At 35.5% G+C, this 120,683-nt stretch overlaps 2 protein-coding genes across 7 annotated transcripts; one reads left to right on the top strand and one right to left on the bottom strand.

Annotated features, from left to right (window-relative positions):
• Positions 1 to 12,251: 12,251 nt before the first annotated feature.
• On the top strand, positions 12,252 to 67,739 carry ATG14 (autophagy related 14). The gene is made up of 10 exons (XM_051977710.1): positions 12,252 to 12,499; positions 37,526 to 37,588; positions 40,959 to 41,004; positions 41,830 to 41,911; positions 55,481 to 55,718; positions 59,758 to 59,987; positions 61,201 to 61,318; positions 61,831 to 61,921; positions 62,009 to 62,094; positions 65,007 to 67,739. The coding sequence occupies exons 1-10, from the start codon at positions 12,279 to 12,281 to the stop codon at positions 65,311 to 65,313; spliced, it is 1,482 nt and encodes a 493-aa protein (XP_051833670.1). The 5' UTR covers positions 12,252 to 12,278; the 3' UTR covers positions 65,314 to 67,739.
• Positions 67,740 to 70,796: 3,057 nt separating this feature from the next.
• On the bottom strand, positions 70,797 to 120,251 carry FBXO34 (F-box protein 34). 6 transcript variants are annotated; one of them, XR_007950658.1, is made up of 5 exons: positions 119,614 to 120,251; positions 100,047 to 100,162; positions 91,196 to 91,254; positions 72,113 to 74,844; positions 70,797 to 70,933 (listed from the first exon to the last, which is right to left on the bottom strand). XR_007950658.1 is itself a non-coding variant. In XM_051977705.1 (4 exons), the coding sequence occupies exon 4, from the start codon at positions 74,647 to 74,649 to the stop codon at positions 72,748 to 72,750; it is 1,902 nt and encodes a 633-aa protein (XP_051833665.1). In that variant the 5' UTR covers positions 74,650 to 74,844; positions 91,196 to 91,254; positions 100,047 to 100,162; positions 119,614 to 120,251; the 3' UTR covers positions 70,797 to 72,747. The 6 variants fall into 6 exon arrangements, 3 of the variants coding, with proteins under 3 accessions (XP_051833665.1, XP_051833666.1, XP_051833667.1); XR_007950657.1 differs by having other exon boundaries at positions 70,797 to 72,273; positions 72,677 to 74,844; XR_007950659.1 differs by having other exon boundaries at positions 70,797 to 72,273; positions 72,695 to 74,844.
• Between the last annotated feature and the right edge of the window lie 432 nt (positions 120,252 to 120,683).

The raw sequence follows: 120,683 nt of genomic DNA, 5'->3' as shown, positions 1-120,683 counted from the left end.
TGAGGCTCAGATTACATGAGTAAATTTCAAATGTTTGTAGAAGACAAATCCATTCACATGATATAGATGGATAGATGTTCAAAGGACTTGTGTTTCTAGTCCGTTGTAATATTTGATGCTTATAACTTTTCAGCAGCTAGAGACAGAAACTCTGTTGATGAATAAATATGAGCCATGATGATCTAAACTAGAAAACTGAATGTCTTATACTGAGTTGCAAAAATTCTAATAACAAAGGTTGAATAAGTATAAAATAAAGATTTTGGTAAGGATAAATTAATAATAGTTTATTAAATCATACTCAGTTACATGACAAATACAAAAATATGTTTAAAAGGGATTGCACATATTTAACTTATATCAGATTGCTTATCTTGGGAAAGGGAGAAGGAAAAGAAAGGAGGAAGAAAAATTTGGAACATAAAATCTTACAAAAATGAATGTTGAAAACTATATTTGCATATATTTAGAAAAATAAAACATAATTGAGAAAAGAAAAAAAAATGTTTAAAGGTAGCCTTAAGTTTTAAATACCTAGGTTTAGGGAATTACACATTATAATGATTTGTCAGGGACAATGATATGTAAACTAAAATAATAAGTCAAAGCATCAATCATAGTATATTTACAATGCTTTTTTGAGAAACTGATGTCTTCAAACACAGGAAGTTGTGGAAGTTAATCTGATAGCCCACAATTAACTAAAATCCAGTAATATTACATAATTTTTGGTTTCCAGATAGAAGTAGCACGATTCTGCCTTTAGTCACTAGAATTTTTCACTCAGATATTCTACCAAGACTAGCCAATACTTGGATTACTTTATCAGGTGGTCCTGAGGGGCAGCTAAGTGGTGAAGTCAGGAGGATCTGAGTTCAAATGTGATCTCAGATACTTTATACTTCCTGGCTGTGTGACTCTGGGCAAGTCATTTAACCCCAATTACTTCAGCAAAAACAACAAGTGGTCATGAAAGTAACAAGATTACACAGAACCAACTACACTCACAAATCACTCTATGGTTTGCTACTTGATTCCTTAGCATGTTCATTCTTATCATTTTGAGTTCCAGAGTAATATGGGGAAATGCTTGGATATTTCTTCTTTTGTTGATTTTGTTTTTGGGATATTTCTTTATTAATAAATTCACTAATTACTAAATTGTAACATTCATCAAACTCTAAACCCCTCCATCCCAGTTTATTAATTTTTATTATTATTCAACATTCAATAATAATTATTCATTAAGCTAGGGGAAGGTTTCTTTTCCACAAACAATTGCACATCTCATATCGAAACTCTTACTTATCTAGGCTTAAATAAATAGTTGCTGGACCTACCATCTATTAACATTTTAATAGCAATAACACAGAGGCATAAATTTTTAGTTCATTTTTTTTTTTACAATATTTTAGCTGCGAAGAAGCAGCAAGAGTTACCACTAACTCTTCTTATAATTGCATATGACTTATGAAAAGAGTTTCAATTCACTCAGAATAGCAATTAATTTCTCAAGAATTCTCTTCATCATTCATAAGATGACAATTTCATTAAGAAAGAAGTTCTTTTCATCTTCTGTCATTTCTTAATAGTCTCTTTCCAAAATCCCTCCTTATAAAATTAAAGTTAAGCTTTCCAGGCTTCTTAAGAAATTCTCTTTATAATGTTTTTTTATGAGTTAAATAATTCTCCAAAAAAAAAAGGCATTTTCCTAATCCTAGTTTCTCTCATTTTCTGTTTCTCTAAAACTACCAGCTCTCTTATCAGCTTGAGCTGATCCCATTGCTCAATATTCCATTTGGCTCTTAGAGCTATAATGACCGTTAGCTTCTGTAGGACAGATATTGCTATTACAGATCCTGCTGTTGCAGATGAAATCAAGAGTCAACTAAAGCTTAGCCATTTCTCTTCAAACCTGAAGATCTCAATAGTATTTCTTTCCTACTTAAACCATCTTCAGTAGCTCTCTCTTCTAAAACTAAATCAGGTTAATTGAAGTCATTTTCCAATGCATGTATGATTCTATAATTCTTTAATCAAAATATTGAAAAAGAATATACAGTAATCAAATATATCAGAGCAATTAAGACAAGCATCTACTTGGTCTATGAATCCTTCCCAAATGAGGCAGCCTACCAACTACCTTTGTCAGTAGACAGGCTCAAACTTGAGATCTCAATTTTTCCTTCCAACCCAGCGAGCTACATATCCCTCCCCTATTGCTCCTGAGAAAGGAAGGAGTTAGACATTCACAAAATCACATAGCTAGAGTGGATGCTGGACATTAGACCTCCTTTAACTGTTTTTCTTTCTTCATCTCTGTTCAGGTCCCTAATGAAGAGTATGCTCTTGCATATCTTCCCCAAGGATGCCTCTTGATTCTTGATGAATTCCTCCTACATTCACCACATGCTTCTGAATGTAGCTTATGCCTAAAGATGTGCAATGTTGCTATTAAAGTCTCATCATAGGTAAAGGACTAAAGAATAATGAGTAGGAGGCTTATTTCTCTGACTAAATGAGTATCCCATTAAATTTTCTCTCTCTTCTTCCATAAGTTTCTCATATGTGTGGCCATAGACTAATAATACTGGGATTTGTCCACTTTATTGAGTCATAGCTAAGAGGAAGAGGAAGACAGAGTGAGGAGTGTTATATTCAAGTTTTTGTTTAGTATGCATGTTTGTATATCCAGTAGTGGTAGAGAGAATGTATGGCATAGAAGATTATGGAGAATTAGCTATATCCTCTTTAACCCCTAGATGAGTGATGCCTTTTATTCTGTTTCTACTTTAGGCTATGACATTTTCTTTAGTTAAAGTGTTCAATCATTCTTTTCCTTTCCTGATAGTAACTTATTAAACTTGTTAATGGGATATAGGGTCTAAATCCCCAAAATATCAGAGTTCCAGGCCAGTAATATGAGGTATTTCAAAAAAATTTGTAAGCTTAGGCCATCTCCAAATCAAAAGGCAAAGATTTTATAATTACATCATTGGCTGGCAGCCTAAGTTCCAAAAAGGAATTAATCATTAACAAAGGTAAAGTGGGAATAACATGATGCCATAAGGTGGGCAAAATTCCTAGAGAATTTGCCATTGTGATATTTAGTAAGAGGGTGAAATTCCTAAAGAATTTACCATTTACAAGGGGAAAGGCTCTATAAAGCAGGCAAAGCTCCTGAATTTTCATAAACTGGGCAAAATTCCTACTCACAATTAACAAAAAAAGGGTCAGGCTTTATATTGTAAAGGAATAACCTGGAGGTGGGGAGGTGGAGAGGGGTAGGAGGGTGGGGGAGAAATAGGGGGAATGGATGTGAAGATGGGGTAAAGATAATCCTGTCAATGCATGCAATTCAACAAGGGCCTGATGCAACAAAAAAATTTTTTTAAATACAACAAAGATCCACTTAAGGATAAGATGTCAACGCCCATCCATGCTTGCCTCAGAAAGTAATAATATCTATAACTTAGCCTCCCAAATGTATGCAGTAGCTGGGAATTCTAGACGGCCCACTGCAACAAAGGTCCATTTAAGATCCATTTAAATTGCACAAAAGCCCTCTCCTGTCAATGTCCCTTCCTATGGCCCACCTTGGCTACCAAGAATCTGGTCTTTTGCTGGGGTCTCGGGTCTTATTCACCATTATGAGGGATGAATCAATGGAGATAGGGAAAATTGTCTGAGTTGACACATCACATACAGCTTCTACCAAGTTTTGAAGTTTATTTTGTGTTTACAAGTGAACGAGATAAGGTGAAATCTTTCAAGACAGTTGTGAAAATCGAGTAAGGCTTCATCTATTTTAAAGTTTGAGTAGACCTGAAGGACTTTAAGCATTAAGTCAAGGGCATACTTAAAAAGTATCTCCTCCATGCTATTCTCCTAAGGGTATACTTAAAGTCTCCTCCCTGGTATCTCCCTAAGAGCATACTTAAGTCCCCTTCTTGTTATCCTCCCAATTTCAACCAAATATGGGCAACTATGTACTTATTGGTCAAGTTCAATTTCTTGGGTAGTTCCCGAGTTTAGAATGTAAGATCCTCAGCCAATAAGGATGAGGGTCAGTGGTGGGAGGGGAATTTGCATTAGGGATTAAAAGCATTGACCCTGCCCCCTAAGGTGCTTCCTCCCTTCGATTGTCTGCTAGATGAGTAGGATGCCCGATTCTCACCTGAACTTATAATAAACTTTTCTTCTAGAGATGTCTCCAATCTTTTTTTTATTAATGGTTTCTGACCCACACACAAGGGTCTAAATCAATTTGTTTTCTGTATTTGGGAAGTTGTAAAAATGTTTTTATTAAAAACATTTCTTTTCTAATTAGCTCTAAGCCCCCCAGATGAAAAAACTCCTAACAATTAGAAAATAATCTTTTAGGAAAAAGAGAAAAGAGGAAAGAAGAGATTCAAAAGCAATCTGCATGGAGAAGTAAAGTCCTGGGAGCTAATGAGCTTACTAAATGAAAAAGTATAGAAAGTAAAAAGGGTCTAGGACAGAACCTTGAGCCCTCATTGTTAGCAGAGAAGATGTAGATGAAGATCCAGTAAAAAAAAAAAAAAAGTCTGAGGAGTGATCAGATGGGTAGGAGGAAAACCAGGAGACAATAGGGATTCTCAAGAAAAAAAGACTATTAAGAACAAAGGAATGAAAAGCTGCAAAAAGAGCAAGAAAGAGGAGGATTAAACCATTAGTTTTAAAGATTGTCAGTAATATTGGAGAGAGCAGTTTCAGTTAACCAATTGAACATAGTTTGATACATCTTACAATTGTAAGAAAGAAATAATGTTACCAAGAATTACGCTGACTCACTAATGAAGGCAGGAAAGATTTTACATTCTTATCAGAATGGGTGTTTAGATAAGTAGACATACCTTTGAAACTCCAGAGGAAGCATTTTATTTCCTATCCTGAATCACAATTAATTGAATGTTACAGAAGTTTCACAACATGAATCTCCATCCCTCATTACCTAGCCAGTCCCTGCCCCCAAGGAGCTTCCATTCTAGAAAGAGCCGAGAACAAAAGATTCTTTTCAAATCTCAAACCACCACCCTTCATTACAAAAGTCAGTCTCTGCCCCCAAGGAATTTATATTCTTTAGTGGGAAGATAAACTCCACCCTTGATTATTCCTTGATGTCCTTGTGAGTTTCAGTTTTCCAATTTGTTTCATTTTTTTCAATTTAATTTTCATAACTGAAGAAACCAAGTGCCCATCCATTTCTCACACTATCATTGTTAACAATGATTCTTTCCATGAATTATGGAACTTTATGTGGACTATATTGCATCTTTTCACTTACATGGTATCCTATGTTTGGTTACATATATTGAATATTTAAATAAGGTAATGAGGAGTCATTCATGACTGAAACAACTAAATAAGTGTAATGCCTGAGAAACTGAGCAAGACAGAGATTAGAGACCAATTCAATAGTTTATTAAATGGAGAGAGATACTAGATTTAGCTAAACTACTTACGGTCTATATTTCCCAAACAACTACAAAATACAATCATTACTACTAGAAGGCTGTCCCTTTGATATAATCTATTATGTGGGGTTTGGCACCAAATAATGGCAAGCACCAAAAGTTGGGGTTCTGTCATGTGAAGAGTTCACAATGGCCATTCTCTTTGGCAAAATATATATATATTTATTTAGGGGAATCGGTTATAAACATAATGAAGGAATACAGTAGACAATGGGAATGATAAATGTGAAATAGAGTGGAAAAGCATTTGAAAGATAAGTTCCTTAAGTAGAAGTCACAATTACCTAGTAGAAAGGGAACACCCCATGTCCTTAGCTGGCAGGATAAATTTTGAAAGGGACTTAGCACTCCAAAAGATTTAACTGTAATCTGGGAAAACATTTTTACATTCAAGAGTTCTGGTAAAGGCCTCATTTCTAACATATATAGAGAGAATTGACTCAAATTTATAAGAATTCAAACTGACAGGATGAATCCTGAAACTGTCCCCGGGGACTTTTGAAGGGAAGCCATGAGGGTGAGTTCTGAAACTCTCCTAACCCACCCTTCAGGGCAGTTAAGTGGTTTTATTGGGATTGGCTCAGAACCACTCCCAGTAGCTGGAACTTGGATGATCATCACCAGATGAAGATCTGGACCTGATGTTTCTATTGTGTGGGTTGGCTGAGGACCACTTCCAGTAGCTCAAACTTAAGTGGTCTCATTCAGCTGGAAATCTAGGTGTTGGGGGCAGTGACAACATTGAAGGAATCTCACTCAATGGAAGCCCTACCCACAGATTTCTTATAAAATGACCATTTCGAACTCCAAATCTTTTCAGAAGTCCAAAGTGGGATTATGCTTTGCCAGGGAACCCCCCCTTTTTGCTGCTGTAAAGATACCTCTTCTATCTTCTATCTATCTTCAGAGAGATAACCTCTATTTCTCTGACAGGACCTTGCCACTCAGAAGTCTGCTTCCTAGCAAAGCTGACTTCTCAGTGCCAATAAACTTCCCTTTTGCCATTCAGACTTTTTGGATTCGTGAATTCTTTCACATTGGACCTGCATCGAACAGGGAGACTTACCACACTCTCTGCGCTACCACTAACAATATCAAAACCATTCTCCAACTGATAGTCAAAGGATATGAACAGAAAATTTTCAGATGAAATTGAAACCATTTCTAGTCATATGAAAAAGTGCTCTAAATCATTGTTGATTAGAGAAATGCAAATTAAGACAACTCTGAGGTACACATGTCTCAGATTGGCTAAAATGACAGTAAAAGATAATGACAAATGTTGGAGGGGATGTGGGAAAACTGGGACACCAATATATTGTTGGTGGAGTTGTGAACTGATCCAACCATTCTGTAGTCCAGTTTGGAACTATGGCCAAAAGGTTATCAAACTGTGCATACCCTTTGATCCAGCACTCTCTAATGAGTCTAACGAGATCTTAAAGGAGAAAAAGGGACCCACATATGCAAAAATGTTTCTGGAAGTCCTTTTTATAGTGGCAAGAAACTGGAAACTGAGTGGATGCCCATCAGTTGGAGAATGGCTGAATAAGTTATGGTATATGAATGTTATGGAATATTATTGTTCTATAAGAAACAATTAGAAGAATGATTTCAGAGAAGCCTGGAGAGACATGAACTGATGCTAAGTGAAATGAGCAGAGCCAGGAGATCATTGTACACACACACTAAAAAAAGCAAGTGTCCAAATCCATCAGAAATGATCATTGTATAATCTTGTAAGTGGAAATGCCATGTTATGATCCACCCTCAGTTCCTATAGTCCTCTATCTGGGTATAAGATGGCTCTCTTCATCATAAGATCATTGGACCTGGCCTTAATTTTTTTTTCCTTTTTGATCTGATTTTTCTTGTGCAGCAAGATAATTGTATGAATATGTATATATCTATATATGTATATAGATATATATTGGATTTAACACATATTTTTAACATCTTTAACATAGATTGGATTACTAGCCATCTAGGGGAGGGAGTAGGGAAAAGAGGGAGAAAATTTGGAACACAGTGTTTTGCAAGGGAAAGTATTGAAAAATTATTCATGCATATGTTTTGAAAATAAAAAGCTTTAATTAAAAAAAAAAGTTAACTGTAAGATACCATGTGGCATGGAGGAAGGGGAAGGGGAAAGACACCACAAAACAGAGCTATGAGATGGCTCCTAAGTAGATTTTATAGGGAAAATTTAACCTCAGGGACATGACTAAGATTTCCTGACAGGGCATGACAAGGTGAGACTGCTTGAGACCACTGCAGAGGCAAGTCTCAGGAATTTGAAATAACTTGGATTTCAGACTGGACCACTTCCCTAAAGAGTGGAGCTAAACTGATCTCTAATAAAGCCTTCTGCCTGCTTGCTAAAGTTATCAGTTCTTTAGTTTCTTTTGTCTAAAACACCATTCAGGTCTCATCAAGTCCACTTATTAGCATATGAATATCCATATGTTTTATTCTCCTAGCAGCCTATCTCTAGTAGCCATAGCATCATAAATACAAATTTGTATGGGACTTTCCTCATGGGTAGAGATTGATTATTCAATGCTCCATGCCTACATGAGGGGCATAATTGGTGAGAATTTGAGAAAGGAGAGACTTTTTCTGGCTTCTAGCTTCCAGGAAGAAGATGCATGATTCTTCTCTTTTGGTCTCCCTTGAAGGAAGAAAAATATTTGGCAAGGAAATCAACAAGTAGAGGAACCATCAATTTCTATTATATCCATTTTTCCAGCTTGCTTATTCAGAGAATTTCCCCTGGAGTAAGAAATGACTTGTCTCTTGGCTAAATAGTCTTGAGAAAGCTTCCCCAATAAGATCTCTAAAAGGAGAGTTCATTCACTCTGGATTATCTGGTATACATTCTCTGGTTTCTGTTTTGCTATTGTTTTACTCACTGTTTGTTATGAACATTCATTGTAGAATTGGCATCTGGTGGGAATGAAGCCAAGCCTTGGCTACCTTACCTAGGATATTCTTTCCCCATTAAGGAGTGGTGATTAGGAGTGCAGCCTGAACCTCAAAATTAGTTCTTTGGATAAAAAATATTTTAGGGAAAAAATAGATATAGTTCTAGCCCAATGCCCCTTTTCATTGAGAATAGCAGAGTGGCCAACCTCTAGCACCAATCTGCTGCTTATCTTTCTGGCTTATCTTTCCCTTGGAGAAGGGAAGGGAAAAGAGATTCTATTTTTACCTCTCTGGGAACCACATCTAGAGAGACCTGTGTGGATACATACAAAACCTACATGGACAAAACATAACATCACACATACCCATCACACTAGCATCATTTATGGATTGAAAACAGAACTCTGAAATGATAAAGAATGGACTTAACAGTCACATCTCATTCATCTTGGATTCCTCTATCCCCCTCCTCCCCCCATCTAAAGAAAACATTATATTTTTCAGGTCTTAAGTTTCTGTTTGCCAGCAGAAGGAATTAGGATCTAATTTTTTTCATCAACTTTACCCAAGTTTTCCTTCTCATTTTCTATATGGTCTCTAATTGTTATTTGATTTCCTATTCTTCTAGGCAAATTTCAAATCATCTGCCTGCAACCCTTAAAGCATCTTTTACCAACCAGTAGACAAAACAAATAAAATGCCATGTCAGGGGCACTAGATAGCCTTGTCAGATTTTTTCAATTCTATGGCAGTCTCATTATTTCAGTACTTTTCCAATTAACCATATACTACTTCTCACTATCCTCTCTTATGCCCACTTGTACATTAACATCTAGTATTAAATTAAATACTGATTTAATGTGGAGGATTTTGTCAAATTTTCTCTGGATTCCTCTCCTTCATCCTCTGCAACAGATATTAGCACAGAAGCTTCAATTATCTTCAAGATATTTGTTTTGGTTATACTTATCATGAACAGAGGAAGACTAGATGACCAAATGTTTCATGAAATGGTTTTTGATCTGGTTGTTTTAGGGCCTATGATAAAACTCTTCATTATCTCCCTCATTTTCCAATCCAAGGAAAATCTGCTAGCCCTTCTTCAATCTAGTTCTAAAACATTTTATCTTGTTTTAGTTTATCATATGCTTACCAGTATTGATGTAGTTCACTTCTTCCAGTAGCAGTGAAATTGCTAGTCCTCTACTCTCTGTTCTGTCAACATTATACTCCCTGTTCTGTCAACATTATTATGGAAGCCAAGGATAGACATTACTAAAGGCCATTTTTCATTTTCTTTTGTTTCATGGGTGATATGGCCAACTTGCTGAACATCATGCTGTTGGAATCCTTAACAAAGTGTTAAGTCACTTGAATTGATAGAGACAATAATTAGCTAATGTAGCATTGTTATGCCACAGTTCTCTTTAACTGTCTTGACTCAGTTTTCCTGTAAAAGTTTCCCTTGTCTCAGTTTCCTTAACTGTTCTGTCTCAATCTCTTATAAATTAGCAAGATAAGAGAGTAGATTCCTGACTGTTTTGTGTCCTCAAGGATTTACAATATTCCTTTAGAATATTCCAAGATAACCCACGATATCTTTACTTCTTTGTCTCTGGATTTTTTAGGGTTTTATGGCTTCCCCTCCCTGATAAAAACTTTCCCTCCCTTTGTCTTCTTTGTCTCCAAAAAGGTATTTAAGAAGTTGGGGTTCCTCCATTCATTGCTGGAGTATGGCGGCTGGACTCCTCCAACCCTGGGACCAATATGGATTCCTTGGTCCCAGTATACTTATCTCTGTCTGACTGGATAATCTGAGACGAGAGTCCTGTCCAGTCAATCTTACTCTCCCATTAATAAAATATTAAAACTCTCTAATCTCTCTCCTGACTCAGTTTCTCCGGCATTACAGCATGGTTCAATCTGATTGATCTGATCCTATGAGGTTATGGGCCAGAACTTGAAACAAGGTACTAAGTGGAATTGAGGAGACAATGTTTAAATCTAGTTTAGAATTGATTTAATCCTACAACAAATAATGGTTTCCCAGTGAGATAATGATTGGTGTGTACTCAGTGTACAGCATATAAGGAAGAAGCTCTCAGGGCCAGACACAGAAGCCCACACAGAAACACAGAAGCCCACACAGAAGCCACGAGTCGGAGTTGAGCTAGAGGCAGAAGCTAGAAGAGCTAAAAGACAAGCTGCAAGAGCTATTGGGACCAAGGAGGGAGAGAGGCCTCTAAGAAAGCTAACTGGGCCCAAGGAAAGACACAAGATTTGGAAGGAGAAAATAAACGTTTGGATTTTATCAGCTGGCTGCATTTGAAGCGATTATTGATTATCACTTGGAACCAAAACTAAGGCTGACTCCAGAAAACCTCCCCGAAAAACCTGCTCCCAGAGAGAACGTTCATATATTATAAAAAAGAAGAGAAGACCACATCATGCAGCAAATATAGTGGTAATACTGTTATCAGACCTCAAATACCCTTATAATTCTACTTATTGCAAAATGCTGATTTAGTCTTTACCATGTATTCCAGGTTAAGTGTATCCCAAGAAGGTATGTAATTCATCTAAAAACCTTAAAAATGGGATAGACATTAGCATCAATGGTTTTACACCTTTCTACCTGGTGGAAAGGAGGCTCACATAGATAAGAGGTTATCAGTTGTTTTGAGAATCTTTTTTTTTTAAAGTTCTTTTTTGGCCTTTATACTTCTTCCATCTGTGCTCTACTTACCAGCAAAAATCTAACTGTTCCAATAAAAATTCATATTGGCAAGTTAGCTAAAAATTTTGATGGAAACTTATATTCCCCCTCTAAAGAGCAATCTATGGAGAAAGAACTTAGGACTTAAGAAACCTAAATCTTATTTAAAAGGATTAATAAAGCATTTTAAGGGTCACAAAGTACTTTGCATATAATATCTCATTTGAACCTCATAATTTTGTGAGGTAGGTATTATTATTATCCCCATTTTACAGCTGGGGAAACGGAGACTGAGTAGTTAAATGACTTGTCCAGGGCTACAGAGCTAATTATTATATAAATTAGGATTCACACTCAGGTCTTCCCTCTTCAAAGTCCAGTGTGCTATCCACCATTTCCTATTTTGTCAGAAAGAATTTGGCTTCAAATTTTCTTATCATTTTCATCAGATTTTTTTTTTATTTATGATTTCTAAATATTGATTTCCTACTGTTTCAGTCAAATTTTAATCAATAATGATATAAAAAAAGTTTATGTGACTAAATAATCAGAATAATGAAATAAAAAGAACTTTTCTGTTACTTCTTGGAAAGGCTTCCCATTACTACTTTGTGTAAGAATTAATAATAGCTAACATTTTATACAGCGTCAAACATTGTGCTATTCGAGGTACAATTATTATCTTACTTGATTCTAACAACAACAACCCTGGGAAGCTGTCAGTTATTCTGATTTCAACTCTGGGATTCTGGTATTATTGTCCTTATTTTACAGAGGAGAAAAACTGAACAAAATAAGCTCCTCAGGATCACAGAACTAGTATAAATGTCAGGCGCTATATCTGAACCCAGATTTTTTTTTTTTTTTTTTTTGCATTGTAGCCCAGCGCTCTACGCACAGCGTCACCAGATGAATCGGGTTATTTTTCAGGGACTTAAAAATAGCCCCGCGCCCCGCCTCCTTCCCGGAGCACAGGTCTCAGGAAGCACGTGGGCGGGGTGGCGGCTAGAAACCACGCCTCCACTTCCCTTCACCAGCCCCGCCCTTTTCCGCCAAGCTTTTCCCAAACCCCTCCTTCGCCCAGGATGCACCTGGTTGAAAACAAAGTCCCACGTGACTGGCTGTGCTCTGAGGCCATCATGGCGTCTCCCAGTGGGAAAGGATCCCGGGCGTTTGAGGCTCCCGGTTGTGGCTGCCGGCCTCCCTCCCGGGACCTGGTGGATTCGGTGGAGGATGCGGAGGGCTTGTACGTGGCCGTTGAACGGTGTCCTCTGTGCAATACCACCCGCCGGCGGCTGACCTGCGCGAAGTGCGTCCAGACCGGCGACTTCGTTTTCTTCGACGGCCGGGACGGGGAAAGGTAGCGATCGCCGCTGCGGCGGCCTCAGAGGCGCCCATTGTTTTCAACCGGAGTTTGCTCTCTATCCATCCCACCCCCCAACCCCAGCTAACTACAACCCTGATCATTTCCCATTCTCCCCACTCTTCACGAAGCGCTAAGGTCGGGGAGGGAGGGATGATGTGAGTACCTCTGTATGTGTGGTAGGGGTGTGTGTGTGTGTGTTTGTGTAGATGTGTGTATCCGTCCCCGGGCTGGTTGTGTAGGCTTGTGTTCTCCACCTTTCCAACCCGTGCTGCTGAGTTAAGTTAAAGGCCACGCATTCCACTCCTCTTCGCGTGGACAGTTTTGGCTGGGACTTCTGTAAGCACCCAGAGGTCAGGGTTAGAGCTTTTCTGGGGAGGTCCTCCTTATCTCGTGACCTGCTGAATTGGACTCCTTGTGGACTTTTAAGTGTTCCTATTCAAATACTTCTCTTTCCTCCTCACTCCACCGCCCTCCCTTGTCTTGAAGCTTTTTCCAGATTTCTTCCCTACAAAAAGATTAGAATTGTTGGCGGCAGAATTTCTGAGCTTAGTTGGGGATAAGTGACCCAGGTGAGGCAACGTAAACAACATAAACTAGAAATCCAGATCGATAGTGTATGAACTATGGTGGTTTTCTGTCTTTTATTTATACAAATTCCTTTGGACATATATGCTTTTTAGCCCACTAAAATAGTAGTCTACAAATATTGATCAATTAAAAATATAAAGCCTGTACCCCTATATATGAAAAAGTGGCACCGTGTATTTCAGATGTTAGACCTTGAACTGAAATTTTAATGCTGCCTCAGACTCGGATTAGTTGTATGATCCTGAGCAAGTCACTTGCAAGTCACTTCCACAGGCCTCATTCTCTCATCTGTAAAATGGGATTAAATATAGCATCTGGTTTGTTGTGCAAGAGTTAACAGGTAAAATACTTCCAAATATCTTGGTACTATATAAATGCCAGCAGTTAATTTTTTTTATCAATTATATTCATGTGCTGTTGTACTAACATAGTAAAGCATGTTTTAAAACTTTTTAAAAAATAAGATGAATATCAAACTACATGTAAAATATTTTTTGTTATGTGAGAACAAAGTTTTTAAAAATATTTTTAAGGTGAGCATTTTTATGTGACATACATGTAATTTTTTTATTATAAAAGCTTAGCTTTTAAGCTTGCTAATTGTTTTGGCTTCATGGTGTCATGAACTAATTTATCAAGTCACAATGCACCCTTAAAAAGTGTTTTTTATTAGTGACTAGAATTAAATCCATATTTTGAATCCTCTTAGTGACTTTTGTTTTATTTTTTTATCTGACTTCTTATCAGACCTGATTAGATCATTTTCAGTCTATAATATGATTTAACAGAGCTATTAAAAAAAGGATTAGAAGTGTCTGTTCTTCCATTTGCTTTTTTACAGTTTATGCTTGTATTATTATCCTCTTCCAGTGTCCCTTTGGAATATTTCTGAGGTGGGTTTTTTTTTGGTTTGTTTTTTAAGGAAGCTTAATACTAGATAATACATGCCGTAAGACCACTTAACCAAGTACACACAAACCAAATACATTGCAGTACACTAAAGGTAATGAACAGGTTAGGTTATCACTGACATTTCTGAGTCATGAAATTTCTACTCTTCCTTCATGTGAGTTACCTTGTCTTGTCTCTGATTGTTTGACATCCTGACTGAATGAAAGTACCACTGTAAAGTTTAATGTATTTATTTTTACTAAATCAGAGTATAAATAGGTCTAGTATTTTCTTCCTTTCTCTACTCCATTAAGTTTATGTACCACACTTTGGAGACTAATGTGCTAAGATCCTACAAACCTTTTTGAAGACAGTGGAAGAAATTTGGCTAGTATATAAAGTGACTTTTATTTGGCATCTAAAATGCTAGTGGAATCTCTTCTGGTTCCTTATATTCCTTTGATATTGGTTAAATTCAGGCCATTCAGTCAGTCAGCAAACATTAAGATCCAGCTATGTTCCAAGTAATATACTAGGTACTAGGATCAAGGAGCTTATATTCTGCAGAGGGATGTATAAGTATTTAAAAGTATTTGAAAAATTAATACAAAAGAAATACAGAATACATTAGAAAAGAGGGCACTAGAAGTTGAGAGTAAAGAAAAACTTTTTAAAGGGAGGTGACACAGAAGAGTACTGGGGGGTCCTGAATTCAAATCCTGCCTCAAGCACTAGCTGTGTAATCCTCTACAGGTTGTTTAACTCTCATTTAACTCTTTTAACACTTAACTCTTCCCTCAGTTTCCTCATCTGTAAAATGACTGGAGAAGGAAATGGCAAACCATCCTAGTGTCTTTGCCAAGAAAATCCCCCAAAGAGTTATAGAGTTGAACATGACTGAACAACAATATACATTAGGTGCTACTTGAGTTGCCTCGTAAAAGAAGAGAGATTCCAAGTGACAGGTGAGGATGAGGTTAATAGGCCAGTCTTGCTGAACCATTGAATTGGGAATGGGAGTAATTTTTGATGAAGCTGAAAATATAGGTTGTGAAGGGTTTTAAAAGCCAACTGTTTATATTTTATCCTTGAGGTAACATGGTGCTGTTGTAGTTTCTATCAGGCAACAAAATGTATAGTCAGATTTGTCTTTGAGGAAAATCAATTGATCATCTCTCTGAAGAATGAATTAGACAAAGAGACTTGAGATAAGGATACCAATTAGGAGACCATTGCAATAAACTAGGAAAAGAATGAAAAGTCTCAGTTGGGATTATATGAATAGGTAGAAGGGATTGGAACCAAAGGTATTGTTGGGGTAATAATGGCAAGATTTGCCAACTGATAGGGATGTGTACAGGGAGAAACATTAGGAATCAAGGAAGACACTAAAGTTGAAACCTGGAAGACAGGAAGAATGGTGGTGTCTTTGAACAAAAGAGAGAAGTTTAGAAAGGGTAAGGATTATGATGGAAAATGAAATGAGTTCAGTTTTGGATAGGTGGGAGAATATCTTTCTGATAAAAATGGAAAAGACAGCATGATGTGACCATTTTTTGGTGAATTGCTACGCATTTATTTCATAGCATAATCAGCAATAGCTAGAGTAATTCAGACTATAAAAACAGCTTTGAAGAGCACTGTCTATTTAAAAGAATAAATTCTTTCATTAAAATATTGTAATGGTTATGGGACAATGTTGAGTAATAGAATGTGTAACAGTATGAAATTGTTTAAAGTTTGTAAACATGCTTTTCTTTTCTGCTTAAATTAAATTAAATTACTTTGAAATTTCCCTGGCAGGTACAGTGTGACCATAAAGTAATATCATTGACTTCAAGTGACTTACTAAAGCAAATATCATCCTTATTAGGTAAAAGTAATGAAAATTTTAAGACAGAGGTGACATTTCCTTGCTTTCAACCTGAGAAACTGGATTTTAAAAAAAGTTCTATTAAAAAATACACATTAAGCACCTAGTTTGTGCAAAGTATTATGCTAAGTAAGTGCTGTTAATACATAAATAGCAATAATAATAATTGCAGCAAATTTTACATAGTACTTTTAAGTTTACAAAATACTTTACCTATATTTTATGAAAGATAACACAATCCTGACCCTTCAGAGATTGATGGCCTAATATAATAAACTAGACTTTTAAAAAATCTGTTTATATATGTTTTACAGTGGAGATCTTTTACCATCATGTTATGTTCTAAAAAGTGCAGGAAATGGGTGAAGAAAGTTGTCAATTTGACAAGATGTCTGTGTCAAATTAAGTTGAACCCAAAGTGTTTGAGAGAAATCCACTTGATACTCATATAAATTAATGAGCAGTTAATATTTTACTGTCAGAAGTAATGCAATCTAGTGAATATGGAGATACTCTTGCTGCAATAAAAACTTCCATGGAAAGAATTCCAGGGTTTAAAATTTTTTTTAGATTTTTATTTATTGTGGTGTTTCCTGTTAGAATAAAACAATTTAGTATCTTATATTTTCATGGTTCATTCTACCCTGGCCATTTTTCCTGTGTTTTTCTGAAATGGAGCTAAGTTTCATTTCCTAAGAACATTGAGATAATCCAGAAATAAAAGAGTATGGAAAATGCTGACTTCACTCTGCTGGAAATTTGAGTTTTGAAGATAGGTACATGGTAGATCGTATTCCTGATGAGGAAAAAAAAAATCTAGAATTATATTTCTTTTTCATTACAAGGAACCAGATTGTCCTAATATTCTCTTTTTAAAATAATTTTTAAAAAAAATTTTTTATCTGTCCATCCCCTTTTGAGAATACACACACACACACACACACACACACACACACACACACACACACACACAACTGGATACAGAAATATATTATACTCAATAGGGAAATAGTAAGGAATGGGAAGAAATGGCTATTAGAGAGAAAGTAGATTAAGGGAAGAATTAGTCCTAAGAAAAACATACTCTTTTTAAAAAAAATTATAACTTTTTATTGACAGAACATATGCACAGGTAATTTTTTACAGCATTATCCCTTGTACTCACTTATGTTCCGACTTTTCCCTTTCGTCCCTCCACCCCCTTCCCTAGGTGGCAGGCAATCTTATATATGTTAACTGTGTTACAGTATATCCTAGATACAATATATGTATGCAGAACCGTACAGTTCTCTTGTTGCACAAGAAGAATTGGATTCAGAAAGTAAAAAATAACCTGGGAAGAAAAACAAAAATGCAACTAGTCCACATTCATTTCCCAGTACTCCTTCTCTGGGTGTAGCTGATTCTGTCCATCATTGATCAATTGGAATTGAATTAGATCTTCTCTTTGTGGAGGATATCCACTTCCATCAGAATACATCCTCATACATTATTGTTGTTAAAGTATATAATGATCTCCTGGTTCTGCTCATTTCACTAAGCATCAGTTAATGTAATTCTTTCCAAGCCTCTCTGTATTCACCTTGCTGGTCATTTAAGAAAAACATACTCTAAGGATGTTTAAAATATTCAATAAGTATTTCAAGTATCAGCTGCTCCCCTTTCTCCCTTTATTTGCATAAACATCTACTTGTAAATTCTTACGTGTAATAATTTACCCAATTTACCCTAATGTTCCTTTTTCTTTCCTCCTCCCTCCTCCAGATATTCTGGTTTCTCTTTCCATTCTTCTCTCTCAATGTTATAGAAGGCATAACAGAACCATTACCAGAATTTGTCTAGTTAGATCAGATGATTTTAACAGTCAGTAGAGCTTTATTAAGCTTCAAGCCCTGTGCGAAGTGCAGAGAATACAAAAAGAGACAAAAGATAGTCCCTGCTTTAAAGGAGCTTACATTATAATGAGAGAGACAACATGAAAACAAATATTTATAAAGAAAGCTATATACAGGATAAATAGGGAATATAATTAGGTACTAGAATTAAGAGGCATTGGGGAAAGTTACCAGTAAAAGGATGTTAGTTGTGACTTAAAGGAAGCTAAGGAGGTCAGTCTTGAGCATCTCTGTCACCAAATAACCAAAATAGGAATTTCAAAGGATACCAGGTCTGTTCCTGGAACTGATTTATAGGCGACCAAGTTGCCAATTGGTACCTATTTCCATTGGCTCCTCTTTATGGACCTCTTTTTTGCCCTAGTGGACAGACTGTCCTTGCTTTACCTACTCTAGGTAATCCTCAGCGAAATCCTGGCCAAACTCTGCAGATCTCCCTGATGGCAGTGTCCAAAGACTTAATTATATCTCCTTGTGTCAACCTAAGCTGGAAATAGAATTTATCATAAGACTTTCTTAGATTTCCTGAGCAAAATTTGGGTTAATGCATTTTCTTTTTTTTCTTTCTTTCTTTCTTTTTTTTTTTTTTTTTTTTGGCTAAAGAAATTGGGGTTAAATGACTTGTCTAGGGTCACACAGCTAGGAAGTGTTAAGTGTCTGAGGCCAGATTTGAGCTCAGGTCCTCCTGACTTCAAGACTGATACTCTATCCACTGTGCCAACTAGCTGGGGTTAATTCATTTTCTAGATCTGTTTGGAAGAGGAGTTGGGTTTTGGAGGGTTTTTTTGGTTGGTTGGTTTGATTTTTTAGGGTGGGGAGCTTGTGCTTGTACTCCACTGTTTTAGATCTCCCCTTGCCATAGCAGTCTTTTTCAACTGTGTTTGCTTTGACCTTCTAAAATAGTAGGACATGTCTTAAGTAAATTGGTTATTTGGTCTGTTGATAACTTTAATTTTCCTTATTTATTTGGGCCTTTTTTTTTTTTTTTTTTTTTTGAATCCCAAATTCACTTCTTTCCACATGTACTGAGGTCAGCAATATATCAGTTATATATGTAAAATCATGTAAAATATATTTCCCAAAAAAATTAAAAAGCAAAACAAAGAAAGTGAGAAAATTATATTGCAGTTTGCACTTGGAGTTTGTCTATTCTCCTTCTAGAAGTGGATAGCATTTTTCATTATGATCCTTTTTTATGTTAGTTCACTATGTTATCAGAGTAGCAAAGTCCATTACAACATTGCTGTTACCATGCACAGTGATTTCCCAGTTCTTCGTATTTCATTTTGCTTCAGTTCAGGTCTTACCATATTTTTCTAAAACCATTTTCCTCATCATTTCTTATAGCAAAGGTATTTCATCACAGTTTCCATCACAATTTCCAATTTGTTGTCACAAGTAACTTAAAAAAAAAGTTTTATTGGTTTTTAAAAAATAGTAATGCTGACATTTGTTAGTAATATCATTCTTTTCTAAAAGAATCTCTCTAGTAATAAAGTACAATTAAATAAAATACACTGACATTAATCAGAGCTGACAACATATACCTTATTCTGCACCTAAATTTCACCATCTTTCACAGAGTTCAGAATCTGAGAGAAGGAAGGTATATCTCATTATTCATATTTCTTAGATCAGGATTTGTCTGCTTTAATTTGAATTTTTAAGTCTTTTAGTGCTATTTTCTTTTACATTATTTTGTTCATTTAATTATACGCTTCTTCTCCCTTTCCCCCCTCATTCTCTGATTCATGAACCCTATAATTATCTGCTCTTTCTCTAGTTTCAGTATTCCTCATGTATAATCAAAACTTCCAAGATATCTTAGCCATTTTAGGCTCTTCCTTGTGGATAGTTTCTGCCTCTGCCATGTAGGGTCTTTTCCTGAGAATTTCTTTTCCATTTTCCCCCATTCCCAGAAGAATGTAAGAGAGGACACTGCACCTACACCATAATAGGGTCCCTCCTGGACCACCAGGACTAGTCCCGCCTGATCTTTGCCCTAACCTGGGTTACCTCAGAAGTTTTTTGGGTCCATGTTCACCCCCTCCCCCAGATACCTTTGCCTCCAGGTGTTTCCACTCCCACACCTCTCATAGGACAAGTGGACAAGTGATCTTGTCAAGCACCATCTTCCACACCATGCTCAGCATAAGGTTCCCACCTCCTTTCACAGGTCATCTCTCTTTACCCACAAGAGTAGTCATTATTAGAACTCTCTTCCACCACCAAAGCAAGGTCTTCTTTCCCCTTCCTTTTCAGTCTTATCCCACTCCTCATCATCCATTTTTATGTAGGCTCTTTTTTAGATAATAAGAAGGTTACTGCATTCCCTGCATTGCATCAGTTTGACCCCAGTACATTATATATATCACATACTCTGTAAACTTCTATTCTTCTCCCCTTCTCCCATTTTATGTACTCTCATGTTGTAATATAATCTCACCAAAATTTTTTGATTCATCTGTAGGCAAGTTGTTGTGTACACAGTGCCCAAGACTGAACTGTTCACTATTATCTTATATTAGACTTCCTTCTTCAACTGTTTTTTTGTAGAAGTTTTTTTTTTTTGCAATAAGTTTGTGGCTGTTAGGGTCCTTGTCTACCACATCTGTTCATTCCTCCTACATTTTTGTTGTTTAGGGTGCTTGAGAAGCAAATAAATTCTGACTGGGGCGGGGGGGGGGGGGAGGAGTGCAAAATACTTCTTTATTATTGAACATTTATCTTTTTAAATTTAATGTTACATTCAGATTTTCAGGGTAAGTCATCCTGGGCTGCATGCTAAGCTCCATTGCTTTTCAGAAAATGATGTGCTATTTTCCTTTGTTTTTTGGTGGGCTCAGGATAATCTTGTATCGAGTTTCCTTAATTTTGTTTTATGAAGGTTTTTCTCTTGATTATTTGCAAAACTTGCTTTTTTAATTGAATTGTTCAATGTAACCACTCTGTGTCTTGGAGTTTCTACCCTTAGTTTTTTTGTTTGTTTTCTGAAAGTGATCTGTGAATTTTTTCAATTGGAATTTCATTTTCTATGTTCACAAGTTCTTAGTAGTGCTCTTTATTGTGGTGTTAAGGTTTTTTTTGACTTGTATTCATCCCAGAAACCTATGCCTTAAGTTGTTTCTACGCATCCTGTTTTGAAGATCAGTATCTTTTGCTTTCATAGTGAGAAAATTAAAGTTGTGTTTTGCTTTTCTATATTTCTTACTCCCAGCATATCCTCTCTTTTGTTTCTTTGGTGAGACTTGCCATTTCAGATTCTAGTTTTTCTATTTTGCCCATTATTGTTGCTGTGCAGAGCATCAATTCTGATCTTAGAATTCTGATTTCTCTCTTGAACTACTCAGGTTTGTTGTATTATGGTTCCATGGCCTCCTCACATTCCATAGAATCTATTATCTTTGTTTTACAAAATTTACTTACAGATGCCTGAACCCATTTAGTACATATATATATGGAGGGCACATTTCTATCTCATTTTCCCTGTTAACTTATCTGTTTATGTTCAAACAGGCAGTAACTGACAAAACTGTGATCTTGCAGGAAGTAGAGAGGTTCCTGGAGGCATGATGAAGTCCAACAGAGTGCAGTCTGATGGGGAATGTTTATAATTTGCATAATTTTGCAGACCCTATCATGCCTATCTTATTGTTCTTTATAATCTTTTTAATATGTTGTTATAGACTGCTAATATTTGCTAATATTTTAGTATCAGTCTTAATTAGTAATATTACTCTATAGGTTACTTTCTCTGCTTTGTCTTTAGTGTGGACAATAGTTTCACATTTCTTAAATTCTGGTAGGAATACTTTCCCCTTTTTTTGACAGTTTATTTTATATTGAAGTTAATTGTTGAATGTTTCAAAGAATTCTTCTGTAAATTCATAAGTGCCTAAGGTTTTTTTCTTTAAGCATTCCTTTATAACTTATTCAAATTCTTTTTTCTGAGATTTGGCAATGTCAATTCTCGATTTCTTGCATTTTTAATCTAGTTATTTTCTTTTTGTATATAATGCTGTATAAATTACTTTTGGGACAAGCAAAAATTTCCAGTCTGAAAATGTTCTGGGTTATCAGTGGTCACGAATTCTTGTTTCTGTTGATATTAGGCTGACATAGAATATCTTACCTTGACCAGATGAAAACAGATTGAACTATTTTCCCCTTTTTAGTTGAGATTCAGGGTAGAGACACAGGAGTCCTGTGTCACTAAGTGATTTTAGGCAAGTTGTTTCATTCCCTTGGACTTTGGTTTCATCATTAAAATGTGGAAGTTGAATTAAAGGCCTTTTAAAAGCCTTCAAGCATTACAGATTCTGTGAGGTATAGGACTACATTAGTTGAATATTAATTTTGCCATGCAAATGCATTTTATTGCTATTTTTTGAGGCAATTCTGTAGTTTTTAAGAATGGCCCTTACTCCAAGGAAATATGAAAAGTTCTAGCTCTTAAATTGGAATACAGTCTGTGATGACTAGTGCTGATGATGTGGGGAATTAGACCTTTCAAGGATCAAACAGTCCCACAATGAAACAATATTAATTGTACCAAAGTGCAAAAGAGTGACCAAAAATGAAAAATTATTGCAAGAGCTCTTAAGTTCTTGGTACAAGGAACAATCTTCAGAGGAATCTTGCTTCTGGAAGAATTATTCCTGTTTCCTGTAGAGATGGGCTTAGATGGCATGAATTTGGAAGAGCTGAGAAGAAAACCATTTAAAAACAAACATAGGTATATTAATCATTACTATGAAGAAAAGACTTTTGCTATGGGCAAGGCAACACAAAACTGAAGTAGTGAATATTGATAAAAAGGAATTTTTAGATTAAATTCTCCTTGGCATTCAAGGCTGTCCCAGTACTACTTCAAAAGAGCAACTGGGTCTGTAAAATTTGGCTATGTATTTTCATTAGATCCCTTTCATTGGATATGTATGTGGCAGTAAAATACTGCCCCAAAAGCCTCAAGGATTTTTTTCTTTTTATTTCTACTAGGACCAAAAGTCTTATTTCCATTGAAGAGTTGGTGAACTCTAATAACTATATTGATAATATTGAGAAGCATAATTATTTGAGAATTATGGAAATTCCTAAATGATGATGGCATATGCTTACAGTATGGCTTTATATCATATCAGTGTGAAAAACTAAGAAATTCATACAGGAGGTGGATATAAACGTGCTTCAATGCCGTCTTGGAATTCAAAAGATTAAATCCCATTAAAAAGCTACAGACAGCTTTTTTTAATGGGATTTAATCTTTTCAATTCCAACGCTATTGAATTATGTTTATAAGCAAAGTTAGGTTTTTTAAAATTGATTCAAAAGTACCTGAGGAAATATATGGTTTGATGAATTAAAAAAAGAATACATGTCAAAATCTTGTGAACTCAATACCAGATCATGAAAAATAAGAGAGTGCAACACAAGGAGAATACATTGCATTTTAAAAAGTTTTTTAAATGTATAAAAAGATGTAAAATTTACTAAATTATTTTATTCTGTTATCTTGATTTATACACTGCTGTAGGTTATCAGTTTTGTTGGAATAGTTTAAACAAAATAATTGTTAATATCTGTGGCTAATTTAAAAAAATTTATTTTAGCAATTTTTTCAGATTAACTATTTTATCAATATAAATTATTAGTTCATTCTTAATTCAGTGAGTTTTTTGATTTGTTGGTTTTCTAGTATTTTAGTTGTATTCCATTTCACTGATCTTTCTCTCGTTGATAAAAATGTTTGGAGAGAGAAAATTTCCCTTAATAACTGTTTGACTCCATCCTAAAAGTTTTGGTTTACTCTTTCATCATTTCCTTTTTTGTTTTTGTTTTTGGTGAAATTGTTGCCAGAAAGAAGCACATTGAGTTCACCAACTAGTAATGTTTATTTTTTCCTGTTATTTTGATTAAATATTTCCATAAGTACTTAGATGCTATTTCTTGGTGCCCTTTATTTTTTATCTAAAGTAAATGATAACTTATTTAAAGTAATTGATAATGATCTTTTTATGCTTGGGGGCCTTGAAGCATAATGTTTTTCTGCTAATCTCTTTTAATTCTAATTTAATTAATCTCTAATAATTTAATTTTAATTTAAATAATCTGCTAACTCTATTTAATCACAACTTTATTGTGTTGCCTTATCTAAAATTATAGGTTAATAGATTTAAAACTGGAGGGGATCCTATAGGTCACCAAATTAGGAGGAACTGATTCGGAGTGGTTAAGTGACTTGCTCAGGCTCACATAACTATTTAGTGTCTGAAGAGTCCATCATCCTATTCACTGTACCATATTGCTTTTCTTGCTTTTCATCTGGAGGGAAGGGTTGGAATTGGCTCAGGCCTAGCAATCTCAGAATATGCTGAGATGGAGAGCAGTCCACAGGATTAGACAGGGGAACTCTGGCTCAGGACTAGTGGTTCAGGAATCTGGCAATTTTTTTTTTTTAATTCATCTGCAGCATACTAAATTCTTTCCTGGTACTTTCTTTTTATCCTGTGTTAGTCTTTGTTTAAGTCATGAGTAAATGGAGGAGTAAAAAGGCATTTAAGCTAAATGTGCTAAGCATCCTAGGAGCTAACTAGACAATCCTTGAGGGGACTCAAGGCAATCAAATATTAATAAAGACAACACATGAAGTAAGAAGTAGTGGCAGGTGGAAGGAAAATGTCCAGGAAATTGGTAGTAGCCTAGGCTCTGTGCAAGAAAATGCAAATGTTCATTTATAAATCTCCAGGATCCCAGGGGTAGGAGAAAGATGGCTAGATTTGGAAATGACCAAAAACTGTATTGAAAGGACCAAAAGCTGTATTTCTTGTAAATAACATGGTTTGATTTTGCTTTCTAATCCATTTTGCTGCCTTCTCATTTCATGGTTATGGTTGTTGTAAGAACGCCACTGACTCATCGATTGCAGGAAAAATTTATTTTACATTTTTGCAAGAATAGATGCCATGTCCAAAAATAGCATTTTATTTCCTGTCCTGAAGCACAGTTCCCCCTCCCCTTGACACGGTGCTAGTGGTAGTAGAGAGGTGTGAGAATTGAGGTAGGGAATCCCTTCTGGTTGGCACAGGTCCAATATGAAAGAATTCAAACCCAAAATCTGAGGCAAAAGGGAATTTTTATTGGCAATGAGAAGCCAGCTTTGCTAGGAAGACATAGACTTCTTAGTGGAAAGGTCCTGTCAGAAAAAATGGCAAAGGTTAACACTGAGAAGAGAATATCTTCACAGTGGACAAGAATCCTGGCAGGCAGCTTGAGCAAGAATCCTGGCAGGTAGCTGTGCCAAGAAGAAAGCAAAGCAAATTCCTGTTTCGAAGATTTGAAGTTCAGAGTTGTCTTTTATTAGGGGTCTGAAGCCAGAGCTTCCACTCAAAATTGAATGAGAATTCCTCAATGTTGTCAATGCCCCAGGCCTAGATTTCCAGTTGAAAAGAGAATACTTATCTTGGAATTTTAAACCACTCAATAGGAATATCAGGCCCAGATCTCCAACTGAATGAGACCACTTAAGTTTGAGCTACTGGGAGTAGTACTGGGCTAATTCAACTCAATAGATTTCCAAGTGAATGAAACCATTTATCTTGATTGCCTGAGGGCGGGCCTCTCCCAAAGGAGAATTTCTCAGAATTAATTCTCATTGCTTTCCCCCAAAAGTCAAGGGGGACACAATTTGTATCACCCTGATTCTCCACTAATTGGATGTTACAGAAGTTACATGACATGAATCTCCACCTCTTATTATATAGCCAATCCCTACCTAATCTGAAGGAGCTTCCATTCCAGAAGGGGGAAGGTAATAGGAGGGCTGAGGACAAAGAACAAAAGATTATTTTCAAATCTCAAGTCACCATCCTTCATTACCGAAGTCACTGCCCCCAAGAAGTGTACCTAATCTTCACTCTTGATTATTCCTTGATATCCTTGAGGGTTTCAATTTTCTAATTTATGTTTCTTTTCTCCCAATTTTTATAACTAGAAATCAAATAAATAAATGCATGTCTATTTTCTTACAACTGTCATTTGTGCATTTCCCTTCATCATAACCTCTTAAAACTTTTTTTTTCTTTTTTAGCTTTTGTTCTTCTTTATAAAAGGTGATAAAAGAGAAGAAATATTCACAAACTATATAATGACATAGTTTATTCCAATTTCTCAGTACCTTCTCTTCTGAATTAGCCCAGACCCCAATTTTACTGGTTCTTGTACTTTGTGTTCTTTACTTTTTAAAGCTATCATGCCACATCTCTCCCCTCCTCACCCACCTTAAAGATTCAGTCTTTCAAGTTAAAGTTTGTTTTGCTTATGACTGTCATGCTGGAGAAACTGAGGCAGGGTAGAGATTAGAGAACAATTTAATATTTTATTTGAAAGGGAGAGATTTACTGGGATCAAAGTGGATTCATGGTTTGGTCCCAGGGCTGAATGAGACTCTCCAAGAATCCAGCAGTGAATGTCAGATACAAAATTCTTTTATAAGGTTACAAGAACAATGATATAATGGGGGAGGTACCTGGATGGGGATGACCTACTCAGGGGAGGAACCTAGGATGAAGATGACATAATGGAGGCAGGCACCTAGGATGATGTAATGGGGGAAGATACAGGAGAGGCTCCTGATAGTCTAATGATGTCTAAAATGGATAAAGGCCTTTGTCCCGTTAAACATTAAGAGGGAATGATTATAGCCTGAGAAATAAGATATAACATTAAGAGGGAATGGTTATAACCTGAGGCAGATTAACTGAATAGAACTATTAGGGAAACTGGGTCAGGACATTAAAAGAGAACTGTGGCACAACAATGACTATTCTTTTTTATCACTCTCCCTGTTCCTGGGAAAGGGGGAGTGTTTCTTAGTTGAATTTAAGGGGTTTCTGTAATAAATTTTCTATGTGTGTATTCAGCATTCTTTTATCTGGCCTGGTAATAGTGAAGTTCTTGAGCTATCTTCCCTTTCTTCATATAATATAATTAGGCAATCCAATTATGAGAAAGAACTTCTCCAATAAATTACTTTTTCTTTTTTCATTTCTTAAAACCAACCAAATGGGAGGATTCTGGGAAGATGGTGGAGTAGATTGTAAATTTCAGGCTCTTCAGATTTCCCCCACAAATAAAACAGATTTGCTCCTCAGAATGAACATAGACTGGTAAAAAATCTAGAAGATTGGAGCAGAACAGGGGGTCTTTCTGGTTCGATTCTAGTAGATCTGAAGAAAGCTCCAGTCTGGGAAATCAGCCCCTGTGAAGTGCTCCCAGTTAGCTCCACAGAAATATGTAGTGGGGAGCCTTGAGGCAAGTGGATGTTACTAGAGCCTCAACAGGAACCAAGAGACTTTCACATACTGACAGCTTGAGAAGTCAGGGATCTGAGTCCTGGAAGACTTGAGGGAATCTGAACCATGTGTGGATATATTCCTAGCTATGCTGCTGAGATGCAGTCCTCGGTGAGAAGGGACCCAGTGAGTGCAAAAATGGGGTAGAAATGGTGGTGACTTGTGGGCACTTGCAGGAGGGAGGAGATTTGGGGTTCTAGATCAAAAGGAGAAAGTCAGAGGTGAAGCCAGAGACACCATTCCCTCCCCACACCCCATTAGAAGTATTTACACTAACATCCCTTATTTAAAAAAAAAAAAAATTAATAGCAAAGAAGAAAGAACCCAACCATAGACACTTACTATGGGAAAGGGAAGAAGGGTTCATCTTCAGAGGACACTGAAGTAAAAAAAGCTTTCATCCCAAAGAGTAATGGGAAATGGTTCCCTGCCCAGAGAGAATTTATAGAAGAACTCAAAAAAAAAAAGGAATTTAAAAATTAAATGAGAGACATTGAGGAAAAGCTTTAAAAAAAATCCAAGAAAAACAGGAAATTATGAAAAAAAAGTTAACCAACTGGAAAAGGAGATACAGAATCTCAAAGATGAAAATAATTCTTTGAAAATTCCAGTTGGGCAAGAGAAAGCCAGTGAAGCTATGAAAGACCAAGAAATAACAAAACAGATTTTTTTTTTTAATGAGAAAATAGAACAGAATGTGAAATATAAGAAAAATGCCAGATCTAGAGAAGAGATCAAGAAGAGAAAATGTAAGAATCATTGGACTGCCTGAAAGTTGTGACAAAACAAAAGAACCTTGATACAAGAAATTTGTCCCAGAGTGATAGAACATGAGGGGAATGTAGAAATAGAAAAAAATCTACCAATTACCACTTCAGCAGGATTCTTTGAAAAGCACATGGGAATTTTATTGCCAAATCTTGAAACCCCTGGATCAAAAAAAAAAATTGCTATAAACAAAAAAAAAATTCAAATATGCTGGAGCTACAATTAGAATTGTACAATACTTAGCAGCCACAATAAAAGATCACAGGTCCTGGAATCACATCTACCAACAATCAACTAAACTGAGGCCAAAAATTTCATATCTAGTAAAATTATTAATAATTCTGAATGAGAAAAAAGGTGGACATTTAGTGAATTTGCTGATTTTCAGAATTTTCTGTCAACCAAATCAAAAAAATTAATTTCAAGGAATGCAACATGTACAAATTATTTACGGGGAAATGTATACCGAGTAGACATAGAGACATTAGAGGGGGGAGGTGGGCTGGTAGTTCTGAAAACCTATTCATATAGGAAATGAGTTAAATAGGCAACACTACAAAAATACCATGAAAGGTATAATACCCTCCAAAATCTATAAAGAAATGGGGTGGGGGACAGGGAAGAGAAAAGGGCAGGGAGGAGAGAGAAGTTAAGTAATAGCAAGGCAAGTTAAAGAGCAGAATCAAAGCAGAGTTAGCAAGAATAGGAAAGGGTGTGTTTGTGTGTGTGCACGTGTGTACCTATATATATGTACTCATGTATACCTAAATGTGTTTTAACTATAGCAACTCTTGGGGAGGGAGGATGAAAGAGGGGAAAAGGATAAAGTAAAAAAAAAAAAAAAGGCAAAAAACAAGTAATTTATAAGGAAATACAGAAAAGATGAACATTCATGAATATAATTTTTTCTACTAATATATACATAAACACATATATACATATATATGTTCTCCTTTTGTTTTGCTTTGTAGTCATTCTGTTTTCCTTTTTTCTTACTGTTTTTTAAATAAAATCAATTTACTTTGTAAAAAAATGTTTTTAAACATTAAAAAATATATATATTTAAAAAACAATAACAGCCAAATGAACTCTTTCCCATCCTACCCCCCCAGTGACCTTTGGCTTTGTTAATTCTGTCATCTTTAAAGATCATGGGATTTTGAAGAGTTATTTTTATCAGTTCACCCCTTCTAGTAGCTCAGATATTTTCTTTCTATTGCCTCTTACGTTTGTATTTCCAAGATTATAATAAAACTCTCTGGTCTTTTCATTAGGAAGCTAGAGAGTCCTCTTCCATCAAAGATAACTTTTTTCCTCCATTGTATCATATTACAGGCAATGGATAGAGTATCTGGTTTCCTTACTCTTCAGTTCAAATCTTGCCTTAGACACTTAACTAGCAGTTCAACTCTAGACACTTCATTAATCCTTTTTACCTCAGTTTTCTCATGTGTCAAATGAACTGGAAAAGGAAATGGTAAACTACTCCTGTTTCTTCTTTCCCTCCTTCCCAAACCCCCCAGACCCAAATGGGGACCACAAAAAGTCGGACATGACTGAAAAATGACTGAATAACAATATAATATATGTTCTGTTTTTCCAGATGAGTTATGTTTTGTTATATAAGACACTTTTTGGAAAATCAAATTCCAAGATATTCTCTCATTTCTTTCTAGCTATTTTCCTATTAGTTACTTAGAGCAGTCTTTTTATGTAATAGTTTACCTTTTGAGAATTGGGAATATAAAAAATATTTTTAATAAAATTACTTTTTTTCAATCAGCAAAAATCTGCATTCTATCATCTACCCCAACTCAAAATTTTTATTTATCTTTTTAACATTAAAAAAAAGTTCCATTTTATTACTCCCTTACCCATTGAGAAGGTAAGAAATATAACCATTATACATGTAATATCCCAGTTGATAATGAAAAAATAAAAGCCATGTTACAAACATGTATGGTTGAGCAAAATCTCTGCATATCCTTCTCATCCCAGTGACTCTGAACTCCAATAGGTCATTATTCTAACCTCATTCCACACCCCCTACCACCCACTTCATGTGCCCGTCAACCCTCCCACCCCAATGTGATTTCATCCTTGCCTCTTCCATAGGCAAAAAAGTTTTCCTTTATTTAAAATCTCTTTCTCTTTCGCTCCTCCATCTCTTAGCTCATCCTGAAATCTGGCTCTCCCCAGTGACATAGCCTCTTTGGTCACCCTTTCCAGTACCTGCTGTACCTTCCCCTATTTTTCTCGGCCCACTAGTCAAGGCTGTGAAGTTAGCATACTCCTTACTTGCCATCGTCACTTCATGGTTCTCTCGTCCTCTTTCATTTAGCAATTTCTCTACCATTGAGGTTCATGCCATTCACGCATGCCATACAAACAGAATTCTGGGAGCAGTTGTTTATAGTCCCCCTGCCCCCAGATCATAGCCCTTCTTAAATGAGTTTGATGCCTGGGTTACAGTTTTTCTCTGCTTCACAACGCCTGCTCTCATACTAGGAGACTCCATTATACATACTAATTCTCCCTTAAATATCCTAACCATTTTGTTCCTTAACCTACTTTCATGAGTTACTCTTTCACCTCACCTCAGTCACATACAAAGGTGGCCATGTTATCAGTCTTTTTTTTTCTTTTTTTTTTATTATTATAGCTTTTTATTTACAAGATATATGCATGGGAAATTTTTCAGCATTGACAATTGCAAAACCTTTTGTTCCAATTTTTCCCCTCCTTCCCTCCACCCACTCCCCCAGATGACAGGTTGACCAATACATATTAATTATGTTAAAGTATAAGTTAAATACAATATATGTATACATGGCCATACAGCTATTTTGCTATACAAAAAGAATCAGACTTTGAAATAAGGTACAATTAACCTGTGAAGGAAATCAAAAATGCTGGCAGACAAAAATAGAGAGATTGGGAATTCTATGTAGTGGTTCATAGTCATCTCCCAGAGTTCTTTCGATGGGTGTAGTTGGTTCAATTCATTACTGCTCTTTTGGAACTGATTTGGTTCATCTTATTGTTGAAGAGGGCTATATCCATCAGAATTGATCATCATATAGTATTGTTATTGACATATATAATGATCTCCTGGTCCTGCTCATTTATTTCACTTAGTATCAGTTGATGTAAGTCTCTCCGGGCCTTTCTGAAATCATCCTGTTGGTCATTTCTTACCAAACAATAATATTCCATAATATTCATATACCACATTTTATTCAGCCATTCTCCAATTGATGGGCATCCACTTAGTTTCTGAGAGTTCTGAGTTTTTAATTTCTGGCCAATACAACAAGGGCTTCCACAAACATTCTTGTACATACAGGTCCCTTTCCCTTTAAAATCTCTTTGGGATATAAGCCCAGTACTAACACTGCTGGATCAAAGGGTATGCACAGTTTGATAACTTTTTGAGCATAGTTCTAAATCCATGCCCTCAGTCTTGCCACCACCCACAAAAGTACCTCTTCCATACTTAAAAAATTCTGAAATCCCCTTATCTTACCATAATCTATTGAATTTCACTTCCTGTTCTGCCTTCCTTACAAAACTTTATTTTTCATCTACAATGCCTTCATCCCTTAATTCTCTCCCTTCCTTACACTATTCCACTCTCCTTTTTTCCATATCTTAGTGAACCAGCTCCACTCTGCAGTGTCCCATCTTAAATCCCCAGCCCTTTTATCATATATTTCTGATTATGTCCCACCAAGTCTCAGCCATAGATCAGACCCATCTTTTATTGTCTTTTCTTCTGCTGAATGAAAATAGAGAAAATCACAGACCATTTCCACTGAATTCATTACGAAATTGTTACATAATTTCAACTGGGCCTTCACTGCTGCTAGGCAATACTACTATAGCTCCCTTATTGATTTACTCTCTGCAGCCCTTCCAACTGTTTCATTGCCCTCAAACCTCCCATGGCTCTACTCCCACCCCCGTCTTCACTCTCTTAGCTGAGAACTTTACCTCATATTTTACAGAAAAAAAAATTGAAGCCATTCACTGTGAACTCCCTCTTCTCTTGTCACTCAGATGCCCCTTCTCTCTCTCTCTCTTCCTTTACCTTTGTTTGACATGATGAACTCCTTGTTCCATCTTATCTCTTCCAACAGACTATCACCTCCATTTTTACTTAATTTCAATTTCTTTCTCTAAACCGGCTTATTTTCTGCTACCTACAACCATACCTATTCTCCCCTATTCTGAAAAACTCTCATTTGATCCTTCCTTCTCAGTTATCTATTGTCCTATTTCTCATCTGTCCTTTGTAGCTAAACTCTTTGAAAAGGCATCATAAGAAGGCCTTCACTTTCTCTCCTCACATCTTAACTCCTTCAGATCTGATATCTGACTTTGTCATCCCATCAAAACTGTTCTTTTCAAAGTTACCAGTGATTTCATAGTTGCCAAATTCAGTGATCTTTTCTTTATCCTTATTCTCCTTGACCTTTCTGAAGCCTTTATACTCTCCTCCTTGATAATCTCTTCTCTCTAGGTTTTTCCATTCATCTCTCTGGATTCTCCTTCTATCTTAGACCTCTCCTTTGTTTCTTTTGCTGTATTTTCCTGCAGACTATGCATCTTAACTCAGAATTCCCCTAGGATCCCTTAGATTCTTTCCTGAACTCTGTTCTCCTTCCCTATAACTTCATTTGGTGGTCTCATGAGCTTTCATGGATTTAATTGTCCATCTATCCTGATGATTCTCTCTTTTATATATATATATATTATTTTATTTTATTTAATAATAACTTTATATTGACAGAATCCATGCCAGGGTAATTTTTTTACAACATTATCCCTTGCACTCACTTCTGTTCCGATTTTTCCCCTCCCTCCCTCCACCCTCTCCCCTAGATGGCAAGCAGTCCTATATTTGTTAGATATGTTGCAGTATATCCTAAATACAATATATGTTTACAGAACCGAACAGTTCACTTGTTGTACAGGGAGTATCCTGATGATTCTCAAATCTACCTTCCCTGTCCCAGTCTCTCTGTTGACCTTCCATCTTAAGAGACCTCAAATTGCATATCTAGTAGATTTCTTAAATTCATTAAGTCCAAACCAGAACCCATTTATCTTTTTCCCCTAAATTTTAACTTAACTTTTCTACCTTCCCCATTACTATAAAAGGCAATACCATCTCAAGCTTGAAACTTTGAAGTCTTTCTGAACTCCTCACTTTTTCTCACCTCCCATATCCAAGCTATTTCCAAGGCCTATTGATTTTGCCTTTGCAACATTTCTTGAATAAGCTTCCTTTTCCACTCTGACATTGCCACCTCTCTAGTACAGGCCTCATCATCTCAGACCTCTGCAGTTGTCTGTCTGTGGTTCTGCCTATCTCAGGTCTCTTCCCATTTCAAACCATCCTACGTTCAGTCACTAAAGTAATTTTCCTAAAGTCTAGGTCCAATCTACTCAGTAAACTCCCTTAGCTTCCTGTTATTACCAAAGCTTTTTGGAATTCAGAACCCTCCATTACCTGGTCCCCTCCTATTTTTTCAGTCTTACAGCTTATTCCCCTAACAAGGACCCTTTGATCCAGGGACACAAGTCTCCTAACTTTCCTTGAACAGGATACTCCATCTCTCAGCAGTGAGATGACAAGTAAAGAGCTTTACAGACTTAAAAAGTGCTATATAAATACTCAACGTTTAGAACATGTCTGGCTCAGACTGCTTAATAAATGCTTGTTGATTGATTCTAAGGCTGGATTAACCAGCTGGAAAATTGTCAGGAACAGCTGGCTTAGAGCTAACTGCCTTGGCTGGCATAAGTCAAAATGATGACTGTCCGTATAGGCATTTTATATAGTGTATAATGAGACGAATCAGCCAAAATCCCAAATTCAGAAGTAATTGGCTCCTGATATTAAGCAATGACACCCTGGATATCGTGCATTGTATTGTTGACTAACCTGAGATAAGTATTAAGGTGCTAGTTATGCCAGAGGGTTGGTCTGTGTTTATTCATTTTCAGTGATGAGGACACCCTGAGTTGTGCAAACTCAGAAAAACAGTTCGAGGAAGGCAAGGTGCAGTAGGGTACATCTGGGCACAAGAATAAGTTTGAATCACAAAAGTGTCTGTCAGGAGTTGAATGCAACAAACATTTGTTAGACCCTTACGTTGTGCAAGGCACTGTAGATACAAAGGTAAAAACAAAAAAACAGTTCCTGATCAAAGTGGAGATACACAGAAGAGTGAACATAAGATTACTTGAGAAGAGCATAAAATAGAAGAAAATTGGGAAACATGGCTGAACTGAACCTCCTGAGAAGTGGAGAGAAGAACTTTGGTGTCTACAGAGCTAAAATGTTACATTTGGGGAGTAGCTGTAGGCCATTGTGATTAGAATATAGAGTACATGATGAGAAATAATGTGAAGTAGTTCTTGAGAAATATATTAGAGCCAGATTGAGGAGGGCTTAAGTGTTAAAAGTTTTAAGAGTTTGTGTTTTTGTCCTAAAGTAAGGGAGCCACTGAATATTTCTGAGTTAGGGGACTGATTTGGTTAGATTTGTGCTTAAGTGAGTAGCTATTGTGAAAGATGGGTTGCAAACAGATTGATAATTAAATGATGATTATGATAGCATTATATAGTTCTTTAAAATTTATTTACAGTTTACTTGTAACCTTGAAAGATAGGTTCATGTTATTATTTTATTTTACAAATGAAGAAAATGAGACAGAAAGTTTAATGTCTTGTTCAGCCTCACACAGCTAACATCTGAGGCTCGATTTGAACTCAGATTTTCTCAATTTTAAGTCCCAACATTGTAACACCTTTACAAAACTTAAGTCTTGAGAGTTGCCTATAAAGAAGGTAAGTGATATGCCATAGTCAGAAAGCTGTTATGTGAGAGATAGGGCTTGAACCCAGGTCTATTTGTCTTAGAGCATGATTCTCTCTTCATATTGTCTTATATTCAATAAATAAATGATTAAAATTACCATAATGCTATTAATTGGATCCAATCAAAGTTACTTGGCAGTTATAGTATTCTGCTTTCTATTGGATATCACAAGTCTTTTTTTCCTGATATTTGACATATTTAATATTTTTAACATATTTTAAGATCTTGGAGAACTGGGAACCATGTACTTTTAGACTTAAAACAACTGAATTTCTATATTATATTGGCTACAAGGTGATTCATAGAATCATGGAGTTTATTCTAAACTTTGAGAGGTCATCTAGGTTGAAATTTTCTACCTTGAAATCATTCTGATTTCAAAAGCTTTTAAAGCATTTGACTATAAAAATATATAAAATCTTGTTGATGCCTGTTAATTAAAAAGCTTTGCTTTTTAGGCTGATATAGGTTTAGTTTTTATTTTTTTTTCTTCTTTATTGAAACTTTTTATTTTTCAAGACATGCGTGGACAATTATTTAACAGTAGCCCTTGCAAAACCCTGTTTTCCAATTTTTCCCCTCTTTACCCCATCCCTTCCCCTGGATGACAAGTAGTCCAATATAGGTTAAATATGGTAGAAATATATGTTAAATATAACATATGCATATATATTTATACAATCATCTTGCTGCACAAGAAAAATCAAGTCAAACCAGAAAAAAAGATGAGAAGCAAAATAAAATGTAAGCAAATGACAACAAAAAGAGTGACAATGCTAAATTGTGAACCAAACTCAGTTTCCACAGTCCTCTTTCTGGGTATAGATAGCTCTCTTCATCACAAGATCATTGGAACTGGCATCAGTCATCTCATTGTTGGAAAGAGTCATATTCATCAGAATTGATTGTCATATAATATTGATGTTACTGTATATAATGATCTGGTTGTGCTCATTTCACTCAGCATCAGTTCATGCAAGTCTCTCCAGGTCTCTCTGAAATCATCCTGCTGGTCGTTTCTTATAGAACAATAATATTCCATAACATTCATATACCACAACTTAATCATTCTCCAATTGATGAGCAGCCATTCAATTTCCAGTTTTTTGCCACTACAAAAAGGGCTGCCATAAACATTTTTGCACATGTGAGTCCCTCTCCCTCCTTTATGATCTCTTTGGGAGATAATTCCAATAGAAACCCTGCTGGATCAAAGGGTATGCACAGTTTGATAACTTTTTGAGCATAGTTCCAAATTGTTCTCCAGAATGGTTGGATCCGTTTATAGTTCCACTAACAATGTATCAGTATCCCAGTTTTCCCATATCCCCTCCAACATTCATCACTATTTTTTTGTTTCATCATAGCCAGTCTGACAAGTGTGTAGTGGTATCTCAGAATTGTCTTGATTTGCATTTCTCTAATTAATATTGATTTGGAGCACCTTTTCATATGACTAGAAATAGTTTCAATTTTTTCATCTGAAAAGTGTTCATATCCTTTGACCATTTATCAATTGGAGAATGCCCTGAATTCTTATAAATTTGAGCCACTTTTCCATATATTTTAGAAATGAGGCCTTTATCAGAACCTTTGAATATAAAAATGTTTTTCCAGTTTTGTGATCAATAATGATTTCCAGTTCTTCTTTGGTCACAAATTCCTTCCTCTTCCATAGATCTGAGAGGTAAGCTATCCTTTGTTCTTCTAATTTGTTTATAATATCGTTCTTTGTCTAGATCATGAATCCGTTTCGATCTTATCTTGGTATACAGTGTTAGGTGTGGGTCAGTGCCTAGTTTCTGCCATACTAGTTTCCAGTTTTCCCAGCAGTTTTTGTCCCGTGAACTTAACCTATTACACTGATTGACTAGTCTATTTCTTAGCTTATACCAAATGCTTTTGGTAACCCCTGCCTTATAATATAGTTTTAGATCTGGTACAGCTAGGCCACCTTCATTTGCATTTTTTTTTCCATTAATTCCCTTGAAAATCTTGATCTTTTGTTTTTTCAGATGAATTTTATTTTTTTTCTAGATCTGTAAAATAGTTTCTTGAGAGTTTGATTGGTATAGCACTAAATAAATAGAGTAGGTAGTATTGTCGTCTTTATTATATTTAGCTAGACCTATCTAAGAGCACTTGATATTTTTCCAGTTCTTTTGATCTGACTTTTTTTATCTGTGTTCAGATAGTTCCTGAATTTTCCTTGGCAAACATATTCCCAAATGTTTTTATACTATTGACAGTTATTTTAAATGGAATTCCTCTTGGTATCTCTTGCTGTTGAACGTTGTTGGTGATGTATATAGAATAGGTATTTTGTTTAGTACTTCGAAATTTTTAAGGCATATTCTCTGGGGAAACCTATTTACCATGTTGGTCCAATATGTGCCATAAAATATCCCTTTAAATTCTCTTTTTTTTTTTTTAAGCTTAAACATAATTCTTTTCAATGACTAATTCAATATAAATTAGAACCCTTCTTTCAATCTAGATTTTTTTATTTTGATGTGCCTACTATAGAAACTAATTCAATTAGAATTGTTATGAACTTAAATCTTTTTTGAGTGGAAAATATTGAATCCCTTAATAAAGTAAACTTGAGGTGTTAGTAGTGGTTTGGATCATATAACAAATTTAGTTACTTTTAATATAATCTTTTCTAAGATGAAATTGCTGAGATTATCAGCTTTTAATAGTTCATTTACTTTTTTAAACTTAGAAAGTATATAAAACAGAACAATTGTTTTTTGTTTTTTTCAGGTTTGTAGACAAGAAGGAGAGGTTAAGCCATCTTAAAAGCAAGCAGGATGAATTCCGAAAAGAGTAAGTTGGTTATTTGCAGAGTATCCATTTGCCATTTATATATGTTACATGATATGCAGATGTGCCTTTTGAATGTGATAGTGGTTGATCTGGAAAAAATGGTTTTTCGCTACCCATTCCCAGAAGTGTGTATTTGGGGAAGTGGGATCAAAATATGTTTCTCTCTCTCTAAAGACTTTAATTGGGAGAAAGATTGGACACCTAGTAAATCTTAGAATCATGTCTGTTGTAGGATGCTGGTAGAAACAGTGGTAAATGTGTAGCATAGCAGCAGGTCTCAGAATGATTTGAGGGTTATTAAGCAAAAGCTAGTGATGGCTAATCACAATTATCTTTCCAACCTTATCTTCATTAATTTCCTACCTAAATATTTGTCTTCAGTTAAACTAGTCTACTAAGAGTTCCTTAAATTGGGGTACTGGTCTCTTTAATAATAATTCTATAACTATATTACAGAATAAATGGTTGACATTATAATGGTTTGTATTTTATTTTATGGAACAATCACTAGGTCTTTCTAGCCCCAGCACTTACTAGCAGTGTAACCCTGGGCAAATAAATCACTTAGCCCTGTTTTCTCAGTTGCCTCATTTGTACAATGAGCTAGAGAAGAAAATGGAAAGTTATTCCCGAATTTTTGCCAAGAAATTTACAAATGGGTCCACAAAGAATTGATGATACCAAAATAACTAAACAGCAAAATTTTATGCATTTAAAAGCATTGTTCTTAGGCTTTTTACTAGCTTGCCATAGGGATCCATAACATTCAAAAAGCATTAAGAATCCCTCGGTCGGCAAACACCTTTTCAGTTTTTGCATATTTGTGCCTTTGCTTATGTTTTCCCCTCATGATATTCTTTACCCATTTTTCACCTGTCCAAATCCTCTCCATTCTTCAAGGACCAACTTGAGTGTTTGTTCATGGAAAACTTCTAGCCTAATATCTCTCTTTTCTGAATTCAGAAAACTGTTGTATTTTTTGCAAATTCAAAAAATTGTAAATCATTGATGATCTTGACATTTCTTTCATAAGGATGGGCCAATTTTATATTTATTCCTTGTTTTGATCCCATATTTGATTTTGATTCCACATCACTACTTGTCTTCTTCATTATAATTTGAAATGACTTTTGGTTCCAAAAATAAATCCATCTTCAAATATTAGCAACTTGCCAATCTTCTACATATTCCAGAGATGATGTTTGCTGAAGGTTTTTTCAAAGGAATTTTTAAAAAGGCGTTCCAGAAATGTTTTGAATGATGATACCATCTCTAGATTATGGAAAAATCCTCCCAAAGTAATTGCTTTGAAGAAGATATCTTTTTTTTTTTTTTTTTTGGTCAGTTTAAAAATTGGTCAGTAAGAGGTGGGGTGGGGTAAAGGGAGGGAGAAAAAAAATTGGAACACAAAGTGGGTTTTTTGGGGTTTTTTTTGATTTTTTTTTTTTAATTTTATTTTATAATAACTTTTTATTGACAGAACCCATGCCAGGGTAATTTTTTTTACAACATTATCCCTTGCACTCGCTTCTGTTCCGATTTTTCCCCTCTCTCCCTCCACTCCCTCCCCTAGATGACAGGCAGTCCCATATATGTTAAATATGTTGCAATATATCCTAGATACAATATATATTTGCAGAACCGAACAGTTCTTTTGTTGCACAGGGAGAATTGGATCCAGAAGGTAAAAATAACCCGGGAAGAAAAACAAAAATGCAAATAGTTTACATTCATTTCCCAGTGTTCTTTCTTTGGGTGTAGCTGCTTCTGTCCATCATTTATCAATTGAAACTGAGTTAGCTCTCTTTGTCAAAGAAATCCACTTCCATCAGAATACATCCTCATACAGTATCGTTGTTGAAGTGTATAATGATCTCCTGGTTCTGCTCATTTCACTTAGCATCAGTTCATGTAAGTCTCTCCAAGCCTCTCTGTATTCATCCTGCTAGTCATTTCTTACAGAACAATAATATTCCATAACATTCATATACCACAATTTACCCAGCCATTCTCCAATTGATGGGCATCCATTCAATTTCCAGTTTCTAGCCACTACAAACAGGGCTGCCACAAACATTTTGGCACATACAGGTCCCTTTCCCTTCTTTAGTATTTCTTTGGGATATAAGCCCAGAAGTAACACTGTTGGATCAAAGGGTATGCACAGTTTGATAACTTTTTGGGCATAATTCCAGATTGCTCTCCAGAACACAAGGTTTTGCCAGCTTGAATGTTGAAAACTCTCTTTGCATATGTTTTGAAAATAAAAAAACTTTAATTTTAAAAAGTTTTAAAAAATTTATTTGTGTCACTTTAGACTGTTAAAACACTTAAAATACTTGTCAATTTATTAGCTTTTCATTTGCTTACATACAGAAACTGCTCAGTAAATTAATGGGAAGAAGTTTATCTAGTAGGTCAAAGAGAATTAGTATTGCAGGTGACACCTTTTTAATAAGAGAAAGTTGGAAAGGAGGGGGATAAGTGAGAGAGATGAGAGCTGGGGATTACAAAGGATTTTGGGAGGAGAATGTGACCAGGGAGGAAAATTTTATACAAATGAATCTCTACTGTTCTAGGCTCCACTGCAGAAAAAATAAACAAAAAAGGTTGGGTTTTTTTTTTTAATAGTATTTTAATTTTTCAAAACATGCATGGACAATTCTTGACTCTTTCTCATACCAAATGATCAAGTATTCTGTTACAGTTTTGCCCTTGCAAAACCAAATGTTCCAATTCCTCCTCCTTCCCCCATGCCCTCCCCTAGATGGCAAGTAGTCCAATATATATTAAACATGGTAGAAATATATACAACTTTCATTTTTATAAGAATTTTGTGTTACAAATTTTTTTCCTTATCTTCCCCCTCCCAAAGACAGCAAGCAATCTGATATAGGTTAAATATGTACAATTGTTTTAAATATATTTTTATATTTGTAATGTTGTACAAAAAATATATATATATCAAACCAAAAAGGGGAAAAACCACAAAAAAGAAAAAAACCAACCAACCAAAAAAGTGAAAATACTATGCTTTGATTCACGTTTAGTCTGTATAGTTTTCTCTCTAGAAGCCAATGGCATTTTCCATCCCAGGTCTATTGGAATTGCCTTAAAACACTGCACTGCTGAGAAGAGCCAAGTCCATCACAGTTGATTATCACATGATTATGTTGCTATTATGTACAGTGTTCTTTTGGTTCTGCTCACTTCATTCAGCATCAGTTCATCTAAGTCTTTCCAGCCTGCTCATCATTTCTTATAGAACTGCTACAAACATAAAAAATGTTCTTCTTTCAAAAAAATCTGCTTCCTTCTGGTAAAATAGTATTTTATAGTTGACGTTAATGTTTGTTTTTCTCCTTTATAGTGTGCTTAAGGCCATTATGGAAGGAAAGTGGATAACAGATCAGTTGGTGAGTTGTGGACATTTTTAAACAAATTTTATTTTTTTTAATGAAAATTTTTATTTAATTTTTTATAATCCTTTAAATTTTATTTTTAAAAATTTAATTTTTATAATCCTTTAAATTTGAGATTTCATATTTCAAGGCTTTTTCTTTTTTTTAAATCAGGATAGAGCTTTCTTTCTACAAGGGAATCAGCTGTGTTTTTATCACTGAATGTTTTTCTTACATATTTGATTGTTTAGCAAAAAGAAAAACAAACAGAAACTTCAACATAGCTTCTTGAGTGGTTTATCATACATTTTCCTTCTAAATCAAAATAAATGTTTGAGTTACTTTTCAAATATTTATCAACCTTCACTAAAGAGTTTTCCTGTTCTTTACAGAGAGAGAAAATTTAGAGCTATTGGTGTTCGATTCCCGGACCATTTTGCTATAATCTCTTGTAACTAATAAATGTTTTTTCAAAGTTGCTACTTAGTATAAAATAGCTTTTTAAGTGTAAAATACTTTTTTAATGATTATTTTCTGTGTAGAACTGTCTTTTAAAAATATTTTTAATGTATCTGTAATTGTCCTTATCTTTGAAAATATGGAACTTTTTTGATTTTAGAGGATGGCTGCTCAACTTCAGTAAAACTTATTTGATTTATTATAGAGTATCTGATATTGAATAGCTGGGAGATTTTAACATTCCCCAGAAATACTCCAGCCACCTGAGACTTGTTCCATTTTGGGAAATTTTGTTTAAGAAGAATCATTTCCAAATTAAGAGATTTTTATTCATCATAAGATTTGAACTTATCAAATATTTATTATGTGTTATTTTTTCAGAGATGGAAAATAATGTCCTGTAAATTGAGAATTGAACAGCTGAAACAAACAATATATAAAGGAAATGAAGAAATGACAAGAAGTAAGGATTTTAACCCTAATATTATGTCAAAATTGACTTGCTTTTAAAAGACAAACTCAAGTGGTATATTCTCCTTCCCTTTTTGGTAAAATGTTCTGGTTATCTAGATATTTTGATTGAGGTGATTGTAATTACAACAAGTTGAATTGAAAATGACCTTAAAGGCCATCTAGTACAAAATCCTGGTCAAAAATCACCTCCTCATTATTCCTCCAAAATGATATGTAAAGAAAATTAAGAAAAGACAAAAAGTAGCAGCTTGAAATCTGGGTAGGCAGCAAAGAGGCATGGGTCCTGCTCATACCAGATGATCAAACATTTTGCCACAGTTCTTTTTTTTCATAATTTGTCCTTGCAAATTCATCCCATAGATCTCTGTAGACTTCTAGATTATTATTTAAGACTTAGCATATGGTTGCATAGAACAGGGAAAATGATTTAAAAATTGTCTACTCAGTTCTAGTTTGAATAAATTGAATAAATTGTTGTAGTCAAGATTTCTTTCAGGTACGGATTGAATTGGACAATCTCTCAAGGATCCCTTAGCTGTGAAATTCTAATGTCCCATGAAATGTTTTTGTAAAAGTAGGATTGTTCTGTCATTAAAAAAAAAAAAAAAGTTTATAAGGAAATTTCAGAGATCCTAAAAGAGCATCATGTGTTGTGATCCTGTCACCACAAATGTGGTCCACCTCAGTTTTATATCTATATCTTATGGAATCAATTTGTTGAACATTGTTCATTTGTTTCTTGATATTTGCGAATGACCCAGTTTGCTAGGATTCTATAGAATGTGAATACAATGGAGTCTTGATTCTCCTAGAAGCTTACATTAAAGTTAAGGTTTAATGAGGCCTATCTATATAACTTGTCCATATGACATAATACTAATATGAGAAAATTTTCAGTCATGGTATGACCACTGAAATAGGGAGTTTGTTGAACTTAAGTTTCCATTAGTGTGGCGAATTTCAGTGAGGAAATTTCCTTCACTATTCAAAATTACATGTTCTGCAACTTAGTCTTAGAAAGTTGCCTGTAGCACTAAGAATAAGTGACTTTCCCAGGATTTCTTGGCATTTTGACTCAATGTATCAAAGATTTGTAGAATTTGAACCCAAATCGTCTTAAGTGGCATTGGCTCTTTATTTAGTGTTGGACATATCAAAGGTATTTATCAGTTGGTATTGAGGAGAAAAAGAAAGAAACCTCATTAAGATTGGATAACCACTGGTATGCAGAAAAAGAAAAAAGGAATTTAACATCTCCAACGGCTTGAAGTATGCATAATCAGAGTTATAAAGTGCTTATGATATTAGAATGGCCACTATCCTAAATTTTAAATTATAATAAGAAATAAAGTAGCTATCACAAAAATGTCTAGGGATAGTAAATTAAAGAATGGGACAAAGTTAAGATCATAAGATTAAATTAAATAGCCTAAAAGGAAACAAGTAAAATGAGAACAGAAAATCCCAACATTTGGAGATATCTAACTTGAGTAACAATGTTGTTGACAAATGCAAAAAGAAAGGTAAAAGTAATCCAACTGAAACAATTTCTGTAAAGTTCCTTCTGCATGCAAGGCAATCAGAAATCCATATTGAACTAAACATGAGAATTCAGTGGTTTCAGATGGCAAAAGTGATTTTCATTGTGTGTTTTTAAAAAAAATATCCTGCAAGTTCAAGTAGTTTTACTAGCCAATTTGAGGAATACAAAGTCCTGCCTCTGATTCTATTGACTTTGTCAGTGTTTAAGAAAATTTTAAGACTATAAATTAGAGGAGCTACTTATCTGTTATAGTGAAAGAACTATCTTCTTCTGTGGCTATTTGAATCATGTCTGGCATTTCATGATCCCATCTCGGTTTTTTTGGGCAAAGATACTGGAATGGTTTGCCATTGCCTTCTCCTGCTCAGTTTAAAGATGAGGAACCTGAGGCAAACAGGGTTAAGTGACTGGCTCAGGGTCACAGAGCTGGGCAGTATCTAAGACCAGATTTGAATTTAGGAAAATGACTCCAGACCTGGCACTTTATACACTATGCCACTTAGCTGTCCAATACAGATCTCTCTTAATTCCAAATTATTCAGGGTGAAAAATGATATTCGTTTTCATATAAGGAGCTGATCTGCTATGTGCAGATTGAAGTATGTTTTCTTCTCTTTCTTTGTTTTCTTTCTCCTTTTCTTTTTTTGGAACAGAGCTAATGCAAGAATTTATTTTGCGTGACTCTAACTTTGTAATTTTTTTTGTTTTGTATTTTGCTTTTTCAATAGTCTAGTAGAGCAGGGGGAAGGTGAAAATTTGGAACTAAAAATTTAAAAATTGAATTTTTAAAAATTTCTGTTGTTCACAGAATTTGATTTGAGATAAAAGTAACTTGAAAAACCAACTAGTGTAATCTTTATATGAAAAGAAACCACCTCTGCAACATGCCTTAAACTAAATCATCATCCAGCCTTTGCTTAAAAGACTATTTGAGCATGGCACACTGCCCTACTCCCTACCCCCTTTCTGAAACAGTCCATTAAACTTTTGGGTACCTCTGATTGTTAAAATTTTTTCCTTACATGGAACCTAAATCTGCCTCTTTAAAATTCCCTCTTTGTTCTTATTTCTGCTTTTCTGGTGCCAAGCAGAACAAACTTAATCTTTTTTTCCCTTGGACATTGATTCAGAACCAGAATAATTATCATGTCCAAGTATTTTCTTCTCTAGGCTACACATCTCTAATTCCTTCATCAATCTTTAATCTTCTTTCTAAAGTGGAGCATGTACTCTAGGGCAAGGGTTTTTAATCTGAAATCCATTAAAAAAAAATGTTGATAGTAATTGTAATTGGTTTCCTCTGTAAACCTCTCTTAATGGAGCTTTATAAGATGACGTTCTGTTTTTTGGTCATCATGTTATACTGTTAACTTATTTAGTTTGCTGTCCATTAAAATCATGAGGTTTTTTATACAGACTAGTCTAGAGTCTATTCCTCATATTATATTGGTTGATTTTTTAAAAATTTAGTAGGATGTTATATGAATACTTATTCTGTTTGATGTATTTACAGTGCTTTTTAGTTTGCTGACCTGAGAATTTGTTTCAAATAGCAATAAACACAGGGCCAAGAAAGTTCTGGGACTTGTACTTGAGACCTCCTTCCAAATTGATAGTTCCTCATTATTGATTTCTTTTAGGGTGTGGTCAACTTTACCCAATTGCCTATCTACTTAACTCTATCATCTAGCCTCTATCTTGTCCATAAAGCATAGTATGAGACACTTTGTCAAATAACTTGACTGAAATTTTAAAAAACTAAGTCTTTTATCTAACATATCAATTTAATATCTTTGTCCAAAAAAAAAAAAAACACTAAAGAATATAAAGGATATATTGACAGGACTTTTTCTTGATAAATCTGCTGCCTATGTTAATTGCAACTTGCAAACTGACCCATAATACATTTTAGAATTTGAAGTTTACATTCTTCCCCATTTGAAAAACCAACATTTGCCTATCTATAGTCTAATGGTATCTCTCCCATTCTCTGTGATCTTTCAGATATCCTTCATAGCAATTCATCAATAATATTTGGCAGCTTTTTGTTAGCTTTGGATTTAGTTTGTCTGGATTTGAATATTATGAAAGTCATCTAAATTCTCTTATTATCTCTTTATTTTGGCTTATAACTTCCTATTAACTACTTATGTGTTCTGTCCTTTGAAGGCTAAAAATAATTCTATTTGATAGAGTAAAAGACAAATAAAAAGTGATTCTTCTCATCCTCCATGAGTTCTCCATCCACCCACCCTCCCAAAAATAAATTTTTGTTGTCTTTGGAAGTCATCATCACTCACATCACATAAGCACTCCTTAAATTACTCTTCCAGAGTTGTGCCACAGATTTATATTATTTTCACATTGTGTTTCTTTATTCTCATTATTAATCTTTTTTGTTTGTTTGTTTGTTTGTTTTTTGCTGCTCAGGTAATTGGGGTTAAGTAACCTGCCCAGAGTCACACAGCCAGGAGATGTTAAATGTCTGAGGTCAGTTTTGAACTCAGGACCTCCTGACTTCAGGGCTGGCGCTCTATCCACTGCTCCACCTGGCTGCCCCTAATCTTTAAAAATCTAAATTGTTTCATTTGTTTGTTTTCATCTAAGTCTCTTTAGAGTTTCCCTTTTTCTTTCTCATTAGAATTATGCCTATTTGCATTTACATAATTGTGAACTTTTCACTTCCTTTGGCTGGTTTGCTCCGTGGCATTTTGCACTATGAGACACTATTGATAGTTTCTCTTAATATCTTTGAAATGTATTTACTTCAAATTTAGAGTATATACCAGTCTTTTCCCAGATTTTCTATCCTTTATCCAAATTTCAAAATAGAGAGGTAATATCCCTCAAAGTTTTTATGATTTCTGCTTCAGTAACTTATGCCACCTTATTGGTCCAATGTCCCTCATTGGTTCCTCCACCTTTTAAAGTTAAATTTAGGTAAGAACTAAACAACTGCTTTACTTTGATAAAAAGGTCTAGTACATCTTAATAGTTAAATAAATCTCTGTTTCAAATCTGATCTATTTCTCAAACTTAATACCTATTTCCTTCTTCTTTTTTGTTATATACTTTCACAATAATAACTGTTCCTGTTTATTCCACTGATCGTCATTCAGATGTTCTCTACCATGCTTCCATTTGGTTCTTAAACTTTCTTTCATGAAAATACTTTTTGAATATGTAGTGGAAAATCTTTACTCTCTTCCCATCCTCCCCCATTTATCTATTTTTCTCTTAAGAATTAAAAAGCACATTCCAGTGTTAGGGATCTAACTGTAATTGGTACCTGTGAGGTCACCTTTGTCTCAAGCTAAAATTTCTTGTCAGCACTGTTTATCTGTTTATTGCTCACATTTTGTTTGTATATAAATAGATATCGGAAGTTTTTTTTTCTTTTTTACTGGCTCCTGCCTTGGACTTTCTCTTATGTGAATTATTACTTAGCCTCTTCATTGCTAGTCTTCTTCCTTTGTTATAGCTCCTGTTCTCTATGGTACCCAACTTAATATATGTGTGAGTAGTTTTTCTTCCTTCTATATGTTCATATTTAAAATCATCTTAAGCGAGGGCATCCCAAAAGCGTTAGTAAAATTCTAATTTTTAATAATTTTAGAAGTATAAAAGCTACAAACTTACAAAAAGATAAACTACTTAAAAGGCAATTTAAATTTCTTTAACTTGTTAGTTTTATGAAATTTGAATGCTAAATTTTTTATTTTAATAAAACAGTGCACCCTCTATGCAACAGTTCCCAGATAACATTTTCTCTTGTAATCATGTAAAATGGTTGTGCATGTACTGAAAACCTTAATTTTTTGTTAAGATTTTTAAGATTTGGATTATATATGCAAAGTATAAAAATTAACTAGAATGAGGTATAAAATTGAACAATGGGTATATTGGATTTTAATAAGAAACATCAATATTTAAAATTTTTAAATAACTTTTTTGGGGGGAATTTGTAGCATTTGTATTTCTGAAATTATCAAAAATTAAACTTCCCTGAGACTTTTGATTCACACTAATTTTTTAATCATTCTAGAGTTTGTTGTTCATATTCCTTAATCTCTTGGCAGTCTACAGAACTCTGTATTTTATCAGGCATTGATACATTTTTCTTTGTCTTAAAATATGAAAAGACTTTTTTTATTCTCTGAGGATTTCCTCCTCAAAAAACCTTTATTTGTGAGAAGAGACACATGGATGCTGGGGTGTCCTCCAGGAGTACCCATTCCAGCAAGGCCAAATTTTGATATATATACTAATGGTCGGACAAAGCAACACTCACTGGACTGGAGCAATGACAGTGAGGGGGTAATAGCAACAGTGAGGCAAGTTTGATTCATGACCAGAATGTGGTTCCTACAGGTGCTTGTCTGAGCTTAGGGACCACGTAGGACAGGTGTGAAATAATTCTGCAATTTTGCTGCAGCAGAGTTTATCTAAAGGATGAGTACAAAGGGTTTTTGTCATGCCAAACTTAGGGCATAACTTGTTTGCTGGAACTTAACTCTGGAAAACAAGGTGTCTCCTTAGAGTACTAAGAGGTGGTCTTGGCATGGAAGTCCTGACAGTTTTAAATCCTTTTTCTTCTGTTCCACTACAGAAACCCATGCTAGGATCTTATCCCAGTTCTTCCCATAGAACTTCTTCCTTCCTTTCGTTAAACCCTTTGGGTTAAATGAACATCAGCCACTTTTTGCAGGGTTGAGAACAGGAAGGAGGATGTTCTTGAGAGAATGTTTTAAGGTATCATGTTTTAAGTCCAGCAGCTGGGGGTGGGGTCCCTCATCTACTCTTTTTAAGTCTAAGTGTGGTGAGGTAAAATCAGCATCTGTCACTCTTTAAGGGTGGGAATGTTTCTGACAGAATCTCTGTTACAAAAGGAGCACTTGTGACAAATTTCTGGATTAACATAGCTTCCTGAGTATATGACCTGGGAAAACAGCAGGCTTCTCTGCTGATTGCAGATTGATAGCAGATTGAGAAATAGCTGCCTCATAAAACCTCTCAACAGGGAGTCATTGGCTGTCCTTGATTGTCTTTTTTTCCTCTGACTCCTCTTAAATGACCTCTCCTTCAAGATTATTTGTGGAATTGCATCAGTCAACAAGCATTTATAAATTAATTATCTATCATTCCAAGCTCTGTGCTAAATGCTGAGGATAGAAAAACTAAAACAAAACAAGGAAATTAGATTCTAATGAATCCAAGAAGGTTCAAATTATCACTCTCTTCCTCCATTACTCTTCTCTCCTCTTCCTAGCTTCATGCCTATTAGCTCCAAGTGTTCCTCGGTGCTTCCCCTGCCTTATTGTTATATTCTTCCAAATTCCAGCTTTGTGTTTCATGTCAGAACTATCCTTTGCTTTTTCAGATGTTTTTTCTTTATAATAACTACTTCTACTATCAAGAAACATTTCATTCTCTAATAAGCCGGAGAATTGAGAAGTATTGTTACATCCCTTTCCTCTTTTTCTTTGCATATACGTTCAGTCATCTAATGTTTATTGTGCAGCCTATGATGTTGGGCTTTTAGAATGCCAAGACAAAAACCAAAAATCATGCCATTAAGAGACTTAACAGCTCACCAGTTGACTTCCTTGCTCTTCCAGGAACAACACATCACACTTTTCTACTCTTGGCATTTTCTCTGGCTACCCCTCATACCTGGGATGGTCTTCCTCTTCATCACCTCCTCTTGGCTTTTATCAAGTCTAGCTAAAATCCTACCTTCTACAAGAAGTTTTTCCCAATCACTCTTTAGTGCCTTCCCATTTTGTATATCCTTGTTTACATATTTTCTCCTCTATTAGATGTAACCTCCCAGGGCAAAGACTGTCTTTTGCCTTTCTTTGTATCCCAAGAGCTTAGTATGAGGCCTGCCATAGTGCTATCACTTAATAAATACTTTCTGACTGCTTCTTTCCATGGGTTCCAAGTAAAGATGATCATTCTTTGACCCTTAAACATTCCTAGTTCTGTTCCAAATGCATGTGTTTTACTTGGTTTTTCATATACCTGGAGTATCCTCTCTCTTTTTGCCTGCTAAAGCCCATCATACAGCTTCCTTCATGAAATCTTCCTTAATTCCCTGCTTGGCGATTATTACCTTGGACCTCAGCAAACACTTCGCACTTCTCCAATGCTTTTATCATATGTGTTAAGGTTATATTTGAGACATCCTCCTCACAAAAAGAGGGAGAATATTTTTCTAAATTTTTCCAGGAATTGAAATCAAACTTACACAAATCTATATTTTGAATCATGTACTCTGCTTACCTTTTCTAATATTGGTACAACCTTTGCTTCTTTCCTGTTCCCTATGAAAATTGACAGTTCTCTATATTTGGTTTGCTCAACATTCTGAGATATAGTTCATCTGGGTCTGGTAACTTGAATGTGTTGGTGCTAGGTATCTAAGCATCTCCTCATTTATCTTCTCTTTTCATTTTCTTTGCACTGTAATTCGTTGTATATTTTCCTATCTGAAGGTCATTCTCCTTGGTAAAGGGGGGCAAAAAACAAAATTAAAATTGTTAGTTATATCTATTATCTCTCATCAGCTTATTAAAATACAACAGCAGTTTTTCCTCATTTGGCTTTACTTGACTTTTGTCGCCAATATATTTTTCATGTGTTTAAAAAATTCTTAATGTAATATTAAGTAAGTAACACCAAATTAAACGGGCATTTTCTTATACATAGTAGAAAACAGAAAAACTGCACACTAAGATACACATTTACATTATATATTACTTCCTTTTCTTTTTTTAAATAAACTTTTACTAATGTCTTTTTTAACATCATCAAAATTTTCTCCATCTCATGTAACATTATTTTTAGAAAGAATAAAAAAAGAAATAGATCACTAACTCACTGAAAAATGTGTTTGATGATGATGACGACGACAGTAATTAACATTTATAAAACATTTATTCTAACCATTTCACAATTACCATCTCATCTGATTCTCCCTGAGATTGGCACTGTTATTATCCTAATTATAGGTAAAACAAAAGGATTCAGTGATTTATCTAGAGTCATATAGCTAGTAAGTGTCTAAATTCAAATTTGAACTTGAGTCTTTCCAAGTCCAGGCCTGGAATCACTCGCTATACCACCCAGCTTCTGAAAAAGGGATGGGATAAGCATGTCTTCTCATTTCTTTTTTTCATTCATGCATATGTGTTCCTTTGCATTATTAGCATTTATGTTTGGTGCATAAATTTCTTCTTTTCAGTGACCTCTTTGGGATATAAGCCTAGCAATGGAATTTGAGTCAAAAAGTATTAACATTTTAGACACTTTATTTGCATAACTCTAAATTGTGTTCCCAGACAATTATATTGATTCAAACCTCTACTAGCAAAACCACTGTGTTCTAGCTTTTCATAGCATACTCCAACATTGGCTGTTCCAATCTTTTATCATCTTTGCTAATTTCAGAAATGTGAGGCGAATCCTCAGAGTTATTTTGGTTTGCATTTTTTATTACTAACAATTTGAAGTACCCTTTACACAGTTGTTAATAGCCTTGCAATTTTCTTAAGAACTGTCTTTTTTCATATCCTTTGACCACTCACCTATTAAGAAATAGCTTTTGGTCTTAGGTTTTTCTCTTAGTTTTCTTGTTATATAAAATTAAAAAATTTCAATATGTAGCTTTTTTTACTTTTTCCTTTTCTCTGGCTTATCTTTTTTACTCCTGCATTTTTAAAAAAGAAAATTTAGTTAAACCTCTCTACCTTAGTTTCTCCCATCTTTCTCTCTTTGTTCTCCTCAGCCTCCTACTTATTCCTTTTGGGAGAGGGGGGAGGAGAAGCAAAGCCCTAGTTAACAAATATGTGTAGTCAAGACCCATATATACAAAATTCTTTATAGCAACTTTCCTTGTTTTTTTTATTTTTTATTTTATTTTATTTTTTTAATATTTTATTTTATTTTATAATAACTTTATATTGACAGAATCCATTCCAGGGTAATTTTTTTACAACATTATCCCTTGCACTCACTTCTGTTCCGATTTTTCCCCTCCCTCCCTCCACCCCCTCCCCTAGATGGCAAGCAGTCCTATATATGTTAGATATGAGCAACTTTCCTTGTTGCAAAGAAGTAGAATCTAAAAGAGAACCTTTCTGTTGGGGAATGGCTAAACAAATTAGGAAATATGAATGAAAAGGTATTACTTCTTTTTTTTTTTTTTTAATTTTTTTCTGAGGCACTTGTGGTTAAGTGACTTGCCAGGGGCACACAGCTAGAAAGTATTAAGTGTCTGAGATCAGATTTGAACTCAGGTCCTCCTGACTTCAGGGCTGGTGTTCTATCCACTGTATCACCTAGCTGCCCAAGGTATTACTCTTTTTTTTTTTTAAACAGCTTTTTATTGACAAAACACAAGCATGGGTAATTTTTCAATATTGACCCTTGCAAAAACTGTTCCAACTTTTCTACTTCTTCCTCCTACCCTCTACCCCAAATGTCAGGTAGTCTCATACATGTTAAAGTATATGTTAAATGCAATATTTATACAGTTGTCTTGCTACACAAGAAAAATCGGATTTAGAAAGAAGGTAAAAATAACCTGGGAAGAAAGAGAAAAATGTAAGCAAACAGTAACAGAAAGAATGCAAATGCTATGCTGAGGTCCACACTCATTTCCCAGAGTTTTTTCATTGGGTGTAGCTGGTTCTGTTCATTACTGATAAATTGGAACTGATTTGGATCCTCTCATTGTTGAAGAGAGCCACTTCAATCAGCATTGATCCTCATAGAGTATTGTTGCTGAAGTGTATAATGATCTCCTGGTCCTCCTGCTCATTTCACTCAGCATCAGTTCATGTAAGTCGCCAAGCCTCTCTGTATTCATCCTGCTAGTCATTTCTTACAGAACAATAATATTCCACAACATTCATATACCACAATTTACTTACAAAAATGGCTGCCACAAACATTTTTGCACATACAGATCAAGATATTCTTAAAGAATGACAAAATGAATGGTTTCAGAGGAACTTGTGAAAGACCTTCATGAACTGATGCAGAAAGAAATGAGCAGAGTGAGAACAATTAATTTTTTATAAAGTACCATGACCAATTACATTTCCAGAGGTCTGATAGTGAAGCATGCTATTTCTCTCTTGACAGAAAGGTGATGGACTCAGTAGATAGAATAAGGACCTGTCATTGGAGATAGCAAATGCAGGAATTTTTTTTGCTTGATTATGCATATTTGTTACAAGAGTTCTGTTTTTCCCTCTTCCTTCCCCACCAGTATCATTTTTAAAAGTCCTTTTTGACTGATTTTCACTTTGCAAGCTTCAGCTCTTCTGACCTTTAGTGCTTTTGACACTATCTTTATGGAAAGCTGCCACGTTTCTGTGTCCATTCTTAGTAATTGCCCCTTTTCCATCTTCTATTTTTTTGTTTTGGAAATCTGTTTGTCACTGAGTTTCTTGTATATTTGTGTCCATCTTTTTGACTGGCTCCCCCCTTTTTTCAGAATTTTCATTACATCAGAATTCATTCTTGAGACCTGTTTATCTCTTTAGAACTCAACTTTCCTATTCAAAAGTTAGGATAAAATTATTCTTTTTCTCCTTGCAATCTGTCCTCTAAGAATATAGAGTGCACATCAGATTGTACTTGGAACTTCCTCCTTTGCTTATCACAGTCTAAATTATAATGTGTTGTTACCTCTTTCCAAGGTTCCCATCATTTCTACATTTGCAAAGAGTTACAGTTTTTGGTTACAGTTAGGTTTAGTTTTACTATTCCCTTTAGTTACTTCCTTCCCCCTTTTGATGAATAAAAATGTCTGCCTGTCAATTTTTTTAGCTGATTGGTTTGTGAGAGAGATGAGAGAAAGCTCTTATAAGTGAACCTCTCCCCCTCCTCTATCATTACTATATCCTTCCTCTGTACTGGGTTTTTTTTCCCCCATAAAAATGTTTCCTATGGCTGCATAAATTGTGGCATATGAATGTTATGGAATATTATTGTTCTATAAGAAATGACCAGCAGGATGAATACAGAGAGGCTTGGAGAGACTTACATGAACTGATGCTAAGTGAAATGAGCAGAACCAGGAGATCATTATATATTTAACAACAATACTATATGATGATCAATTCTGGTGGACATGGCACTCTTCAACATTAAGATGAACCAAATTCGTTTCATTTGTTCAATAATGAATTGAACCAGCTACACCCAGTGAAAGAACTCTGAGAAATGAGTACGAACCACGACATAGCATTTCCAATCCCTCTATTTTTGTCTGCTTGCATTTTTGATTTCCTTCACAGGTTAAATGTACATTATTTCAAAGTCTGATTCTTCTTGTGCAGCAAAATAACTATATGGATATGTATACATATATTGTATTTAACATATACTTTAACATATTTAACATGTATTAGTCTACCTGCCATCTGGGGGAGTGGGTAAGGGGAAGGAAGGGAAAAATTGGAACAAAGGGTTTTGCAATTGTCGATGCTGAAAAATTACCCATGCATATATTTTGTAAATAAAAAGCTATAATAACAAATAAATAAAAATTAAAAGGTATGAAATACCATTACCATCTAATAATGATAAAAAGATAAAGTCGGGGGAAAATTAAAAAAAAAAATGTTTCCTGAAAGTTGGAAATAAGGTTTATGCCATTAATACTGATAGCTCTTTCAGGTTCAACTTCTAGCTATTTAAATCCTTAAATATTTATATTAGACTAATATGTGCACAGAATTTTACAACGGATTGTGTTCCAAGTGTTCCAATTGTTTTTTCTTACGTCACTTATCTAGAATTGAAGACACTTTTTAAAAATGGAAGTGACGGTCAATAAATGTTTGTTGGATGGATGATTGAATAAAAAACAAATTCCCAGACTAGGTCATAACTTTTTCAACCCATATTTCTGAAGTATGATATTATAAAACATAAATACCATGTATAACAATGTTTCCAGAGGGAAATGTGTCCTGAATTTGAACTTGGATTACTATCTCTTGGCAGCATGGTAGTTAATAGAGTGCTTACAATATTTGGAATCAGAAAATCTTGGGTTTTCAATCCTGTTTCATGTTCTAACTAGCTCTGTGATTCTGGTCAGGTAGTAATTTGCCTCCATTTCCAATTTGGTAAAATAAGATGTTTGGACTTAAGAACTTGTGATTTTTTTTTTTTAAAGGTCTAATTCTAAGATCTTGTGATTCTCCCTCAAACTCTGCAGTGCTGGAGCTGGAAGGGTGGAAGTGCAGGGGCCATAATATTGGGGTGGGGGTGGTGGTAAGGAAGGTAGACATAGAGATCACTCTTGCAACTCTTGCCTGGTGATACAAATGAAGATAGAAATGAGCAGGTGATATTAAGGAGTAGCAAATCTCCCTTCCACACATTACATAGACAATGTTAATTTGTAGTCTTCTAAATCAATATGCAGACTAGAGGAATTGGTTTTCTATGTGAGTTTGACACCATTTCTGTAGAGCTTATTACTTGTTGAAGAAAGGGAAAAGGAAAGGCTTCTGCAACCTTCCTAGGTATGGTGGACATTTACATATAAAGACATTACTTATAAGAAGTGTGTGTGTGTGTGTGTGTGTGTGTTTATTTATTTTTTTAAGATAGTTTATTTGATTAATAATGTTTAAGTAGGTACTGTCACCTAACTTTCTGTGTTATGTCAGCAAAACCCTGGAAAGCTCATAAAAATTACCGATTTGCTTGAAATTGTCTTATTTAAAATATCTATACTCGGGTCTCTGATCTGCAATGGAAAAAGTATTGAAAAGCAAACACTAGAGGAAATGAACCCTTGCAAATTGCTGCTCCTTTTTCTCCTTCGTAGAATTTATTGATCACCTAGATAGGCTCTGCATTCTCTATAAGGGCCTGGATAGATGAGGAGTAGATTGATAAAGCCACAAGAGTTATCTGAAAACTTTTTGAATCTTTTCCCTGACTTAATTTTTAGAGAATAATTGCTGGATGTCATTGTTCTGTCAGATTCTGAGGGCCTTCTAAAAACTAAGGAAAAGAATCAGAAGTTGTCCTGCCGAGCGCAGCGGCACCAGGAAAAAAAGGAAAAAATCCAGAGGCACAATCGCAAACTTGGAGAGCTGGTGGAAAAGAAGCATGAAGACTTAAGAAGTCATTATGAGCTTCTGGCAGATCTTCGACGCTCTCATATTCTAGAACTCACCTCTGTTATTTTTCCCATTGAAGAAGTGAAAACTGGCATAAGGTAGAGTAATTCTCTCTTCCTTTTTTCCTCCCTCCCTCCCTCTCTTCCTTCCTTCTTTCCTCCCTCCCTCTTAGAACTGGAATAGACCTTAGAGCTTATCTAGTCTGATATTCTTCACCTTACAGATGAAGCAATTGAGGACCAGAAAAGATGACTTGTTTATAGTCATAGATGGCCAGGCATTGAACTTCTGATTCCAAAGTTAGAATGGTTTCAATTAGTGGAAATTTTTAACTGAAATTTTGCTTCCTAGGCATTCTTTATAATTAAAGTCACTCTTGATAAGTGGAGTTTCCAGATACTTTTCATATACCTCTTGAATGTATAAATAGTACAAATTATACTGTCATTTATTTTTTCCTTGATGACGTTGGAGGGGGAGTCATCATAATTACTAGTACTTATACCAAAGGAACTCTTAAATTTCCTTCCAGTTTATGATACCTTTTAGAATTTGGAGTTTTAATGGGGTCTAACTTCCCCTTTAGCTGAATTCTCCTAGATTGTTTATTCTCCTAGCTAATTAGTGCTTCTGCTTTCTCCTCCATTCTGACTGCTATTGTCTGTAGCTTTCAGTGCATATCTCTCTCCTTTCCTATATTCTGGTTTGTTTCTTGAGTCCTGGCTATTCCAGAATTCTGAAGTCATTATAAGTCTGTTAGATAATGAGCTTTACTTATTTAGAAATCAGGATAGGAATGTATTTCAAGTGATGTAAAGCATAAATCACAAAATCATTTATTTTATTTCATTCTGTGTTATGTTTCCTGACTTGTTAGATACAGTTTTCTTTATCCTTTTCTTCCATTAAGAGCATTCCACTTCCTTAAACAGTTAAATCAGTCATCTGATATATTTCTTGTAATGTGTTGAACAAAGGGATGGCCCACTATTTCCAGATAATTACTTTGGTGCCTTTAAGTTACCTTAACTTAGGATTTATTTGTTAGTGAGGCAGAGAGGCAGGCAAGATCTAACACAATCAAGAATTAACCAAATGAAAACCCATACTTGTCTTGTTTTTTAAATATTTTATTTCTTCCAATTACATGTAAAGACAATTTTTAACATTCAATTTAATTTTAAGTTCCAAATTTTCTCTCTCCTGTCACATTTCCCTTCTTTAATTTTAAGCAATCTCATATAAGCTATATGTGTGTAATCATATAAAATATATTTCCATATTGTGTTGTGAAAGAAGAAACAGAACACAAGAAAAAACCCATGGGAAAAAAAAAGGAAAATAGAATGGTTTGCATTTACATCCTATAGTAGAGAGCATTTTCCGTTATGAATCCTTATGTTGCTGAAAGAGCAAAGTCGTTCATAGAATAACACATAACTTGTATAAAGATATTTTTTCTTTGAATAATTTTTTGTTATTATTTTGTTTTAAAAATCTCATTTTTTAAATTTACTCAATTGATATTCACAAACCCAAATATCTCTATCTACAAAGCAAAAAAAGATGATGTCCTTCATTTCATCAAACAATATGATGCTTATAATGATCTTTACTGGGCCCCAGTTGTAGCAAAACAATCCTTTTACACTTCCTTAATAGGCCTGGATGGCTGACCAGCAGATAGAGAGCTGGGCCTTCCTGGAGGTAAGAAGACCTGAGTTCAAATTTGGTCTCAGACACCAGCTGTATGACCCTTGTCAGGCCACTTACTCTCTGTTTGCCCTGGAGAAGGAAATGGCACTGGTGTGCTGTGGTCCACAGGATCACAGCTGAACAAGAGAACAACGGTAGAAGATTCCATTTCTGTATTTACACAAAAGCTATTCCAAACCTGTAATGTTCCTGTTGGTTTTCTGGAGGTCTCTGAACCAGCCTTCTTTTCAGCAGAGCAATCACCACGAGAGTAAACACCAGCCAGGTGTTAAAGACCAAATCCTTTATTATCTTCTCCACAGTCTAGTTTCTTTGCCTGGGGCCCAGTTGGCTTTCTTGAGAGCCTTTCAGACCGGCCTTGGTCTCAGCTGGGGGAGCAGGAGGCCAGGCCAGCCACCATGAGGCTGATAAAGATGGAATGAATCTCTCTGAATCGGAGGGCTTTGTGCTTCAGCCTCCAATCACCACAAAGTTGGATGATGGAATGAATCTGTCTCTCAGTCCCTGCTGGCTGTTATACACTCTATTATAATTACATTATCATAGGTGTGAATATTGTGGAATTATATTAAGTACTAAGTACATATACTGAAGTAGAGAACTATTAAGCACCATGCTAAACTAGATAATCATTGTCTTATTAATTCCACTTAGTTAGCACCTTGTAAGAATTCGTGTTTTAAGTACAAGAGTTCTGGCCCACAACACAAACTTTGCTGCATCCCTTATCCCAACTCTCAACAAAGGACCCATTATCATACTTGAGTGAAAAATTGAGGTCATTCAGTTCTCTCTTGTTCCTTCTTCTGTCTTCCTTTATCAGTCTCACTTGAAATAGCTCTGCTGCTAAGGCAGACTCCCGATCCTATTCCATCCCATTATTTCCAGAAGATTGCTCCTCTATCATTCCCACTTCCTAACGTTCCCTCTGTTCTTCCTTCCTGCCTATAGACACATTCATAGCTCCTCAGTCTTTAAAAAGCTCATTTAAATCTGACCCTTTGGCACCAGTAGCTGTCATCCTACATTTCTTAATCTCCAAATCGTATAGATATAGTGACCTTTTCTTGATGCACATCCTTCCTAACCTCTATCCCATTACCTCCCCCCAACAGATGCAAATATATGTGAACTTTCTTCTGTAAATACATGGTTGATCATTAAGGAATGCATTCTATCTAGAAGCATGAAAATCAAATTCCCCTTGCTTATAGGTATTAAAACTTCCCCCAAATTTCTCATTTATTAGGCCTATCCATTATTCTTATCTTTCTTCCCTTTTTCACTCTGACCTGTTTAGTGTGATCTAGGTGAAGAAATGATGTATTTAAATAGAATATTTGAAGGTCACACCTCTTCACCCCATCTACTACTCTCCCTCCTCTTCACTGTATCCCTCTGGCCTTCCCTCCAGTCTGCAAGAGGAGAAGGTTGAATCTAGTTGACTTTTAAGGTCTCTTTTCCAGATGTGGATCGAGTATTCTATGATCCAGCCATCCCTAGTTTCCCAGTTGTATTCATCTAAGGGTTACCCTTTTTCTTTGACATCTTTTTTGTACAACCTTGAGCATCTTGATAAACAAAAGTTCTGGTACGCTGCTTTACCTATAATTGTGCTTCCTGATCAGAATCCCTTCTCTATCAGGTCTTTTACTTACCTACCCCCTTCCTTAAAACAATCTTCCTCCTAATCCTAGTAAGAAATCTTTCATTATTTAGATTCTAATTTTAAACTTCTCCATAAATTTATAGATTAAATTGCTGGCAGAAGATTGACATGGGCAGTTTAGCATATGATTTAGATTGTACTTCTATGAGTTTTAACATTTTTGTTGATGAGCATAATTTAAGGAAAAAAAAAAGTAAGTAACAAAGAAATGATAAGACTTCTGCTACTTAGAGTATTTGGGGTAGTAAGAAGGCCAAACTACTCAACTCTTATTTTGCTTAATGTTTTCTGTGCCAAGAAAAAAATTACTCAGTGAAGTGGAAATGATAAAAATAAATTTAAAAGTTGAGGGAATTAAAACTGAAGATTATAATATAATAACTGTCTTCATTGAATCAAGTCACCAGAATTAAGTGGAGTAGGGGTCTCCTAAAGAACTCTACCTTAACATAAAAGCTATCTCCTCATATACAAGTATAGGTAAATCTAATATCTATCCGTTCAACTGACAGAATTATGTTTTCTCTCTTTATAAAATATTTATCTTTACCTAAAATTTAATGGCCTATCCAAAAGTTGAGAAAATGTTAAATAAAATACTAAAGAACTTAAAATAATTCATTTTTTTTTATTTTAAACTTCAAATTATGTTCCCCCTTCCCTGAGACAGTAATTTGATATTTATACATATGCAGTCATGTAAAACCTATTTCCATATAGTCATCCAACATAATACTTATTCTAATTTTCAGAGACCCTGCTGACACTGCTTCAGAGAGTGACACTGCCATGACCTCCAGCACTGTGAGCAAGCTTGCAGAAGCCAGGAGGACTACTTATCTCTCTGGGAGATGGGTTTGTGATGACCACAATGGAGATACAAGCATTAGCATTGCAGGGCCATGGATTAGTCTCCCCAACAATGGAGACTATTCTGCTTACTACAATTGGGTGGAAGAGAAAAAAACAACACAGGGACCTGGTAAGAAGCAAAATGTTTTCTCTTGGAAAAACTTTAATGGATTTTAAGTTTCCAGACTGTTGAATCTGTTTTATTATGTAGTGTCCTGATAAAGTAGCGAAATTATGAGACAGGCCAAAATGGAGCTGAAACTGTATCGAGGATACCATTATTAATTGTTTAATTCTTTTTAAAGTTCTGTAATTTCTTTGGCAGTAATTCTGTAGTAAAATTACACTTATACTGTGTACAGTGAGCTGTTTTGTTTTGTTCTCTTAAAGATCTCAGCATTTGAAATTGAGTGTGTTATTCTTCACTTCCTATTCTCATTAAAAAACTAGGAAGAGGCCATTAGACTATATTGCTGAGGTGACACCATGGAAAAAAGTGCTAGATTTGGACTCAGGAAAATCTGAATTCAAATCCCACTCCAGACACTGGTAGTTGGATGGGTCTAATTCTGTATTTGATTATGTGTGTCATTGTTGTTTGCTTATTAGAACGTAAGCTCTTTATGGACCTAGCCAGCAAAGTGCCTGGAACATGGCCATACTTCATCAAAGAAATAAGCCTACTACACTTTTTACACCAGTCATTCAATAAGTATTTATTAGCTAACAATTGATAATCAATTCCTGAGGCAGCATGAGCAGTGGATGGAGAAGTAACATCCACTTCAGGGTGACCCCAATTGATATCCTTTTATTGCTGTTCTTTTGTTTCAGCCATATATGACTCTTAAGTAACCCATTTGGGGTTTTCTTGGTAAATATACCGGAGTAGTTTGCTATTTCCTTCTCTAGCTCATCTTTGGGAAACTGAGCCCAGCAAGATGAAGTGACTTGTCCAGATTTGAACTCATGAATTTGTGTTTTCCTACTTGTGGTCTAATTTTATCCACTGAGCCATCTATTTACCTTTCTCTCACAAATATTGTTTGATCTTGGTTAGATCCCTGAACCTCTCAGTGGGCCTGGGCAGCTCTTTAGGACTCTTAAGTGACCCAATAGCTACTGACCCAGGGACCTGATTCCCTATCCAGGTAAATCCTAGGTCTGGACCAAAGGAAATAAGCTTGATCAGTAGAACCATTTTCCCCAATCACAAGATTGTCATGGGTTAAATGGTAAAACACAACCCAATATTGTGATGATAAGTTAGAAATAATTAATGCCAAATTTAATCAACTTGTGCTTCCCCTCCCCCCCTTCATCTCATCTTCTTTATGCTTTAGATATGGAACATAATAACCCTGCCTACACCATCAGTGCTGCCCTGTGCTATGCAACTCAGCTTGTCAACATTTTGTCTCATATACTTGATGTAAATCTTCCCAAAAAGTTATGTAACAGGCAAGTAATTTGAGTTTGGATGATGTCTGGTACACTTATTTGTTATGGGTCACATAAGTTTGAATGTTGTAACTTCTTAGTTAATCCATGCAAGTAAGATTATAAATTTTCATTTCATTTTTCTTGGCTGTAGTCAATTGTGAGATGGTATTCTAGAATAATGAAACTGCTCATGCACAAAAGTCACTGTACACCTCATACACATAAAAGCTCTAAAGAGAATACACATAATCTTCTGCTTAAGAAAACGATAGTATGACTAAAATAGAAAAATATAATAAAAATACTGTAAAATTGAGATATGGTATCATTCAGGGTAAGCAGATTCTCAAAAGTAAGAATTCAGAAAAAAATTTTTAAATAGGACTATAAGAACAAAAGGTATGTGGGAATATTGAACTTTTGAGAAAATTGATTGATTGAGAAATATTGATATGTTTTTGATTGAACCAAAATAGACATTTTGTTTTGAGAAAGGTTATGTTCCTACCCTCATTCTCTCTGTTTTACAGTGAGTTTTGTGGAGAGAATCTCAGCCGGCGGAAGTTTACTCGTGCAGTTAAAAAGTTGAACGCAAATATTCTTTACCTCTGCTTTTCCCAGGTACGGAAACTGTTTGTGGGATGATCTTTGACTTTGGGGTGGTAAGAGTTCGCAGATACTTATTTTTCTTTGTATTGCTTTTTCTAGCATGTAAATTTAGATCTATTGCACCCACTACATACACTCAGGAATCTAATGTACCTGGTCAGCCCAGACACCGAAAACTTGGGCAGGTAAGAAATGATACTCATTTTCACCTGGGTGCGCAAGTTCAATTCTCATGGAGTGCGTTTCATTCTGTCTGATGCTGCTATGGCCATTTCCTTGGAATGCAGCCTCATCCTGACATTATGCAGGCTATAACTTACTTAAAAAAATCTCTTCATTTCTGAAGGGGTCAAAACCATGAAAAAAAGGTGTAATTTTTCCTCTTCTGAACATTTGGATGGATAAGGAAATCTATAGCATAGGGTAAAGATTGAAAAAGTTTTCATATTTGTAAAATCTATGAAAAGCAACTAATAAAATTGGTTTAAAGCATCTAAGAAGATCTCAGCAAAATAGAAAATGTAATGAATATAATGTGAAATTTAGTGAATCATACATTTGTTTTTAAAAAGTCAACCTTCCTAGTATGATATAGGTTATATGAATTTAGATAGTAATTCTCTTCTTTATTTTTTTTGGTTTTTTAAAGCTTTTTATTTTCAAAATAATAGGCACGATAATTTTTCAACATTGATCCTTGCATAGCCTTGTGTTTCAGATTTCTCCCTCCTAGATAGTAATTCTCCCTAAAAAGTTCTATTATATGCTCAGTATAATCCAGCAGTGTGACACGCAGCCAGAAAAGCTAATATGGTCTTTGGGGACATTAGGAGAGGTACCGAATCTAGAACACTCGGCGTGGCTTCTACACTTGAGGAGAAATTCGTCAGTCCTCCATGCTTCACTCCTATGCCTCAGCTGCCTTACCCAACTCTGCTCCCTGGTCCCTCTCTCTCGCTGGTTGGTTCTTTGTGGAGTTTCCCATTTTAAGGAAGGACCCAGAGCAACCCCTTTCGTTCTCCAGATTTCTCTTCTGTGTCCCTGCTCGGGGCCCTCTTTACTCCCCTTAGGTCTCTTTTATGTACTGTCTTCTCATTAGAACATAAGTTCTTTGAGGATAGACAGTATCTTTTTGCCCTCGGCACTTAGCACAAACTATGGTATATTTAATAAATACTTATTGACGTCCTTGACTCTCTCAGTCAGATCACATTGGGTACTGAGTTCTACTGGCACGTTGTAGGAAGGATGTTGACTCATTAAGATATGCCAAAGAATAGTAGCCAAGTGATAAAGGCCATGAAATTCCAACCACACAAGAAGGGGTGGAAGGAGCTAGAGGGGTTTACCTTAAGGAAGACAGGAGAGATATACTTATAAGCACTTAAAAGATTCATATAGAAGAGAGGTTATTAGACTTTGCTTAGCCTCAGGAAGTCAAACGTTGTTCCAAGCTTAGTAGACGGTGCTAAGAAAAGGATTAAGACTTGGAGTAAAGAAAAAATTCTTAATAAATAAATAGAGCTATCAAAATAGGATTGGCCTCCCTAAGGAAATCTCTTCTCCCATCCTCCTGCACGATTACTAATACTAGTCAAAAACTAACTAGAAAAATCACTTTCGAAACGACTAAGCCACAAACAGAGTGAGAGTCTGGAACTTTCTTAGTCTTATGAGGTGTCTCTAGAAGTTGTCTAGTCTCATGATACTATAGTTTCCTCATCCATAAAGTAATGGGCATTAGATTTTTATGGTCATAAAGAAATGTCGTTAGATTTTAGAAAGCAATTACATATTTTTCCCATAAGAGTTGTGATGGCTAGTTTTGAACCTTCGAGAACTGTAACAACCAATAAATTGGCACAATATTTGATAAAAATTTCATTAGAAGCTTTATGAAGCTTTTAAATTGAGCTATTAAAATGGCACCCCAAAAATAACAATGTAAAAGCTTTCCTGATTTTTTCAAACTAAAATTTTATAATTAAATTTTGGAAATATTTAAAGATTAGTCTCTTAAAAAAACTGAAATTTGGTTCAGCGTATTACTGAAACTTTGCATACATGTCAAAGAATGTTTGTTTCCTTCTGTTCCTGAGCAAAAGCAGAAAATACTTTCAAAAAATGCACTTGAGAAAACTGTAATCTTTTTCTGTTGGGTCCAACAGACCACATGAAATAAGGATGTGTAATAAAATAAATCAAGTGTTTAGGTATTAGAATAATTCTAATATTTTACTTTATGATACAACATACATAAAGAAATTTTAAAAGTGTGACAGAAGTATTAAAAAGTTTTAAAAATACATTTACATGCGTCTCTTGTGCTAAGCCTCCAGTAAGCTCCAGTCTGAAGTGACTCCCCCCTTCTCCTTTCCCTCCCCCCCACTTCTTCTTGACAAGGACACCCCTTCCACAGGCACCCTTCATCTTGTTCTCTCCCTGTCTAGTGACGTGTCCCTTGCTTGCTTCCTATAAATATGCTCACCTTGAAAAAAGTCATCCTAAATCTCCCAATTTTATCCAAACCTCTTTTTAAAAAGAAAAAATGGTGCTTGTAAATAAACATTGCTCCTACTTGGTGTCCTCTCACTTCTCAAATCTCTACTTCCCATTACTCAGAGATATCTATTCATGGCATCAGGTATACAGCACAGAAAAGGTGAACAAAGAGCTGCAATGGGCAGCTGAACCTCCATTATTTGTTGTATATATGAGGCAAAAGGGCTCAAAAGGTTGAAGGCTTGCCTAAGGGGCAGGAAGACCTGGGTTCGAGTCCTGCTCCTAATATGTAACTGGCTGTGTGACCATCTTGTAAGTCATGTATTGTTCCAGTGCTCCAGGACTCTGTAAGTTACTGCTGTCACCATTCCTCGTGAGTGTACATCTTGGAACCTTCCCTGCTTCATCCTTAAAAAAGTTGTTGAGTAGAATTGAATCAGATTTTTGTCTGTCACTTGGGTGGAATATATTTAAATTTACCCATGCAAACTTCAGTTAAAAACAGGGGCACAAATACAAAATAATTTGGGGAAAATTATTACATAATCATCTCTAATTTTCCATATCTCAGGCATCCATCCCTTTGTTCCCACAGGTCTGGGCCCTTTGAAGTCAGTGCTGATCTGGAGGATTCCATGGAATTTTTGGATCCTGCAGCTGCTGGAGAAACAGACGAAAGTGGAGATGAACATATAAGTGATGAAGAGACCGACCTAGGAACAGACTGGGAGAATCTGCCAAGCCCCCGCTTTTGTGACATCCCTTCCCAGCCCGTCGAGGTGCTGCAGAGTCACAGCACGCAGGTGTCCCCGCCGGTTGCTAGCAGTAGTGCTGGGGGGATGATTTCCTCAGCTGCAGCCTCAGTGACATCATGGTTCAAGGCTTACACAGGACATCGCTAGCAAACGTCAAAGAGACAATGATAGATTTGCATAGTGAAAATTTCTCTCCCATATGTGTAGTTTTACCTATTCAGTTAAGTAGTGCCTGGAACAAAAAATAAATAAACTAATTTTTTAAACGCAGAAGTAAATTCAACAAACATTTATTAAACTTAAACATTTTTATTTACAAAGATTGACTGTGATGAGAACTTTTGTAAAATTAGGTAAACTCACCCTAATGACTTCACAACCTACACATCCATGGGTAAGCATTGAAGATTATGAACCTTGCACAAGTGGCCAGTTCTTCTGTATCAGGGGATAAATTGCGACTCTTAATCACAGAAGAAAAGGAATTTTAGGAACTTGAAAACATGATTTGTTTTTTCACAGTATTGGGGATAGTAGTCTCAGAATCCTACTTTTAAAAATAACAAAGTTCTGTTATCTTCTCATTAATATGTAGAGAAAGGATTGTATTCGCAGTCATTTTAAAGTTATTCTTTATTGATGAAAACTCACAACTTAAAACATTTTAAACAAAATTGCTAGGTTTTGTGTCCACATATTTTGTACAAAGAGCCCAGTGTGTTAATTTAGAATGTTGATTGCTTTTAGAGTTTGGTTATCATGGGTTACCTTTTTTTTTTGTCTTAAATTCACATGAGTTCATTTGTGCTGCTTTCTCAGATTATCAGAAATTTTATAGAATAGAGAGCACTTGGTTGTCATCTTTCTTTTACTACCCACACACCAAAGAAACACTGGATTTATTTTTCTTAGGACCCATAGCCACAGGCAGAAGAGATAATAGAAACTTGCAATAATGTTCTAGATTTTTTTTTAATCTATTTTCTTTTATATGTAATTGTTTAAGCTCAATTGGCTAGCTAAGAATTGAATTCCTGCTAGCCTCACTACTATGTGTTTTGAAATCCAAGTTCATTTTCTGTTAGTAATGGGTCTGCCTAGTTTGTGCACTAGCAAAAAGGCCCCTTAATTTGTTGGTCACTCTGGTGGTTTCTTCCATGGCAAGATTCATTTTCAATACAAGTTGATGGCAAGTACTCCCAAGGAGAGCCATCTCACTTGTCTGTTGAGAATCTTTGTTGCTTTGAAGATGCTCAGTGAGACTTCAGAAATTTGAAGTTTGTCTTTTAGAACACTGAGACTTTTTTTTTTCCTCCATCATGGGGAAAGCAAATAAAAAATATTCTCTGAAAAAGAGATTTTTTTCCCCCAATGAGATGTCTTGTCATTCTCTCCATGTGTCAATGGGACTGGTAAGGGAAAAGCCTTTACTGACCACACGTATGTAGTTTTTAGATTTTTAATACATAAGGGACAAAAGTTCCCATGAAAATGTCTTTTTTGTTTTTCTGGTATGGTTAAGCCAAGATGCCTCAGAGAATTAATTTTGAGGCTTGTTATTCCCATTTCCGTTCTAGTGGTACTTTGCCTCCAAACTTGAGGATGGAGATGCATGATTATTTTTTTCTAATGTTGATATAATTACCACTTGGTAGAAAAACCCAGGGTGTGTTATAATCCATTCCTGTCTTAGGAGATCAGTCTCAGTGACCCTTTTGAGATTGTCATCCTAAGGAGCACTGGGTATTTTTATATAAAGGGTTATCCACCTTTGGTTTATCAAAACTCCATGATTTTGGGCCTGCTTTTTTTCCCCCTATAGAAAATGGCAAAGGTAGACTTAAAAAAACAAAAAACAAAAAACCAAAGACATTTAAATCTTGTTAGATGGGAGTCAGAAAGCTTTCATACAAAAGGGACATTTAATCAAGACCACAATAGAGAAGTAGCTAATTGGTGGAGTTGAAAGGAATTTGATTCTAGATTGAGTATATTATTTAACCAATAGTCAATAATCATGGTACTCTCAATTGAGCCTACAAGGAGACCATGAATGATAAAGCTTTTAAAACTGCTTTATCTTAAATCCTTACTCAGCATTCAGTAAAAGTTTTAAAATGGGACTTTTTTGTTGTTACTGTTAACTAGAAGCACTTTATGTAGTTATAGAATATCTGATCCTTTGGTATTGAGCACCTGAGAATTTTTAAATTTTGCATTGATCAACTATATAAGCATTCTCTTACATACACATTGTAACCACTGGGGTTTTCCCACCCTTCCCGCTTCTCTAAATCTTGTCTAATGAGGTGCAAAAAACAATTTGTAAACAGTTTATTAAAAATTGAAGCTGGTATTTTTTAAAATGAAAAGCCATAGAACTCGGTATGTGTCATGTTTTCCATTTTAAAATCATTTATTGAAACAATGTAATAGTAAAATCTACAGACACCAAAAAGGTTGTTTGAAATGGGCTGTGTTCAAGAAATTTTTTTGTAATAGAATATATAATTTTTAAAATGTTTTGCACATGTGTAAGTTAACAGGGAATAAAAATGGAGTGTCAATAACAAGTGTGGTTGACTGGTTCATTTAGAAGTGATTATAAGAACACTAAATGATTTTTTTGCTGAAAAAACCCAAATAAGTCTGAAAGCTCTTGGCAGTATCATAATATAGAAATTTACCTTGCAGCTTCCAACCTAATTACAAGTAAGCATCCTGAGGACTGAGGATGAAATGTTTTTTAAACTTGTATTACTGCAATAAATTTAAACAGTATTCTACCCTAGGTATTTGTCCTTTTTCAAGTCCTTTTTTTTTTTTTTTTACTGAGATATGATGGGCAGTAAAGATTAGAATGAAATTTAATAACTAATAATTTGATGAACCTTTAACTATAGATAATTATCTAAGAAAAGGAACAGTTCCAGAGTTCTTTTTGGGAAGTTGTTGTCAATGAGATATATGGAGCCCCTTGAGGGTGCAAGGGCTTGAAACCTGGGCAGTTCCACACAGGCTAAAATTAGGAAAGGCTGGAGCAGGAGAACTAGAAACACATCCATTAAATAAGTTTTCCTGAAACCAAATACACTGGTACCTTGGCACTCGTCCACTTTGAAAACGAGTGGAATTCAGTACTCAACACATTTCAACGAAAAAAAAATGCTTCTGCATTAACTCGGCACTTGTTGCACTTGGTTGAGCAGTCGGGAGTGAGGCTGACGAACCCCCGCCCGCCCCCTGCTGTGCTTGCCCTCAGCCTGGGCAACTAGCTTGGCCCCGGGGGGAGGCCTGTCGGGATGGAGCCCACAATGCTGAGCTGGTGGTAGGTGGACAAGGTTATAGGGCTGTTTCTGCAGGACAGTGTGGCTGCAGCATAGTCTCCCATCTCCCAAAACGGAACTGGAGGGGACCTGAAGCAGTCAGCACGCCCAGCGGCCAGAGCCCAGGAGAGGCGACCGTGGCAGCAGAAGACCCAGGGCTGGCTTCCACTTCCACATCCAGTGGAAGATTGCACCTCCTCAAAAAGTGAGAACCTGGATGGCTAGGCTGGAGAGGAAGGTCAGGCTGAGAGCTGCAGAGACTATTTACTAGAGAAAAAATGAGACAGAAGGGGGAGACATTATTTCTCATACATGAGAATATATATTTAAGGAAGGGACAAGAAGAATTAGTATCAAGAACTTCATCCCTCTGAACAAAAGAAAGTTGAATAGTTTGGTATAAAAATACATTAAATTAAACAGTACATCAAGTGAACTCGGGGTGAGGAGAACTAAGGAGAGGGTAGAATAATGTAGGGAAGAGTTTAAACCAAAATAAAGTTCAATCTCAGCAACACAAGTTTAATATGGTAAAAATATTAAAGATAAGTTTTTTGAGGCAACAAATGGATATATATCTCAGGCTGTTTTTTGTTCAGGGCTAGAAAACATTCAGTCCAGGTCTGAATGTCCAGACAAGTCAGCAAACCTTGCAGGATTAACGAGTAGTAGTAGTCTTGAAAGTCTTGTCATATGGGAGACATCAGAGTTTTAACACCCTTACATTGCAGAGACACACAAGAATTAATCTTCTAATTAATTCCAACTGGAAATTAGATAGCAAAAAAAAAAGTTCATTTATTCTAAGAACTCTCAGCTTGTGATCAGTGACTACTTTTAATTCAAGAACTAGCCAATTTTTACTTACCACCTTTAAGATTCTCGTTGCATTTTCAATCCTCTCTCATTACATTCTAGGTAAAAACCAGAGCAGCCTTTGTTTAACAACATGGTGGGAAAAAATTCTTAAGGAAGGAAATAAGCCAATTTAATAAGGTATTTGCCTTTTTAGGCATCTGGCAAATTTTAAAACCACCACAGCTAAAAATGGGAAAACAGGAGAAATTTCATCCTACCATCATAAATGAAGGAAATGCTAAGTTTTTTAAAAGGTTAAAAGGGAAAATCAAGATCAATCATTTCCCCCATACAAATCCCCAGGACTCCTTAAGGAACCATAGACCTCTAAACTAAGAGCAAGCTATCTATCCAGGGTTGTTTTAAAAGATTTCTGGAGGACTTTTGTCTTAACACCAGAATTTTAACAAGGATCGTGGTATAGGGAGGGAAGTGCAATTTTTTTCTAGTAGTAGTCCAGGGATGTATCTGGGGATAGTGTTAAGGACAGTAAAGGGACTTAGGGGGCTTTTTCTTGTCAGCACTGGGAGCCCAGGAGTCTCACGGCCTTCAGTGACAGAAGCTTCACATGACTGCCATATTAAGATGGTTTTCAGACACTCGTGGGGTTGACAATGCTTGGCTGCTACTGTTCACTCAGGGTTAATGGTAATAACTAGCACTCTGTCGGTGTCTCTTTATTTCTTCTCATTTGAGATTTGAACGTGCTCTAAGATAGGGAGGGATAAAGAGTACCCTCATTTTGTGAACAAATGACTTGTTCGAGGTCATGCAGACAGTGGGGAATGTAGTTGAGGCAGGATATGTTCTCATTTAAAAAACAGGATCTCTTCTGCCCCGCCAGAGTTATCTGTAGCTGATCTTTAAATCCTCCATGCATTTCACACTCTCCATTGCTTAACTAAGGAATGGGTAATAGAAGGCCAAATGAGTGGCAAGATTTAAAGGGTTGAAAGTAATGTTAATTTTTTCAATTATTTTATTCTTAATACAAATACTTTCTGTGAAACCTTGATGTCCTTAATGATCTCCCCATTCCATGAGCTGTTGCATTTAGGGTTAGATCCGATTCATGTGTCATTAATATGCCCCCAATAATACAAGCTCTTAAGAAGGGGAGACAATTGTCTGTTTTACCAAGTATCCTTCTCATCTCTAAACAGTATCAGGAACTGTAAGAATTGGTCTTGGATGTGGAATCTAAGACCTGGAGTTAAATCCCAGCTTTGCCATTTATAAGATGTATGGGGAAAGTCACAATCTTTTTTGGTTTGTTTCTTCATCTTCAAAATGAAGCGTTTAGATGTGTTGAGTTGTTCACAGGATCGTAGAATTAAAGGGTTACCGACCTACTCTTCTCCCTGCCCTTGTTTCTGAACTTAGTACAACTTTCCTAACCAAAATGGGACAAACTTTTCAACAAAAAACATCATCTTCACATTCACATAATGTAAGCATTCACATGGATTTTATTAGTAACCTCATTTTCACTTTCATGTTGACAACAAAGTATATCGGTGGCTTTGCACAGTTGAGAAAAAGAGGTACAATGCAAGCTCCACAAAGTTCGAGCGATGAAGAAACTGAAAAAAATGGAAAAGTGGCTAAGTCTGTGGATAAATTAAATGGGTCACTTCATATCTATCTCCAGCTGCCCACCAACCTGTAGCAATCAATGGCAGAGCTCTGACTCAAGCACATGCTTTTCAATATGTTCAATCATGAGGTCAAAAAGATTAATCAATTCTCCTTTTACCCCTTTCACCTCAAGATTCTTTTGACAGCATGGCCCCAGCCCTTTCCTGCCCAGGTCAGGGTTACCTCTTACTCTTTCCTATATTCTATGGGTTTATTTCTTTTCTTTCTTTCTTATTTGAACTCAGGTCCTTGACTTCAGGGCTGGTGCTCTACCCACTGTGCCACCTAGCTGCCCCCATTTTAAGGGTTTATTTCATAGTTTCTGTTAGGAAAAGTGCAGATTATTGGAAGTAATGTTTTGTTATAAAAAAATTGTATGTAGAAAAATGTTTTCAGGAATCTCTAATATAAAGTTTTTGGTAGTCACAGGAACCTAAATTCCTATTTCCCATACATCAATCTGCATTTTTAGTTTCACATCATTTTCAAGAAATGTTGCTCCCACAACAGTAACTGATTATTCACTGAATAAAACCAATTATGACCTACATTCACATATAGATAGTATAAAAAAATAAAATTGAGATTTTCTTGAATCAACTCCCAGATCATCAAAGATATTTAGATATAAAACTCTGAGGAAGTTGAGGTCCAGTAAAATGACCTGCTTATGTCGTAGCTAAATAGACAACAGAGCTGAGACAATTTCAGGTCGTCTTCCCCTCCCACCCCCAATTTTGAAATCTTTTCCATTTTGTCACAACTCCCATTCAATATGTTGAAAAAAAATCTCTATAAAATTCAGATCCTATTTAGAATTTATATTTTATTGAAGTTAAAAAATTATAACCAGACAATATGGATAAAGTAAACAATTTTATAATTTGACTATACAGTACTCTTTTTATTCACTGATTTTCACTAATATAACAGAGGGTTGCTCTTGTCTAATTTTAAAGTTGTCCAGTTAAGCCATCATCTTGGGATTGTTTTTTTAATAAGCCAACCCATCAGTATTTAGAGTTTCTTCCCAGAAACATTCATATATTATATTGGAAACATTCATATTTTATTCAGGAAACATTTGTGTTTTATACAGGATATACAAATCTGAGACAAGATACCTGGGCACACAACTATAGCTGCAACGCCTTCCAAGCTGCATTGTAGTGATAAAGTTGTTCAGCCAGCTGTTGACTATGTACAACAGATTTTAATAATGCTATTTACACTGGAGCTAAAAGTGCTCAACTACCAAGTAAAGGCCACACTCTGCTTTCACAGCCTGTGAAAACAAAACAATTATATACACTGTAAACAACACAGGGCATGACATTCATTTGCTAACCACAAATAACAGTTTTAGATCAAGCATACAGTGATGAGTGATTTCTTTAAAAACCGTATACCAGAATTTGTACATCTGAATGAAGTGTCATCCCCTTCAAAAGTAGTCCCTTTAGGACACTATATATTTATCCCACTAATCCGCATTTGGAATATTTCTCCTGTCATTGGTGCCTGCCATTCAAACCACTTTCAACTCAGATACTCCCATTTATTCTATCACTCCAATCTTATCTCACCGGCCTCCCTAAAACATAGATGCCAGCGAGAATATAAAGTTCACTGAAGTTTAAAAAAAAAATATGATCGTATAATTGTTTAAAAAATAAATCACTCATTACTTTAGAGTTAAACCTCACACAGGCTCTAACAGTCCTCTTCAGCTTCCAGCTTTCTTATGGATACTGCAGCTTTAACCACGCAGATCAGGAACCCAATGATTGTCATGGAGACCCAGCTTACAACCAGGGACACCTTTCTGAGACCGGTGACAACACATCCAGTATCCAGGGCCATATGGCAAGGCTTGACAGTAGGGCTTTGGATGCCATCGGCAGAGTGACACATCCCCTTTCACATACTTCTTTTTGCACTTCTTACAGGGATCTTCTTTATAGCGTGGATCTCGAACCCAGCGAGAATCTGCTGGCCTGATGTTATAGTATTCAATGATAAATTTAAAATAGCAGCAAGTGCATTTAAGAGCTACCAAACTCTTAGTTGGAAGAAACCTGAAGATTTTCACCATTATGTGATGGGGCAAGAAGGCCATGTACTGTGGAGGCTCCAGCAGTTGTTGAATTTTAAACCTTGTCTCCAAAAAGTCATGAGACACCTGCTTCTTCAAACAAGAACCTTCTAAACCCTGTAGTGCATTTCCCATAGTACTTTCTGTAGCAGAATCAACTAGTGCAAAGGGCTTTACCACTGAAACATTTCCACCCCCAAGTTCTGTATCATCTGCACAAGAAAGCTCATTTGAGAGAGATCTTGGGGAATTTCTTGTACTTTCACTCAATTCAGAACCAATTTTTTCAGGTTGATTAGGCTGAAGAAAGAACAGCATCCCTGGGAGTGGATCTTCACAAAGGCTTATACCAGAATCCTGATTTTTCTCCACCTTGGATACAGAAATACTAATACACACAGACTCTCTCATTCTTTGATCAGGATTCTGGCTAGGAAATGGCACAATCTTCTTACTCATACAATCAACAGTCCCCCCTTTATTTTGCATAGCATCTGATGGTAATTCTTGAGGCTGGGTGTGAGGCAGAAAAGATGGCCCATGGGGCTTCTCGGCCATCTCCACATCACGCCTGCCTCGTATTTTCACAGCGCTCTGCTGCCCCGGTTCTAACGTTGAGCTGTCCACATGGAAGTCCACGCCTGCTGACAGTGAAGCAGGGGTGGCACATTCCCAAGATTCTGTTCCCTGCAGAGAAGAGCAGTGGCCAACACTCTCTGGGGCACCATCTCTAGTCCCAGCCACAGTGGGATTTGCCTGAGCATCTGGGACCTTAGGGAACCCCTTCACGGCTTCGTTCCCCTCCTCCTGAGTGCCACTTGCCAGCAACACCCGGCCCACATGCCTCCGGAAGCTGTTATTTCTAGAAAGGCCTCCCCCCGTTTCCCGTTCCCTCTGCTGCTTCAAGCATTCCGACTCTAGCCTGGCCACCATGTCAAGCACGTGCACAGTTTCACCCTGTGGTTTGCCGCCCTTGGGATTTTCTCTCGGGGGGTCCTCACAGGCTTCCAGGACACAGAAGAGATCAGAGGCTGGAGGCACCTCCTTAGACTGCCTTGTGAATCTCAGAGTGGCAGAAGAGTTGATACAGTTTTTGGTGCATGTTGCCAGCAGAGCACTTGCTCTCTGCTCTAGGAAAGCAACCATTTCGATGACTGATGCAGGCTTCCCTGGATAGAATCCATTTCCATTGTCACTCATGTAATGCAAAGAACAATTTTCAATATCACAAGCAAAAGGCTCAGGTTGGTAGGGGCTGACACTGCCTTCTTTCATCCTTTCTAATTGTACCTTGACTTTTTTAAGATCCACAGATTTCTTTCTTCTCTTAGTAGCTCTTCCGTCAATATCCCAAGTGCTTTTAATTTTCATGGAGCCTGTCCTGTTACTGCACTGATGGGCTGCAAAGAAGGCAATTTTCTCCTTAGTATTGCCAGGTTTCACAACAGCCCAGATACATAATGGCTCTTCTCCTTCTTCTACTTGTTGGACTGTCATGGATGGTGTATTATTCTTATCTTTAACATTCAAGCTTTCGGCGGGACCTTTTCCACTCATATTACACATAATATTTGATGAAGTAATCCCACAAGGATCTATTCTAGAGGATACTTTGAAGATCTGTAGTAAAGGAAGGACACTTTATCTTTTTCTTATTTTTGCCTTTGGCAGATCAAATGAGTTCTCAGTTTGTAGTTTCCAAAGGTCAAACTTTCTTCTGCAGTTTATGATATGGCTTAACCCTTAGGTCAGTCAGATGCCCTACAGAAAAGAAATGTATAATTAGTGAGATGATTTCTAGAAAGCTGAGAAATAAATTAAGAATACCTACATATCTATGTAAAAGTAACATCACTATGAATATCAAGAACCCAGAGAAACACGGGAAGACATATTATGACTCCACTAATAAAAATAATAATAATATTATTAACAATATTATATATATACAATTATAATAACAATAATAAAAATAAAAAATAAATAAAAATTGCATGATTATTGTGGCCCAATTTTGTTTTTGAGAAGAAATAATGCAAATATCAGAATTGCCTTACAACTAAATTGGTAGAACTGCTTTCCCCCCCCCTTCTTCCTCTTTATTTTTATTGCAAGAGGTGGCTCCACTCAATAGGTAAGAGAGAAGAGAGGTATATAGTCATAAAGATACTATCAAAAGAGAAATATATCAGTAAAATTTTTGAAACCAAAGAAATCCAGGCTTCCAGAATGAGCTTGTTTTCAACAAAAGTCTGTCACAAAAACACCACAAGAGACTCATCTCAGCTGAAATAAAACATTAACCCACCAGATGAGAGGAAAAAGGAATGTTATGTTTTAGATGGAAGGGATGGGATTATTATAAAACAAATATGAAACAGAGTCAATATAAGAGGAAACAACAAAATTTATTATCCTTTTTAAACCTCTCAGGACATATACTACCAAACATCTATCTAAATGACAAAATTCAACCTTTACTCCTCAATATCTTCTCAAAACAAACTGTTTATTATGTAAGACATGTAGAACAGTACCTGATATCCTAAGTAGAGGTTCAGGCTAGTGAAACCTATTGGTATTTCTCATTCTCACTTATATCTCTGGCTTTAAGGAATACTGATTTTATTCCTTAATAGTTTGTTTTGTACACACACACACACACACACACACACACACACACACAGTGATATTCTCTTTTTAAAAATATAATGTTCTCCAGGAGCAGGTTTCTTGGGGCCTTCTGGAAGCAGCCTTCGTTTCAGTTCAGAGTAATCACCTCGAATGCAGCCAAGAGAAAGTCCAATTCTTTTATTGTTTCTTCCAAAATCTTACCTCCTTCACTTGGGGCTGGTTAGCTTTCTTAGGGGCCTCTCACCTTGATTTCAAGAACTCTTGCTGCTGTCTTTTGCTTCTCGTCCTCCCAATCTCTCCAGCCAGCACAAAGGTGGAAGAAGGAATGAATGTGACTCTACCTCCCAGAGAGTGGGCTTGTGGGGTTCTGACTTGTGAATTTCCCTTAGTCAATCCTAGTTGAGGCTCCTAGTTTATATATGCTCTCTAAGGGGGTGAATTCTAATGTGTGAACTCTCTTAAAGGTGTGAATTAAGTACACAAGCTTATTGTCTCTATCAATTCCAGTGATTTAACACTTTGTTTCAAGTTCTGGCCCATAACAACACACTTTGCTTTACACTGACCCTAACCTGTTATATTAGTAATAGTTTTAAAATTTTTGTAAAACATTCTCTCTACTCTGAATATCCTTCATTCACTATGGCCAAGTAAATCTTTTTTTAACTATCAACTTCATCAGATCTTCACCAAGTATTTCATTCTATTATCAAACCTGAAATACTAGCCTGAGTCAAAGTCTGATCTACTACATTCAAGTTCCACATTTAAGACAGAAAAAAAAGTTTGAGTTGAGACAGAAAAGCCCACTAGAAGCTCATTTGGAGGGAGCTAGAGGCAGAAGTTGGCAGAGGCAAAGGACTAATGGGAGGAGCTCTTGGAATCAAGGAGAGAGATAGGCCTCTAAGAAAGCTAACTGGGCCCCAGGAAATGAGACAAGACTTTGAAGGAGAAGGATTTGAACTTTAACTCCTGACTGCATATGGGGTGATTACACTGAACTGAAACGAAGGCTGTTCCCAGAAGCTCCCCCAAGAAACCTGCTCCCAGAGAATATTACCATTTTAGAGAAGAATATTACACTTAAGGACTATTGCATGAGGATGAAGGAGAATCAGAAACATATTACTAGCAAAACTAAGGACCAAGTTCAGCTTTTGTTGAGCATTTTCAGAGCATGATTGAGAAGTAATATATAGGACTGAATCAACTGACGAATATTTAGCTGTTGCTAAAGAAATTTGAAGGCAAGTCTTAATGTCTGCAACCAATGAGGGTTTGGAACTCCCAGAAGATGAAGGTGAAAAAAACAAACAGCAGGAAAAAAAAGGCAAAGGTTGAAAACCTTAGCAAAATTATGAAAGACATCCTAGAAATCCATCACTGTGTGACTGGATAGCAAACATGGAAAGAATAATCAAGGCCCACGCACTAAGAGCCAACTCAATAATGGGTTACATGGTGGCATATCTCCTGACCAGATCTGGTCATCTTATTGCATGAAACTGCGCTGCTATCTTCTTTCTGGGTTCAGTTTGGAAGATTTCCAGACACATGCCAATCAAATTTATAGGATGTTCAAACTTGGTCTTGGAATCGATGAAGCTTATTTCCTAGACTTGTCTGAACAAGTTATTTTGTATAAGGCATTGAGAAAATTCTTGATGTCTTCATTCCCTCTGATGTATGTTTTCAGATAGATTCTCTTTATTTTTATTAAATCACTTATAAAAATCATATGGCATGAACATGCTGTTTAAAGAAAGTTTAGTTTTCTTTTCCCTAGTAATTGTTGTAATTTGCTTGGTTTTATTTTAGGGAGGGAGAAATAATATCCTTAATATCTACGAAATATTGTAATCTAATGTTAGGTCACTAACATTCTTGTGGTCTGATAACAGTATGTAATTATCAGAAAACTGAATAATGGAAATGATTTACTCCTTAGTCTCTAGAACAGGGGTCCTCAAACTACAGCCTGCGGGCCAGATGCGGCAGCTGAGGACATTTATCCCCCTCACCCAGGGCTATGAAGTTTCTTTATTTAAAGGCCCACAAAACAAAGTTTTTGTTTTTACTATAGTCAGGCCCTCCAACAGTCTGAGGGACAGTGAACTGGCCCCCTATTTAAAAAGTTTGAGGACCCCTGCTCTAAAATATACTATTTTTTGAGGCATCTTAAAAATGTTTATAAAACTGCATTTTGAAATCTCATTTTTATCTATTTTATTTTTTATTATTTATATTTTATAATAAAAAGAACTGAATTTCATTCTATTCCATCCATTTTTGCATGTATGAACCCTGAAGTCTAGGAAAATACGTGTTAACACCTAGGGGAGGACAGGGAGTGAGGAAAAAGCCTAAGATTTACATGAACTGATGTTAAGCAAAACAAGTAAAACCAGGAATATACAATATATAGTATATGTAGTAAAATATACAGAACATACATTAAAAACAAGATTGTGCTATGATCAACTATTGTCACCTGCTAGTAGCTGCTGGGGATCTAATTCTGACCAGCAGAATAGATTCTTTCATGTGAAGAGGATAATAACGATGCAAGGAGACTGAGAGGCAATTGCTCTCTCCTCTTGCCTCCAACTTATTTCATTCCCAATTCACAAGCAACATCTGTGTCAGTAAAGTTTGATTTGCAATTCCTTCAAGTGTGTTATGATTCACAGCTGTGGGGGCTTACAAAGAATTGACCTGCCCCTTCACACTTAGGCAATTCTATGACAGAACTGGTTCTTTTTAATAGTAGACAATCCCAATAAACTCAAAGGAAAAATGCCATCTACATCCAGAGAGAGAATATGAGACAATGTAAATCAACACATGCTATATTCATTTTTTTTCTTTTTCTCTTGTGGTTCCTTCCCTTTTGTTCTCATTTTTCTCTCAATATAATAAACAAGGAAATATACTTAAAAAAAAAAAGAAAAGAAAAAGAAATGAATGTACACGTATAACTCCCCCAAAAAAGTGTTTTTACACGTAACTGGGAAAATAAAAACAAATGAAAATTTTAAAAAGCTGTGCTGTACAGGATAATTTCAAAGAGGCCTGGAGAGACTTACATGAACTGATTCTAAGTGAAATGAACAGAACCAAGAGATCATTATACACATAGTAATAACAAAACTATACGATGATCAATTCTGTTTGTGGCATCTTCAACAATGAGATGATTCAAACCAGTCGCACTTGTTCAGTGAAGAGAGCCATCTACACCCAAAGAGGGGACTACGGGAACTAAGTGTGGATCACAACACAGCATTCTCACTCTCTGTTGTGGTTTGCTTGCATTTTGTTTTCTTTCCCAGGTTTTTCTTTCTTTCTTCTTGATCTGATCTTTTTCTTGTGCAACAAGATAATTGTATAAATATGTATACATATACTGGATTTAACATGTATTGGACTACCTGCCATCTAGGAGAGGGTGTAGAGAAGGAGGGGAAAATTTGGAACAAAAGGTTTTGCAAGGGTCAATGTTGAAAAATTACCCATGTTTTGTAAATAAAAAGCCTTAATAATAATAATAATTTTTAAAAAGTAAATGTAAAAAAAAAAAAAAAGCTGTGCTGTAGAAGACACTGAAAATCAGTCGAAATATATCTAAAGAATGGAAAAAAAAAAAAAAAAGGTAAAATGCCTCACCAAAAAATCAACTGATCTATCTGCCTTTGAATTTCCATAAAAAATAGGACTTGCAAGATATAAACCTTACCTTGACGCTTTCTCACTTGTTCTTGAAGTTCCTTAAAGGGGTTGATATATGTTAGAAGTTACAAATTTTATTTGGGCTGTGGCAATTCTTTGTACTACACCCACTGAATAAGCTGAATCAGATATTATGTTTACATCTTCTGGATAATAAGAGCTAGCATGAATGCATACAATACATTCTCTGCTGAGTGGACTTGAAAAGGCGTTCTGACTACTCTCTTTATAGTTAAGTCATGAGAGTATACAGCATGAATGTTATACTTGGATGCATTTGTAAAGATACCATGTTTCCCCGATAATAAGACCTATCCTGAAAATAAGCCCTCTCCTTACTGTGTAAGATTCCTCTAAAATAAGCCCTCCCCTGAAAATAAGCCCTATTGAGATTGCTATTGTAGTGAAGGTGATCCCCTGCGCTACACGCTACATTACAGTACCCTCTGTATGCACCGTCCCCCTTATCCCTCCCCCCGCCCCCAGATGAAACGCACGCCGCACTGCGAGCTGCATCCAATCACAGCTGCAGCAGTGAGCGCGTCATCCTGTTCTTCCCCAGTGATTTGCTTGCTGGCGCCATTGAGAGCAGTGCCGCGGAGGAGAGCTGAGGCAAGACAACAGAAAAACCCGGTATGTAAGCAGGAGTGAGGGGGCATGATGGAGGATAAAAGAAGAACTCAGGGGGCATGATGGAGGATAAAAGAAGAACTCAGCCAGCACTCACCACGCTAAAGAAATGAAGAACTTCCTTGCAGAGAGAAGAATAGATCAAGTAATGATTCCTGCAGGAATGACTGCCTATCTCCACACCCTTGATATTGCAATAAACAAGCCATTCAAGGACCATTTGCGCATGGAAGTCAATGACTACATTGAAAATAGAATGGAAAGAAATCAGCGTGGAAACTTTGTGAAGCCCTGTCTGCAAGAAGTCGTGACTTGGGTGAAAAAGTCATGGGATAAAATTACTGACAGCTATGTCGCCAAGGCACTACGAGCAGGTTACCTGGATAAGACATGTTCATTTAAAGAGAGCTATATTGCTGGACATGACAGATTGGGTCCACTTCTTCTGAAGGAAATAGAGGCGCAAGACATCCAGGACAGAATTCAGGGTATGGACACTTATGACGATGTTGGTGAAGAAGATGACATGATCATTGTTGAATAAAGGTATTTTTTTTTGTTCACATTTACCTGTTTATTACATCTTCTGGATAATAAGAGAATTATTATTACTACGGGAACTAAGTGTGGATCACAACACAACATTCTCACTCTCTGTTGTGGTTTGCTTGCATTTTGTTTTCTTTCCCAGGCTTTTCTTTCTTTCTTCTTGATCTGATTTTTCTTGTGCAACAAGATAATTGTATAAATATGTATACATATACTGGATTTAACATATATTAACATATTTAACTATTTTTTGAGGCATCTTAAAAATGTTTATAAAACTGCATTTTGAAATCTCATTTTTATCTATTTTATTTTTTATTATTTATATTTTATAATATAAATTGTATAGGCTGTAGAGTTCCCATAGTTTCCATCTGTTCATTTACTTTTCTTAAATCGGTCAACATCCTCCATTTTCCAGATTTCTTTCTTATAACAAATACAGGGAATTTTTCTTTCTTATAACAAATACAGGGAATTTAGAAAATTGCTGTCAATGTTCATTAAAATAAGCCCTCCCCTGAAAATAAACCCTCTGGTGTTTTTCTGTCCAAAAAAATGTAATAAGACAGTGTCTTATTTTCGGGGAAACACAGTAGTTGGTCTTTTAAGAGAAATCTTAGAAACCTTTTCTTCAAAAATCCATAGTCAATTATGTAATAGCCGGATTTGTTATCTTTAATGGAGACCCTGTGTGTAAAATTTGGAGCTGTGGCCAATAAAATCTGCCACTCAATATATATTAATTTGTGCATTGGTATAAAAGGTATATATCTTGTCAGGTCTTATCCCAGATAATTGTACTACTCTCTTAATAGCCTTTAATAAAATCCTCTACACAAGCACTGGGTAAGGAGTAAAGGCTTTGTTCTGGTTGCACTTGGAAGGTGATCCACTAGATCACATTGTGTCCTTGATGTAGCAAAAACTGATATTTTCAAGGGTGTCTGAGTAATTCTTTCAACCACATTGTTTAAAGCCAATTCAACTTCTCTCAAAGCCCCTTAGAGTTTCTTTTGTAAACTGTAGTGAATTTAAAGCAGTGTCACTCCTTAAAATGTTATATAATGGTTGGAACTGATAGGCAGTTAAGCCTAACACTGGATGCATCCACTGGATATCTCCTATTTCAGAAAGTCATTTAAGGCATTCAACTTCTCTGTTCTTAAAGATAGCTTTTATACTCTAAGCACCTTAGGATATACTCCATATCCTAAATATTGAAAAGGAGCATGTCTTTGAATTTTTTCTGGAGCTATATGCAATTTGTAATTCTCTTTAGTGTTTGTATGGTCTTTTGTAGACATGCTTCTAACATTTGCTCCTCAGGTACATGCCCCAAGATATTATCCATGTAACGTAAGACCATAACTTTTGGAAATGCTTTTCTTACTGGAGTAAGAGCAGCAGCCACACACATTTGACACACAGTATGGCTATTTTTCATTCCCTGGGGCAAAACTGTCCATTCATATCTTTTATACAGCTCAGCTAAATTAATGTTGGGTACTGAAAAAGAAATCTTTTCATATCCTCCTTATCCAGAGGGATAGAATAGAAACAGTCCTTAATGTCTATAACCTAGAGAGGCCATTCTCTAGGCAAATGAGTAGGAGATGGAAGTCCAGGCTGTAGAGTTCTCAAAGTTTCCATCTGTTCATTTACTTTTCTTAAATCGGTCAACATCCTCCATTTTCCAGATTTCTTTCTTATAACAAATACAGGGAATTTAGAAATTTTAGATATTTAGAGAAGGTTGTAAGTGTCCTTGGTCCAATTGCTCCTGTACTATATCTAATAAGACCTGAAATTTATCACTTGAAGGCCACTGTTCTACCCACACTGATGTATCAGTTTTCTATTGAATGGGACCAGGTGAGAGGGCAGGCGTGCCTTCAACAGCAGCCCTGCCTAAAAAGCTTTAGTACTTATTTGTAATCCTAACTGTTATAAGATATTTCTTCCCCATAGATTGATGGGGATTTTTTCTACTACAAAAGGAGTAAAAACTCCTGTTTCAAAAGGGAAGCAAAAAACTAGAGAAAAAAATTTCTAATCAAGACCTCATTTCTAAAATATATAGAGAACTTACTCAAATTTATAAGAATACAAGCCATTTGTATACCAAGGTTGAAATGGATTCATGATCTAGACATAAAGAAAGATATTATAAACAAATTAGAAGAACATAGGATAGTTTACATCTCAGATCTGTGGAGGAAGGAATTTGTGACCAAAGAAGAACTAGAGATCATTATTGATCACAAAATAGATACTTTTGATTATATTAAGTTAAAAAGATTTTGTACAAACAAAACTAATGCAGACAAGATTAGAAGGGAAGCAATCAACTGGGAAAATATCTTTTCACCCAAAGGTTCTGATAAAGACCTCATTTCTAAAATAGAGAATTAATTCAAATTTATAAGAATTCAAGCCTTTTTCCAAATAATAAATGGTCAAAGGATATGGACAATTTTCAGATGAAGAAATTCATCTAGTCATAAGAAAAGGTGCTCCAAATCACTACTGATCAGAGAAATGTAAATTAACACAACTCTGAGATACCACTACACACCTGTCAGATTGGCTAAAATGACAGAAAAGATAATGAAGAATGTTGGAGGGGATGTGGAAAAACTGGGACACTGATACATTGTTGGTGGAACTGTGAATGGCTCAAACCATTCTGGAGAACAATTTGGAACTATGCTCAAAAAGTTAGCAGTGTTTCCACTGGGCTTATATCTCAGAGATCTGAAAGGAGGGAAAGGGACCCACATGTATAAAAATATTTGTGGTAACCTTTTTGTAGTGGCAAGAACCTGGAAACTGAATGAATGTCCATCAAATGGAGAATGGATGAATAAATTGTGGTATATGAATGTTATATTATTGTTCTGCAAGAAATGACTAGCAGGATGATTTCAGAAAGGTCTGGAGAGACTTACGTGAACTGATGCTAAGTGAAATGAGCAGAACCAGGAGATCATCATACAACGCAACAAACAAGACTTATACAATGATCAATTCCAATGGATATGACTCTCTTCATCAATGAGATTATTGAAACCTGTTCCAATTGTTCAGTGATGAAGAAAGCCATATATATACTCAGAGAGAGGACTGTGGGAACCGAGTATGGACAACAACATAGCATTTTCACTCTGCTGATGTTTGTTTGCATTTTGTTTTCTTTCTCAGGTTTTTTTTTTCCTTCTTGATCCAATTTTTCTTGTGCAGCAAGATAACTATATAAATGTGTATAATTATTATACATATATTAGATTTAACATATTTAATATGTATTGAACTACCTGCCATCTAATGGAGGTGGAGGTGAGGAAAGAAGGGAGAAATTTGGAACAGAAAGTTTTGTAGGGGTCAATATTGAAAAATTATCCGTGCATATGTTTTATAAATAAAAAGCTTTAAAAAAAAAAAAAGGGAATACAAGCCATTCCCCAATTGATAAGTGGTTAAAAGATATGAAGACAATTTTCAGATGAAATTAAAACTGTTTCTAATCATATGAAAAAATGTTCTAAATTGTTGGAATCTTTACAAACTGCTAACTCATTAGAGTTGATAGATTATTGATCTGAAAGAATTCAGGCATCTCATACTAAACCCTGAAATTTCCCAAACGTGTAAACTCCAATGAGTAAAGGTGTGAACACAAGCATTGTATCAATTAGTTCTACTTAGTACTTTGTTTCAGGTTCTGGCCCAAAACATCTTCTTGTAAGATCAGATCAATAATCTATCAACTCTAATGAGTTAGCAGTTTGTAAAGATTCCAACATCTATCAAATCTAATGAGTTAGCAGTTTGTAAAGATTCCAACACTAAATCACCATTGATTAGAGAAATGCAAATTAAAACAACTCTGAGGTATCTCTCAGATTGCGTAAGATGACAGGAAAAGAAAATTATAAAAATGCTGGAGGGTACATGGGAAAACTAGGATACTAATACACTGGTGATGGGGTTATGAACGGTACCCAACCATTGCAGAGAGGAATTTGGAATTATGCCCAAAGAGCTACTAAACTCTGCATATTCTTTGATCCAGCAGTGTTGCTTCTGGGTCTACATCCCAAAGAGATTATTAAAAAGGGGAACAGGACCCACATGTGCAAAAATGTTTGTAGCAGCCTTTTTTGTGGTCGGCAAAGACCTGGAAACTGGATTGTTGCATAAGTTATAGTATATGAATATTATTGTTCTACAAGAAATAATAAGCAGGACAGTTTCAGAAAAGTCTGCAAAAGACTTACATGAAATACTGCTAAGTGAAGTGAGTAGAATCAAAAGAATATTATACATAGTAACAAAATTATGTGATGTTCAACTGTGATGGACATCTGCATCCACAAAATGTATGACAGAAACTAAACAATATAGTGTTTTCATTAGTTTTGTTGTTGTTTGCCTCTTTTTCTTTTCTTATTTTTTCGCTTTTATGATCTGAATTTTTTTATGCAGAATGATAAATGTGGAAATATGTTTAGAAAAATTGCATATGTTTAACCTATATTAGATTATTTGCTGCCTAGGAGAGGGACAAGGTAGGGAGGGAGAGACAAATTTCGAAGGAAGGTTTTGCAAGGGTGAACATTGAAAACTATCTTTGCATGTATTTTGAAAAACAAAAAGCTGTTAATAAAGAAAAATATAAAAAGGTTATTTTAAAAAGGGGGGGAGGGAGAAACAGTATTCAATAAATTGTTTACACCCTGACATGGGAAGCGACTCCTAAGAACTGTATTTCTATTAGGGCAGTTAGGAGTATACTTAGTCAAGGGTATGGGTATAAGTAGGCTTTGATATTATGAAAAAAAAAAAAAGGATTATACTGGGAAAAGAAGGGGGAAGCAGAATAGGGTAAATTATCACATGAAAAAGTATAAAAGACCTATTAAAGTAAAAGGAAAGGAAGAAGGTAAGCACAAATGTTGAACTTACTTTTAAATTTGGACTCAAAGAGAAAATAACATCCCCACTCAGATACAGAAATTTATCTTATCCTATAGGAAAGGGGGGAAAAGGTGAATGGAAGGTGGGGCTGATAGCAAAGGTCCCATAGATAATGAAATAATATGAATAACTAAACATATATGCACATATGCACCAAGTGGTATAGTGGCCAAATTCTTTTTTTATTAAAGCTTTTTATTTTCAAAACATATGTGTGGATAATTCTTCAACATTAGCCCTTACAAAACTTTGTGTTTCTCCCTTTCCCCCATGCCCTCCCCTAGACAAGTAGTCAACATATATTTCTATCATGTTTAACATATATTGAAGTCCAACATATGCATACATATTTATACATTATGCTGTATAGGAAAAATCAAATCAAACAAGCTTAAAAGAGAGAGACAGACAGACAGACAAAATAAAATGCAAGCAAACAACAAAAAGAGTGAAAACGCTATGCTGTGAACCACACTCAGTTCCCACAGTCCTCTCTCTCTCTCTGCATAGTTGTCTGTCTTCAGCACCAACTGGAACTGGTTTGAATCATCTCATTGTTAGAGTCAAGTCCATCAGAATTGATCATCATATAATCTTGTTGCCGTGTATAATGATCACCTGGTTCTGTTCATTTCACTTAGCATCAGTTCATGTAAACTTCTCTAGGAATGGCCAAATTCTTTTTTTTTTTTTTAATAGCTTTTTATTTACAAGTTATACGCATGGGTAATTTTACAGCATTGACAATTGCCAAACCTTTTGTTCCAATTTTTCCCCACCTTCCCTCCACCCCCTCCCCTAGATGGCAGGATGACCAGTATATGTTAAATATATTAACGTATAAATTAAATACAAAATAAGTATACATGACCAAACCGTTATTTTGCTGTATAAAAAGAATTGGACTCTGAAATATTGTACAATTGGCCTGTGTAGGAAATCCAAAATGCCAGCGGGCAAAAATATAGGGATTGAGAATTCAATGTAATGGTTCTTAGTCATCTCCCAGAATTCTTTTGCTGGGTGTAGCTGGTTCAGTTCATTACTGCTCCATTGGAACTGATTTGGTTCATCTCATTGCTGAAGATGGCCAGGTCCATCAGAATTGATCATCATATAGTATTGTTGTTGAAGTATATAAGGATCTCCTGGCCCTGCTTGTTTCACTCAGCATCAGTTTGTGTAATTCTCTCCAGGTCTTTCTGAAACCATCCTGCTAGTCATTTCTTACTGAACAATAATATTCCATAATATACATATACCACAATTTATTCAGCCATTTTCCAATTGATGGGCATCCACTCAGTTTCCAGTTTCTGGCCACTACAAAGAGGGCTGCCACAAACATTCGTGTACATACAGGTCCCTTTCCCTTCTTTATGATCTCTTTGGGATATAAGCCCAGTAATAACACTGCTGGATCAAAGGGTATGCACAGTTGATAACTTTTTGAGCACAGTTCCAAATTGCTCTCCAGAATGGTTGGATGTATTCACAATTCCACCAACAATGTATTATTTTCCCCCATCCCCTCCAACATTAATGGCCAAATTCTTAAAAGAAAAATTGAGTTACAGGAAGAAACTATATTACTAGGGGATCTCAATCCCCTTCTCTAAAAACTAGATAAATCTAACCACAAAATAAACAAGAAGTTAAGGAGGTGAATAAAATTTTAGAAAGTTGGATATGATAACCTCTGGAGAAAACTGAACAGGAATAGAAAGGAATATACTTTTTCCTCAGCAGTATATGATACCCACACAAAAACTAATTGCATATTAGAGCATTAAAAACCTCATAAGCCAATGCAGAAAGGCAAAAACATTAATTGCATTTTTTTCAGATAATGATGCAGTAAAAATTACCAGATAAATTGAGTATACAATTTTAAAAGCTAAAAGAAAAAATTAAAAATCCCTAATTAAATATCCTAAAAATCAAGTGATATTAATAAAATTAAGTTAGAAAAATGTTGAATAAAATTAATTTTTTAAAGTTGGTTTTATGAAAAAAAAATTTTTGATTTATTTGATTAGAAAAAGGAAAGAACCAAATTGCCAACATCACAAATAAAAAATGGCAAACTTACCACCGATGAAGAAATTAAAAGCAATAATCAGAAAAAGAAATTAACAGAATTAGACAATGAGAAAAAAATCTTAGTAGATGATGATAATATATTTAGAGAACCAATTAAAAATTACTTGAAAATTTTAACTTTAACAAAATTGCAGGATATACAATAAACTCATGTAAATCATCAGCATTTATATATTTCCAACAAAGTCCAGCATCAAGAGGAAAAAAATTTTCAGTTTAACAATAACTATAGACAATATACAACACTTGGGAGTCTACCTGCCAAGATAAATCCAGGAAGTACATGAAAACAGATAAAATACACTTCATAGAAATATAATCAGATCCAGACAATCAGAAAATTACTCATTGAGCCAATATAATAAAAGACAATTTTGTCTAAATTAATCTCTTTATTCAGTGACATACCAATCCAATTATCAAAAAAGAATTTATGGAACTAGAAAAAATAAAATTTATCTGGAACAGAAGCTCAAGGACACCAACAAGGGAATCAATAAAAAAATACAAAAGGTGATCCAACCATACTAGATCACAAACTACATTATAAAGTGATAATTTTCAAAAACAATCTGGTACTGGCTAAAGAATAGTGATGGATTGGTGGAATAGATAGGTGAAAATTCATTAATAAATTACCATAATTATCTAGATTAACAGCCAAGCTTTTAGAACAAAAAATTCACTGACAAAAGAACTGGAAGACAGTATGGCAAAAACTAAATATAGACCAATATCTATCTCACACCATATACCAAAATAAAGTCAAAAGAAGTACATGATTCACACCTAAATGGCAATATTATACGCAAATTAAGAGACCATGGATTAATTTTTCTGTCAGATTTGTTCATAAGCAAAGGAATTTAGGATCATGAAAGATAGAGATCTTTACAAAATAAAAAATATATAATTTAAATTGTAAATAAATAAAACTGAAAGTTTTTGCAGAAACAAAACCAATGCAACAAAAATCCGAATTCAAATCCTCCAGCTACGAGGTATAGTGCTCCACCTACCGTGCCACTTAGCTGATCTCACCTTTATGTGTCTTTTACCTCTAAAACCAAAGATATTAAAGTTTATGCTTATTTCTCCAACTATAATTTTACAGATTAAAAGACAGGTAGAATTATTAAGTACTGATAATTAACCAAAATCCTATCAAGTCCTTCTAGCAACAAAGAATGTATAACTTTATAATCCAAATATTAAGATAATACATTGTGGACCACTTATAGCATCCTCAAAAAGCACTCACTAAGACCACAATTAAATAGATGTTATTCAAATCTCTATTTTAACACTTATCAAAAAACACTTCTTTTTATAGATTCTTCAACCTACAATCTTATTACTTGTCAATTTGCAACACATTCTAAACAACTTTAAAACTTTTTTGTTTCACTTTTTTTTTTATATCACCTTAATTTCAACATACATTTATCTCTCTCTGCTATGTCCAGTGAGCTATGCCTAGTAATAGATTAAAAAGAGCAAGTAAAAAAGCAATTCAGCACAACCAAGTCATTAACATTATCTGACACCACTATTCCAAACCCTTAATCTCAAACATTTGCATTTTCCCAATTCTGAGGCTAAAACCTGATTGCAATAATTAGAGTTTTGCTTTCTTGATTTCTTTTTCTTTCCCTCTTACATTGTTATAATCATTGGATTTACTGTTTTCTTTTTTCTGCTTGCTTTACTCTAAGTTAGATCAGACAAGCTTCTCTGAATTCGTCTTGTTATTTCTCAAGGACCAGTAATTAATACTTCTTTCATTCATGAACCACAACTTCTCCCCTAAATGAAGGACATCTACTTTGCTTCCAGTTTCTTGTTACCAGAAAATGTTATGATTACTTTATTCATATGGACCTTTTTGCTTTTGATGAGCCTTTGATACCAGTGGGATTTCTGGTAGATCAAGGAGAGTTTATGTTTTAGTAATTTCAAAATAAAACCACTTTAATGGCAATCACCTTCCAGAATGGGTGGACTAATTCAGAGACACACCAACAGTAAATGTGCCTATCTTTTAAAAGTACCTCCAACGTGAACTACTTTCCGTGTCATCTTTGTCAATTTTGGGAGTATGAGGCAACAGCTCTCTTATTTTAATAACTTGTCAATCTTTGACTTGGTGTTATTAGTTTATAACTTCTTTAGACAATGTTTGCTCATATCATTTGATCACATTTGTTCAATGATAAATGACTGGTTTTGTTTATCTGTTTAAATCGCTATCTATCTTAGCCATTAGAAAGAGTAGTATCTGATGCAAACATTTTGTTGATCATGCCCATCCTTATTTTCATTGATTACATTCATGGAAAAAAAAAAAAACTTTACAATTTTATATAACCAAGATTATCTATTTTATGCTTTGTGACGCTCTCTATTGTTTATTTGATTAAAAATTCACTTTGGCCATGAACATTTCAGTTACCTAATCTTATTTTCTTTTGGTATGACCTCTGATATACACACTGTGCATTTAGATTAGACTATGATCTAAAGTTATATATTACCAGACACTTTTCAGTTTTCTCAAGAGTTCTTACTATGGAAGGATATTAAAAAGATCCTTTTTAGTTCAAATGAAAATAATATTAAGAAATATTTTCTCAGGACTAAACAAAACCCTTTCCAGACTTTCTAGTTTGAAGATTTAAGTCAAGTACAAAAGATCTTAGAGAAATGGACTAAAGTACCTCTTTGGCTTACATAATAATCACTGTGACCAACCTTTTTTCATTTTAAAAAGATTCGGTCAACAAAGAATGAATTCTGGATTAACCCAAAATGTATTTTAACACATTATCATTTTTCCTTGTTCAAGATTCCTATGTGAGTTTCCTCAAATGGTATAAAGGAGAAAAATGTATTTAGGTGGGGCTAGAGGAAAAGAAATGAGGGACCTATGTTCATTTAAGGCAAAAATAGATTGGATAACTGGTTAATGTTAAATAAAAATTGTTCCTGATGGATAAGCCTAAAATTCAGTGGGATATTAATTTTTTTTTCCTGCAACAATGTTACAAGAGTTGTTCTCCAAGTATTTTTTATTCTCAGGTTTATCAAACATCTGGTTGTTGAATTCAACAGAATTTGATGTATCGTATCTAGTATTGGTCTACTTTTCTATCTTTTAAATTAATATCAAACTGTTTTGATAATTACTGCCTTACTGCATAATCTGAGGTCTCAAAACTCTTTTCTTCCTTTATTTCCTGTCATTTCCAATATGTGTATGTATTTATGTGTATATATGAATATATGTGTAAATGGGTATAGCTATGAGGGGAAGGGAGGAGTGTTCAAATCAAAAATGCTGAACCAAAATAAAATCCGGGTTTTAAAATTTCAAGCCCTGCATTATGTACAACTACATTGTTTATGCCATATACCTTCAGCAGCTTTGTTCAAATCCTACAGTATATGATCTCAAGCAAGTCACTTGACATCTTTTCAGTTTCCTCACCTGTAAAATGAGAGATGGACTTCCAGCTTTAAATCTATGATTCTATGAACCTTCCATTTCTGAAAAGGAAGGGAAAACATTATACCAATTTTGCTTCAGGATTTCATGCATAAAAGATAAATATTCCTCTGTCCTGCAACATGATAGATGAATCCCACCGCCCCCAATTTAAAAAACAAAAACTTCATCTTAACATCCTCTCAATCTTTCATTCTATATTTTTTTCATAGCTAAATTCTTAGAGAAAAAGCAATCTATATTAATAATCTCCACTTTCTCACCTCCTACTCACTTTGTGAAATCTGTCTTCCAACCCCATCAGACAACAGAAATTGCTCTCTCTGGGTTGCCAATGGCTTTTCTTTTTAAATGTCAGATCCAATGGCATTTTCTTAGTCCTTTTCCTTCTTATACTTCTAAGCAACAACTGATAACTTAATAAATGTTTACTGAGAGCTCATCCTCCCTCCTTTTAGACATTCTCCTCCCTAAGCTTGTATGCTGCTACTCTCTCTCAATTCTCTCTTATCATGACTGTCTTTCTCAGATTCCTTTGCTAAATCATCAACATCCCTCCCCCACACTCCTAGTGTGGGCATATAACAGAACTGTTTTACATGCTCCATGATCTCACCAGGTCCCATAGGTTCAACTCTCATAATTATGCAGGCAGTTCTATAAATCAGCATTTATAGAGCACCTACAATATGGAGACAAAGACAAAAAACAAATAACTGTCCTAAAAAAAAAAAACCATAATATTTTGTTGGGTAACATATTCATATAAGTATTTTAAAACATAAAAGTATTACAAGATAATGGGGAAGTACACTATTTGGTGTAGGAGATCAGGAATGATTGTACGTAAAAGGTGGCAATTAAGCTGAATTTCAATTTTATATTTTACTCATTTATTTACTATTTGATTTTATACCCCTTAAGCTGAATTTTCAAAGAAACAAAGGCTTCTAAGAGGCATGGAAGGACAGCCACTACAAAAAGTATATAGGTAGGTTTTGTACAACATCTTGCTGTGTAAAACACAGCAAAGCCAGTTTGGATGAACAGAGTGCAAGATGGGTAATAATACATATTGAGACTGGTAAAGATTGGTTTTGGACAGGCTTTATATTTTTTTCCTTGAAGCAAAAAGTTGCCACTTTAGTTTCTTTAGCAGAGTGGTGCCTGGAAAATCAAGGCAACTACAAGAAAAATAATTTGGAGAAGAAAAAGATCTGATCTAGTTTGGTGGCTATATGAACAGAAAGTAGTAGTGTCCATTCTACTCCACTGTATCTTCTGTAGCTCCACTCACATGGAGTCTACACTCTTTATGGTCTAGTTAAACTGGCCCACTTGCTGTTCCTATGTATAAAATTCTATCTCCCACTCCAGTCTCCTCCAGGCTGGAATCTCTACTTCAGAATTCCAATCTTACTAGAGCTCAGCTCCTTTTAGGTTTTCTCAAGAGTTTTTACTATGGAAGGATACTAAAAAGCATATTAAGTGTCACCTCCTAGAGAAAGTCTATCCTGACACCCAAATTCTACTTCCTACAGGAAAGTAATTTATCCTAATCCTTCCAATTGCTAGATCTCTTCCTCATTCTCCAAATTATTTTGTACTAAACTTCCACATTTTATATAGTTACTTTTCTGTTCCCCTTATTAGAAAAGGAATCTTTTAAGGGCAAGGACTGTTTTCTTTTTATCTGTTATACTACCAAAGAATAGCCATAGTTATCTGTACTTCACGATTGATTGTTGAATAAACTGAACAAAACCACAAAGATAACTGGGCAAGACCATATTCAAACAAGATATAAAATAGTATAATTTAATAGACAGCAATGACTGTACTTTATTTTTCTGCCAGAAACAGGAAATTCCAGGAACACAATAAGCAATGCCATTTAAATTCATGAATTGAAGGAAAAGGAGAACAACTAATCATTCAGAGTTGAGGCACCCTCCACTGAAATGGTCTAGCTTAATAATTTAAGCCTGGCTCCTTCTGGGATGGAATGTCCACAAAGAATCTCTGGGTCTTTTCACAACAGATTCCTATCATGTGACCCCCAAGCCACTACTTCACTCCACCAAAAACATAGATATAATTAACATCTTACCAAAGGTATCTTCTGATAAGAAATTAACATAGGCCTTATAAGATATATCCATACAGAAGCCAGTTTTAAATGATTCAAGAACCTCAATGCAGGTGCAAATATACTGTCAGCTGTTTTTATAAAGAGATCTCACTCTCAGAGCAATAAGTCTTTTGCTCCTGAACATACTTATTTATAATTACTTTCTTATGAAATGAAAACAAGATGGTTTGATATTCAATAAAAGATTATCTTTCTCTAGTATCTCTAGTATTGCCCAGATATTTCCATTAGGCAGAAATTTTAAATTTAAAAATTGCCATTAAAGACAATATAAAAATAAACCCAGGGGCAGCTATGGTGGCACAGGACTGAAGTTGAAAGAAAAACTTTCTAAATTCAAATCTGGTCTCAAACACTTAATAATTCTGAGATCCTGGACAAATCATTTAAGCCTACATGCCTTGTTTTCCTAATCTGTAAAATGAGCTTGAATAGGAAATGGCAAACTGTAGGATCACTAAGAGTCAGATAGGGCTGACACAAGTGAACAACATAAGCCCAATGCTAACTACCACAATGAGGCTCAAGTTTATTTTGTTTGTTAAATAGATCTACATTCAGGAAAAGATCTAAGGAGAGACTGATGTAAATCAACACATGCTATGTATGTTCATTCTTTTTTGAGTTTTTCTCTCTCCCACAGTTTTTCCCTTTTGTTCTGATTTTTCTCTCCCAACATGATACAGAAAGCAATGTCTATTAAAAATAAATAATCCTTAAAAAATTGTTTAAATAGATTTCACAAAACTAAATAAAACTATCTATGTAATGTTTTATAAGCTTTAATTTAGTGGTTACTGACTGCAATAGAAAAAAAACTTAGTTTAACTGGTAAATTTCCTTTAAGGCAGAGAGGAATATTAAGCTAAAAAATAAAGTCATGGATGGAAAACAAAAACAGAAACAACACACTACCCAAGTGAAAAACCTACAAATGCCTTCTCTCCTTTCCCAACTTCATTTTGGGTCAGGCAAGGCAAGCCATTTTCCTTATCAGGTTCCCAACTTCATAGTCCCTTAACTGCTGTCTCCAATTCCACAAATCTAATTAGTTATCTCTTCATATCAATTCTACCTCCATAACAACTCTTTCTTTCACTACATAGAACTAGCATCACCTGAGGTCAAGCTCTTAGCAACTTTTGAATGGACTACTGTCTCCTAGTTAGTCTCTATTCTTCCCCCTCCAAAACTACCATCCATTTTCTGTATAATAGTTTTGACTACTTTCCTCAAAAAAAAAAAAAAAAAAAAAAAACCTTAGTGGCTCCCTATTACCTCTAAGATAAAATGCAAACTCTTCACCTTTACCTTTTTTTTTTTTTTTTTTTTTTTAAGATTGATAAAAGAGGTTTATTATTGGATAAGCAAAGTTAAAGTATAGGCGAAGGTAGAGATAAGGAGGGCACTGGACAGAGGGTCCAGTGGACAGAGGGTCCTCACATGGCAGCCATGTTTGGAATCTCTGCAAAGAGGGGTTCCCAGCATGGCCTTTTTATAATAGGAGACTTAGCTCGAGGGGCTTTCGGGTGTAGCCCCAAAGCTGGCTCATATCCAGGTGGGGCTGGGAACAGGTCAGATCTTCTATTGGAATTCAAAGGGACCAGGATTTGTGAGTTAAAAGGCAATTTACACTATTAACTAGGAGAGGGTGGGAATCTAGAAAGGAATTTTTCCCGCATCATTCCCCCCTCAAGCAGTTGGAACTTAAATTCATTTAAGGAAAAAGAAATAGGGCAAAGTCTCTTATTGAGACAGAATTGAAGTCACCTCCAAAGGCATGTGGGAAAAGGGGCGCCGATCTCCTCTTAACTGCTTCGAGCTGGCAAGAGTCGTAGAGATTTGGGGTTTCATGCCAGGAGGTGAGGCATGAGGTGTGGGGTTTGGGGATGGCAGCAGTGCATCTAAGGGGTGTGTGTCCCAGTCAGTCATTCCCGGTCAGTTGTCCCATGTTCTCCAGGCTGAAGGGAGGTTGAGAGTCCAAAGGTTGAAGCCCAGATCTCGGGAGCAGTTCACCTTTACCTTTCAAGAACTCTTATAATGTGGCTATAGGCTTTTTAGTCTTTTTACTTTATTCCTCATGAAACACTTAAATATCCAGCTGAATCTAATTATTTACAACTTCCTATCCAGATATGTACTCCCTTCCTATTCTATACTTAAAGAGTCACAGAATCCCAGTCTTAGTAGCCTTATCAATTAATGTTTATTATGTGGCTGAGAGAAGGGAAAGGTAGAGGAAAAGTCATGGAAATCTCCAAAGTAGTGCAGCCAGGTGAGTTTTGGGTTTATGTTGTAAGATAAGTAAGTATGAATTTAATTATTGGTGTAAGGTCAACAGGCTAGAGCTTGTCTATATTTCTGTCAATGAGAAGCTATTAAGTTTGGGAGGAAGGGGGTCTGGTTTTAACTGTTGTAAGTAATTTGAATTGAGGAGTCCAGCTGTTGATCTGTATTGATGGAAGGGTGTTTCTATAAGGGGACTTTCTCACAGTAATGACATCACTGGTCCAAAAATCACCCCTTAATAAAATTAGAATTGCTAACTCTTCTTGATTTACTAATGGGTAAATGAAATTATTCCAGATACAAAGAGGGAAATGAAGTGTCCAGATGTTTAATACTGATACTTAGTAAGACTTACTGGCAATCTAATAACATCAAATTACAGAAATGAATCTACATGGACACTTGGAGGTCATATAATACAACCCACTCATTTTACAAGGAGGTTGAGGCCCAAAGGTTACAGAGTTTAACCCAATTAAAAAGATACTAAGCACAAAAGAAGTTTGAATCCAAGTCCCTTGATTCTAAATCCAGTACTTTTTTCAAGCTACCTCTGAATTTTATTAGCTTCCTGAAGAGCATTTTTTAATAGGTTTGTGGACAAACTATTCCTACTTTCTCCAAATAAAATACGCCAGGGTTTGAGGTAGCATAAAATTATTGTGCAAATAGTACATCCAAAATATCCAGGCACCTAGGTAGAAAACACTTTGACTAGAGGTCTTCAAGGAAAGGCTCTTCATATGCTCATTAGAAGTCTTTAAGGATATGAGGAGTATGAATGAGTATATACAGATTTTCATTTCCTTTTTATTTTTCTTGAGTTGGGGAAAATCTTTTGCGAGCATCTATATGAGGTTGTAGAGGGCTACCTGCCATGGCTGTGACCAGATTCTTGGTGCCGTCTGCAGGGGCTACTGGCGAAGGTACTGGAATTCCCGAGATCATCAGGGAATGGCTGCAGAGTGCCTACTGCTTTGTCACCAAGAGGAACAACTTCTGGAGGAATTTGACTGTTAATTTAGGATTTTTTGCTGCTGGTGTCAGGCTGACTCAGAATCTGAGAGACATTGACCTGATGTCAGATCAGTAGCTCAGCTGATTTAACTAGTGACGACTTCATTTCTAATACTGCTTTCTGTGATCTGAATGCAGTTTCTTGGACGCTCTATCCAACTTGCAGCTATGATCATAACGACCTTCAGGAGATCTGCTTTGACTAGCTACCACAAATCTGATTCAGACTTGATATCTTTTTTCTGTACAACACTAGATATCTTTTTTTCTTGGGTCAGTGTATGATCAGCTATAGCTTTCTACTTAGGCATCGTGTGGGGTCTATTGTCTTTGTACCATATATTGTACATATGTTACAAATCTTTGAAGGCTGGGCAGTATGTTACAAAAGGCATTTACTGTTCTCTTCAGTTATTAAAAATTTTTTTTTCCTGCAAAAATGTTTGAAATAAAGACATTCAATAAAGAAAAAAGATTGCATTTTTGTAATTTTGTAAAATGAAATGTTAAAAAAAAAATAAAATCATAGAAGGCTCAGATAGCTCGTGCTTATATCAAAAATGTAAACTAGTTCAATGAGAAAAAGAAAATGCTTTTGTTTATTAAATATAGTTACTATTACCCAATAGCTTGTGATTGACTTAAAAAAATTCTCAGAGCCCAGCAGAGAATTAAAAAGAACTCTGTTGATTGTTGGATATGTCCAACTCTTCATGACACCTTTTGGGGTTTTCTTGGCAAAGATACTGGACTGGTTTGCTACTTCCTTGTCCAGCCCGTTTTGTAGATGAGGAAACTGAGGCAAACAAGGTTAAATGTCTTGCCCAGGGTTATACAACTATTAAATGTTTGAAGCTGGATTCCCTTCAGGTCATCCTGACTCCAGGCCTGACACTATCCACTGCATCACCTAATTGAATTCTTGAATATACCTTATTATCACAGTACTTTAAATATGAACCCATTCTCTCCAGAAATCTTTTCTCTGCAGACAATGAGGGAGTAGGGAGTAAATGCACCCTATCTTGGGGGTAAATGCTATTATATACTCATTTTTCTCATTATACTATCTTAGAAAATAAACTTTCTAAAAGCTAATTAAAGGTTGCTAGACAAGTTATCAATGGAGAGAACATTAATACAAGAAAACAAGCTTTTCAGGGTAGCTATTATGCCATTTGTCAAGGCATGTGGTCAATAGGATTCTTTTTCAGATATGAGCTTCTAAAATCCCATCCAATTCTGAGTCTGTTTAGTAAATATAGCAAAGAATATTTTAATAGGTAATATCATTCTATGAAACACTATATAGAATTCCCAATCCCTCTATTTTTGTCCGCCTGCATTTTTGATTTCCTTCACAGGCTAATTGTACACTATTTCAAAGTCACTCTTTATACAGCAAAATAACTGTTCAGACATATATACATATATTGTATTTAACTTATATTTTAACATATTTAACATGTATTGATCAATCTGCCATCTGGGGGAAGGGGGGAAAAAGCTGGAACAAAAGGATTTGCAATTGTCAATGCTGAAAAATTACCTACACATATATCTTGTAAATAAAAAGCTATTAAAAAAAAAAAAAAAGGCGGGGGAAGGTAATATCATTGATATCTTTCATTTTTATATCAACTAAATTTCCCAATGTATCCCTCTTTACCCCAGGAAGCATACTGTTGTTTAAAAATATATAAATATATATAAAAGTTTCATAAAGCTAACCTCCATATTGAAAAAATCTGATAATATATGCACTGTTCCATACCTACAGTCCCTCTTACTTTTACAACAAAGAATTACATTTTTTTAAAAGGCCTGTTTGTCCAAGATCCTGCCCAATCAGGCCCAGATTCTTTTCCTTTTCCTTAATGATAGGCATTTTTCACTGATACTGAAATCAATTTGTCTCCTTAGGGCACTCTAAAATGACTGTGGTGGCGCTAGAGTGGCCTGAACTACCCCAAATCTCTATGTTATCCCCCAGGGAAAACGGAATTCAAGACCTTTAAGTATTTGGGATCTACAATTCTTTCTCTGTAAGACCACAAATACAAGCAATAATCTGCAGTACATTAATTATACTATAAGGCACATTTCTAAGCATACTACTTATGATTCTAGGAGCAAAGTCAACCCAAAGAAAATGAGACATTTTACAAAGGAACTAAATAAGAAGGTAATTAGACTTCAAAGATTTGTGATAAAATTAACAAAAACAAGAAATATCCATATCGAACATCACAAAAAGAATTTAGTTGTATCCACCTGAATGAAAAAAATGAACACAAAAAGAAAATCCAAAACTATATGTCCATTTATGGTAAACAAAAAATGAAAGATCCAAATTTAATCCCATCATTTTACAAATGAAAAAGTGAGTACAAGAAAGGTTAAGCAACTTAACAATAATCACAAAGACAGCTTGTGCCTAAAATCCAATCAAATGCTCTTTCTAACAAACACAAACATTCTAAATAGGTTCGGTACAGAAAGGCAGGCCTCTTCTAAGATTGAGGGCCCTCTCAGCTCTCAGTAAATCTTTTACTCCTTATTACCTAACAATCTCTTCACTTAAGAATCTTCTCAACAGACTCCTCCTTCATCAAGAAAACAGACCAACAAGATAACTCCATTTAATCTCCTATTCCATATCTCAATATCAACTCATATTTTTTCTCCTTTGTTCCAGTCTCTGATAAAAAAAGGTAGACCTTCTTTTGTTGTGTTTTTGTTTTTGATTTTTTGTTCAGGGAAGTCACTCTCACTACGCTTCTGATGTTTTTCCTTTCAGTCTATTCTAGGTACCTGGTCATCTCAGCATTCTCTTTTCCTTAAACTTCAATCTCTCTCTAGCTGGGTGATCCTTTTCTGTTGCCTACAAATATTCCCAAATCTCAATAATTCATTGCAAAAAACTTTTTATCAAGTTGTGTACTTGTGCACATGGAAGCATGTTATATACTAGGGACACAACATATATATTGAGTCTCCCTTCCCTCCCCAAAAAGACTTTGAGGAAGTACATTCCAGTCAAATGCATGAATGCAAAGGGCACAAAGTAAGTTCAAGGAACAACTAACAGGACATTTGGGCTAGAATATTCACCAAATGCGTGGTTGTAATGTTTAACAGGAGATGCTGGGGGCAGAATGTGAAAGTTTTTAAAAACAGCATGAAAGGCTTACAAAAATGAACCAATGAAGTCTCTTGTGCAGTGAAGTGACATGACAGGACCTGTTTTAAAGATATCTTAAATATACTAACTTGAGAACTATGTGGATTAGAAAATGAAGACCAATTAGGCCATCAGCCATTACAGTAACTGAAAGGAAAGGTAAAAGGATCTAAATGTAGTAGTGGCCATACCTGAAGAATATCAGATGTGGCAGCATGCAACTTGAATTCAACGAAAGTACCATACAAATTCCAAATGAAATCCAGCTCAACTTTTTCTCCTATTCAATTTTGTCCATGTGAAGTACCTATAAAATAAAATAAGCATCAATTAAACACCTACAACATGCAAGATAATTTCATATCTATAAAAACTTAAGGAACTACTCCCAAAAGCTATACATACCAATTGGGAGGCATATTTTTCCTTGATTTTTTCCCCAAACAGGTGTTTAGACCAATCTATTTCAATTTAATAAATATCATTTCAGTAAACAAAGTTTTTAGCTTTAAAATTATTGTTTAAATAAATCTTTCAAATCAGTACCAAATGTATGAGCAATAAAAAGCAAATATCAGCAAAAAGGTGTAGTTGAATGTTCCTAAAATAAAATGAATAGCAGGCTATAAATGAACTCTTAAAGAAGAATCATCAAGTGCAGATGGGCTTATAAGTTAAATCATGTCAAATATTTCAATGTTTGAATTTCAGTATTAAAACACAAAAATGGGGAGAGGAAAAAATGGATGCTTCCAAATTTTGTATAGTATAAATTTAAGTTTGATAGCCAATCAATCAAGGAAGAACACAACCAAAGAAAATAGCCCAATAGCCCAATGAACATCAATGCAAAGAGAAACAATGAGAATAAAGTATAACTCCATATTAAAAAGATTATATATTATGAACATATTGGAGTTATATTAGGAAAGCACAGTTGATTCATAAAGGAAAATTATAAATATATTAATAGCACTGTGTTTAATAAGAGACAATTATATCAATATAAGCTAAAGCAGTTTTTGACAAAAATCCAACATCTAAAAAGCATGGCCATGATTATTTCTTCTCTTAATATGGTGAGTAGTACTAATCTGAAATTAAACACAATATTATATGAAATAGAAAAAGATTAGAGGCCTTTGCAAGAAGATGGCAGTAAAGCAAACAAGAAAATCAAGGAAATAAGCATAGGTAAAGAAGAAACAAAAACTTTTGCAAAAGATATAGCAATATAGAAAACCCAAAAGTCAACTAAAAAACTAAAAGAAACAATAACTTCGATTATAAAACAAATCCATAACTAATTAGCATTGCTAACAAAACCTAGTAGAAAGAGATGAAAAATATATACAATTTTTCAAGTCTCTCTACCAAGTCACACACACAAACTGTACAAATACAACTAAAAACACTCTACAGGAATAGATTGATCTAAATAACTGGAAAATATAACTGGAGAAATATCCACAACAATTGTGTCAATGAGCAGGTAAGTAGCACAGTGAATAGCACAGCAGGCCTGGAGTTGGCAAACTCAATTTCCTAAATTCAAATCTGACCTCAGACATTTACTAGGGCAAGTCACTTTACCCTGTTTGCCTCAGTTTCCTCATCTGTAAAATGAGCCGGAAGAAGAAATGGCAAATCACGCCAAGAAAATTCCAAATGAGGTCAGGAAGAGTAAGATATGACTGAAATTAGAACAGACCACGTCAGTGTAATATAATCAACAGGACTGCCTAAAGTACTTATTTATCCTATACCAACATACCAAAGGATTATGAATTTAGGAAACTTAAAAAATAAATTCATCAAATGCAAACCTGTGCTTCTTTTTCTACATACTAAAAGCAGGTTTTGGCTCTTAAATACAAATGTAAAAGTCATATGAAACTGACTCCTGATTTAAAGGATCAAAAAACCAAGAAGAAAACAGTGAAACAGGACAATAATGGAACAAAAAAGAAAGAAGAATACCAAGCTGTACCAGATCTCCAACTATACATAAAACAATTAGAATATAAATGATTTGATAATGGTTAAAAAATAGTAATCCAATGATTAAGACAGGCCAAATAACACAATATAAAAAATAAACCAACATAGTTGTGTTCAAACCCCAAAACTTCAACTATTGAGAAAAGGCTATTGATGATTCTACAAATTCAACAATTGGAAAGCAACCTAGCATAAATTAAGTATGAACCAACAACTCAAACCAATAAGAGGTTCCAAATGGACTACATCTTCAATATGAAAAGTCATATGACAAATTAGGATTAAAAAAATATATCTATAGGTAGCTCCAGTTTAAATGTGAGTTTACAAGAGCTATTCATATTCAATTTCAGTTGCAATCCTCTTTCAAATCTTTTCTGTATGAAATGCTGACATTAGTTGACAGCTGTCCAGCTCATAGTAAAAAATTATTTTTTTATTAAAGCTTTTTATTTTCAAAGCATATGCATGGAGAATTTTTCAACATTCATCCTTGCTTATATAACTTATAACTTGTCTTTTTCCTTTTTCTTCTAAACATATTTCTACAATTATCATGATGCACAAGAAAAATCCTATCAAAAAGGAAGAAAAAAAATGAGAAAGAAAATAAAATGTAAGCATACAACAACAAAAAGTGAAAATATGTCATGATCCACATTTAGTCCCCATAGTCCTGTCTCTGGGTATAGATGGCTCTCTTCATCACAAGTCCACTGCAACCGATCTGAATCACCTTGTTGTTGAAAAGAGCCATGTCCACCATCAGAATTGACTGCTGTATAATCTCGTTGTTGCTGTGCATAATGATCTCCTGGTTCTACTCACTTCACTTAGCATCAGTTCATAGAAGTCTCTCCAGGTTCTACCCAGGTTCCAGTTCTTTTTCACTACAAAAAAAGGTTGCTACAAACATATTTGCACATTTTCTTTATTTTATGATCTCTTTGGGATACAGATCCAGTAGTGACACTGCTGGATCAAAGGATGTGCATAGTTTGATAGCCCTTTGGGCAAAGTTCTAAATTGCTCTCCTGAATGATTGAATCACAACTCTGCCAACAATGTTCTAGTTTTCCCACATTCCCTCCAACATTTATCATTATCTTTTCCTGTAATCTTAGCCAATCTGAAGTGTGTAGTGGTGTCTCAGAATTGTCTTAATTTGCATTTATCTGATCAATAGTGATTTAGAACATTTAAAAAATAATTTTTAAAAGATGCATATATGAATAACTCAAAAATAATGCAAATTCACTCAAAAAGTGAATAACCACTTTTCTGTACAACTATTTCAAAAGAAAAGAATCACTTCTGAATACCAAACAAATTTGCAAGCTAACTTTTGAAATATGTGTTCATAAAATGGGAATAAATAGACTATACCTCAATTCAACCCACATTTATTTTCTATCTATAATATGTAAGAGAAATCATGTATACCAGAGAAATTACTACAGCAGCCAACAAAATAGTCCTTGTCCTCAAGGAGCTTTCAGTATGTAGGATTAAAGAATCAAATCTAGAGTCAGAAGGCAGCAACTAATCAAACCTCTCCATTTTACAGATGCTCAGGTCACCTAAGTAGCAAGTGAGAAAACTGGGATTTACTACACATATTGAATACAAACCTAGTGCTTTTCCCCACTACACTACAGTGGCGGATATTTAGGGATAAAGAAAGCAACAAGCAACTGGCTAGTGAAAAGAATGATCACAAGAACAAGAAGCACTCCTTTTATGATGAAACTTCGTTTTAAAAACCAAAGATCCTGGGAACAAAAACCAAGGTATGAATTTAAGACACAGAATAAGTATATATGAATATACAGAAAAATTATAATGTTGATTTTGGAAATATGTTAGCCAAAAAAAGGGGAGGAATGGAATGACTGCCAGAAGAACAAAGAACAAGCTCCAGGTCAGTATCTTTTCTGCAATCTAATCTTAAAAGGTTGTTTTGTACACTAAGAGGTGACTGGAGCAGGGTCAAGTTATATGTCAGAAGCAGGGTTCAAATCTATAACTTCTTGACTCTGACACAAGTTCAGTATCCATCACACCATATTCTCTCTTTTTGTTGATACATCCAATGCAATAAACAAAGCTAAGATGATATAAAATGAAAATATTCAATGGTGGAGATGAGGGATTTATGAAAAGAAAGTCACGCTAATGTATTACTGTTTTTTTTTGTTTTGTTTTGTTTTGTTTTTTTAGAGCAGCTATAAATTGCTCAGGGAACTAAAAGATTAAAGGATTAGTCCAGTGGGGTTAAGTATGTGTCAAAGAGACAGAACTTGCCTTTCAGATATTGGGGATATAAAACAAATATATAAGTTTCTAACCTCAAAGAGCTGGTTCTGGGGGCTTAAGGAAAGAAGGAATCATAGATATAAATGTGTGATTATCTCTCTCTCTCTCTCTCTCTCTCTCTCTCTCTCTCTCTCTATATATATATATATATATATAGATAGATAGATAGATAGATAGATAGATATAGATATAACACACACACACACAACACACACTTTAATAAGTGAGCTTTAATTTTATCTTACTGGAATTAAATCTGCAGGACATTTCTGTTACATAGTAAGGAATAAGATAAGGAAGAAGGCTAAGATGAATAAAGGGAAAAGGGGCAGTTATCCTAAGGAAAAGAAAGATTTTAGGAGGGGCAAGATCATCATTCAGAGCCAAGGATAAAGTCTAATTTTTTTAAATATTACACTGACAGTCAAATTCACAAAGATAATTATTTCTTCTCCCAGTTAAACATTTTTAATTCTTCAATGAATGGGTCCTCAAGTCAAGACAGATTCAAGGCACTTTACCATGCTGTTTGCCCTACAGTTTATAAATATATTTCATTACCTTCATTGACTATGACTCCAAAACTTAATTCTCTAGATATGGACTAACTAGCGCAAGAATACAAAGAAACTATAGACTCCATGTTCCTGGAAGCTGCTTCTTTTAATATAGGCCAAACTTTTGCTATCAAAAGTATACTGCTGGTGCATCCTAAACTTGTAAAACATCTGAAACTGAATATTTATAAAAATCAAGTCTGGACCCAAAAAGATAATAAAATACATCTTCTTCTTTGAAGGGTACTTGACCTGAATGTAAAAATCAGAAATGACAAATGTACTATCTTATCTGTACTATTGAGATGTCATATTCCTCTTTTCATTTGTTAACAAAGGATGGCTATATTGGAAAATAAAGGTGTTATTAAAAAAAAAATCAACATTTTTTTAAGAAGACAAATTCAGGTTTTTAGGGTACTTCATTATAATGGAACAATGAATAGAGCACAGCTATTGAAAAGTTAGTTAGTCCTCAGTGTGAATCCTATCTCAGAGAGCTAGTAGGTCTTGTAACCTACAATCTCTCTGTGCTTCTGTTTCCTCATACACAAAAGCCTACCTCACAGAGTTGCAAAGATCAAGTGTTTTAACAAATGTAAATTGTTTCAAAATACAGTGGCAATATTTATACTAGCTATTATTATAATACAGAATCTCAATTCAGGCTGTATAACAAGTTCTGAACCCATCTAATTATATTATTGTTTAAGTCCTGTCTATTGAGCTTCTCCTTTATACTTTTATCAAAAGTCTGCTGAAACCTTGGTAAATAATCTATGGTTTAAAAAAAAAAAAAAAAAAAAAAGGAACTTAGATAAGTCTAGCTTAGCTGTTTTCTTGAAGCAGATATGCAGGTGTTTTGATCACTGCTTTCCTTTCTAGATGTCAACTCTAATGATTCACTGTAAAATGTTTACAGAAATCAAATTCAGACTCAAATGGCTCTCTTTAAAAAAAAAAAAAAAAAAGAGAGAGAGAGAGAGAAAAACATCTGTCCTCCAATCTTGTGCCAACAACTCTCTCTTTTTCAGGAACTTTAAAACATTAAAAGTGTCTACATCACACCCACCAAAGGAAGTTTTTTTTATTAAAAGTGTCTACACCACACCTACCAAAGAAAGTTTTTTATCTGGTTCAGGTAACCTCAAAGAAAATGAGGTACACTCTCACTTTCAGACTTACCAACTCCCCATTGGCTATTTTTGTTATTTCCAGGACAAAAGTCATTCTCCCATGAATGGACTGAGGGAAGTGCAAGGAAAACAAGACTGTAACAACTTTTCCTGTTTTCCTCAACAGGTATTGCCCCATCAAGCAAAGGTCCTGCCCCTTTACAGCTGTAGTTAATTTCACAATACAGCTAAAAATGACAAAAGCAGCCCTGGTCTTCCTTACTTTTCCTTGATAATTTTGGCTCAATCTGAGTTTTAAGTTTTGTAACAAAGGCTCCTGTATTTACCTTCTGTTGGCTTGTGCATCATTTTTGTGTCAGAGAATCTTCTAGTAAAAAATAGGATTAGACCTATGAACAATTTCATAGAATCATGTTTATAAATAAATAAAAAAGCTAAATTTCAATTAAAAGTTACTATAACTTCTTTCCCCTTCCAAATTAACAGAGCACCTGAAATCTATTCACAAATTAATGAGTTGCAGGTAAGAAACTCCTGTTATCCTACCTCTGAACCTTTTTTACATCTGCTTTCCCAAAACAGAAATAATTTTAAGATTTGACCTACCCGTCTCTTCATTCTCTATTACAAACTTTGAAAATGCTATGGGTTTCCAGGAGACCTTTGTACAGTGTAACAGCAAGATTACATGATGATCAACTATGACAAATTTAGCTCTTCTCAGCAATTTGGTGATCCAAGACAATTCCAATAGACTTGGGATGGAAACTGCCATTCAAAAGTAGGAAACTATGGAGACTGAATTCTGGTGTTTTCACCTTCTTGTGTCTGTTTGCTTTTTCTTTCTAGTGGTTTTTTTTCCCTTTTGGTCTAGTTCTTTTCTTGCACAACATGATAATATTTTTTTATGAAAATGTTTAAAAAGTATTGTATGTGTACAACCTATGTCAGACTGCTGTCTTACAGACAGAGAGAAGGAAGGAGAAAAAATTTGGAACACAAAATCTTAGAAAGGAATTACCTAGTCTAGCTCTTTTACCTCTCCTATTATTCTATTCAGTAAAGTATACCGGACTCCTTAAGAAAGAACACCAGATCTGGAATTAGAAAGACTCATCTTCTCAAGTTCAAATATGGCTTCATATACTTAATAGCTGTGTGACCCTGGGCAAGTCATTCAACTCTGTCTCAGTTCCTCATCTGTAAAATGAGGTGTTTTTTTTTTTTTTTTTAATTATAGCTTTTTATATATAAAACATATGTATGGGTAATTTTCCAACATTGACCCTTGCAAAAACTTGTTTCAACTTTTCCCCTCCTTCTCTCTACTCCCTCCCTTAGACAGCAGGTAGTTCCCATACATGTTAAATATGTTAAAGTATATGTTAACTACAATATATGTATACATATTTACACACAGTTATCTTGTTGCACAAGAAAGCTCGGATTTAGAAAAAAGATAACCTGAGAAGAAAAAACAAAAATGCAAGCAAACAATAACATAAAGAGTGAAAATGTTATATTGTGGGCCATACTCATTTCCCAGGGTTCTTTCTCTGGGTGTAGCTGGTTCTATTCATTACAGATCAATTGGAACTGATTTGGATCCTCTCATTGTTGAAGAGAGCATATCCATCAGAACTGATCATCATATAGTATTGTTGTTGAAGTGTATAATGATCTCCTGGTTCTGCTCATTTCACGCAGCATCAGTTCATGTATGTATCTCCAAGCCTCTCTGTATTCATCCTGTTGATAATTTCTTATAGAAAAATAATATTTCATAACATTTATATACCACAATTTACCTAATTATTCTCCAATTGATGGGCAGCCATTCAATTTCCAGTTTCTAGCCACTATGAAAAGGGCTGCCACAAACATTTTTGCACATACAGGTCCCTTTCCCTTCTTTAATATCTCTTTGGGATATAAGCCTAGTAGAAACACTTCTGGATCAAAGGGTATACACAATTTGATAACTTGAATATAGTTCCAAGTTGTTCTAGGATGGTTGGATCCATTCACAACTTCACCAACAATGTATCAACTACTCCTAGTATTCTTGCCAAGAAAATTCTAAATAGGGGACACAACTGGAAATGAATGAACAATAAAAGGTACACCAATTCAGAGTCATGATACAGTAACTCAAGCAATTCACAGCAAGACCTATGAAGTCAAATTTGTCTCCTTGCACTTGGGACTCAGGAACCTTGTGCTTACTAGTTGTATGACTCTAACCAAGTCACGGGAAACTCTCTATGCCTTAGTTTCCTCATCAGTAAAATGAGATAATAAACAGCACTTATCACACAGGGTTGTGGTGAGGATTGAGTTAAATGTAAAGTAATGCTAGCCATTATGATGATTTTTACAAATATTCTCATTTTATCCTCACAACCCTGAGGTGCAAGTGCTATGAGGAAAATAAGGCAAGCAGAAGTTAAGTGATTACAGAGTGAGGCTAAATTTGAATTCAGGTCTTCCTGACTCCAGAACCAGTACTTTGTCTTTGTCCACGGTTCCCGGAGGTGCCCCTACACCATCTAATAAGGCAGTCTCTTTAATCTGCGAAACGTCCACTTTGGACACAAGGAAACCACTAATCAAATCCAATCTGTCCTTTTGTCTCATTCTCCACATAACAAAAATTCATTTGCAGTACAAAGTACAAGAATTCAGTACTGAAGATTCTTTAACAATTTCCAATGATATTATTTAAATACAATTTAAATAACCTATTTTATATTTTAAAGTATTATTCCTCATATTTGTAGAATTTCAGTTTTCAAACTATGCATTATGACAGCATTTCCAACTCTGCTGAATTATCCTTAGTTCAACATTAAATGTGCATGCCAAGCATAGTCCTAAGATGGGGGGTGAGAAGGAAGGGGAAGGAGAAATAAAAAAAGAGTCAAAAGACATTCCTTGCCCTCAGAGAGCTTACTATATAATGAGGGAGACAACAAAGGATCTATTAATCTTCTATTTACCAAAGCAGACGAGTTTCCTGTAAGAGATGTGATTTCAGTCTCTATTAATTACTGTTTAAAATTCATAAATCACAGCATTCATATCAAGGGGAGTTAATCCTAATAGTATAAATGCATCACACAATATGTATCATTCTTTAAATTTTTTAAATCAACAATACTTCTATGTAATTTCAAAATCCACAGGTAAGAAAATTATAAACAATGCACAAGTCTCATGGATGTGAGACACTAACACAAAATTTATTACTGATATAATCCAGCTTTATGCATCTAAAAATTAGTAATGTCAAATATACATATATTTCTCAATATTTGCATTCTATACTTGTTGCATTAAAAAACTAGTAGTTAAGAGTGGATGCTTATCAGCTGGAGAATGGCTGAATAAGTTATGGTATATGAATGTTATGGAATATTATTGTTCTATAAGAAACAGTCAGCAGCAGCAGCATTTCAGAAAGGCCTGGAGAGACTTATATGAACTGATGCTAAGTGAAATGAGGAGAACCAGGAGATTGCTATACACAGCACAAGATTATACCATGATCAATTCTGCTGGACATAGCTCTTTCCAACAATGAGATGATCCAGGCCAGCTCCAATGATCTTGTGAAGGAAAGAGCTATCTATACCCAGAGGACTGTGGGAACTACATGTGGACCACAACATAGCATTTTCACTTTTTGTCGTTTGCTTGCATTTTGTTTTCTTTCTCATTTTTTCCCCCTTTTTGATCTAATTTTTCTTGTGCAGTAAGATAATTGTATAACTATGTAGAATATTTTTGATTTAACATTTCTTTTAACATGTTTAACATATTGGATTACTTGCCATCTAGGGGAGGGGGTGGAGGAAAGGGGAAATTTTGGAACACAAGGTTTTGCAAATACTAATGTTGAAAAATTACCCATGCATATATTTTGAAAATAAAAACTTTCAATTAAAAAATTTGGAATCATTAAAAAAAAAAAAACCTAGTAATCATTTCTGTGCTCACAGACATAAGTGTGACATTAGCAATTACCATCCACAGCAGAGATCAACTATGCTTTGAAATAATGATTGTCCCCACTTAATTTAACAAATCCCATATAAATCCAAATTTTAAACTATTCAGATTTAATAATTGCTACTTAATTCCAATGACTTTTCGACATTCACAAGAATATCAAAATCTGTGAAATTAAGCTTGAATCATTAAAACATTTCAAAACTAATTCCAACCAAGAATTTCTCCAAGTGGAGTTCACAGCTTAATAGATCTGGCAAGCTCCTGGTCATTTCAATGAGATCAAAAAGCTTCCTTAAATTTGTATATGAAGTAAACATTAAACAGACAATTAATACTAAAACAAGCCAAACCTCAAGTAAAATTCCTTATCCCCAAGGTATGGGTTTTCCTAGACTAAGATAAAGGGACCATTTGCTTTATCATTATGTCTCTAGGGAGTTATTTATCTTTCATTTCCTTTACTTTCTCTTCTCTATGACTCATGTTTTTTCCTTGTCCCCCAAAGGGGGAAAAGAATGAGACTCCAATGACTTTCTGACCATAAAACAAACACATTTGAAACTTCTGCTCTTGAACCTTCCAAGAGGACACATCCAAGGCTAATAGTGTCTTGGCCACCTCTGGGAATTGTTTATGATGAATGATATAAAGCTATTATACACTATTTTTAAGTGCTTTTGGGCAGGTCAAGCGAACATAATAAAGATGACAATACTCCCTAAACTAATCTCTTTATTTAATGCTATACCAATCAGACTCCCAAAAAACTGTTTTAATGACCTAGAAAAAACAACAAAATTGGAAGGTCAAAGCAAGCACAAAAGGTCAAGCGAGATTTTCAAGAGAAGTAATTTAAAAAAAAAAAAAAATCAAATGAAGGTGGCCTAGCTGTACCAGATCTAAAACTATATTATAAAGCAGTGGTCACCAAAACCATTTGGTATTGGCTAAGAAATAGACTAGTTGATCAGTGGAATAGGTTAGGTTCACAGGATAAAACAGTCAATAACTATAATAATCTAGTGTTTGACAAACCCAAAGATCCCAGCTTTTGGGATAAGAATTCACTGACAAAAACTGCTGAGAAAATTAGAAATCAGTATGACCGAAACTAGGCATTGACCCACACTTAACACTGTACACCAAGATAAGATCAAAATGGGTTCATGATTTAGGCATAAAGAATGAGATTATAGATAAATTAGAAGAACATATTATAGTTTACCTCTCAGATCTGTGGAGGAGGAAGGAATTTGTGACCAAAGAAGAACTAAAAATCATTATTGACCACAAAAAAGAAAATTTTGATTATATCAAATTTAAAAGTTTTTGTAACAACAAAACTAATGCAGACAAGATTAGAAGGGAAGCAATAAACTGGGAAAACATTTTTTACAGTCAAAAGATTCTGATAAAGGCCTCATTTCCAAAACAGAGAATTGACTCTAATTTATAAGAAATCAAGCCATTCTCCAATTGATAAAAAGTCAAAGGATATGAACAGATAATTTTTGGATGAAGAAATGGAAACTATTTCTAGTTTCTGCTCTAAATCATTATTATTCAGAAGAAATGCAAATTAAGACAACTCTGAGATACCACTCCACACTTGTCAGATTGGTTAAGATGACAGGAAAATATAATGCTGAATGTTGGAGAGGATGTGGGGAAACTGGTACACTGATACATTGTTGGTGGAATTGTGAATACATCCAAGTATTCTGGAGAGCAATTTGGAACGATGCTCAAAAAGTTATCAAACTGTGATAAATCCTTTGATCCAGCAGTGTTACTACCGGGCTTATATCACAAAGAGATCTTAAAGAAGGGAAATGAACCTGTATGTGCCAAAATATTTTTGTAGTAGCTAGAAAGTGGAAATTGAATGGATGTCCATCGATTGGAGAATGGCTGAATAAATTGTGGCATACGAATGTTATAGAATATTATTGTTCTGTAAGAAATTACCAGCAGGATGATTTCAGAAAGGCCTGGAGAGACTTACATGAACTGATGCTGAGTGAAATGAGCAGGGCCAGGAGATCATTATATACTTCAACAGCAATACTATATGATGATCAATTCTGATGGACCCGGCCATCCTCAGCAATGAGATGAACCAAATTAGTTCCATCTGTTCAATAGTGAAGAGAACCAGCTACACCTAGCGAAAGAACTATGGGAAATGAGTGTGAACCACAACATAGCATTTCTACTCATTCTGTTTTTGTTCACTTGCATTTTTGATTTCCTTATCAGGTTATTTTTAACCTTATATTTCCAAGTCCAATTTTTCTTGTGCAGCAAAGTAACTGTATGGGTATGTATACATATATTGTGGTTAACACATACTTTAACATATTTAACATGTATTGATCTACCTGCCATCTAGGGGAGGGGGGAAGGGGGAAGAAGGGGAAAAGTTGGAACTGAAGATTTTGCAAGGGTCAATGCCGAAAGATTACCCATGCATATATCTTGTAAATAAAAAGCTGTAATAAAAATGTTTTTAAAAAAGAAAAAAAACAAGTTGTTTGTGGCAGCCTATTTTGTAGTGACAAGGAACTGGAAACTGAGTAGATGCCCCTCAATTGGAGAGTGGCTGATTAAATTTATGGTATATGAAAATAATGGAATATTATTGTTCCATAAGAAACATCAGCAGAATGATTTCAGAAAAGCCTAGAAAGACTTCCATGAACTGATATTAAATAAAGTGAGAACAAATAGAACATTGTATACAGCAACAAAATTACATGCTGATCAATTCTGATGGATGTGGCTCTTTTCAACAATGAGATAATTCAGGCCAGTTCCAATGATGATGGAGAGAGCCATCTGCACCTAGAGAGAGGGCTGTGGGGACTGAGTGTGGATCACATTATAGTATTTTCACCTTTTCTGTTGTTGTTTACTTGTATTTTGTTTACTCATTTTTTCCCTTTTTTGATCTGATTTTTCTTATGCAGCATAATTATGGAAATATATATAGAAGAATTGCACATGTTTGACTTCTACTAAATTAAACTTGCTATCTAGGGGAGGGAGTGGAGAGAAAAAAATTTGGAACACAAGGTTTTGCAAGGATGAATGCTGAAAACTATGCATGTTTTGAAAATAAAAATCTTTATTCTCACTCTATTGTTATTTGCTTGCATTTTGTTTTCTTTCTCAGTTTTTCTTTTCCTTCCTTCTTGATCTGATTTTTCTTCTGCAGTAAGATAACTGTATAAATATGTATACACATATTGGATTTAACATGTATTTCAATATATTTAATATGAATTGGACTACCTGCCAGCTAGGGGAAGAAGGGGAAAATGTGGAAAAGGTTTTGCAAGGATCAATGTTGCAAAAATTACCCAGGTATATGCTTTGTAAACAAATAAATAAAAAGCTTTATTTTAAAAAAAGACAAGTTATAAAAATGCAAATTTGAACAGATGGCAAAGATGACATGTTTTTTGCATTTAATAATATTTCAGAAGTTGCTTTATTGTTATTTTTGTTAATAAAGTTTATTGGACTAAGTTTCATAGTTAATGTCAGACTGGGGGAAGGAAAACAGAATTGTGGTTTTGGCTGCCAATTGATCTTCATTTGAAGGATAAAGAAAACATATCCAAAATCAGAGTCCACAGTCTTTCTGTCACCAACTTCTTTTTTTCCCCCCTTCCTCACTGGGTCAGGTACTCCATGCCCTCTCTTTTCCTCCCTGGAGAATTTTGGAAAATAATTATTTTCAAAATATTGTCCCTAAGCTACTAGCACCTGCATTTTTTTTCCTTTTCCTTTCAGTGTTTCCTTATTTTTTTTATTAAATTTTTAAAGTTTTTTATTTTCAAAACATATGCACGGATAATTTTTCAATGGAAAATGACAACTGTTGCAGGACTTATAGAACTGGTACACCAATGTACTGTTGATGGAGATGTAAAGTCTCTAAACTTTACATATTCCTTTGACTCATGATACAACTGCTAGACTTAATACTCCAAAGAGGTCAATTACAGACAGAAAAGAGTCATATGAACAAAAAAGTATTTAATAGTATTTTTTGCTGTAACAAAGGACTAGAAACAGAGTGAGTGCCTATAAACTAGAGAAAAGTTGAACAATTATTCTGTATGAAGGAACCGATACAGAGTGAAACAAACAGTACCCAGAACCACTTCTATTGACCATAACATCATAAAAGAAAATAATAGTGAAAAACTGATCTAGGTAATGACCAAATACAATCGAAAAAGCCTTATGAAGCATGTCTCCTAGCATTTGAGAGAGATGGGTTGCAGATGTAAAACAAAGGATGCATTTGCAAACATGGATGTCTCCAATTAACTTTCAAAAACAGATTAAAAAGAACAAAAAGTTTAATGGAGAATGCATATAAATAGCAGAATGGTATACCCATAAATGTGAATTATATACCTAAAAAGCTAAATATGGTGCAAAGCATTTTCCATGAAGTCTCTTCTGTTGTTTGTGTTGGAAGGCATTTTTATCATTCTTCTTCTTATTCTTATGAAATTGAGAAAAAGCAAATGCAAGAGAACATCCCAGAGAGGTGATATTTCTGCTATGTACTTTCCTGGAGTCAGATCACATGTGATACCATTCTGGGCACCACATCTTTAGAAGAACACGTCTGGAGAGTTTCCAGAAGAAGGTAACAAAAGTAAAGAAGGCCCTGAAATCATGCTATACGATATTTAAACTAGAAGAGTAAAGGCTTTGAGATACACAAACTGCCTTCAAGATCCCATGGAAGAGGATTTGGGGCTTGGCTGCACTTGATCACAAAGGGTAAGATTAAGCACAATAGATAAGAATAAGTTTTTCTTTTACAAATTAAATCAGTTATCCAGACCAAAACCAGTGGGAGAAATAAGCTACCACAAAGTTTTATAGGTACAGGAGACTGGTCAACAATTTCTTGGGAGCAAGATCAATGCCATTTTTCATCTTTGTATTCACAGTACCTTGTAAGTGCCCTCACACATAACAGAAGTTAATATTTACTGAACTGAATACATTTGAAGATAAGGGTTTTAAGATGCTAAAAAAAATAATAATAATAAAGGCATTCATCTTCAGTAATGAGATGAACCAAATCAGTTCCAATAGAGCATGAATGAACTGAACCAGCTACACCCAGCGAAAGAACTCTGGGAGATGACTATGAACCATTACATAGAATTCCCAATCCCTCTATTTTTGTCCACCTGCATTTTTGATTTCCTTCACAGGCTAATAGTACACTATTTCAAACTCCGATTCTTTTTGTACAGCAAAATAACTGTTAGGACATATGTGCTTTAACATACTTAACATGTAGTGGTCAACCTGCTATCAGGGAGGAGGGGATGGGGGGAAGGAGGAGAAAAATTGGAACAAAGGTTTGGCAATTGTCAACGCTGTAAAATTACCTATGCCTATAACTTGTAAATAAAAAGCTATAATAAAAAAATAATAAAGGCATTTATACATCTGAGTCACTTCCCATAAATATCAAGGAGAAAAGGATCTATATTATAGCTTACATTCTAGGATAAAGCCAATAGGATCACAGAATTAAAGCTAAAAAGTCGCTTCAAAGGTACCCCGTTTCAATCCCTTTATAGATGAGGGAACTGCAACAATTACATCAGAACTAAGTTGCAGAGAGGAGTTTGAAACCATATCTTTTGACCCTGATTCCAAGAGTTATTCTACTGTGCTCTTGTTTAAAAAGAATTTTTCCTCGAAGATTACTGAAAATTATAAGGAAAGATGGAGGAACAGTATCAACGACAGCACAGCTCTTAGCAGCCTTCACCTCCTCTTCCTCACTTCTTCTAACAGAGGCATGATTCTAAAATCAGGTATAGATCTAAGTATGAAAATATGAGGAACATTTGCTTCAGAAGGTGATTAGTTCAGTTCTCAAGATGTCCCAACACGGATTTCTTATCCTCTCTGACCTTAACCAATTTGTCTAGATCTCCACTTCTGATCCACCTTGACTCTCACTTCCAACTCCTCTTCACAGAATCAAAACAAACTCAGCAAAACATGAGGGGCAACTAGATGAGGCAGTGGATAGAGCACTGGCCCTGAAGTCAGGAGGACCCGAGTTCAAATTTGATCTCGATCACATAACATTTCCTAGCTGAATGATCTTGGGCGAGTCACTTAACTTCCAACTGCCACACACACACACACACACACACACACACACACACACACACACACACACACACACGAGGGGGGGAGTGAGGGGGGCACAGAGAAGGGGGTGGGAGGTAGTAACCACATAAAATTTAAATATTCTGATTTACTTTCCAAAATGCTGATGAACAATTTTAAGACCTAACTCTTGATATCCCACAGTCCTCTGAAAGTATACTAAAATATCACATACATTTTCCAAGCTGCTTATTAAGCTTTATTTTCCAAAAATATGACCGATTACCATTAACCAGCATTGGATTACCAGTTTTGAAGTTATACCTGCAATGCTCTACCTACATCAAAATGGAAAAAATATAAGCAGCGAAATTTGCCATTTCAATTGATACAAAGCATTTTGTTCCATTTATACGGAACTAAAATCTGTGCAATAGACCCAAAACTGCATCGTGTAGGTGGAATATACTGTGAAAGGCAGAAATAGACTGGAAAATAAAATGTTCTAGAAGAGATGAGTTGTTAAAAGTGGCTCTACATTTATCTTGTTACAAAAATATGCAAGCTTACTTTTAGTATATCTGAATCACATTCCCTTTAGAATCACTGTACCTTCATCACATCATAGTAGACCATTTTATATTCCTTTTACATTAACTAGCTTTCTAACAACTATTTTTGAGTGACTACTAATAACTAAAACGACAGTAAACATTTGACAATATTAACAAAGATGATATGCAAATGACGATTAGTTCCCCCTTTTTTCATTTTACATTTGAATATCATTAAATAACAAGCTAATGTATACACAGGCCCATATTTAAACATGAACAGATGGGTGATGCAATGGACAGAGCATAAGGCTTGGAGTCAGGAAGACTCAATAGCCCCAAACACTAACTGTTTGACCCTATGTAAGTCACTTAATCCTGTTTGTCTCAAGGTTCCTCATCTATAAAATGAGCTGACGAAGGCAATGGCAAACTACCGTATAATCTTTGCCAAGAAATCCCCAAATGGAGTCATGAAGACTTGGACACAACTGAGTAACAAGATTTAAATATGCTACACAAACAAATAAGATGCATCTCTCCTTATTTTCCACAAAAGAGAGCAGGTGGTAGCACCTGCAAGACATTTTCATACTTGCAATCTTTAAAAAAACAATGATTACACTGTTTATTGGGATGCACAGACATTCTGGCCTCTATTTTCATTCATCTTTACTTTTATGTAGAATTCCCAGGCCCCCAGGCCCTTGATTGACTCTAAATTTTAGAATGTCAAACATAAGCATCATTTGATAGAACATGTTTATGATTTTCTTATCACATCAAATACCCCATTTAACTGGAATATAACAACCTATCTTCTTTTAAGGATATAAACAAAGACTATCTTTATTTAAGGTAATATCACATTTCTTCCCTTTTTTTTAATTAACAAAAAAGGTAAATAGTTTTTGTTTATGAAGCACATCAAGGATAGCAAATATCTTCTTTGAGAGCAAAGAATCCATTACCTTTTACATGTTACAGTCAATTACAAAAGGTAAATTAAATAGAAAACAAGAAAAGGATTAAACTCCCAAAAGCTTATAAAAAGTCAGGATTATTTAAGAAACTAGAAACAGGACCTAAAATGTATAGTCAAAGAATTTTCTAAAATTCTTTCTAAAAGTATTCTTTCTAAAATACATTGAGTTAAGACATCTATTTTTTAAAATATTCTGAATTGATTAAAGATAATGGTGTGGGAAGAGCTATGAACATGGAGGTGTTCCAAATGTAAATGACTGACTATTCTAGTTTCCAAATCTATTTAGAAAGCTTTAATAAATAAAAAAAGTGCATAGATAAAAACACACATTTTTAAAATTTTGAACCTTCGTATTTTAAAGCATTATAAACCAGGATCATTACCATTACAGTTTGTAGTTCAAAGAGGAAGCTCCAGGAGCATGCATATAAAGCAAGAAAAGGCTTGTTCCAGAGATTATTTGTATAAAAAAATCTCAATTATCCAAATTAAGAAAGGCAAGGATAACAATTCAGGTAAGTTCTAAAATAATCCAATTATATCATTTAGCTAATACAATTAACTTCAATTGTTTCTACCACCAAATGCAAAGTCAGTAACATTTCTTTTTCAAAGTCACCTATACCTCTTCACTTTTTCTGAAAATTCAGCTAAATTACCTCATCATAGATGTCAGCCCCTATGAAAGCAAAAAAGTGTCTAAAGACACTTCAAACTCTTCCCCTCCAAGTGGTTAGGGCTCTCTATCTTATTCCTCAATTACCTACAATTTAATTATCAGCAACTTGCCACATCTCCTAAGAATAACATAGGATACAGGGGCTAATTTAGTACTTGTATCATATTGCAGATAAGCATTTAATAAATGTTAAATGGCAATGACCTCTACACGGAAACAAAGAACATTTAAAAGCAAATTGGATAGCCAGGACCTCAATTATTTCTCTTAACAATTCTTCACATTCAAGCACTGTTAAGTCCAGTTCCCAGACAAGGATTTGTACTTCCGATTTTCCGCCTAGCAACTCCACGCAGTCTAACAATTTTTGTAGCAATGACAAGCCCAGTCAAGAAAGTAGCAACCAATGCAATACGCTGTTCAATATAACCTTTGCTTTAAAGGAAATTTAAATTTTCTGCATGGAAAAGTTAACGGTGACGTCTGCTTTCTAGAGCCACCTTGGGGAGAAATTAATTTTCAGCCAACACTTCTGATTCAAATCCGGTGCAATTCAAGGCTCACAAGGGATCGCATTCCCCTTTATTAAAGGGATCCTTATCTCACCTGGGGCCTGCAAAGACATCACAATCTATCTCCTGGAACCCTGTGATGTCACAGACACACACATACATACTTAATACTACAAAGCCGTCGGAAGTCAAAAATCCTAAGAAACCTGGGCTCAGGTAAACCGAGAGAGGAGAGGAGAAAGGGGGAAACCGTAATCACAGACTCTTGGGAAGGTTATAGAAGCGACAGAGGAAAGATGGCAAGGACAATCGCCAGCTCACCTCCCTCTCCCCAGATCTGGAAAGGCTAGTCCATTGGCACGCTAAATTGGGAGGCCGGGACCCTGACTTCGGTGTGCTCCCGGCTAGACACCTGAAGACCTTCCCCCACAAAGAAGGGCCCTACATACTCTCTACAAACACGTCCGAACCCTGCAGGGCAGCCCCTGTTCTTCGGCCTAACACGGGTCTCGGACTCCCTCATCTCCCCCCACCCTCAGTCGCGGAGCCAAATTCCACCCCTCCCCCACACGTTCATGGTCACGACCGCGGGGGTCGCAAGCACTTCCCCAGAAGCGGCTGCGCGCGCGGCCCGGGGAGAAGAGAGGTCACAAGCAAGGGGGGGTCCCGCCCGGGGTAAGGAGAAAGGGCGGGTGGCCGGTCACTTCCTCCTCCTCCCCGCCCAGCCCCGAAGAAGGTGGAGGCGGGAAGAGCGCTCCCGGAAAGGGTACCTCGGACCCGCGCACATTCCCTCTAACCGCGGCCCCCATGACTCAGTGACCTTCCTCCTTTACCTAGAGGTGGCAGAAACCGGGAAGTAGGTGGCGGTGGCAGCGGAGACAGCAGCGTCCGAAGGCCTCTCCCTCTCCCCCTCCCCCCCATCCGGACGCCACTGGGAGCGAGCGCCCAGCACAGCTAGGAAAAGCCCGACGCTCGCCCCCGAAACCCAGTTGTTTGGCTAAAATCCCGTGGCGTCATGCGCCGGGCCAATCGCCTGGAAGGGGGCGTGGCTTAGGAGCGGGAGGAACCATGGCGCCCCCTGCCGGGGTTCCCTTTCAGGTGTTGAGAGCTTCCAGGACACGGGGAACCTGAGAGGGGAAAACGTGAAAAAGTTTGGTTTCTTGTTTTAACTCGGGCCACGCCATTCCCCAGGGATAGGGCTTCTCTCCCCAAAGATAGAAGAAAGCAGATGCAAAACTTGTGCAGAAGGGAACTTCTATCAGACGTTACGGTATCATTTTTATCCAGCTTGAATCTGGGACTGCCTAGGTGGAGGAGGGGGAGAGGAAGAAATATTTTTGTTGCTATTTCCCATGCCATCCAAAAATGACTACAGGATTTGGGGGTTGATCAGCAGTGGTGGCTCTTTGAAGCCTCTCACCAAAAAAGAAAAAAAATTACAAAAGTCTTAATACCAGATGATACTAGTCAATAAAACATGTTTCAAGCTCCTAGGTGCTATGCAAAACTGTTCCTGCACTCACTCGGTGTCTGGAAAACCTTAATTCAAATCCTGCCAGACATTAGGTGCATGATTCAAAGCAAAGTCATTTAACTTCCCTGTGTCTCATTTTTCTCATCTGCAAAATGGGGATAACAGCATTTTCTTTATAAGATTGTTGTGAATATCAAATGAGATAATATTTGGAAAGCTGCTTGCAAACATTTAAAGTTAAAGCACTTTATAGATGCTGTTATTGTGATATCAATTGGTTGTGGGTACATATATTTCTAACACTCCTCACTAGGGAGCCGGGTTACTGGGGAATACCAGCAACATCCACCCACCGACCTCCTGTAGGCATCTACTGACACCGACTTTGAGTGAGGCATTTAACTTCATGGTCCTCCCAACAGTCCAAGG

This window comes from Antechinus flavipes, chromosome 2, assembly GCF_016432865.1.
Source record: "Antechinus flavipes isolate AdamAnt ecotype Samford, QLD, Australia chromosome 2, AdamAnt_v2, whole genome shotgun sequence".
Lineage (NCBI taxonomy): Eukaryota > Metazoa > Chordata > Mammalia > Dasyuromorphia > Dasyuridae > Antechinus > Antechinus flavipes.
Note: the sequence above shows the minus strand (reverse complement) of the source record. Positions and strands in the feature narration are given on the sequence as shown.

Bases quoted from the DNA above. Each gene is read 5' to 3' on its own strand.
- ATG14 (XM_051977710.1), top strand. From the start codon at position 12,279: ATGGCGTCTCCCAGTGGGAAAGGATCCCGGGCGTTTGAGGCTCCCGGT. The intron at 12,500-37,525 runs GTAGCGATCGCC...TGTTTTTTTCAG, and splicing joins GACGGCCGGGACGGGGAAAG to GTTTGTAGACAAGAAGGAGA. The intron at 62,095-65,006 runs GTAAGAAATGAT...TTGTTCCCACAG, and splicing joins GACACCGAAAACTTGGGCAG to GTCTGGGCCCTTTGAAGTCA.
- FBXO34 (XM_051977705.1), bottom strand. From the start codon at position 74,649: ATGTGTAATATGAGTGGAAAAGGTCCCGCCGAAAGCTTGAATGTTAAA.